This window comes from Squalius cephalus (assembly GCF_949319135.1).
Source record: "Squalius cephalus genome assembly, chromosome: 10".
NCBI classification, from domain to species: Eukaryota; Metazoa; Chordata; class Actinopteri; order Cypriniformes; family Leuciscidae; genus Squalius; species Squalius cephalus.
In genome coordinates, this window is record NC_137131.1 from 19,686,527 (window position 1) to 19,806,544 (window position 120,018).

Here is a 120,018-nt window from a genome sequence, read left to right on the forward strand (position 1 = left end):
TAACCTTTGTCAGCAAAAGCCTCTGAGTCCACAGAACCAATCAGAAGACGCAAATCAGATCATATGATTTCAAGATGAATGATGGCGTGCTTGTAAATAAAATTGTTACAGTGGCAATAATGAGAGGATCTGTGAGTAGCATGAAAACACAACAATGTATTGTATAACTCTGACAGAAACGGACATAACCTACATTAAAGAACAGCTACGACACGGACGTGGATCAGGTTCTTCATTGTTACATTCTGAATTCTGCTTTCATCATTTGCAATGTTTCCAGTTGCATCTTTAGTGATTTTGCAACTGTTTACTATGTATTGTTGTCCAGTTGGACTTAATTGACTAAATTGACTTAATTGAATTAATTGACTAAAGTGACATTTAAAAAAGTGACAACCTAACCCTAAAGTAAGCATCTGTTGTCAATAATTATTACTCAGTACTTAAATGTATTATTACACTGTAACACAGACACCTTAAAATAAAGTGTAACCTACCAAATATGTCTGCTATTCATTGATACAATGTGCAACATAATGTAGCCTATAAAAGTGCAGTTATACCTGTAGGTTTACTTTTATTAATGCTACAACCGCTCTGTTTACACCCTCTACTGTAGTCAATGGAAACGTTTGTTTGTGTGCCTGTGGTTAGAGTAAGTTTGTATCATTGCAGTACCAGCTTCAAGAGACACATGTTACAGCTTCCTTAAACAGGATGTTTAAAGATAAGTTACAGAGAGTCTAAAACTGGTCTTACACATTCATCACTTCAGGGTAGTGGTTTTGTTTTGTGGTTCTGCATAATCTAGCTGTATTTCAACATTTAAATATTAAGAAATAAGGGATACAACGTCTTTGTTTATTCTCTCACCTTTATTTTAAGGTGATGTTGTTACAGAGTAATTACACAAATAGGTACTGAGTAATATTAATTAACTTATGGGTTAAGGTTGTGGTATGGTTTAGGGTTATAGCTTTTGCATAATTCACTGCAGTAAAACATGTAGCTATGTCACCTTACCTCTGTATTCAGGTTAAACCACTGTAGTCACTATTTCAATGATGCTTATAACTTTCTGGGCCTTGAAAGTGACAATTATGTTGGAGTCTATGGCGTGGGGGGTTTGGAACGACATGAGGGTGAGTAATTAATGACAGAATTTCAATCAAATATTTTGGTGAACTATCCCTTTAAAGTGTGTAGTGCAATTACAAATGTAATGGAAACCAGTCAGGAAGTGTTCAATAGTTGTAGAGCTCTAGCAAAAAAAGGTATTTTTCAGTCTTGTGGTACGAGAGTAAACTGTATCTCCTACCCGAAGGGAGGAGATCATAGAGGTAGTGTGCAGGGTGAGTTGGATCTCTAATAATTTTGGAGGTTCTGCTCCGACATCTGGACAAATAAATGTCCTCAACTGAAGGTAACTGTGTGCCGATGATATTTTGTGCCACTTTGGTAACTCACTGCAAAGCCCTCTGTTCCTCTCTTGTACAACTACCATACCAGGATGTAATGCACTATGTCAGGACACTCTCCCCTGCACATCGATAGAAGTTCACAAGATGTTTCTGAGGCAATCTAGCTTTCTTTGATCATCTCATCATGAATGAGAAATGAAAATAAAGACGTTGCCGTGCCTTTCCAATGTGTAGTCCAAGAAAAACCCCAAGAATTTAAAAGAGGTGACTCTCTCCACAGCCACTCCATTTATGAACACAGGACTCAAATCAATTGTCCTTGTCTTACTAAAATCCACCACTATCTCCATTGTCTTCTTGATGTTCAGAATGAGATTATTGTTGGAACACCATGCACCATGGAAATTATATTTGTTGTTTGTTCAGAATGGCAACAATAGCAAAAATTCTCTAGTGATGCATGTAAAGTTAGACATTGTTGGACAAATTGTGTGACAAACTTATGTAGTTGCAAAGTTTCTTATAGTTAGTTAGTAGAAAGTGGAACATAGAAATAAAATGTTACCAAGTTTAGTATGTGCCCATAGTTTTGGCCCTGTAGACAAAAATCATAATTGTTTTATGCATAATTGTGAGCACTATGTTTCTGTTATGGAAAACAGCCATAGACAGTTGAGGAAACACCACTACAAGACTAACTTTAGCACAGAGAGCCTGACTCTGACTCACTCTGACTCACTCACTCCACTCAAGATCATACCACTCCTCCTGTTATTCTCTCATTTCAGTCCTCATGTCAGACCTTCATGTTTTAAATCCACAGGCCTTTGAGCAAATCTTTAGGCAGATTTTACCTTGAGCTTTCCGAAACTCAAGTGATGCGCCTATGATTTCTTTACCCTTCACTTTATGGAATGCCTGAGAAATCCTATTGGTAGCTTCAGGGCATTACAGGGTGGATCTGATGAGAATATTAAATAGAAAGCTTGGGCACTCCTTGGTGTCTTGATGGAATATTTCAGATTCTCTAGAATATTACAGTAAATATTACAGGCTTTTTGTTTCTGCCAGCTTCTGTGAGAAAGATTCTCGGGTCTGCAGGTGTAGCAGAGCTCAGAGAAAGCTTTGAGATTGTAATGACATTGGAGAGCCATGAGGGCTGGGTGGAGAAGTGTAGGCAAATGCAAGATCAGGGTAGGGCGGTGCATATAGTCAGAGAGTGTTATGGTGCGACTGATGTGGGGAAGAGGTAATTGTTTGCTGTACTGTGAATTTAAGGTGCATTAAGCACAAACACGCAAACCTGACTGGAGCTATAATTACATGAAAGGTGTGGTCTCACTTTCACTGATGAGAGAATGCCACCTCACTGGAAATATGTGTTGTGAGCTTGACCTTAAATGTGGGAACAATGCTTCACTTTAACTGCCACCTGCAAAAATAATGTTGAATGATATAATGAACACATAATGCACATGTCAATAAATAAAAGGAAAATAGAAGAGGTGAACACCTTTCTATGTCCTTTGCATGCACTAAAATGTTTGACGTGTTTTTACACAGCATTTGAGACATTTACAATTCCGTACCTCAGACCGGATGACATGAATCACACATTCAAAAAATTACAGTACAATACATTTATTTTGCATTGTCAACATTATGAATAATGCATTTGACATTGACATGGAATGCACAAGAAAAATAAAAAATAAAACATTGAACTTTATCTATGCTTATGTTATGGTGATGAGCCATTTAAAGTATGGAACATCTGACCACATTTTTTCAAACTGCATTTCGCAAAACATTTTATATTTATTATTATTAATAATAAAAGATTCAAAATATATATAATTTAAACCTAAAATCTAAATGCTTCAAGTATATTGACGTTTTTTAACTGCCTGCTGCACCCACCACATAGTTTTTATAATGCATTTAATTGTGTAATGTATGTTGCACTCTTCTGTGTCTATAGGCCTATAAGAAGAAAGAATAAGGCGTAATGCTGGTTTATGGTGTGATTTGGTTTGGGGGGAGTGAGACGACTTCGTGCCATAAAGTTGCATAATGTGGGTTTAGCGTTTAGCCTAAGGGGAAGAGAAACAGAGAGAGTCATTGGCTGAGGACTAGCATCTGCCTCTCCCCTAAAAATACGGCAGATCATTTAAAGTCGGCTTGCATCCATTGAAACTTGTGAAACTGAATCTGGACTAAACCAGCAGCAGCTTCTCAACCCAGATCTGTTCTTCATCGCTTTCTGCGCATTTTCTTGACCAGGAAGGTAAGAGAACTAAACAACCATCACTTTCAGTCTCGTAGGCTAGCCTACTTTATTGAGTCTCCGAAAGACAGCTGAGTTCAGAATAAACTATGCATTTATCTGGGTTATCACTTTTATTTATATATATATTAAACTTTCTGGAGTCTTTATGGGGTGTTTCACGGTAGAGGATTTTTTTTTTCTTTGCTTGCATTTTATAGCCTACGCAGATCCCAGCTTTATGACGGAAAGTGAATCACAGGAAATAACAGTTTCATTATAAATGCGGACGTGGAGTTCTGCAGACCGCTTTTATACTGCTGTTCACTCTTTATATATTTACAATAAATATATAGTTGCCATTATTCATTTGTAGCTACTTTGCAGACATCTTTGATCATGCGCGGAACTTTTCCAGAATAAATAATAAAAACTTCAAGCTAAATAAATAACATTTTATTTGCTAAATTTGGATGTAGACTTTTAATGGTTCTTATTTAATAATAATAAAAAGTCTAATAGTTCTTATAATTGATTTGTTTATTCAAAATCCCTGCTAGTACTTTAAAATGTGGGCGTGTCCATTCAGACACACCCTTACAATATGCGGTAACCACAGCCTACTTTCCATTAAAAAGTTAGGCATACAACTCATGTGAATTAAATTACTCAAATAAATGAATAATCTCGGCTACATGATATTAGAACCGCAATAAATAAAAATATGAATTGGGTAAACAAAAAAAGTCACCAATGAATTATGTAATAAAACAGTCTACTTTTTTATGAGTTTTAAGAGTTTTGACTTTATCTAATTAGATTCAAAGTGGTTGAAAAAGTGCAATGAACTTATAACTGCAGGGTTTATATTTGCACCACGTGGCTTTGTTCATGTCACCTCTAATAGTTTAAGGATAAATCGCACTCTCCTTTGACAGCATGAATCTGTAACTGGCAGATCTAAAGCTCATGCAAAATGTATGTTTTGCATCAAACATTTCCTGGTAAAGTCAATGGAACTGGGTACGCATGTCTGCCCACAGCTGCAATAATGCAGCATGACTCATTTGTTGGCTGCCTCACCCTTTTGGGCGTCACACAACTTGTACTTCAACTGAGTACATTCAGCCTACAGCTGATCACATCTTTTTTTCAGTCAACTGATAATATACATTCTCATGTTGTCCATGTGCATGCACACATTTGCCTAATATTTATATAAAATATTTTGAATGAAATGGATGTTTACAGTCATTTTCTCAGAGAGTATATATTAGATGAATGATGAATGATGACCTTGGTCTGATATGAGTAAACAACAAGGACTCTTGCTATTCCATTTTTTTTTCTTTAATAAGATCCACTGTGCATTTGTTTGATCACCCTCCCAGTAGTTATCAACTTCAAACCATTACGTCTTAGAATTGTTTGGATTTTCAAAAAATAGTCCAGTCATAGTCATAGTCCAGCCCCAACATTCTTGTGCCGGTATTTTCCAGGAATCATGGTTTTCCACAAGGAGTTCCAGAGTGCAGGTAAAACAGCTGGCCTGCAGATTTGGAGAATAGAGAAGATGGACCTGAAACCGGTCCCCAAACAGCTCCAAGGAAACTTCTACACTGGAGACGCCTATGTTGTCCTTTACACCACTGCTGCTCCGTCTTACAATGTCCATATGTGGTTGGGTGAGAAGTAGTTACCACATTTAATCATTTAAATCTTTGTCAAATTTCTAATGTCAACAAAAAAAAAACCTGTTCCCTTTCAAGGACGTGGCACATATATTTTTTTCTTTACTTATGTAAGCAGATACAGCAACACACCTTGACGCTGTTTTTAGTTTGGTTATTTGTCTGTGTCTGTTTAAACTACAGGTAATGAGTGCTCTCAGGATGAAGGTGGAGCTGCCGCCATCTTTGCTATGCAGCTGGATGATCATCTGGGTGGAGCACCAGTCCAGTACCGTGAGGTTCAGAACAATGAGTCTGTCACATTCCTTGGCTACTTTAAAACTGGAATTAAGTACAAGGTAATAACCCTTACAGATAGCTGATTAAAAAAAAATTTTTTTTGCTGATAAATCTGACAAAATGGGGTCATTTTGGTAAAATGCTTCATTTTAAATTCAGGCTCCAATTAAACTTAACCTTTTTCTCATTGGAAATGTATTATGGTGTTTTTGTCAAAAATATGCTGCCAGAAGAATATAATTTAATTCATGCCAGCATCAATCATTACATTACATTTTAGTAATAAATAATAAAGCCTTTTTGACAGAAAGTTAATTAAGCTCAATGGGTAACAGCAAGTAACAAATGCAAAAATGTAAGAATTCGTAAGAAAATCCTATATTGATGGACCACTAATCCAAATAATAATGTGGATGCATCAACATCAATGTATATGATAGGTTCATATACAGCTCTGGGTAGTAGTGCATGAATAATGTTTTTTTTTTTTATACAGATAATAAATTTGTTTATCTAGGAGGATCTCACAAACCACATTCAAATCAATAGTGAAAACTTTATATACAATTTTCCCTTGCAAATATCTGGCATATTATGAAATAAGAATTGACTCTTGTATAGTATTGCTTTGATAAATATTTCTTTGCTCCCTTTTACATATGTGAAATTTTCCCTTTCAGATTAAGTGCATTTTACTTTTCGCTGTAATGCCCTCTGCAATTTATTTTCTGTGTATTATGATTTTTTTTTTTTATTGTAATGTAACAGGCATGAAACATGTTGGTGTATTTTGTTCAATGGCACATTGTCTTTTTTTCCTACACAGCAAGGTGGTGTGGCCTCTGGGTTCCAGCATGTGGTGACTAATGATATGAACGTGAAGCGTGTGCTTCATATTAAAGGACGACGTGCCATTCGTGCCACCGAGGTGAACATGTCTTGGGCCAGCTTCAATCATGGAGACTGCTTCATCATTGATCTCGGCAAGGTCAGAAATATATGGGGTGAAGTGATTAATAAATGTCTTTAGTGCTGTCCTTTTGAGAAATCCAAAATTCACAACCTCACAAATCATATTACGATTTTCCTAGGACATCTACCAATGGTGTGGGAGTGAGTGCAACCGTTTTGAGCGGTTGAAAGCCTCCGAGGTTGCAATTGGCATTCGTGATAATGAGAGAAATGGACGCGCCAGTCTGCAAATGGTTGAGGACGGTTCTGAGCCAGAGGCTGTCCTTAGTGTAAGTCTTTTCTTCTTCTGCAAAATAAAAACTATGTGCCATTATGTTGCAAGTTTAAACATGCAGGGTGTAAGAAGAATGAGGATCTGCTTTGGCAGGAAGTCAAGACATAATTAACATGGTCAGTGGTGGCTCAGAGTCTTTATTTAATGGAGCACAACATAGTTTAGAGTGAGACCAGTAACATCACTGACCTTCTTGATCAGTTTGTTCTAGTTTTTTGAATTGTAAACTAAGGATACTGGTGACTATGAACTGGTACATATCTTTCAGACTACTCACTTTGAAAGAGTTTTAAGTCGGCATGAAATGGAAATTCACATCTATTTTATAAATGCATGTTATTAATCTTATTTTTAGCAATTCATCCATGCATATATGTAATTTTTAAAACAATTCATGCCGAACCCCTTCAGTCTTTTAATCCACATAAAATCTGAACCTTTGTTACTATCACCTTTGCCTCATTACCTTTACATCATCTGTATGTTCCAAGGGACAAGGTTTGTCTGGTTAGCATGATCCAGTTACAGCATCTACCAGCCTCTATAATATTGTTCCAAAAAACAGGAGTTTTGAGATTATGTTACCAGATAGTTACCAGACATAGACACAACAGAGACATTGGATAAATTACATCAGAAAGAATCTGTAAACATTCACATGGCAGACACATTTACATGCATTGTCTGGGAATTGAACTCATGACCTTAGCATTGCTAGCCTAGCACCATGATCTAGTGTGTAATGTACAGAAACAAAAAGAAAGCTAGAATAAGTTTGTCACAGTTAAAATGAGTAAACAGTAAATAAGGGAATTAGTATTGCAGTCAGCAAAGAATTCCAGTTCATCTGGTTTTGAGGTTCTGCACTGTGGTCTTTTTTTGTGTCCTGTGTTGACCTCTGCCATGGAGAAAACGGGAAACTCCTATTCTATTTGTTTATTTTTAGGCTCTTGGTCCCAAGCCCAGCATCCCAGCAGGAAGTCCTGACGATGAGACGACTGACAGAAGCAATCAGAAAAAGGGCTCACTCTACATGGTACATTTATGTATTATGCACATATCAGAGTTACCATGAGCACTGTATTATGCTAACTGTGTAGTATTCATGGCATTTTATAAATGTATGCATTTGTGTGTTTTGTCTGGGTTAGGTATCTGATGCTACAGGCTCTATGAAGACAGCTCTGGTGTCCCAGAGCAGTCCTTTCAAACAGGAGATGCTCAGTCCCACCGAATGCTTCATCCTGGACAATGGAGTGGACAGCAAGATCTTTCTTTGGAAAGGTATGTTCAAATAATATTTTGATGTCCTAACATTACATATAATGAATTAAAGCTGCAGGGTGAACGATATAGGCTTCCTTAGACACACAGTTTCATCTATTTGAACCTTTCAGGACCGAATGCAAACACTGAAGAACGTAAGGCAGCCATGAAGGTCGCAGAGCAGTTTGTCAAAGACAAGAACTACCCCAAAAACACACAGGTATCAGACTCTAGCCTATTAATGGAAGTATATTAAATAGAAGCCAAATTCTAACCAGTCTATCTAACTTTTTGTGATCAGATCCAGGTTATGCCAGCTGGAGGTGAGACCACACTGTTCAAACAGTTCTTCAGTAACTGGAAGGATAAGGATCAAACCACAGGTCCAGGCCAGGCCTACAGCATTGGCCGTATTGCCCGTGTTCCACAGATTCCCTTTGACGCCTCCAGTCTGCACTCCAACAAAAAAATGGCTTCCCAGCACGGTATGGTGGATGACGGCTCTGGCAAGATTCAGGTAAAAATATTGACGCTCATCACCCCAAGGACCATAGATTATCCCAGAGGAGAATTAAGGACTGTTCACACCAATAATGATGATAACTATAAAAGCCTCAACACCAATGTTGTTTATTATAAGTACGCTCTGATTGGTTGTTTTTATTGTTCATCAGCTGGAAAAAATAGTTTTCCAACAATTTTGTTTCTCTTGTGCCGTTATAGTTGTAATTGTGGTCTGGACTTTGCTATTCTTTTATATTTAGAACAGTTTTTAAAATGACATCTTCATCGTTGTAGTTTTCGTCTTTGGTGTGAACGGGCCTTCAGCGTTTTTGAGTCAGGAATTGCCTCAGGAATTGCTAATTGGTTTTAGAATCATGTTTTCAATTTAAAGGTGCAGTCACATTAGAGAAATTTTGTGTTCATTAACAATAGTGTTGTGTGAAACACAGCTCACACAGAAGCCACTTTCAAACCAAGCAGCTTTCTGGTAGTGAACGCAGCAAATTCACGTAGCACAGATTTCAATTGAAATTATTTGATTTCCACCATGAAAATTTGCCAAATAACGGTAAATGTGACTATCTTTGGTTAACATTGCTTGAAGAGACTTTAAAGTAATTTGTCCTATACTGCACATATGTAAAACCTGATTTTTGAATAACTAACAAGTTGCTAAATAAATATTAATAAATAACACAGCTGTTCTAAAACTTAAGTATCGATCTGTTAGCCTAAATTGCTAATGTTGTCATAACATTTATTTAAAGTTAATAAATGAAGCTCTATTCTAAAGAACCATTTGAATGGGCTGAACTATAATTGCTTAAAATGAAATCCATTGCTCTGCACCTCGACAGGTGTGGCGGGTCGAGGGTGGGGATAGAGTTCCTGTGGACCCTTCTAGCTATGGGCAGTTCTATGGAGGAGACTGTTACCTGATTCTCTACACCTATCTCCAAGGAAGCAGAGAGCAACACATTATCTACACCTGGTAAGTCAAGACAGTCACAGGATGACATGCCGGAACGTAGTCCTTAACCACCCGATTAGCCAATATTTACCCAATCAAGTCAATATTTAATATTCTAATTAGATTTATTGATTTTCATATCAGGCAAGGACTGAAGTGTACACAAGATGAGCTGGCTGCCTCAGCTTTTCTAACTGTCAAGCTGGATGATTCCATGGGCGGTTCGCCTGTTCAGGTACTACCAAACTTAGGCCTAATTTCTTGAATCTGGTCATTATTCCATGCTTTTATATCAGTCAAGTAATTGTCTTTTTTTTTTTTTACATTGTGCCTTGTTGATTATAATGAGTTTTCTAGTTCTAGTTCTCAAATTCAAAATAATTCCAAAATAGTCTGATGGTTTTTTCACTTTGGTTCCAAGATATCTTTGTTTCTAGGGATGCACAATATATCTGTACCGTATTGTTATAATTTGCTTTAATTTATTGATATCGATCGATACACTTCCCTTCAAAAGTCTGGGGTCGTTAGGATTTTTGATATTTTTCAAATAAGTCTCTTATGCTGAACAATGCTATATTTAATCTAGCATACAGTAAAACAGTAATATTGTGAAATATTATCATTTAAATATTTTATAATTTGTGTTTTCTATTTGAATATATTTTAAAATGTAATTTGTTCCTGTGATGGCAAAGCGGAATTGTTATCATTACTCCAATCTTCAGTGTCATCCTTCAGAAATCATTTTAATCTGGTGATTTGATGCTCAAGAATCATTTCTTATTATTACTGTTCAAAACATTTATGTTACTTTATATTTTTGAGGAAACTGTGATAGATTTAATCAAAACAAGCATGGATGCTTTGATGAGGTCAAAGTTCAAAGAAACAGCATTAAACAGCATTAAACAGCTTTTGTAACATTCTAAAAGTCTTTACTGTCACTTTTGTTCAATTTAATGTCCTTGCTGAATAAAAGTATTAATTTTTCTTTAAAAAAAAAAATCTTACTGACCCCAAACATTTGAACACCGGTGCATATTGGTTGAAATTAAATATTTAATTTTTAATAATAATAATTTTATGTTAATTTGCCATCATCTAATGCTCACTTAAAGGTAATCTTTAAAAATAATTAACTATTAATATAGGTCAAACTGCAAGAAATTGTAATGTAATGGCAGTACATGAAATGCTGCAATCAACACTTCAGGATCAGATTACCGTGGCAGATGTCATTGTAATCCTAAATATTTTTCAGATAAATTATGTATCTCAACTTTACATTTTTATAAAGGATGTCTTTTTTTTTTCTTTTTTTTTTTAAATAAATAAATTGGTCTACTTGATTCACTAGAATTCACCGTTATGTCGTCCTGCAGGTGCGTGTCACTCAGGGCCAGGAACCGGCCCATTTGATGAGTCTGTTCAAGGGGAAACCCATGATCATCCACTTGGGTGGGACTTCACGTAAAGGTGGTCAGATTCGGGCTGGCAACACTCGCCTCTTCCACATCCGTCAGAGCTCCACCCGTGCAACACGCGCTGTGGAGGTCGGTGATGGCAGCGAACACAAATGTGGACACAGTCAGGAATGACCATCAGGCAATAATCTTCCTCTTTTTCTTCTCACCCAGGTGGAACCTTCTGCATCTAAACTGAACACTAATGATGTGTTTGTGCTGAAGTTTCCTGACGGCCTGTTTCTGTGGAAAGGAGTGGCCGCTTCAGAGGAAGAAATGGCTGCTGCAAAATACATCTGCAGCTTCCTTGGAGGCAGTATTACGGAAATTTCCGAGGGCAAAGAGCCGGGTGGGTGTCTGCTTTTTATAAATGTTCGGACACTGTGATTTACACAGTTAAAAGGCATTCCTAACCTAATCACGTTTCCTGTTACTTTGAACTGATTGGTCCGTTTTATCTGTCTCTTTGCTCCTCTCAGCTGCGTTTTGGTCTGCTTTGGGTGGAAAGAAGGACTATCAGACCTCCAAAAGTCTGCAGAAGAGTGTTAAACCTCCTCGTCTGTTTGGGTGCTCCAACAAGACTGGACGTCTAATTGTGAGTTAACATAGAATTTGCAACTAATTCAGATTTCTTTGTTAAATGATTTCATAAACTTTACTATACCTCTCCTTTTTCCATTTCAGGCTGAGGAAGTTCCTGGAGAGTTCACCCAGTCTGATTTGGCCACTGATGATGTCATGCTTCTGGATACCTGGGATCAGGTTAGCATTTAAAATACTGATGACTTAAAGTCAACATGAAATTATGATTAAAACACTAATTTCTTCTGTAATCTGATAAACTTCTGAGTGAAACAGGCTATCCAACCAGAAAAAAAGCAGGATGAGAATAGATTTTATCCATAATCATTTGACTGGTTCTTGAAAAGTGGGCGTTAAACTGGAAAAGAGCACAGAATGAAGTTCAGTTATAGACCTTAATCAGGGTAGTGCCATATTTATTTTTTGACAGGAAGGAAATTGAGGCTGTGAGGGACAGAAGTACAGTGCGTTCCGTGGATTTTAATGTTGAATACCAACATACAGATTGTTAAGCTGACAAAACAAATTTCCAAAAAAGTTGTGAAAATTACATATACAGTGGAAAATTATTATACAGTGGATGCCATTGTAAAGACTTTAAGTCTATGTTACGTTACATTATAATCTCTCACAGCCTCATTTTCATCCGTGTTAAATTGAATATGGCGTCTAATGTGACTAAGGTATATTGCTGAACTTTAAATATAAACTTTTTTTTATCTTCTTCCCTTAGATCTTTATTTGGATTGGTAATGATGCCAACGAGGTGGAGCGGACTGGCTCAGATCAAATAGGTAAGTTAAGATGCTGAAGCACTAACCAACTTAATATTCCCTTCATACCTATGAAAATTACAATTATTTCATTAGGAAAACTCAGTTAAGGCACCAAAAACCAAAATCTCAACTGGAAAAGTCCATGTGTACCAATAATGGAGGATTAAGTTTGGTTTAGCATTGGCACTGAATGTAATTCCTGATTGTTAAATGTCATAAAATGTTTCTTTACCATCAGCAAAAGAATATGTGGACTCTGACCCCTCTGGTCGCCGTGGCACCCCAATCATCACTATAAAGCAAGGCTTTGAGCCCCCAACCTTCACTGGCTGGTTCCAGGCTTGGGACTCGAAGATGTGGGACACAGACCCACTGGATCGCATCCGTGCTCGTTTCTAAAACACATAAATCATTATATACGTTTGCATAGCTTCCTGAACACTCACCTTGTGTGTTTCATGCAGTGGTGGTCTGGAAGGGATACGGAAGGAACACAATATGCAAAAATACTGCATGATAAACTACAATGTACCGTATTTTGCTACTATTAACGACTTTCTGCCTTGTTGTTTCTGTGCCTTGACTTTGCCTTGTTAGACATTTAAACTCTTTTATATATCTTTTTTATATAATTCTGTATTCCAGTGATGTTTTCAACCATATGGTCATTATGTTTTCATGATAGGCTATGTCATGATTTTTTTTTAAATGACTATTAAAAGGAATGGAAAAGGAAAATGTAGATTTTTATAAGCAAGACAACATTTATTTGCAATTGACAATTCAACAGACTTAGTAATTTTGGATTATTAAAAACTGTACAAGTGTATGGATAATGCCTCACAAATATGCAGACTGAAATATAATCTGAGAATATATTGTAGTTGCTAAAAATATTTGAATGTAACTCTGCAATTATTCTGATTCCCAGTATATAATAAACAAACTTCAAAATACTATTGAGTTATGTGTTTGTTAATGTTGGTATTGTTTGAAAGGTCAATGTTCAAAACGTTGGGGTTAGTGAGATTTTTTTCTAATGTCACAGTCGGTTGCAGCAAGGAAGAGAAGTTAAGGCAGGATCTAAATGCACCAGTCACTTAATAAACTAAAACAATAAACACGCAAAAACTTGAACACAGGAGAAAACAACAGACTAAAAATAAATGAGAATGGACGAAGAATGACTCAAACTAAGAGCTCTAAATATACAGAGAAACTAAAGGGCAAAAAGGAACAGGTGAATGAATTCAAACAGCTGCTATGGCTACAAATGAGAACATTCTAGAAAACATGGAAACAAAGGAAACACGGGAAACAGTGTTACTAAAAATAAACATGAACAGACAAAACTCTAAACAAGGAACAGGTGAATCAAATCAATCAAACAATAAGTCATTATGACAATAAAAGTAAATGAGAAAATTATAGAAGCCATTGAAACAAAAAAGAAAAACACAGGAAACAAAAAGATTCAAACTAAACGACCATGAAAATGAAAGCAAACTGAACATTATAGAATGAAAGAAAAAATAAATTAATATTTATATACTTTTACATTGTTACATAAAGTTTCTATTTTAAATAAATGCTATTTTTTTTAAACTTTCTATTTATTAAAGGATCTTGGAAAAAATGTAGCACGGTTTCCACAAAAATATTAAGCAGCACAAGTCAAGTCAAGTCATCTTCATTTATATATAGCGCTTTTAACAATGTGGATTGTTCCAAAGCGGCTTTACAGTGATAATAGTAAATTAAAGTAACAGAGATTGTTTTGGCTTTATAGCAGCTCTAGAATAAAGTTATTGTCCAGCTAAATTTGGTTTTGATTTATTCACTTCCGCCGCAACGATCATTAGTTAGGGGTCTAACTTAGGGGTCGCTAACACGACACCGTTTTAACAGAAAACTCTTTTGAGTTCTCTCTACGCAAACTTTAAAAACGCGAACCTGTGAGAACGCTGATGGCGTGCACATGCGTATTACGAGTTCAGTCTATAGGTAAGCGCGTTTGAATAAATGTGCGCAGGCATGTAGTCCTTCCCTACAAACCAACCCTCAACAAACTACTTGTCTGGCCTTAAAATGGATAATACAGAATTTGTATCGCTTCCACGTAGCCACGTGAACCGGAATTATCCCGACAACGCTTTATCTGTACAGAGGTAAAAGAAGGGGAGGGAGGCCTTCACAGGGGAGAGACTAGTTGACACTTCAGGACTACGTTGTTGTCGCATCCAGGCGCAGGTCCTTCATCAGATCTGGATGCGGCCTGTATCCGGCGGACTGCGGTAAACCTCGGGATAAACAGAGAGACTAATATTAGCGTAGATGCCATTCTTTTTCTGATGTAATGAGTACATTAGGATTTATGGGGAGTGTTCCCGGTTCCGGCTGATCTAATCTATGCAGCCTAACATTGAATTATAAAAGTCTATAATGTGTTATGTGTATGCCAGGTTTTTAGTCTAGCTTTGAACTGACAGAGTGTGTCTGCTTCCCGGACAATGTTAGGAAGACTGTTCCAAAGTTTTGGTGCTAAATAGAAAAAGGATCTACCGCCAGCAGTCGATTTTGATATTCTGATATTCAAATATTATCAACTGGCCGGAATTTTGAGATCGCAATAGATGTGAAGGATTATAATGCGTTAAGAGCTCGCTCAAGTACTGCGGAGCTAAACCGTTTAGTGCTTTGTAAGTAATCAGCAATATTTTAAAATTTATACGATGTTTAATAGGGGGCCAATGCAGTGTTGACAGAACGGGGCTAATATGGTCATACTTCCTGGTTCTGGTAAGAACTCGAGCTGCTGCGTTTTGGACCAACTGGACTTTGTTTATTAAGCATGCAGAGCAACCACCCATAAGAGCATTACAATAATCTAGCCTTGATGTCATAAACGCATGAACTAATTGTTCCGCATTTGTCAATGAGACCATATGACGTAATTTAGATATATTTTTAAGATGGAAAAATGCGGTTTTACAGATACTAGACACGTGACTTTCAAATGAAAGATTGGTATCAAAGAGCACACCCAGGTTCCTAACCGACGACGAAGACTTGACAGAGCAGCCATCAAGTGTTAGACAGTATTCTAGGTTATTACGTGAGGAAGTTTTTTGTCTCTGTTTTTTTCAGAATTATGTAGTAGGAAATTACTAGTCATCCAATTTTTTTTATATCAGCTATACATTCCGTTAATCTTGTGAATTGTTAAGTTTCGTCAGGGTGTGAAGAAATATAGAGCTGAGTATCATCAGCATAACAGTGAAAACTAATGCCATGCCTCCTAATGATATCTCCCAAGGGTAGCATGTACATAGTGTTACGGCCTGTGCCTTGAGTGTGTTTCTTCTCCGTATGTACGACGTCCTGACTCTGTTTGATTGCTAGGTCCGCCCCTGTGCACCTGCGTCTCATGTACACGTTGGTGATCAACTGTATTAAGGACGCTGAAGCGGAGCATGACAGGAGAGAGGAGATTCACCAGCAAACAGCTAGCTTTTCTTTCTGTTTTGATTTATTTCTTAATTGTAATTTTTGTTGATATTCGTTGGCTTTATATTTTGAAGTGTCTTGTTTTTCGTTTGCGTTTATCACAGTTTGGTAATTATCTTAGAAATATCTTTGTTTCCATTTAGTTATGATACGTTTTCCAAGTTTTGTTTATTTAAATAAATATTCTAGCATTTCATTTTGGTTCTCATGTGTCCTTCTTTATGTTATACAACCCTTTCTCTGCCAATTTTAAGGAGGGGTTCATAACAAGAGTGAACAGCAACGGTCCTAGTACTGAGCCTTGTGGTACGCCAAACTGAACTTGTGATCGATAAGACATTTTTAAGACATCGATAAGACAGTCTTTTGACTGAATCAAATTTAGATTACATTTGTTTGAGTGAAACATGGCTTCAAGGTAATATCCCTACAAACATGGTATATGTCCCTGGCTATGTCTGTTTTAGAAAAGACAGATAATCTGGTAAGGGTGGTGGGGTGTTGATTTATATTAGAGAAACGTTTAAATGTATAAGAGTTGATCTAAATACAAAAATTGAATGTTTAGCCTTAAAAGTGATACTTTCTCCTTGAATGCAGTTTAATATTGTTGTTTTATATAATCCTCCATCACACACTCTTTCTTTTTATGATGATATGAAGGAACTATTGGAAATGTTTGATAATTCTATTGAAACAATATTTTATGGTGATTTTAATATAAATTGGGCAGATAAAAGTGGAAGACAAAAGTTAAAAATAATGAATTTAATTATGATCAGTTGATAAAAAAGCCAACAAGAGTGACCAGAACTAGTAAGACTTTGATAGATCTTATTTTTACTAATAGGGAAGAGCGTATTATAAAAAATTATAATCTACTGACAGGTTTATCAGATCATAATATGGTATTAACAGTAAGGAAATTAACTAAACAACGACTAAAGCAATTCAAAAATCAGAGACCAGATAGAATTAAGTTTGGGAAACCAAAATCTAAAGTAGGTCAATTTGAAATCAAGAGATCAACAATGCTGATTGGGATAATATATTACAGATAAATGAGGGGAACTTGTGTTGCACTTCCTTAACTGAAACTGTAACTAATTTAGTAAACAAAAATTATATTCCTTTGAAATGCTCAAGGAAAAATGTATCATTACCATGGTTAAACAGTGATATTCGTAATCTTATGAAAAAAAGAGACCAAGCTTTAAAAACGGCATTATCTTCTAAATTAAATACAGATCATTTAATCTATAAAGGTCTCAGAAACAAAGTAGTACAAGAATTACGGAAGTCAAAAGTATCACATTATACACAAATAATAGAGAGTGCCAAAGGTCAAAGTACAACCCTATGGAAACAATTAAATAATTTAACAAATAAAACTCAAAAGCAGCAAACAATCAAAGAGTTACAAATAGATGGAAAAGTAATTGATGATAAAGGTTCTCTAGCATATGAGTTTAATACATATTTTATAAGTTCAGTAGATGAATTGGCTCAAAATTTTAAACCAATATCATTAAATAATAAGGTGGAGGATGAGCTACCAAGTAAAAAATTTTTAAGGAGATTGAAGAAAATAGAATAACTGAAATTGTAAAGCTTCTACCGAATTCAACAGCAAAAGATGTTTACAATTTAGATATTAATTTGATAAAAAAATATAGCTCCGTGATGATAGCTCTGTTAACTCATTTGACAAATGTATCAATTAGAGACTGTGTTTTCCCTAACACATGGAAAAAGGCTGTAGTTACACCGCTCTTTAAATCAGGGGATCCAAGCCTGATTTCAAATTATCGACCAATATCAATCTTGCCGGTTATGTCAAAGGTTTTGGAGAAGGTTGTAGCTGAACAATTAATAAACTATCTAGAGAGTAATAATTTTCTACATAAACATCAATTTGGTTTTAGAGCCCAGCATTCCACAGAAACAGCTATATGTTATTTCTTGGAAAAAGCTAGACATTCTTTGGATCAGGGACATGTGATGGGAGCAGTATTCATTGACCTAAAAAAGGCATTTGATACAGTTAACCACACTATTCTTTTATCTAAATTAAGTGCATTTAATTTTAGTAAACGTTCAATTGAGTGGTTTACCTCTTATTTAAATCTAAGAGATCAGTGTGTTAAAATTGAGGATACAAAATCATTGTTTATGAGAAACAAAATGGGCTTACCACAAGGCTCAATTTTAGGCCCCTTGCTTTTTAGTTTGTTTATAAATGATCTACCATGTTGTTGTCCAGATGTTGAATGCCAGCTTTATGCTGATGACACAGTAATTTATACATCGGCTAAGTCATCTGCCAAGGTTGCTGCAGTTTTAAATGAACAAATGGAAAGAATATCTATATGGCTCCAGGAAAATAATCTTTATGTGCTTCTCTAATAGAAAGCAAAAAGAAAAAGTAATAATTCGAGTAAATTTTAAAGAAATAGAGGAGGTAGATGAGTTTAATTTTTTAGGTATTGTTTTAGACTCACAACTTAAATTTGATAAACATAAAAAAGCTCTCAAAAATGGTAAGGATTAACCTAAATTGTTTCAGACTTATTAGAAAATGTATCTCAATTGAGGCAGCACATCTTTTTATGCATGCAATGATCTTGTCCCGCATTTCATATTACAGTTTGGACTCAAACAAGTGATTCCTTAATTAAAAAAATTGAAATGTTGTATAATCAAGCTCTAAAAATAATGGATAAAAAGCCAAATCGATGGCATCACTGCAACGTTTAAAAAAATATGTATATGCTAAGTTTTATAAATTTTAAAAATCTGTCATATATAAAATTGATTTTTAAGTGTTTGCAAAATAAGGCACCATCTGTTCTATGTAAACTGATAAAGATACAAGATGATACAAGTAGAATCACTAGGAGTTCGGCAGGTGGGAATTGTAGGATTAATTTTCGTAGAACTACACAAGGGCAATGAGCCTTTTCTGTTGAGGGCTCCAAACTCTGGAACCTGTTGCCAAATGAGTTTAAGGCAATACATGAAATAAAGTCCTTTACATTGAAGGTAAAGCGGTGGTTTAAATTAAACCAGAACTGCACGCATATTTAAATGTAATAATTTTTGTATGTAAAAGTGTAATGTAATGTAAAAGTGTTTTTTTTTTTTATGCTAGAGTTGAAAGCTCCATTCTAAAATGTATAATTTAGGTAGGTATTTGAATGTCTATAAGTGACATATTGTGGTATTTTTATTCTATGAGTAGTTTTATTTTTTGTTTTCATTTTTTATTTTGTTTAGAAAAGCCTTTCTAGGGACCTGAGATGCAAATTAGCTTTTGCTATACTCTCTATGTGCAATACATATTTTCCAGTTTTGACTGGGATCATGTTTTTTGTACTGTCCCTATACAAATAAACGTATAAATAAATAAAATAAAAAACATCTCTTAATTTATTGCTACAAACTGATAACGGTCAGATAAGTATGATTTAAACCATGCTAAATGCAATTCCACTAATGCCAACATAAATTTCGAGTCTATTTAAAAGAATGTTGTGGTCGATAGTGTCAAATGCAGCACTAAGATCGAGTAACACCAATTGAGAGATACAACCACGATCGGATGATAAGAGCAAATCATTTGTGACTAATGAGAGCTGTCTCGGTACTATGGTACGGTCTAAATCCTGATTGAAAATCCTCGCAGATATAATTTCTTTCTAAAAAGCAACATAGTTGTGAGGATACTGCCTTTTCAAGTATCTTTGACAGAAAAGGTAGATTCAAGATCGGTAATTGACTAATTCTGTACGATCAAGTTGTGTTTTTTTAACAAGCGGTTTAATCATAGCCAGCTTAAAAGTTTCAGGTACGTATCCTAATGACAAAGATGAATTGATGATATTAAGAAGAGGATCCTTCCATGAAATGCGAAATACGCATTTTGTTTTCTTACAGTTTCGCTCCGTTTTTCTGGTTGCTCTCTTAAGGGCCTGAGTGTGCTTGTTGTACAACAGCATTGGACTATTTTCTTTAATCTTCTTTAAGTGCAACGGAGCAACTGTGTCTAAAGTGCTGGAAAAGAGAGAGTTAAAAGTTTCTGTCGCAATATCGAGTTCTTCTAAGCTATCTGGGATGCTGAGATGATGAAACTGATCAGGAAGATTATTAATAAAGCAATCTTTAGTGGCAGAAGTGATAGGTCTAAAATATTTGTAACACGGAGTCCTTGGCTAAATGAAGTTTACACGAGACTAGGTAATGATCTGAGATGTCATCGCTCTGCTGCAGAATTTCAACGGCATCAACATTTATTCCATGTGATAATATTAGATCTAGAGTATGATTACGACAATGAGTAGGTCCTGACACGTGTTGTCTGACTCCAATAGAGTTAAGAATGTCTTTAAATGCCAATCCCAATGCATCTTTTTTGTTATCTACATGTACATTAAAATCACCATCAATTATCTGCAGTCAGTTAACTCTGATAGACAGTCAGCAAATTCTTTGATAAAGTCTGTATGGTGCCCTGGTGGCCTGTATACAGTAGCCAGCACAAATCTCAAACGTGATTTATCATTTACACTATATATTGTTACATTAAGCACCAACACTTCAAAAGAATTATATTTGAAACTAGACTTCTTAGTAATTTTAAAAATATTACTATAAATTACAGCAACACCAAGTAATGTAATCGTTTGGTTTTAGCCAGGTTTCTGTCAAACACAGCACATCTAGGTTATAATCTGTAATCATATCATTAACAATAAGTGCTTTTGAAGTAAGGGATCGAATATTCAGCAACCCAAGCTTTATAATTTGCTCATTTGTATTATATCTGTTTTTTATTTGTTGAACATCAATAAAAAAATTTAACTTAGATGGGTTTGGACATTTTTTGTATTTCCTAAATCGGGGAACAGACACAGTCTCTATATTATTATATCTAGGTGAAAGAGGCTCTATGTGATGGGATTTATCTGATTTATCTGACCTTGGTGATGTGAGACAGCTAGCAGACGGTCGGTTTAGCCAGTCTGTCTGCTTCCTGACCTGAGCCCCAATTCATGTTTGATCTCTAAGAGCTCTAAGTTGTGAGCAACCGTTTTCAAATGTGATAATAATAATAAATGTTACTTGAGCATCACAGGAATAATTAACTTTTTAAAATATATCAAAATATAAAACAGTTTTTTTTTAATTGTATCAATATTTTATAATATTACTGTTTTTACAGTATTTTTGATCAAATAAATACAGCCTTAGTAAGCATAAAGGCTTCTTTTAAAAACGTTAAAATAAATCTTACTGCCCCCAAACATTTGAACAGTAGTATGTGTATATATATGATTTTATGTTTTACACAGTGATATTGTGTTTTATCAGATATTTCTTTTAGACAACAGCGGTGCATAGAACTTGTGTCTCGGCAGTCATATTGTTACGTATTGTCGACCACATGTCTAGTCCGGAGTGACACGTGGGTCATTCTGCTGAGTCTTTATGCAGTGGATTAGCAAGAGTAAGTTTCAGCTCATCTCTCAAGCTCCCAATCATTCCGACTCTTTATCTCGTTTCCAGTTATTCTTAGCTGTCTTTTTCTTTCTGTTCTTTGTCTCACCGCATTGTCAGAGAAAGCAACATTTTTGTTGCAGCCATGAATCAAAAGGTTGTTCTGGTCACTGGTTGTTCTTCTGGTATTGGATTGGCACTTGCTGTTCGTATAGCCAGAGATGAGAAGAAGAGGTTTATGGGTAAGACCAGCATATAAAATACATACAAATATTGTCAATGTAGGTTATAGTAGTATAATAGTGGTGTACATCAAGAACAGTTGTGAAATTTTGCTTTTGTATTGCACAAACACTGTTCAAAACAAACCTACGTAGATAATATATATTTTCCACTATTAATGGTTAAAGACCAGGAGTGCTTTTGTTATCCCGTGCCAGGTACAACTGTAATACTGCTCTGGGACAATTCTTAGAGTGCCAAATTAGATAGTAGGTCTACATTTAAGTGAAATATACTGACACATTTTATACTAAATCATTGTAATGTATGCATATGTATCAGTTCAGTATTTTTGTGAATTAATTATTTATAAGTCTTAATTATTTTTAGTGGTGAAAAACAACAGTGTTACAACTCCTTTTAATTTCCTTTCCAGTTTTACCCTTGTTTTAATTCAAATTAAATTTACATTTATACATATAAACGTCTATATGTTTGAGCCTTGGAAGTGTATGCCACAGAGAGGAAACTTGATAAAGGGGAAACTTTGGAGGAGGCAGCATGTCGTACTTTGGGACGCACATTGGAGATCAAGCAGTAATTATATCATTCTAATGTAAAAGTGCACACAGATTATGTCAGTTTGAACTTGCATGAGTAAGGAAATATTCACAAGGTTAAAACAACTATGCTCTGTTTGCTTGCTTGATATGCTGAGAAATTGCAGTAAAAAAAAAAGTGTCTCAATATTTCTTCATGTGTATCTTGTGGATTGTCTTCAATAAATTGACTTGGCTTGAAGATTTTCTTAAAGTAAGTAAGTAGCTAAGCTTTAATCTATTAGTAATTAAATGATGACTGTGTTCCCCATCTGTTATCTGAAATCACATAGACTGGTCAATGCAAATGTTAGCAGACTAGTTTAAATGGAAGTTAAGCTAAATGTTTTGACTTTGGCAGTGTATGCCACCATGAGGAATCTGGCTAAAGGAGAAGCTTTGGTGGAGGCAGCGGGTCGTACTTTGGGACGCACACTGGAGATCAAGCAACTCGACGTGTGTGACGAGAACTCTATCAAAGCCTGTGTCAACAGCCTGCCCATGCGTAGAGTCGACATTCTCAGTAAGATTTTATTAGATGTACTTCTTACGTAAAAACACAAATGCTTTATTGTTATTTTCCTTTGTTTCAGTGCTCTAAACAATATTATCTCAATAATAAAATACTATACAGTGGTGTGAAAAAGTGTTTGCCCCCTTGGTAAATATGATCAAATATGGCTGTAAAAAACAAATCTGCATTTTTAATCCTTTTGATATTTTATTTTAAAAAATGTGCAAAAATCTAACCTTTCATTGAAGTAAAATAATTGAAAGTGGGGGGAAAATCACATTATGAAATAAATGTTTTTCTCCAAAACACGTTGGGAACAATTGTTTGCCCGCTTTTATTAAATACTTTTTGCGACCTCTTTTTTCCAAGATAACAGCTCTGAGTGTTCTCCTATAATGCCTGATGAGTTTGGAGAACACCTGACAAGAGATCAGAGACCATTCCTCCATACAGAATCTCTCCATCCTGTTCTCCGTTATAAGATTTCTAGAACAGGCTGTCAGGTTTAGATTTTTATCTGTTGGTATTTGATCGAATCCATGATGCCATGTATCTGAACAAGATGTCCAGGACCTCTGGCAGAAAATTAGGCCCACAGCATTAAAGATACCGCAGAGTATTTCATTTTACACATGGGGTACTTTTTTTATCCCTGTGTGCACCAAACCCATCTTAAGTGTTTGCTGCCAAAAAAGCTAATGTTTTTGTTTCATCTGACCATAGAACATTTGAAAAGTAACTGACACTACTGGAACTTCAAACGGGATGGGTTCTATGGTCTAATTTTCTGCCAGAGGTCCTGGACATCTTGTTCAGATACATGGCATCATGGATTCGATCAAATATCAACAGATAAAAATCTAAACCTGACAGCCTGTTCTAGAAATCTTATAACGGAGAACAGGATGGAGAGATTCTGTATGGAGGAATGGTCTCTGATCTCTTGTCAGGTGTTCTCCAAACTCATCAGGCATTATAGTAGAAAACTCAGAGCTGTTATCTTGGAAAAAAGAGGTCGCAAAAAGTATTTAATAAAAGCGGGCAAACAATTGTTCCCAACGTGTTTTGGAGAAAAACATTTAGCCTATTTCATAATGTGATTTTCCCCCCACTTTCAATTATTTTACTTCAATGAAAGGTTAGATTTTTTAAATAAAATATCAAAAGTATTAAAAATGCAGATTTATTTTTTACAGCCATATTTGATCATATTTACCAAGGGGGCAAACACTTTTTCACACCACTGTATGTTTATCGTATATTTATGTAAACACTATAGTATTCACTTATAGCGGCCATTGCATTTGGTAGCTCTACTGATATTAGTAGTAGGAAGTAATAATAATACTATTGTTTCGAATACTAGGAAGGATCAGAGACAGCATAATATGGAGCCCTGCACGTGAAATTTAGTGGGAAAAAAATCAAGATATTGTGGTCACAAATTAAGAATTAGTTCCCACAAATTATAATTTGTTCTCTTGTTTTGTTTTACATGACATGTTTTTATCTAAAAATGTAAAACAGAGTATGCATATTGGCCATTCATTTACACAACAATGGTATGTTGGGGGCCTGAAAATGCAAGTTTTTGAAAACGATCCCGTTAACGTATCCGTGTAAACTACAAAAAAAAATTGTGAAAATGGTGATGTCATGGGCATGCATATTACCCAGCAGTTTACTGTGAGATATCACTTAGATCATCAGATTTCTTTGCCATTCTGATGTTTGAACGACAAAGAAACATCTTAACCATATATTTACACGATTAGCAGATTAGGCTACACATTTGCATTAGGGTGTACTGGTTTACCAAATAAAGTGTTTTAAGAGCACTGAAAATACAGTAAGGAACATACGCAATCAATGGTTATTTACAAAGTGCTTTTGAAAATGTAGATAAGATAAAACTGAAAAAAAGCTAGGCTAATATTCAAGGCTTATGAAAACCTAATGATTTGTTTAACTTATCCTGAATCAGTATTGTTGTTCCCACCCCTCTGTTCTCTGCGTTTCAGTTAGTAATGCTGGAATGGGAATAATTGGCCCCATTGAGTGTCAGACCATTGATGAGATGAAAACTGTCATGGACACCAACTTCTTTGGACTTGTGCGACTCATGAAGGAGGTTTTGCCTGATATGAAGAAGAGAAAAAGTGGCCACATAGTGGTCATCAGCAGTGTCATGGGGATTCAGGGTGAGCCTTATATTTGTGTCTGAGCTCTTTACACCAGTAAGTGAGAGAACGAACTTTGGATACTTAAAGGATTAACAATGACTTAAAGAAGATCTGAGAGGATTCAACAAGATTTTGCCATCTCTAATCAGTGTTGTGTTCATGTGCACAGGTATTTTGTTTAATGACATTTATGCTGCGTCCAAGTTTGCTGTTGAAGGGTTCTGTGAGAGTCTGGCAGTTCAAGCTCTGAGATTCAATCTAAAGTAAGTGATCATATGTAGTTTCAAGCACTGAATGGCCCCAAATCTCCCCCACTACCGAGGAGAAGGCTACATTTATTGGTAACACTTTATTTTGATGGTTCCTTTAGAACATTCTGTTGACTAGGCCTATAAGCAACTTTGCAACAACATGTCAACTAACTCTCATTAGAGTATTAGTAGACTCTCTGCTTAATATCTGTTAACGCTTTTATTGTGATGGTCCTCCAACAGACATTCTACTGACCACACCCGTCGCTATGGGCGGGCCATAGGGGGGCAGCGGTCCCCAACAAAATAAAGTGAAGCCCATTTATTCATTTAGAAAACACTTTTATCCAAAACAAGCAATATTCATAATATATAATACCAGGTTTATAAAACTAAACTAGTAAACACGCTAAAACAGAGGAGCAATGAGCACATACACACATCCATCCATCCAAAACTATGTAATAAATTTACATTTATACTAATAACGTGTGAGCTACAATCAACTTGATGGTCTTCAGATGTCCAAAATCTTGAAACTAGCATATACATAATGGGTGTCTACTGTAATTTTGTGAAAGCTGGCCACAAGTTTGGGCTGTAATAAAATAATTTATATACTGTAAAATTGTCATAGGAGAACAGTGCACCTGTAGTAGTGTACCTGGTGTTCTGCATGTTTGTGTGAACAAACATTGACAAAACTCTGACACTTCTGTTCTACTAATGCTCAATAGCTACACATTACCTCCTAGTTCTAGAGTTCTGATGCGTTTTGAAACCATTGAATGCCTTGGCCGTCACATTTAAGTTGTCATTGTATGTCTATTATATTTGCATCTGTGCAGTATCAGCCTGATTGAACCAGGACCTGTCATCACAGAGTTTGAGCGTAAGGTGTATGAGGAAGGCTTGAAGATAGACCTCTCCAAAGCTGATAAAGTGACTGCAGATATGTTCCAAAACATCTACATGAAGAATTACAGCCAGATATTTGAGAGTCTTGGACAAACACCAGAGGATGTTGCAGAGGTACTTGGACAAGACTTACAAAAAGTTTCATGCAGCAATCTACCATTCCAATAGATGTTTTGTTTTCTCTCTGAATTACTAATAGTCCATATGTCATTTCTTCTCTAACCAGCACACATTCAAAATGATTACCATGGAGAACCCACCATTTCGCCATCAGACTAACACTCTGTACACACCCATGACCACCCTGAAATATGCAGATCCAAACGGTGACCTTCCCATTGAAACCTTCTACAAGATGGTGTTTGAACATGACAAGGTGTTCAATGCAAGTCTCAATTTCCTCAAGCTTCTGCGCTGGAGAAGCCGTAAGAGCTTCACTTTGGAAAAATAAAAGACTGTCTCTTGACTTACAACTGAGGAATACAACAAGCGGTTCATCTTAAAGAGACAATAAACATGAGAAGTGCTAGTAATACAAAGTTTCAGTCATTGCTCAGGATTGTACAAGCTAGAATATGAGCGATTAAGAAATAGCAAGAGCAAAGGAATATAGTGAAATATATAACACTCACACAGAAATGTGTGCTTCGTTACTAGAAAACAAAATGACAAATGAAAAAAAATACATGTTCTAAAATTTAAACGTTTGATATCCTCCAACTGGAAGGAGTCGAAGTCTGAAACAAAAAAACCTGTCCCCATCATACACAATGTGATTTTTTTTTTTTGTGCAAAATCTGTAAACTCTGACAATTTGCATTGCCTACTAGCTCCGACTTTCGACATGTAGCATCCACGTGTTCAGATGTGTTCAGAAACCCAGAGCAGAAATCTGGGCAAAAGTTGTGTAGTGTAGGCTATTCCAGCCGTAACTCCAGACTGCATTTCAATTAATAACCGCATGCACGCAAAAAGCTAATCAACCGAGAGTTCTGGATTTATTTGATGGTAAGCACTGGTGGATAAAGTACTTGAAAGCCACACTTGAGTAAAAGTATAGATATCTTACCAGAAAGACTTTGATAGAAGTTAAAGGGCACCTATTATGCCCCTTTTTACAAGACTTCTGATGTCCCCAGTAGGGTTGTCACTTTTGTGAAAAAATCCTGTTCGATTTTTGAGACATAGCCTAAGTGTTCATTGAATCGATTGTAAAATCGATTTTCCATGTCTAAAGACGTTTCCATTTTAAACGCAAAATATGGGCAAATCCACGGACAACGAAGAGGCATTAGGACGAACGTAAAGAGGGCGCTTGAGACGCGCACAAGTCTGCAATATTTCTGATGATTTATTGGCGTGAAGTTTCGTACACAATGACAAACAGGAGTGCAACATTCTCGAAAAACAATAAACAGAGTGGACTGCCATAGCATAAATGAAAAATATTACCTCAGTCTTCAACATGGCTGTGTTTACGATTAGAAATGTCAAACAAATTTCGCCTACGTAGGCGATTGTAGACGCGTAGCCCGAATTTGTATCTGAATGCATGAGTCTGTCTGCATACCGGCAGAATTCACAGTTTTGTAGTAAAAAGAAGGATATTGCATTACCGCATTATGCAGAAGGATAATTTGCTGTTATGCGTGTTTGTCAGAGCCTGCAGTTGCTGTGTGACGCGCGTTCGCTGCGGGCGTATCGTGACGAGCTGGACGCGCTCCGAGAAAAGACCGTTAAAATCGATTCCCTATTTTCGTTTTCAAAACTTGCGTTGGTTGGTCCAATCAATTTTCGAACGTAAAGTGACAGCCCTAGTCCCCAGAGTGTGTATGTGAAGTTTTAGCTCAAAATACCCCACAAATAACTTTTTATAGCGTGTTAAAATTGCCACTTTTTGAGGCAGTGCAAAAACATGCCATTTTTGTGTGTATCCCTTTAAATGCAAATGAGCTGCTGCCCTTTCAATAAGAGGGCGGGGCTTCAAGAGCTCATGCAACAAACAAACACGGGTGCGTTTCCCAAAAGCATCGTTAGCCAACTATGGTTGCAAGCTCCGTCGTTCTTTTTTTTTTTTTTTTTTTTAAGTATATTTGTATAGCGCTTTTCACAATACAGATTGTATCAAAGCAGCTTCACAGTATTAAATTAAAATAATACAACAAGGTTTGTTTCTAGTGGAATTTATTGATTGATAAAATTAAATTAAATATCCCCAAAATATCCCCAACTGAGCAAGCCAAAGGCAACAGTGGCAAGGAACCGAAAAACTCCATCAAGTGACCTAATGGTGACCTGAAACTCCATCAGGTGACCTAATGGAGAAAAAAAAAAAACTTGGGAGAACCCAGGCTCAGTCGGGGGCCAGTTCTCCTCTGGCGTTTATGAACTAGAGACCGGAATTAACTGTAAGATTAAAAAAAAAATATTATATGAATGCCTGGCTGAAGAGATGCGTCTTTAATCTAGTTTTAAACTGGGAGAGCGAGTCTGAGCAACAAACAGTATCAGGAAGGCTATTCCAGAGTTTTGGAGCTAAATGTGAAAATGCTCTCCCTCCTTTGGTGGATCTGGATATCCTAGGTATGACCAAAAGCCTTGAATTTAGTGATCTTAAAGAGCGCGATGGATTATAGGGCGATAGAAGATCCGTTAAATAGACTGGAGCTAAGCCGTTTAGGGCTTTATAAGTCAGTAGCAATACCTTGTAGTTAATACGGGACTTTATAGGTAACCAATGTAGTGATGTTAAAGGAGAACTCCGGTCAATTTTAACATTGAGCTCATTTTTTTGTAAATTTGGAGTGCTGTCAGTACAGAGAACAATGACAAAAATCGGTGTTGCCTACATCGTGTTATCCTCTTTTTAAAATTTGCACCCTGTTGACTTCAATGGGGCAAGTTTTAAACCTGCTTTTAGCCTCTTAACATCCTTGATGTGTCATTACAAGTGCACAGCCATGTGAGTGATTCCTTCAGAGTCAACACGCGGTGAATCTGACTGCAGTAGATGTGCAAGATATGAATAAAAATGATAAAATTTCAGCCAGCGCACATACCTGTATTTACATCCTGTTTTCGGCTGAAGTCCACAGTAGTCGATTGTCGAGTTCGGGCACATGATCGTACGTACTAAACCTATGCGCGTGAACTCGACAATCGACTACTGTGGACTTCAGCCGAAAACAGGATGTAAATACAGGTATGTGTGCTGGCTGAAATTTTATCATTTTTATCCATATCTTTCACATCTACTGCAGTCAGATTCACCCGCGTTCACTCTGAAGGAATCGCTCACATGGCTGGGCACTTGTAATGACACATCAAGGATGTTAAGAGGCTAAAAGCAGGTTTAAAACTTGCCCCATTGAAATCAACAGGGTGCAAATTTTAAAAAGAGGATAACACGATGTAGGCAACACCGATTTTTGTCATTGTTCTCTGTACTGACAGCACTCCAAATTTACAAAAAAATGAGCTCAATGTTAAAATTGACCGGAGTTCTCCTTTAAAATCGGTGTTTTATGATCATATTTTCTCGATCTAGTAAGAACTCTAGCGGCTGCATTTTGGACTAACCGTATCTTGTTTATTGAAGATGCAGGACAACCAGCTAATAAAGCATTACAGTAATCTAGTCTCGAGGTCATGAACGCAGGAACTAACTTTTCTGCATCAGAAACTGATAGCATATTACGTAGCTTAGCAATGTTTCTATGGTGGAAAAAGGCTGTTTTTGTAACATATGAAATATGATTTTCGAAAGACAGGTTGCAATCTAGTATAACACCCAGGTCTTTTACTGTAGAGGATAAAGTAACAGGACATCCTACTATGTTAAAGTTGTATTGTGAGAGGTTTTGTGGGCGTTTTTTTTAACCGATGATTAGTACCTCTGTCATGTCTGGATTTAATAAAAGAAAATTACGCGTCATCCAGTCTTTTATATCTTTAACACACTCTGTCAATTTGGATAATTTAGCGTTTTCATCCGGCCGTGATGAAATATATATTTGAGTGTCATCAGCATAACAATGGAAACTAATTCCATGTTTCCTTATAATATTTCCAGGTGGCAGCATATATATTGAGAATAATAGAGGGCCTAAAACACGTTATCAGCATAGTTTAACGAGTCGGTGTTTCCCGAAAACATAGTTCCAAAGAACATTCGCAAACAGCATCACAAAGTTGTGTGTTTAGAATGACAGGTCTCGACCTGTGGTTAAAGGGTTAGTTCACCCAAAAATGAAAATTATGTCATTAATGACTCACCCTCATGTCGTTCCAAGCCCGTAAGACCTCCGTTCATCTTCGGAACACAGTTTAAGATATTTTAGATTTAGTCCGAGAGCTTTCTGTCCCCCCACTGAAAATGTACGGTATACTGTCCATGTCCAGAAAGGTAATAAAGACATCATCAATGTAGTCCATGTGACATCAGTGGGTTAGTTAGAATTTTTTGAAGCATCGAAAATACATTTTGGTCCAAAAATAAAAACTAGGACTTTATTCAGCATTGTATTCTCTTCCGGGTCAGTTGTCAATCCGCGTTCACGACTTCGCAGTGACGCTGCTGACGTGTTATCTGGTTATTCGGGTTCAAATAAATATGGCTGGGCAAAAAAAATGCAAGTCTTCCAATGTGTCGAAATCCTTAGACATGTTTGCGAAGATTGTTTTTTTACAGTGTGCGTCTCCCTCAGACTGTAAATGAAGCTCGGGCGTACCAGATAACACGTAGATAGCATTGTATCAATACAATGCTGAATAAAGTCGTAGTTTTTGTTATTTTTGGACCAAAATGTATTTTCTTTTTTTTTTTTTTATGACCTTTATTTATCAAATGCAAGAAACAAACATAAAGTGCATACAGCAATACAATGCCTTTCTTTTTTCTTTTTTAAACAGAACAACATCCCCCTCCCATAATCCAATTATACATTTAAAGAAAGAAAAAAGAAAAGAAAATAAAAAAAAATAATAATAAAAAAAATAAAAAATAAAAAAAATAAAAAAATAAAAAAATAAAAAATTTGTGTACTCATACATACATTTACACCTGGTCTACACAGTAATAATTTAAAATATCAATGTAAGTTGCCAGTGCTACTCATTTACTGAACAAAGTAAATATTAAACAATTGCCGCTTACTCCTCTGACATCTAAGCAAGTTATCTGTTACAATGTAGTGAACAAGTCATGAAGGGGAGGGGCTATTTGCCACTGGCGGACCAAAATAGTAGGAATTGTACATGTATAACCATACAGTGGGACTCTACAAAGAGACTTTCCGAGCTGGCAGCTGATCTAGATAGTCAAGTAGTGGTCTCCAGTGAGTATAGAACTTTCTAGTTGACCCCCGAAGTGAGAATTTGATTTTCTCCAGTTTCAAAAGGCCTAAAATGTCATGTAGCCAGACTTTAATTAAAGGTGGTTGAGGAGACTTCCATAATAACAAAATTCTCTTGCGAGCAATAAGAGAGGCGAAGGCAATTACGTTATTTTGAGTGGTTGTGGTACGGAGGTCGTCTGGGGGCTTGCCAAAAATAGCGATATGTGGTGTTGGAGCTAAATTTATACCTAATATATCTGAAATTGTTTTAAAGAATAGTCGCCAGAATTCAGACAACTTGGGACATGCCCAAAACATGTGGGTAAGGTTGCATGGGGCCTGCGAGCATCTACTACAATTCTCATCAAATTTGTCTGGATAGAGTTTTGATAGTTTGTCCTTGCTATAGTGTAATCTGTGGAAAACTTTAAATTGTATTAGTGACAGTCTAGCACAGCTGGATGACGAGTTAATAACCCCCATGGCTCCCTCCCAAAAATTGTCAGAGAAGTTCAATTGGAGTTCTGACTCCCAGTTAATCTTGGTCTTATGTAAAATAGATTCACTGTTTGTGGACATTAAATTATAAAAAAAGGAAATATGGCCCTTTGACAGGGTTTTAGCCTTAAGAGCCAGGTCGATCCCGCTGGGTGTTGGTGTCTGTGGGAATGATGTGGCGTGCGTTTTAGCAAAGTCTCGCAACTGAAAGTAACGAAAAAAGTCTGATTTATGTAGATTAAAGGTAGAAATTAATTGGTTGAAGCTCGCAAATACACCATCAACGTACAGGTCTCCCAGGCTACGCAGCCCTTTATTTTCTAAAACTGAGAATCGTGAGTCCGTCTTTGCTGGAATGAACAGGTGATTGTTGCAAATAGGAGTTGCTAGAGGGGGGGTGAGCCATCCGAAGTGGCGTCTTATTTGTGTCCAAATTTTTAGGGTTCCAACTACAACCGGATTAGAGGTGAAGCTTGACGGGGAAAAGGGCAAGGTGTTACATGTTAAAGCTAACAGCGACGAGGAGCAGGAGGCTGACTCACTCTGGCACCAACTGGGTTGAGGAGAAGCAAACCAAGATATTATCTTATGCATGTTGGCTGCCCAATAGTAGCCAATTAGATTGGGTAGCCCCAGTCCCCCAGCCGATCTATGCCTACAAAGTAGTGTACGGCTTGCCCTTGGACGTTTACCGGCCCAGATAAATGATGAGATAATATTGTTTATAGCTATAAAAAAGGATTTGGGAAGGAAGATGGGGAGACACTGAAAGACATACAAATATCTTGGTAAAACATTCATTTTTATAATTTGTATCCTACCGGCCAAGGACAATGAAAGGAAATTCCATCTTTGTAGATCGGACTTGACCGTCGTTGTTAATGAAGTAAGATTTTTCTCTCGCATTGTTTGCAAGGATTGTGTAACAGTAATGCCAAGATATTTAAATCCTGTGTTGGCTATTTTAAAGGGTATAGTGGATGGTGATATGGCTACAGCTAACTGGTTGATTGGAAAGTATTCGCTTTTAGAGATATTTAACTTGTATCCCGACAGACGACCAAAAGAATTCAACAAAGTCAGGATACGTGGGATGCTTGCCGAAGGGTTACTTACATAAAGAAGCAGATCATCTGCATATAACGAAACTTGATGTTTTATGCCCCACCTTTCAATCCCCCCAAGTCCCTCCTCCATTTTTAGAGCAGTTGATAATGGTTCAATCGCTAGCGCAAATAATAACGGGGATAGCGGGCAACCCTGTCGTGTTCCCGGAAAAAGTGGGAACGGAGTAGAACGTTGGTTATTTGTGCACACTGAGGCGCAGGGAGATGAGTAGAGTAATCTGATCCATGAAATTAAGTTAGTATTAAAACCAAACTGTTTTAGGGAAAAGAGGAGATAGGCCCACTCCACCCTGTCGAAGGCCTTCTCGGCATCAAGAGATATTATTACCTCTGGGACATTAGAAGAAGATGGAGATAGGATGACGCCGAGAAGCCTTCTTATGTTGGAGTATGAGTGTCTTCCCCCTATAAATCCCGTCTGGTCCTCTGAAATAAGCCTGACTCATCAGTTATCTGAATAATTTGATTTGATGCTGCTTTTGCCTTCAGCTGATGAGCCAAAAGGCGTCCAGCTTTGTCCCCATGTTCATAAACCAACCCCCGAGAGCGAAGAAGAAGCTGTTCAGCCTCAGAAGTAAGGAGGAGATCAAGTTCAGTTTGGAGTCTTATTCTTTCTTTAAATAAATCTGGCGAATTTGCGGATGATAATATGTTATCTATATCTGCAATAGCTTCCTCCAGCTCCTTCTGCCAAGATCTGCGCAATTTATTCATGTGACGTGAAGGAGATCATTTTACCCCTTATGTAAGCTTTGAGTGTCCCACAATATGGACGGGGAGGTTTCATCATTCTTATTAGTTTCACAGAAAAAAGCGATCGATTCAGAAATATATTTGCAAAAGTTGGAATCTGCCAGCAAGAGAGGGTCTAGTCTCCAGTGTCTGAATCCCTTCGGCTTCACACTAAAATGAAGGTCCAAGACTACCGTGGCATGATCCGACACTGTTATGGGTAGGTATTGAGTCGCAACGATCGCTGGAATAAGCTTTTTATCTATCAAAAAAAAGTCTATGCGCGAGAATGAGCGATGTGCGTGAGAGAAAAAAGAATATTGTCTGACAGAAGGATGTGAGAATCGCCATGGGTCCACTAATCCATATTGACTCATAAATGAGGAAAAAGCCTGGGACATTTCCAAAATGTATTTTCGATGCTTCAAAAAATTCTAACTAACCCACTGATGTCACACAGACTACTTTGATGATGACTTTATTACCTTTCTGGACATGGACAGTATCGTACATACATTTTCAATGGAGGGACAGAAAGCTCTCGGACTAAACTGTGTTCCGAAGATGAACGGAGGTCTTACGGGCTTGGAACGACATGAGGGTGAGTCATTAATGACATAATTTTCATTTTTGGGTGAACTAACCCTTCACAAGCATAGTTTCTAGTTTTCACGACATGTGGACTTAAAGGAGAACTCCGGTCAATTTTAACATTGAGCTCATTTTTTTGTAAATTTGGAGTGCTGTCAGTACAGAGAACAATGACAAAAATCGGTGTTGCCTACACCGTGTTATCCTCTTTTTAAAATTTGCACCCTGTTGACTTCAATGGGGCAAGTTTTAAACCTGCTTTTAGCCTCTTAACATCCTTGATGTGTCATTACAAGTGCCCAGCCATGTGAGTGATTCCTTCAGAGTCAACACGAGTGAATCTGACTGCAGTAGATGTGAAAGATATGAATAAAAATGATGTTATTTCAGCCAGCACACATACCTGTATTTACTTCCTGTTGTCGGTCGAAGTCCACAGTAGTCGATTGTCGAGTTCACGCGCATGATCGTACGTACTAAACCTATGCGCGTGAACTCGCCAATCGATTACTGTGGACTTCAGCCGAAAACAGGATGTAAATACAGGTATGAGCGCTGGCTGAAATAACATCATTTTTATTCATATCTTTCACATCTACTGCAGTCAGATTCACCCGCGTTCACTCTGAAAGAATCACTCACATGGCTGGGCACTTGTAATGACACATCAAGGATATTAAGAGGCTAAAAGCAGGTTTAAAACTTGCCCCATTGAAGTCAACAGGGTGCAAATTTTAAAAAGAGGGTAACACGGTGTAGGCAACACCGATTTTTGTCGTTGTTCTCTGTACTTTCACATTGTAAAGGTTTATAAAAATAACGATTCATAACAGGTAACATCTGGGCACATTGTAAAGGTTTATAAAAATAACTATTCACAACAGGTAACATCTGTTTTACAAGATTCACAAGGAGGACAAGTTTCACCTTCCTTTCATAGAGGAGATCGGTAATGGTGAAGCCTCTGTCTGCCATTACTTCATTGCCTGGACGAAGTTATTAAGTTATTGAAAGAAAAATGCGATATGCGATAACTCATTAAACAATGCAATATTCGATATGCGATACGATAATGCTTAAAGTATATAAAATTTACTTAAATTAGATTTAAAATTATATAACCTACATATGTGTTTCACATTCTTTTTGTAACAAGAAAACATCCCTTCAACTTGTGAAAGTGAACATCAGTGTTTTACTGTATATAAGATGTGTTATTTTAACATCAGTGTAAACCACGGGGTTCAGGTTATCCTACATTAGGTCTATTTAACAACAGAAACTGAATAATCAAATGTAAAAGTAAAACACTGCATAGTTTTTCACTGTATGAATTATATAAACTGATTAAAGCTTATTAAAGCTAAAAAAAATTATGCATATTGCAATATATACATTTGCGATATTTTGATATATTGTGCTCTACATGTTGTGTTTGGAAACTGCTCTCTGAAACACTTCTCCTCCATGATGTCACGCAAACACGAAATCACCTTGCTTACAGTGGACTGAGAAACACCAAACCTTTCAGCAAGATCACCCTGCAATAAATTAAAGGGTTAGTTCACCCAAAAATGAAAATTCTGTCAGTAATTACTCACCCTCATGTTGTTCCAACCCCGTAAGACCTTCGTTCATCTTCGGAACACAAATTAAGAAAAAAAAAAAATGGAGGAGTGAGACAGCTCTCAGTTTAATAAAAAATATCTTAATTTGTGTTCCGAAGATGAACGAAGGTCTTACGGGGTTGGAACAACATGAGGGAGAGTAATTACTGACAGAGTTTTCATTTTTGGGTGAACTAACCCTTTAAGACGCAGCTTCATCAGAGTCATCAGGAGCTGATACCAAGTGTGTAGCTGAAAGCTGGTGGTGTGTGAACTGGTAAGGTGCTCAGCAACTGAGTGGAATGCATCAATGTCGACCCTGTGTAGAGCTGACAAAGGTGGTTGTTTCTCAGTAGAGTTATGTACTATGGCACTGGCTCAACGCATTGTGTTCCCATTTCAGATGTAGGTGGCTTCAGGTTGAGTTGAGATTTTGAAGCGTAGTTGTGGTCAGAGACAGATGGATCCTCCCATTGTGTTTCTGCATCACAGGTCTGGGGCATGTGGCTATGATCATCCTCACAGTTGTCCACTGCAACACTGACGCTCATCGATGTTCTATGGAAGTAATATAACCATAAACATTTTTACATTAGTACTTAAAATAGATCATGAGAATTAATTAATTTATGATGGCACTCATACTTACAACAGTGTGAAAAAGAGAGATGCATTAAAAACGAGACAGTATACACACAATCTCCTAAATCTATGTAGGTCAATATCAATATCTGAATGAGAGATTAAGCTAGCTGGCCTCCTTACAGGAATATAACATATAACAAAGTAAACGAGATATAAGAAATATGACATATAGGTGGCCAATGGTAATCATGCAAGATTCGTTGTATTTTGTGAACGGCTCGTTACTAATCTTAAATGTATTCATAGAACGGACTTCATCTAACGTTAGGCTAACAAGCACATATATAGGTAAGTTAGGTAACAACAGTTAGGTAGCTTACCTGAATCTGACAACCTGTTCAGCACCCGGCGGGACTTCTTTACCAGAACATCGTAGCCGAGCCTTTACTCGGGGTAAAAGGGTGTTCGTTCGTCAGTCTGCTCCCCGTCCATAAAATGGTACGAACACACACAACACACATGGTACGAACACACAGCGCTTGGGTGAGCACTTCAAGTTTAGCGCCTTCCGCCATTGCCTCAGGTGCTCCTCGTGTAAATCGTAAAGTACACCACAACATTCCGATCGCTTTAGCCTACATGATTGTGTTCGTAACACCGTTGGTTAAATTAATCTATCCTCTTAATCCAATTGTTATGTCAGCCCCTAACTGAGCATATAATACTTTACATATTTTACCGTTACAACTATAGAATTATGCTAGAAACTAGCGTAGGTCCTTTCAGCCGGAAGTTGAAGTCCCGCTCAGCCGGAAGTAAGATGACAAAATGAGCGTAATGGCGCCGCCCTTGTTGTCATGGAAAATAAGGTGAATACAGACCGTTTTGTTGTCTTAAATCAAGCGGCAACATTCTGATCTGAAAAATGAAGCCTACCCGGAAGTGCGAAAAACTGCAATACATCGAAAATCCGCTAGGGGAAGGTCCCAAAAGGGAGCAAATGTCCATAGCCCCCATGTTAAAATGTCCGTTTTCACAGCATAAATTCATGTCTTTACAGGTTGGTCCCATGGACTTTTATTGTATTTTTCGATAGCTTTCGAGTGCCTGACAACGGCGAGGGTAGTGAATTTTTTTCTAACTCGTTAGTTTAGATCGTATTTAGATATAAAATGTATGACAATAAGGGCGTGGTTAACTTTGATTGACAGCTTGATTGACAGCTGACAAGGCAGCGCCACGGAGAATGACAACATAAGAAGCGCCATTTTTTAATACAGTTGACATATAATACTACTGTTTCTGTATCATGAAATGTAGTTTTAAGAGTTTTTCAGGCGAGAATGTAGTTGTTTAAAGCTCAAATCTGTGGTTTATTTAAAGATTTATGAAAATTGTATCCAGTTGATCCAGCGATGACCGGGTGCTCGGCGCGATGTACCCCGCCTGGAACGGTCTTACATCGGCTTGACGTTCTGAGGTTTGCCGCCAATGCCGCGGACTCTGGCGTCTCTGTAGTGGTTAAACATGAGATATAATTCATCTTGTGTGTATCTAATGGGCGATTTTTGGTCTCGTGAATCTATATTTTTTTCCCTGGGCAATCGTTTTGGCTGAGGGGAAGTTTCATAACTTTATAAGCTATTTAACTTTATGTATGGTTAAACTCGCGCTGACTTTGTATGTTTGATTGAATTGTTTGCTTTATTTGTATAGCTTCTTACACCTTTTACTTATACTTTTATAATGGCTAATATTGATAAAACTGAAATTTAACAAAAAGAGACTGGAGTTTTGTCATTTTAATACAACGAAGATGGTAATGTTGTTTACTGCAAAATCTGTTGTTTAGTACAAATGCACATATTGCCTGGACCATAAAATGTTTAATATTTTTATATTATATTTAAAATGAAAAGAGGCAGATTTGTGTTATATTTTGTTTTGTTTTTCATAAATAGGCAAACGTTATGTGCAGTTGAATATAATCAATATGCGTTGCCTGAACCACATTTGTGTGGCTATAATGTTTAAGATTTCTTTAAATGAAAACGAAAAGAGTTAGTATGGTGTTTTATAACATATTTCGTTGCCATATACTGTAAAAAAATAGTTCGTTGCCTGAAATATACCCGGAGTAGCAGAGCGAGCTGAGTGACGCGCGCTGCGTTAGAAGGTGGGCGGGGTTAGGATTTCCCAAGATTTTCCAAGATGGCGCCGCCCATACCCCCCATAAACGGCTTCAAACCCGTTCTTCAGAAAGTCTATGGGTGACGTCACAGACGCTTTGTCCATATTTTTTACAGTCTATGTCTTAAATCCGTTTTTGAAGTGCAGCCTCACGTCACGTGTCAAAACAAACTCCACGTCCACGAGGCGTCAGTGCAGTGCTAGTTTTTATTTCGCCTCTAGAGGCCGCTCTCGTACTGTATAATGACAGCGCACCCTTCAGGCCGCTCCAGCAACAGACGCAACCCGGGAAATGAAATCAACCGCGGTTGTGCGAGCAGAGCACACGAGTAGTCTATGGTTTGCACATGCTTGCTTGCAGTCTGTGTTCTTCCGACTTTATTTTGAAGTAAGTAACGAATATGCTTTGGGGAAATGTAGTAAAAGTATACATTTTATTCAGGAAATGTGGTGGAGTAAAAGTAGCCTAAAAGTTGACAGAAATATTAAAACTCAAAGTACAGATTCTCCCCAAAAATACTCAAGCAGCCTACTAAACCGAAGTATTATTACTTCGTTTTAATACACCACTGATGGAAAGTTAAACTTGCTTTCTGAAATACATTACAGGTAGCCTACAATTGACCCGTTTCCCCTGTTCTGTTAAAGATCATTCCATTATGAAAAAGACAATCTAATCAGATTGCACAATCCTTTATTTTAAATCACAGAGAGCTGGCTAAAAGTGAGCAAATTGTTCATAATAGTTCTGTTACCTGTACAAAATCTTTTCTGTCTATCAGCTGAGGACATCTGAATGAATTGTTCTTAATTTACCTAATCTTTTTTTCTTTTTGTCATCTTTAAGTCTAATCCATGTATACAATTACCAGCAAAAAAAAAAAAAAAAAAAAAAAAACATGCATAAATACCTATATATATTCAATAGTCTCACACTATTGGACGGAAGTCTCACACACTCACAGAAAATAACTTCTGCATTGCAAAATAACCTTGTTTTACATGTCAGTCATACTTCCTGTCTAAGTAGTCGATTCTGAATACGCTGCAGCATGGAGCGGACCATATATGTTGATGTGAATTCAAAAAGGTCTTGCTAGTGATGTTAAAATCTGACCATCCAGATATGGGCCACTCCCAAAAAATCAATTTTGCACCTTTCTCCATACTGGCTTGACACGAACTGCCCTCTGAGTAGGCTAATACAATTTGAATTTAATGGAAATAGCCTGACTGGCTGTGCTCTCTGGGGTTTTTGTTTTTTTTAAAGAGTTTTATAGGCAGAAATGAAACATCATGTTGTGCTATTAGATTCCAAGCCCTCAAGTGGCCAATTCAGAGGGGGAAAAGGTTTGAATCCAGCTTGATTCAAATGTAAAACACAAATGTAAAATCACTTACAGCACCACCTTGTGGCCAGGTCTCTCAAAAACTGCCTTGCATATCCCAAATGTCATGTTACTCACCATTTTTCTAAAAATTTATATTTTAAGACATGCAGCGCTTCTACCAAGGAAAAACATCAAAAGCATCAAATCACAAAAGTTGAGCATTTATGAGGAGGATTCCCCCATCCCCCCATGGGGAGTGCCCCCATGACCTAAACGTGAGGGAATTATGGGTTCCTTTTGTCTGTGTGTACTAACTAGCTTATAGGCCTAATACACTATTAGGTCTACTATTATATTACAAATAATAATATAATATCATAAATGTATAGTGATACACAATATGCATATAGCCTACAGTAAAAAGGAGGAGAAAAAGAAAACCATAACAAACAACAGAACTCCTACAACTACCCTGCTTGGACCCCAACTATGTAACCACATGCCTTTCCCAAATCTTGAGCTCGCCATTGTAATTTTAATTCAATACAAACATACCAGGAGAGTACACAATCAAACATTTTAATTCGCGATTCAATTCCTTAATTCCCGTTTCTTACAGTAGGTGGCAGTATCGCGCAATGTAACGAAACAATAACAAGCAGAAGAAGCACCGGATATCCGGAAGTGTTGCATTGTGGGGTTCATTTCGTTGGTCGCTAACCGAATGGTTGAAGTAATGAATTAATAGCTTTTGGGTGCTTCATTTCTGCACCGTGCTTTAGCTGAACAAGCACGGCGTTTATTGGTTTACCCAGGCAGCTTGAGAATGAACGATCGGAGTTGAATCATGATTATAAAGGCGCACAGGAACAGCAGCAGCACTGATGTGTGGATGTGGAGAGTCAGCGTAAACTGATCGACCGAAAGGTACTGACTCCTCTCATCCTCCAAACACTTAACTTACACTCTCTCCCTGCATTTGAATTCAAAGCTATATTCAAAATTGCACTCTGTCGGACAGTGTTTTAGCGAGCTGCTAGAAGAAAGCCGACCAGATCATCTGAATCTCCACACAAAGCCGTTGCTGTGGGTGTATCATCATTAACATCCCATTAAACCTCCTCGCCTGGTTTCGATTTCCTTTAAACTCTGAAGCACGTCGGCAGCTCATCCCTCATGGCCTCTTCATCGGGGAACGACGATGACCTGACGATCCCGAGGGCGGCGATCAATAAAATGATTAAAGAAACGCTTCCCAATGTGCGAGTAGCGAACGATGCCAGAGAGCTGGTGGTGAACTGCTGCACAGAGTTCATTCACCTCGTCTCATCAGAGGCCAACGAGATCTGCAATAAATCAGAGAAGAAGACCATATCCCCTGAACATGTTATAAACGGTGAGGATGGCACTTCTTGATGATCGTGAGGTCACGAACAGCTCATTTTTCATTTTGGAAGAGGGTTTTATTCAAAGCTTGTGCAGTAAACTGGAGTTAAAGAGGTAGTTTGCTCAAAAATGAAAATGCTCTCATGCACCCTCACCCGTATTTCTTGCTTTCTTCTGTTGAACACAAAATGAGATGTTTGTCCGAATGATAGTGTCTGATAACCTCAGTCACCATTCACTTTCAATACATCTTTTCCAAACAATTCATGTTGAAAACATCTTAAGGGGGTGGTTCACCCTTAAATGAAAGTTTCGCCGTCAGTTACTTAACTTCTAAACCTGTATGAGGTTCTTTCTTCTGTTGTACACAAAAGAAGATATTGTAAAGAGTTTTGGTAACCAAACTTTTGACGGCACCCATTGATTTCCTTTTTTTCTACTATGGAAGTCAATGGTTGCTGTCAATTGTCTTGTTACCAATGTTCTTTAAAATATCATCTTTTGTGTTCAACAGAAGAAAGAAACTCATACAGGTTTGGAACAACTTGAGGCTGAGTAAGTTCTGACGATTTCATTTTTGGGTGAACTATCCCTTTAAACAAGACTAAACTATTTTACTGGTCTTAGCTGCTCTCACAGTGTTGTCAATTTGGTCAGATGACTGGCTTTAAAGGGGTTTTGGGCACTTTTCAGCTGCTCAGCCTGTGAGACTTCGCTCTGAAGGACCATCTTAAACCAAGTTTGATGAAAATTGTTTGACAAACTCCAAACCTTCTGTGGAACACAAAAGAGGATATTTTGAAAAATGTTGTCTATAAAATGAAAGTCCAGTGTTTTGGACACCAGTGACTTAAATTGTTCTTTCGTTTTTTATACAGTTCTTTAAAATATAGGCCTGGTTTCACCTGACAGAGCTTAGATTAAGCCAGGCTTAGGTCAATTTTGACATTTAAGTAGCTTTTATAAACGTGCCTTAGAAAAAAAACATTACTGGTGTGCATCTTGAGACAAAACAATGGCACTGAGATATTTTTTAGATATATCAGTACAAGTTGCTTTCAGTTAAAGCAGCTCAAATATGCGTTTTAGTCTGGAACTAGGCTTAAGACTTGTCTTTTAAAAGATAGTAATAGAAAGTAAGTCATATCCTCATGTTATTTCAAACCTGTAAATAAAGAAATTGTGCAATTTTCATTTTTGAGCGATCTATCCCTTTAAATGTTTTGATCAAATGCATTATGGTGGGTTTGAACCAACAACCTTTGAGTTAACAGCTGAGATCTTGGACCAGGCTGCATTAATATACACAAGATTCAGTATTTCAGTATTAAGTTCACATTTCTACAGCACGTGGATGGATATGATTGTATTACTCTCATGTAAAAGATTTACAGCATTTAGATAACGGTTTCTTGTTCATTGGTGGTTTTGCATCTCACCTCAAACTTGTACATCTCTCCTAAAAACCAATGTAACAGTGAATGCTTTTTTTGTATTTCTTCAGCACTTGAAAGTCTAGGTTTTGGTTCATACATCGCAGAAGTAAAAGACGTTCTGCAGGAGTGTAAAACTGTAGCACTTAAGCGGAGAAAGGCCAGCTCCCGACTAGAGAACCTTGGCATTCCCGAGGAAGAACTTCTACGTCAACAGCAGGAATTATTTGCCAAGGTAAAGATCCTGAAGGAGCTTGAATTATTCGTGAAACCAGCCTTGTAACTTGATTAAGTGTCTGTTCTGATGAGTTGTGCTGTCTTCCAGGCACGGCAGCAGCAGGCTGAGTTGGCACAGCAGGAGTGGTTACAGATGCAGCAGGCCGCCCAGCAGGCGCAGTTAGCGGCGGCTTCAGCCAGTTCCGCTCAGCAGGCCGGATCTTCCCAGGATGAAGATGAAGAGGACGACATGTGAATCCCGGCAGGCTTTCTCCGAAGCACACAGATAGATTGACAAATATATATATATATTTACAGACATGAACGGTCTCCCACACACACACACACTGTCCTCCGTAAACCTTAGCAGAGAAGGACCTCTACAGTGTTGTCTCCTATATGAACTTTTAAATCCCAGATCAACAGTATAAATTGATGCTGACGGTTCAGGGGCAGTCATGGGTGCTCTCCTGTGATTTGTTGCTACGTTTGCCTCGATTCACTTGTTAACTAGAACTAGTAGCTCTTGAAAATCCCTCTTCTTTCATTTGTTCCTGATTTAATTGAAGGCAGTTGTCATCGTTTCACCACATGTGTGTGGGAAGGATGCTGAGTCATGTGATGTGGCTGTGATGTAAGACGTACCATGTTAATTGTCGTTGGTTAAATTCAGGAGCTGCTGTTTTGAATGGCTGCGTCCTGTTTTAGGCGATTTGCTTATTTCTCTTATATTTGTCTTTGTTATAGTTTGAAGAGACACAATTGGGGAACATTTTTGGAAAGTGACTTTTACAGCCGTTCATCCCCGCTTCCGTATTTCTCTTTGTTCTGCTGAGTGAGATCAGAGAACGTGATTTGTAATGTAGGATGTTGCTTTTTGGTTCATTTTAGTTCGAGTGAGGATAAAGATTATGTAGATAGGCTTTTACCTGCCCTGTGTTCAGAACAGTATTCCAAGGAAAAGATTTACATGTGCAGAATAAAATCTGTCTTATTGTACCAAAGATAGAAGAAACTTTAAAAAAAATTCAGTCACCAGATAGGCTTTGGAAATCTGCTCATGCTATTTGCTCTCTGTATGATATGAGTGCTTTGGTGCAGATTGCGCTGAACGCTCTAACTTACACTTTGTACAATGTTTTGATAGCAGATTTTTTTTACAGGTGCAATGTGTAAAAGTGGAGTTGTGAATGTGTGGTTAATTCATATCTTGTGATGACTGGTAAGGTGTAGTCGAGAAGCGTATTCACATGCCTTTGCAAAAGCTGTAAGCTGTATTCTCTAAGCAATAAAGTCAACCCGTTTTATAGACAGCCTGTGTTCTTATTTTTTTTTGGTTAATGGAAAGTTTTAAAGTGGGCATGAAATGGAAGTTACGATTGTGTTTTCTTGTGACTTATCTTAGTGAAACGCCTTCTCAAACAAGAAAAATGTTGGGTGGGGCTTGATTTTGTCCATCGGGAGTTGATTGGATGATTGTGGTTTGTGTGACAGGTTGTCTCGCCCTCGCTCCAATAAACACGTCATCAGAGAAGAGATGTGGTTGCAAGAGGCAGGAGAAGTTTGAGGTTTAAGAGGGCACGTGATTTAAAAAAGAAAAAAATTTGCACCGATAAATTATAAATAATTACCAATTGATTTAATGGTGCCTTTAAAATGAAAATAAAAATCAATTACAAATTTTCTAAAGTATTCATCCCAGACAGCAACATAGTGTCGCCCAGATCCGGCCCACATCTGGTACACGTTGAATCCACATGTACCGGATGTGGCCCGGATCTGGGCCGACACTGTTGCTGTCTGGGATGATAGTAATTACCAGAATGTTTTTTTAAGATGACAAATTAAAATATCAATTAACTACGTATAACCCAAGAAAAAGTGCAGAAAATTGTGAACGTTTCTGCCCTGTAGTTTTTGAACTGGGTGGTGCTTATTATGGTGCATCTAACTGACAGATGGCGCTCCTGCAGCAGTTAAAGAGACAAGAGTCTTACTATGGCGAAGGCTTTGAAACATTAATATTAATTACGCTAGGTGACGTTCTCTCAGTAGCCCTGAGTGATTTGCTAAATCATTTGATCTTTGAATGTGATCGTGTTACATGATTGGTCGCTAACAGGAAGGTGACTAGGAACGTCATTATGGCCTAATTCATATTCATAAGCTCTGCCTCTGCCATAGTAGAATTGGTAAATTCTCGATGTGGACGTGTAGAGAAACTGTTGCGCTCCAGTCCTCCACCGTTCCCACCATTCCGCTTTATTTACGCCTACAGAAGTGAAAGGTCGGTCGGTTTCTGAGTTTGGCTCTATCAAATAAACAGAGGCAGAGCATTCAGATAGATTAAAAGAGTAACTGTTATGAGGTAACAGTTATTGCAAGGAGAACTTTATATACGTGTGAAGAATTGCCATCGACAAATCGGTCTGGTTCGGCATTCCCGTTTTTTCCTCATACTACCGAGCCGAGGTACGGTAAGTGTCAAACTGACCGCATGTATACTGTATGTATAGGTGTTTATATGTGTACTAACTACATCACTCTCATAAAGTGCTAAATCTGTTCAGAGATAAATAATCATATAAATGTTTAGCCTATAAACACAGTTGCACGGTTGATTTTGGTCTGACTGGCTTTAGTCAACATTTACCTGCCTATTGTTTAATAGTTGCTGTAACTATTATGTTCCTATGTAATGATGTTATTGATTCATGTTCAACAATGAGAGAATTTTATTGCTGTTAACGTGTGGTGCATTTATTTAATTGACATGGATGTGTTGCCAAATGGAATCTTACACATTATGAACGATACGTTTTTTGTCAGTTTAAAGCTTGTGTCCTCACTGACATAGCTGCTATCTTTAGACACAGTATAATTAGTAATATTCTGTTGTTTTTGCTATGGGATGAATGATGATTGATTGATCATATCACAGGAAATCCGACAACATTCTGTTCATGTTATCCAGAGGGAATGTTGTCATTCTGACTGACATGAACCAGATCTGTAAACTTACTGTAAAGGACTTTGTACATTGATCTGTTAAATGCAGGCAGTACATTTCAGGTTAGACATGAATCGGTGGTCTGGGTTTTCTCATAGCAAGAAAAAAAAAAGAAAAAGGAATTGGTGTGGACAGCTGAGCCTGTTCTTTTTATTTTTAGTTATTTTTTGGAAACTTTGATACAAGATACTATTTTTATATATTGTATTTACGTAACTGACTGCATGCATGTTTCTAGTCAGTTGATCCTGTGAAGTATGTTTTTTGTTTGTTTGTTTTTTATCTTAAATCTTTACTAGTATTTCCTGCTTAATTCACTTATTGCCCTTTCAGGCTGAATTTATTGAATGAAAATAAAATGTACAGTTATAGTTCATCCATTGTTTTGGTCATTATTTATTGACACTTATGTCTTTCCAAACCTGTATGACTTTCTGTCTTCTGTGGAACACAAAAGAAGATATTTTGAAGAACTCTTTAAGGCTTTTCACTTTTTGGGAAAGTTAACCCTGGGTCATACTAAACCCTGAGTGAACAAAATCCTAGGTTATCTTGTTTCACGTTTCACACTGCTCATAATTTACCCGGGGTTAACAATTAATCGTGGGTATTCATAAGATGACATTTTACACTCCTATATTTGCAGTGCACTAGAAGAAAAGGTTCTAGAACCTGAAACGGTTATTTCAAGTGCTTTATAGAACATTTGAGGGGTTCTCATCATTGGATCATTTTATGGATTTAGTTTGAATTAATTGATTACATTTTATGAACTGAAAAGCTTTAAACATACTTTATCACTTGAAAAAAATTAAATAACTTGTTAAACATGAAATTTTGCAATCATTTAAGACATTTCTATATAGAATATTGTTGGCATAAAGTGTTCTTTGAAACGGAGTCAAGAACCCTAGGGTTCTATATAGAGGAACTGATTGATTGACGAACGTAGCACACGACCTGTTTACATAAAGACTCTAAGCATTGCGCATCTTCATAATGCCGGCGACTGCTACCAAGTTTTTCCTGAATTGATTTTCAGACTGGTAAGAATGAAACCCTCTCCTCTTCACTGCAATTGACGGTCAAATGCTGAAGCGTACTGTTTATACATCATGCAGCATTTCTGTGACTGTATAAAGCACCTAAATCTGAGTCACGTGATTGGGTGTCTTTTATCTAACCATAACATTCCAACACCACATCGTTTTACACTATACAAGTTTGCAGTGTTGTGTAGTAACTAATGTAATCTGAATTATGTAATCAGATTGCAAAAATGTAATTCTTGTCATTTGATTTATTACATTTTAAAATACTCATAATCAGAATACAGTTTCTTTTTTATTGATAAAATGATGATTACTTAATATTCACAAAATGGCAGTAAATTATTCAGAATTTATTTATTCTCCCTAATTCCTTTTCCTTCTACACACACAGATCGACCACTAGTCAGGCGACTAAAATCTTCTTCTTTTTTTTTGGTTGTTTTTTATTTTATTTTGATTGTTGTTATTTATTTTTTCTTGTCATTTGACTTTTTATGATTTAAATAATTAAGCCTTTCATAAATGTATGAACCCCCTGCAGTTCCTTCACAAAGCCTACTACTCAGCAGGGATTCATATCCCTGGCAAAACAGTGCTAACAACTTCTAAATTAGTGTGAAACATTCCTCTACCTGGGGTTAAAAGCGGGGTTAAAAGCAGGGTTTTGAACGATTATAGCCCTTGTATTGTCCTTACATTGAAAGTCAATGGGGTCCAAAACAACATTGGACCCCATTGACTTTCATTGTATGTAAGAAAAAATACAGAGAAAACTTAAATTAAGAATATCTTCTTTTGTGTTCTGCAGAAGACAGAAAGTCATACAGGGTTTGAGCAACATGATGTTGAGTAAATCATGACCGAATTTTCATATTGGGGTGAAATAATTGCTTAGAAGGAGGGTGTCACTAGCGGTTCCAAATATTGAATTTTTGGTTTTAATTCAACAGGTTTCTTGAGCACTCCCCCCTTCTGTCACTGATTGCTCAAACATATAGTCCCGCCCCAAACTAGTGCCATCGTTTGAGTCTGTGTTACGTAGTTGTGCATAGGGGTCAACGTTTGGCTGGTTACAGATTTAAGCAATTTAAAAAGCTATTTTAACGGATACCTTTCTCCAGAAATCAGAGACCTTCTTGGTTGGGAACCTCAAACAGAGACACTCGATGATCACTTAAAAGCCGCGTTTCCACCACAGGAACTTTCCCCAGGACTTTGGGGTGGGACTCTGTGTGTTTCGACCGCAGGGACCAGGATCTAAATGAAGTTCCGGGTAAAAATTCCCCCCTCAGAAAGTCCCTGCTTGCGAGGTAGTACTTTTTCAAAGTTCAGTTACTTTCAGGGGTGGGACTTGGGCTCTGAACATGCTGATTGGTTGAGTTCACACAGCATTTTTATTGGTTGACTTTATTGCCATTTTATTTCAACCACCATTTTTAAAAGTATGTTGTGGTGCGTGCAGTAAGAGTTGTTTTGCAATTCGAATCAACAATGAATGGAGTTTAAAAAATACGACAGATGGACCGACGACGAGGTTCAGGCTTTATTAAGCTTATATGCGGAGGACGAAATCCAGCAGGAACTGTAAAGTCGCTTGCAGTCCTACGTCACCGGCTAATTTGCCTACACTTTACTGTACGCAGGCAGCAACAGGTCTGGGGGGAAAAAGTTCCTGGGACAAATTGTCCCGGGTAATTTCGGTGGAAATGCAGCTTTTTTTGAGAAATCAGCCTAAAGGCTTATTGCTAGTTATCACATCACCTTTAATTGCCCTACTTTGCAGCATGTTTGTAATATCATATGATATGTGTATCTATAATGCAGAATTGCATGGCGCAACGTTCACTTGGACTAGCCTATATCTTATAGGAAATATGCCGTGTGCATTTCATAAAGTCATTCGAAAGTTAAGTCAGATAACTACAGTCCGATCACTAGATGTTGTCAGGCCAGTTAATCAATGAATGTGGATTTACCAGTTTGGTCCAGCTTCAGGTCAACACAAGTCACAAGGTTAGCCATTAGCTTTCCCTTTGTACGTTATCTGATTGCTATGCAATGGATGTTCATTTTAGGATTTGCTAAAGATTCCCTTTAACAATGTTATTAAATTGTGTTCTTAAAGAATAACTGACTTTAAGTGACTTTAATTGGCCAGTAGGCTATAGATCTTCTTGTAGATTGATTGATTGATAATGAATAAAGTTTCAGCCTAAGATTGTCTGCCAAATCCCTTAGATGTAATATATTACTTGAAACTTTATTTTGTAATAAACTTTATTTTGATTGTTTGCATTTTAAAATTATATATTTAGCTCTGCATGACTAAAATGTAAAAATAAAAATGTATCTCGATAATAGAGATCGGCCAAAATAAAACTAAAAACAAGTCCGGACCAAAAAAGAGAATGATACATTTAGTCCTGGTTCACTTAGCCTTCACACATTTTTAAGACTGAACCTAGAGATACAAAACAACAACAGCAGCAAAAAAAAAAAAAAAAAATCACGAAGAGCTCATAAAATGTGTAAAGGAGTTAAAACAGTACCAGGAATTCCTTTATTGCACACAAACAAATATCTGCTGCAAGGAGATGGCATTTCTGGTGCCTGTGCCGAACTGTAATGGGCAACGTAGCTCCTATGATGAGAAGAACCAGGTATGCTTGAGCATTCAGTACTTTTTAGGCTCCCATCTTTTGTCAGCATGCCCTGTTTTTGGTTTGTTGCATTCATATTTTTGTCGAACAGCCGAGTACGTTTGGAAACGGACCAAGACCCACCTTCTCAGGGATCTTGGTCAGCTAGTTTGGTGCGCACCAAGGATCAGATGGCAGCATTTACATTTATTCAAATGAACCGCACTAACAAAGCAGTTGTACCAGAGTTCGTTTTAATCGAACCAAACCTGCCAAGTGTTTGGTTGAAATTGCGGGGGCACCGAGAATCGTCACCACCTTTCTCCACTATAGTGACTGTTCCCTGTTCCCAAGGACAACTGTCAGTCAAAGTTTAATGCTCATTTTATCCTGTTGCCATTGAATCTCAGTTTCGCCATATATTTATGATCATTTTTATTTCAATATATGATTAACCAGCACAAGGCAATAAATGTGTTTAACAGACATGGAGAAACACTTTCTTTCTCTTTTACAAAAACACCTGTACACACACACACAAAGATGTGACACTCTACCACTGGGCTCTGGAGACCTGGTTTGATCTGTAAGAGTTTAAGGCAGAACTGTTTTCCAAAGAATGAGTATCGGACGAGTGGCCATAAATTAGGTCATTTGTTTATCTACCCCTAAATAGGGGTGTACAATATAACAAAAAATATATTTTGATATTTTCTGGAATTTTGCTGATAATGATAATTAGATAACTTTGCTGATTGTGTTGCTGGTACCGTGGCTGGTTTAAGACTATGACACACCAAGCAAACGGTCCACCATTGGCCACCACACACCATTGTTGAGAATCTGCCAGCTTAGCTTTAGGGGTGTGATACACGTTTAAATATGTTATTAACAACTAGTTGTTCAGTTCAGTTCTGTACACACTGGGTAGAATTTCTGTAAATGCGTTTTTTACTACCTGCATTTTCCGAGGGTTTAATTCATTTGTAGAATGAGATTGTCACTCGACTAAATTACTTAACTCTGAATTGACAACCAAATTTTGCTGCAGTGTGTATGTGGCTGTATATGAGTAAGCAATGAGGTATAGGTTGGTACAAGTTCTGTGTGAAGTTACCTCATGCTTACTGGAAGTCTATTTGTGACTAATAGTTAGTTATGTGTGACTTATGATTAGTTCACAGTGTTTAGGAAAGGTGTTAACAGAAAGTTACACTTGGCTCCTGCAAATAGTTTTACCAAATATTTATTGTATTGTCTACAGATAAATACACATAAGGCTAACATTGCTTAGATAATAACATAATATGTAGGTTTAATCTTAGACGGTGGGATACCATCACTTGCTTAGACTAACCTGTCCTTAGACTAGTTTTTTTCCCTTGTCTTGTGAGTATGAGAATGCTAACCTGCTAAACATGATAAGACACTGTACGTTTAATTCAGTTACACAAATAACAGTATGTAAAACCCAGAAGATCTTGCTTATTTTTAATCCCCCAAATGGTATAGGGGTCATTCCTCAGGGAGCAGATTGGAAGCAGGTCTGTAGGGGGTGGGGGGTTCGGAGTTCAGACTCCGTTATTTTTTTAAGCAGCCATCAGGAGTGTTAGTTGTCTCTAGTGATGCTTGTGATTGCCGTGTGGAGACATTGTTTGCTATTTGAACTTAATTCATTGAATCATTTTAATCCCAGTGACATAGCACAAAAATATTGAAATTACATTGGAATTACATTGAGAACAATGTGTCAGTATACAGGGACAAGACACAGTAATGTATATATTCTAAACCGTCTGTTTACATCGGCAGCTAACTTCTAAATATCAGTTAACAGTTACTCACAGACTTGATACTTCAAAAGGACAAAAGATGTGTAGCACATAGACATTTTAGGGGATTTGTAAAATGATTTTAAATGATTTTTTTATCGCTACATTTTATTTAGACATACGCTGGTATTCTATAATATAGTTTACACTTCAAAATATGGTAATAGTTAATTATTATGCTTAATTTAAAGATGGTCATTATTCCGCTATTCATTTATACTTTCATTAGTAAATGTTCTGTCACATGAAATTCCAGTCTTTGTATTTTCAACTGTTTATAAATCATATGGATTTATTCAATGTTCATTTTGTTTCTTAAATTTTCATCATTGTCATTAGAAAACTGCACTCTTTATAGGACGTGCATTTAGTGCATGGACAGAGTAAGGTAAGTGTTTGAAACATAGCCTACGTGCACAGTTCAGTTTAATGATAAAGTTTACTCTTGTTGTTAAAATGAATGTACAAAGCAAACTGTTAGCTCAGATATCCAGAACATTATAAACAATACTGAAATAGGCTAAGAGTGCACGGTTTATCTGTCAATTAGATGCGCCTGAAAGTTGATGAACAGCATTAAAGAAGAGTGTTCACCCCATAAAACACTGTAATTGTACTCTGAAGCTGATGAGAGATGTTGACGATTGTACTATGGAGAGTGTAAAGTTAAGTCTGCTAAACTTCCTCTGTGTCGTCATTACCTTTAACTTATAACTAGGGCTGTCAATAGATTTAAATTTGTAATCACGATTATTCGCACTGGACCGCCTGGGGATGGAGACTCCACTCTCCCGGAAGCGCAGGCTGTTGTCTGTGCTTGTCGGCTACACGATTGAGCATGCCCAGAATATTAATGGCTGCTTCTGACTCCATAGGAGGAGATGGCGGGTGAGTCGCGACATGCAACGGGAGCATAGACCACCTTGATGATTGATGTACGCAGCGGCCGCAGTGCTGTCCGTACAGACCAGTACGTGCCCAGCGCAAGACCCAGCGCAAGACATACTGCTAGCAACTCGAGGCAGTTGATGTGCCAATGCTGTTGGGGCCCTGTCCAAACGCCCGAGACTACATGCCTGTTGTACACGGCACCCAGCTATTCTGCCCTACAAAGGCAAAAACCTTAAGTCGCTAGAGTGTGGAACTGAGAAAAATGACTCTAAAGATTTTTAGTTGTCCCGCCAAATTAATTATAGGTAGGACACTGGAAATCTGGCAAATAGATGTTTTAGTAATGGAAATTATATACATAAACAAATCTTGAGCTCAAACTTGACTTTTGACCACTATTTTAAAGTTACTGTACTCTGCCTATGTATTGTCAGCAAAAAGTGAGGAGTCATGCCAAGGCAAAAGGCAAGGCAGTAACTTCCACATTATCAATATTTAGTTGCTGATCACCATTAAGAAAATCATTATAGTAACACCTGTATAAAATCTAGTGATCATGGCATTTATTTTGTATGATTTACAATTATTTATAGCCATCTACTTATTGCTATCCTGTGCTTTGGTTGCATTCTGATGGCATTATTAATACATTTGACATGACAAAATACCTATTAGTCCAGCGTTGACTCGACCACGTTTAGGGCGGGGCTGAAGGCGAAGTTTTGGCACTCTGCCAGCTAGTTTGCCGAGCTTTAATTCTTGGTTGTATTCATCTGATACGGCAATGTGTAACGTTTTTCTGTCAACTCTGCATAATCCTTCGCGATCGATATCGCACGTTTGTCGATGGAGCAGACCATACTAAATGTTCTGACCGCTCTGAGGACATCAGACGTTAGAGCGACTGATGGCAGCTGTACAAAGTACACAGGCTACACCGTAATTTTAATTTTAATGGACATTAAAACAAAGGCAGATAACCGTACAATCTGGTAGGTAGCATTATTTGATTGAACACCGGCACAGTAACTTCATATTGACGCGCGGCTAAACAAAGGCAGAGCACCGTTAACTCGTAATTTGAGCGTTCCAAAACAAAGCCAAAGAGCGGTAACTGATGTTACGGTGTTCTGCCTTGGTTTCTCATGGGCTTTTGGAAGTTACTGTTAAGACAAATCATTATTTTCTCGAAAAAAAAAACGGAATTGATTCAAGATACTTATCCACATGATAAAGAAGGTCTTGAATGTGCCAAAAATATAAATAACTCATTTTCGACCAAAAACGAAGTTACGGTCTTTTGCCTTTGCACGGCAGTATTGGTGGAGGCATCTGTGGAGACAGCCGCATGCCTGGACTCTTGTTCTAGGGGAACTCTTGCCCATAGAAACGCAAGGTCTGACCAAGGGCTGAAGGTTTGGTGACAGGCCGGGGTGATTGTTGTGAACGTGAATGTGACTGACCAATGTGGGGTTTTTTTATGAAAAAACAAACAAACATTAAAGACCCCAATATACACAACAACAAAAAAGGGGTAAAATGTCCGTTTAGGGGTAAAATTAAGTTTGAAATACCTTTGTAGCGATATATTGTTAGCAAAAATCCCAATGCCTCCCCTTTAATGTGAATTAATCATACTTCAGACACATTTTCAAATGGAGTTGTTCTTCAGCCCACCAATCAATTCTGGTGTCAAATGATTGAGGTCCATGCCGCAAACTCTAAAGCGCTTTTAGATGTTATAAAGCTCAAAGCCTTCAATTTCCTGGACTGTCTGTCATGTAAATGAATGAATGAATGAATGAATGAATGAAGATGCTTCAGATTAAAGTCAATACAATTAAAAGCGTATTTTTCTCAGTGGAATTGTGTTGCTGAATGCAACACCAGGAAACCCCATTTGGTTTTCTTCAGCCGTTCTGGTACCAGTGCGCATTGGCTTAGGGGACTGAAGGTAAAACTCATTAGTCTAACCATCAGAGAGTACTGTACCTCACTTATTGACTCACTTCATTTCAGTAATCTCCCAGAAGGCTGTGCTGTACTCAGTCTGGTTGATGCACTGATGATTGCGCCCTGCAAGGCACTTATAGGATCACACCCATATAAAAGCTCAAACTCCCTATAGCAATTTGGAACTAGATTTCAAAGCATTTTCAAAAAGCAGCTTTCCCTTCCTGCCTCCATATTTACCACAGTAGACTTTGGGCCCTATCTTACACCCGGCGCAATGCAGCGCCAAGCGCGATGCAAGTGTTTTTTGCTAGTTTTAGTCCGGCGCAGTTATCATTTTCACGTTCTGTGCCACGTTGTTTAAATTGCAAATGCATTTGCGCCCATTTGTGCACCCATGGGCATGCTAGTCTGAAAACGAGGTGTGTTCTGCCACATTGTTGGCACGTTGCTATTTTGAGGCAACAGAAATAGACTGCGCCATTGACCAACTGAAAGCTAGTCTAAAGTCAATGGTGCAATATTTTTTTGGTTATTTAGTTAGTTAGTAATGTGCGCCTATACCCGCCTATAGGCGCACATTACTAACTAACTAAATAACCAAAAAAAATTTGCGCATACACAACGCGCATACACTCTGCTTATTAAACACACAGGGATGCACAGCAGCACACAAACATGTCAAATATTTAAAATAAAAGAATTACAATGTAAAAGATTATTATTGTGTACATAAAGATATGGTGGAATCCGGCTTGTCCCGTAGATGGTTTGCTTGCGCACTTTTACCTCTCGCACGAGCAGTTCCGAGCAGTTCCACTATCAAATTCCGTCAAATTTGATGTAAATAACGAATCTGCCATGGTGCAAGCGCAACTGGCATTTAAAGGGAATGGGAGATGAGACTCTGATTGGTTTAGTGAACGTTAATCCCAAAATACACCCATTACTCATTAAGAGAATAGGGACAACCCTTTTAGACCATGCGCCTGGCACTCCAACCATTTTTCCCATCGTTAAACTAGCAAAAGTGGATTTGAACTTGCGCCCTGCGCTTTAGACCATGCGCTTAGATCGTTAAAATAGGGCCCTTTATTTTATTGGTCATTGTATTAACCTTATGACAATGATTACTTAACCACACCTACCGGTTTTCAAGTGTGGGTACTCTATGTCCATCAAACAAAATGATGTCGCGAGTCAGCTCACTCGCTGATGTACCTATTGCAAATATGGGTAACTGTTTTTTTCAAAAGGCATATGTTTAGTTGTTTATGGGGTCAAGTCAAGTCATCTTCATTTATATAGCGCTTTTAACAACGTAGATTGTTTCAAAGCAGCTTTACAGAGATAAGCGGATAATTTAAGGTAACAGATACTGTTTTGGCTTTATAGCAGAGTTAAGTTGTTTTCCATCTAAAGTTAGTTTTGATTGATTTGCTTCCGTCGCAACGATAATTTGTTATTAAATTAGGGGCCGCTAAGACGACACCATTCCCTCTACACAGACTTTAAACGCGAACCTGTGAGAAACGCTGATGGTGTTCACATGCGCATTTAGAATGGGTTCTATAGTTATGTGCATTTGAAAATTCGCAGGTTTGGAATTCCCTACAAGCCAAGCCTAAACAAAGTACTTGTCTTTCCTTATAAATTTTGATCAAGAATTTTATTTTATTTTGTTGCTTTGGGGTAGGAACGCGAAACGAATTTTCCCGACAAGGCCTTATCTGTAGAGTGGTAGAGGGACCCAGTTCCGGCTGACCTAATCTATGCAGCCTAACATTAAATTATAGAAGTCTATAATGTATTATGTGAATGCTAGGTCAAAGAGATGTGTCTTTAATCTGGCTTTGAACTGACAGAGTGTGTCTGCTTCCCGGACAATGGTAGGAAGACTGTTCCAGAGTTTTGGTGCTAAATAGGAAAAGGATCTACCGCCAGCAGTCGATTTTGATATTCTAGGTATTATCAACTGGCCGGAATTTTGAGATCGCAATAGACGTGACGGACTATTATGCGTTAAGAGCTCGCTCAAGTACTGCGGAGCTAAACCATTTAGTGCTTTGTAAGTAATCAGCAATATTTTAAAATTTATGCGATGTTTAATAGGGAGCCAATGCAGTTTTGACAGAACTGGGCTAATATGGTCATACTTCCTGGTTCTGGTAAGAACTCGAGCTGCTGCGTTTTGAACTAGCTGTAGTTTGTTTATTAAGCGTGCAGGGCAACCACCCAGTAGAGCATTACAATAATCTAGCCTTGAGGTCATGAACGCATGAACTAATTGTTCCGCATTTGTCAATGAGAGCATATGGCGTAATTTAGATATATTTTTAAGATGGAAAAATGCAGTTTTACAGATACTAGACACGTGACTTTCAAATGAAAGATTGGTATCAAAGAGCACACCCAGGTTCCTAACCGACGATGAAGACTTAACAGAGCAGCCATCGAGTGTTAGACAGTATTCTAGGTTATTACGTGAGGAAGTTTTTTGTCCAATAATTAGAAACTCTGTTTTTTCAGAATTTAGAAGTAGGAAATTACGAGTCATCCAATTTTTTATATCCCCTATGCATTCCGTTAATTTTTTGAATTGATAAGTTTCGTTAGGTTTTGAAGAAATATAGAGCTGAGTATCGTCGGCATAACAGTGAAAGCTAATTCCATGTTTCCTAATGATATCTCCTAATGGTAGCATGTACAGAGTGAACAGCAGCGGTCCTAGTACTGAGCCTTGTGGTACCATACTGAACTTGTGATCGATGAGACATCTCATCATTTACTGCTACAAACTGATAACGGTCAGATAAGTATGATTTAAACCATGCTAGTGCATTTCCCGTAATGCCAACATAATGTTCTAATCTATTTAAAAGAACGTTGTGGTCAATGGTGTCAAATGCAGCACTAAGATCGAGTAACACTAATAGCGAGATACAACCACGATCGGATGATAAGAGCAAATAATTTGTGACTCTAACGAGAGCTGTCTCGGTACTATGGTACGGTCTAAATCCGGACTGGAAATCCTCGCAGATATCATTTCTCTCAAGAAAGGAACACAGTTGTGAGGATACTGCCTTTTCTAATATCTTTGACAGAAAAGGTAGATTTGAGATCGGCCTGTAATTGACTAATTCTGTAGGATCAAGTTGCGTTTTTTTAACAAGCGGTTTAATCATAGCCAGCTTAAAGTTTTTTGGTACGTATCCTAGAGACAAAGATGAATTAATGATATTAAGTAGAGGATCTATGACCTCTGGAAGCATCTCTTTCAGTAGCTTAGTTGGTATAGGGTCTAACATACATGTTGTCGATTTAGATGATTTAATGAGTTTAGTAAATTCTTCCTCTCCTATAGCAACGAATGAATCAAATTTTTCCTCAGGGAGGCTACAATGCACTGCCTGATGCGATACTGTAGTAGACGGTTGCATAGTTATAATTTTGTCCCTGATATTATCAATCTTATAAGTGTCTACCACAGAGTCTAAATCAGTGCTTGCATTTTTCAATTTTTTATTACTGGCTTTGAGAACTCTCTGGATACCTAGTTTCAGAATTACATGTATAACAACACCACTTTATCATGATGTTGTAAATTTGCCAAAAAAGAACGTTTGTATGTCACAGTGGCAGTTAACAACAAGGCTTTTCAGCGAAGCGATTAGTTTGGCTTTTATCTATCGAAGGTCAATTGTTTTTACAAATACTGATTATCAAATCAACCCTAATTGTCTAAACCCCACAGAGTCCCTTTCACTTGCAAGACATGGAGCCTCAGAAGATGGTAAATGCAGTATTTATTGAGGTCACACACTGACGTACCAGTCCAGATGCTCTTGTCATCTGAGATGTCAAGTTGCAGATTTCCGAGCTTCTTGCAGGGAGCCTATTGACAAGGAGGTAAATGGACTGCAGGATTCACTTGTATAATGATGCACAGGGTCACTTACCGAGATCTGCTTAAATAGGTGTCGGCAGATGAATGCCGTGGTCATGTTATTGCCTTCATGGAAAGACAGAAAAACAAGAACCCTGTATAAACTTTCCGGCTAGGGCAGTAACCGGTTGCCTAGAAACTGTAAAACACAGTAGGTAATAAAGAAACAGAATAGGTTCAGCACCTAAACCAAAACAGCACACACCATGATGTTTGGGTGTAGATGAGTGTCTTTTGACTTTGAGACAAACATGATCAAGTATGATTGAAGTGTTGAAGAATGAGAGATTGTGGATGTTTCTTTGAAAATAGAGATAGGACACACTAACTCCATAATGTTTATTAATAGATTTTATACTACTTCTGTTTATACTCATGCCTTGATTTTCCTCTAAATGAGTGCACTATCTGAGCTTGTGTTTTGTGTAAGCGTGACTGTGAATGACCTCAGCACTCAGTTCTCACTGTCTGCAAGGCCTGCAATCTCTGCTATCTCCTGTCACAGTGTTGTGTTGTGCCAACTAGATTACGCAAATTGCAGACACATAGAGGGAAAACGAGTCCTGAATGAATTTGAATGGATTTTAAGCTAACAAAAAAAGCATGATAGTGATTTATTGTCACATTAAATCAGCAGTGAGACATAGTATTTGGACTTTGCCTCTACTTTATGACTTCTTGTTTTATTAAGCCATTTCATCTGGAGTGCTTTCTGTCCCCCCCACCTCCTGTCTCCATGGCGAGTTTCCTGCTTTGTTGCCTAGCGATCTATAAACCTAGAATTGGCCGCAGCCCCTGTCTAAAGTTTCTTTGTAGAGCCACACTCTCAGTTTTATGTTGCTGTTGTACTACTTACTACAATTAGTGTGTTTACTGCCAGCATTCAGACTTGGCTATTACAAGCTTGCACATCTCGGCTGTGAAATGATAACAGATTTACTGCAAAGGTCAATTTAAAGGTGCAGTAAGCGATTTTTGAAAAACACTGTTGAAAAGTGGATTGGACCAAGCACCAAAACACACTTGTAGCCAATCAGCAGTAAGGGGCATATACACTCATGATAGGGGAGGAGAGAGAGCTCAGTGCACAAGAAAGACATTAGTAGAACTAATTAGTAGAAATACAAAAGAGGAAAAGGCCAGGGGAATATAACTTTACAAAGAAGGGTTATGATCAGGTAAGGGCCAGCGTTAAAGGGGTCCCATTATGCTTTTTCAATTTTAGTTAGTGTGTAATGTTGCTGTTTGAGCATAAAAAAAGATCTGCAAGGTTATAAAGCTTAAAGTCCACTCCAAAGGGAGATATTTTATTTAACAGTATCCACTTCTCAAGAACTACAACGAACGGCTTGTTTGGACTACAATGTGTTTTTTTCCGGGCTTTGTGAAGTCATAATGTTACTCATTTAAATAATCCCCGCCCATGGAATACGCAAAAAAAGGTGTAAGGCAGATTTGTCGTTATGTCAAAGAGATACTGCTTTGTCCACCCTGTTTCCAAAACTCATTTGTTTGACCTTCCTAAGGCTTTAGTTCCTCTAGAACTTATTTTAAACACGGTTCATGTACATTATAACCCCAAAGTTTATCTGTGTGCTACACATTTTACGGAGAACGTAAACTACTACGTGCTACGATGTAAACAAAGGGCAAAGCTGTTTGCCTCGCCTGCTAGCCAACAGTAGTGTTGATATAGTGTTTACTGTAGCTTCTGTAAGCTCTCGCTTTTGTAAGCTCACCGGCCCTTAGGAAAATTAACCTTAGTTTGTGATCATATCTAAATGTATCGTATCATACATGTATTGTATCAATGTGATCGTACCAATGTGATCGTATCATACTTGTATCTAAAATGTAGGCTATAAGAAAATACAAAAAACAAACAACATACCACTCTGAAACGTTCTGTGAAATCTGTGCTTGCAAAGTCTGTGCATGAAATCCATTATGGATGATCCTCTTGTTTGTTAACATTCTTATGTCTGAATCAGGCTTGAATTGGTTTGAAATTGACACCATCCTATACATCTAAGGAGATGAAACTCGCGGTTGTGGTAAGAGGCGGGGCATTTCCCGAACACATGCTAAAGCGGTGCCAATCACAACACACTGGGCCAGATAAACAATTACAGCACATTTTGTATTTCGGAAGGAGGGGCTTCATCGAAACTGGAACTAAACGGCGCATTCGGGCCAGACTGCAGAGAGAGGAGCTGTAATATTGTAAAATATGTGACAAATAATGTGGTTTTTGAACAATAAAGCATGAAAGCATATTCTAGTACACCCCAAAAACAATGTTAGCACATTAGGACCCCTTTAATATCGGGAAGCTTTTAAAAAGCTTTTGGTTCCCCTTTTAGTGATCGCTATAACCCCTCAATCAATCACATTTGTAATATATTATTTACTTGGACTATCGTGTTATGTAGGGAGCTGTTTATGAAAACTGTGTTTGTTTTTTAGGTTGGAAGGGATGACTTTGCCAACAAAGGAGCTGAGGAGCTAAATAACAATTAGACATTTGACCTGAATTATCATAGTAACACAAATTGCTTTCACTTATTGATGACATCATACCCTCGGGCGGCAGGCACAGCAGATTCCGTCATAGTCGTTGCCTGTGTTGCATAGCGTTTACGTGAATGTGGGGGCGGAGGCATCAAGATTGGGTGTGATCCCTTTGGGTAGGGTCATGTTTGTTTTGGTGATTTCAAATATCAACAGCGTTTTCAAGAAATTGCTTACTGCACTTTTAAGGGAGTCAAAAACATGATGCTCTTTTTTTTTTTTGGTCCAGATTTATTAAATTATAAAAAAATGTATGCATACACTGGCCCCTTTCACACATACAGTATCTAATGGTAAATTAATGGTAACTTACCATTAAGAGAATGTAAAGTTGCAAAATGTCATGTAATACAATGCCCAAAAACATAATATTTCATATTTAACAAAAATAATATTTATGAACTAATAAATCATGATTTTTATAAAAAAAAAAAAAAGAAAAAGTTTATATATATAATAATTCGTTACATTTATATAGCGCTTTTTCTGAGACCTCAAAGCGCTTTACATAGATGGGGGAATCTCCTCAACCACCACCAATGTGCAGCATCCACTTGGATGATGCGACGGCAGCCATATTGCGCCAGAACGCCCACCACACACCAGCTTACTGGTGGAGAGGAGACAGTGATGAAGCCAATCAGTATATGGGGATGATTAGGAGGCCATGATGGACAGGGGCCAAGGGGCAAATTTGGCCAGGATGCCGGGGTTACACCCCTACTCTTTTTCGAAGGACATCCTGGGATTTTTAATGACCACAGAGAGTCAGGACCTCAGTTTAACGTCTCATCCGAAGGACGGTGCTCTTTTGGCAGTATAGTGTCCCCGTCACTACACTGGGGCATTAGGACCCACACAGACTACAGGGTGAGCACCCCCTGCTGGCCTCACTTAACACCTCTTCCAGCAGCAACCTGGTTTTTCTCAGGAGGTCTATATATATATATATATATATATATATATATATATATATATATATATATATATACAGTGAGGAAAATAAGTATTTGAACACCCTGCTATTTTGCAAGTTCTCCCACTTAGAAATCATGGAGGGGTCTGAAATTGTCATCGTAGGTGCATGTCCACTGTGAGAGACATAATCTAAAAAAAAAAAAAACAGAAATCACAATGTATGATTTTTTTAACTATTTATCTGTATGATACAGCTGCAAATAAGTATTTGAACACCTGAGAAAATCAACGTTAATATTTGGTACAGTAGCCTTTGTTTGCAATTACAGAGGTCAAACGTTTCCTGTAGTTTTTCACCAGGTTTGCACACACTACAGGAGGATTTTGGCCCACTCCTCCACACAGATCTTCTCTAGATCAGTCAGGTTTCTGGGCTGTCGCTGAGAAACACGGAGTTTGAGCTCCCTCCAAAGATTCTCTATTGGGTTTAGGTCTGGAGACTGGTTAGGCCACGCCAGAACCTTGATATGCTTCTTACAGAGCCACTCCTTGGTTATCCTGGCTGTGTGCTTCGGGTCATTGTCATGTTGGAAGACCCAGCCTCGACCCATCTTCAATGCTCTAACTGAGGGAAGGAGGTTGTTCCCCAAAATCTCGCAATACATGGCCCCGGTCATCCTCTCCTTAATACAGTGCAGTCGCCCTGTCCCATGTGCAGAAAAACACCCCCAAAGCATGATGCTACCACCCCCATGCTTCACAGTAGGGATGGTGTTCTTGGGATGGTACTCATCATTCTTCTTCCTCCAAACACGTTTAGTGGAATTATGACCAAAAAGTTATATTTTGGTCTCATCTGACCACATGACTTTCTTCCATGACTCCTCTGGATCATCCAAATGGTCATTGGCAAACTTAAGACGGGCCTTGACATGTGCTGGTTTAAGCAGGGGAACCTTCCGTGCCATGCATGATTTCAAACCATGACGTCTTAGTGTATTACCAACAGTAACCTTGGAAACGGTGGTCCCAGCTCTTTGCAGGTCATTGACCAGCTCCTCTCGTGTAGTTCTGGGCTGATTTCTCACCTTTCTTAGGATCATTGAGACCCCACGAGGTGAGATCTTGCATGGAGCCCCAGTCCGAGGGAGATTGACAGTCATGTTTAGCTTCTTCCATTTTCTAATGATTGCTCCAACAGTGGACCTTTTTTCACCAAGCTGCTTGGCAATTTCCCCGTAGCCCTTTCCAGCCTTGTGGAGGTGTACAATTTTGCCTCTAGTGTCTTTGGACAGCTCTTTGGTCTTGGCCATGTTAATAGTTGGATTCTTACTGATTGTATGGGGTGGACAGGTGTCTTTATGCAACTAACGACCTCAAACAGGTGCATCTAATTTAGGATAATAAATGGAGTGGAGGTGGACATTTTAAAGGCAGACTAACAGGTCTTTGAGGGTCAGAATTCTAGCTGATAGACAGGTGTTCAAATACTTATTTGCAGCTGTATCATACAAATAAATAGTTAAAAAATCATATATTGTGATTTCCGGATTTTTTTTTTTAGATTATGTCTCTCACAGTGGACATGCACCTACGATGACAATTTCAGACCCCTCCATGATTTCCAAGTGGGAGAACTTGCAAAATAGCAGGGTGTTTTCAAATACTTATTTTCCTCACTGTATACACACACACAAAGTTCTGTCATGAAGCTCTATATATTACACAGGCTGATAGGTCCTTAACTCAATCTGCTTGCAATCACATCATTCTCCAGGTGTTAGTAATCTGTACTTTATCTGTGTTTCAGAAAGCCTTTTTTGTAAACCATGATTAATTATTCTAGATTAAGGCCTACTCTTGACTTAATTTAAACTCTGTCTGGGAAACTGCCCCTTTAAGTGGGCTATTAAAAAAGTGTTATTTAATTGTTACAGTGTGCACTGTAAAAAAAACTGCAAGGAATTTACAGGATTAAAGAGTATTACTTAGCAATAACTTACTGTAGTCAGAATTTACAGTGACATTAATGCATGCTGGGTCATTTCTTACAAATGTCTGTTAATCAACAGCAAAATTATGCTGACATCACAGTAATTCACTGCTCTTGTTTTACTGTGAGTTCACATTATAAGTTTTTATTAATTAAGTTGTCTTTAACCATGCCACTGTAAGAAATTATATTGTTTAGTATACTGTAATTGTTTTGAAGGTGAATAATGGTGATTAATTTTCCATTTGCTTGGGATCTTGGACCTTGTATATTCATATTCAAATTTCTAGCCAAGTCAGAAGTGTGACAAATGAAAACATTTGTTAAAACAATGACAAGATAGAATATAAAATAAGTAAATTGGTTGATTTTAAGTTTAAGCTACTATTAGCGTTATTTCAGCATAAAGATTTACCAATATCTTATTTCAAATTCATAGTTGATGTGAAATCTGAAAGGTGTGACATCATCTTGCAACACAAGATTTGTTTTTCTTCCATCACCTTATGATGCACAGACATCAGTGCTCGACATACAAAACACAACAATTGTGACTCAACAAATAATAATAATAAAAAAAGAATAATAATTCGGAAAACATTGCAAAATAAACAGTTTATTGTTTTATGTTAACTGCTAAAAGTGTACCAAAACTAAGTTCAGCAGCACAGATAATACCAACAACAAGAATCAAGAAACTCCACAGCATAATCTATTCATGCCGCACTGCATGCTGGGTACCTTCATAGGACATATGCACTGTAGAAATACAGTATGATATTGTAGATTTTACAAGACATTTCCATAAGTGCAGTTAGATACAAGAGAAGTGGAATTACTGTGAAAGTAATGCAACTATTAACCTGCAATATACTGTAATTTCTCACTAAAGTTTTTAACAGTATGATGCCATACTGTGACTATTGCAGTGTGCGTAGAAATAATTGGTTTGCTCTACTCCTGAGCGCAAGTCCACATTAGGTGTTGTAAGGCAGGTATTTTTTTGTGTTCCTTTTTTATTTCCTGTCGCTGTGCAGGCTCTTTTATTGTATATGACAGTGTAAACAGCTCAATAACCTTTTATTTAAATGCTTAATTTATGTCCCGAAGACTGGTCCGTTGCATTACGATTGCAAGCAGTATCAATAATGTCAAAAATGTGATGTGCAGTCAAATGTTCCTGTGTGTATTCTGTTTAAACGAGTGTTCTCACCGATATGCTTGTTTTGCTTCTTGGACTTTTGACGTGTTTTATAGACTAAATATTGTTTCAGCAATAACAACAGCAGTGTAGCAGATCTATTCCGCCAAGACCAAACATATCAACATTGTCATATCCGTTACCATGCCAAATAATCAGAGAGTTGTCATGACAGATATATATTTTAAAACAGTTTTGAAAGTACTGATTAAGATGTACACACCCACTCATTCAATGTATAAGGACAATATATATATATATTTTTTTCTTTATTTATTTTGTTTAAGAGTTTATTTATTCTTGATGGTAATATCACATTTGATCAAATAGAATTATATTTTTTTCTTCTTGAAAATGGTATATATGTTTTTCAGAACCTTGTGCATAATGTCTGTATTTGTATCAGAGATGAGCTTGTCTTTGTAAAGCAGCCCTTACATAGGAAATAAAACTGGGAAGATGATGTCTGTTGCCAGGCAAAGCCTAAATTGGCCCTTCCAGCTGCTTACAAGAGACTGTAATAAACTGAACATCTTGATTAGAGTTGCTCTTTGTCTATACTAAGCATACACTAGTTTGGGATACTGGTCTCATTCTCAGATGTGCACTCAAAAGACCTCAGTCCATTCGCTGACCTCCTTATGCATGTTGCTCAAAAAACTGGATATCACTTTCAGTCTGGCAAGTTGGCTGATTGAATATTGAATATACCATACGTAACTTCCAGGAGTAAGGGAACAGGATTTTTTTTTTCAGTGTGTCTGAGGCTGAAGATGCATCGCTGATTTCCATGCCAGTTGAAATCATGTCAAATATGAACAAGTAAGACAGTATGTCTAGAAACATTAGAGGAAATAAAGACCATAGGGATTTCCCCCAAAAAAGTTTCTCAGGTTTTGTCACGCTTCTTCCGCCATTTTGTCACAAATGGCAAGCCTTAGAGCTTAGAATGGTTTCACTAGAATGTGGTCAGATCTTCCTGATAATATCCAATCTGATGACCAATCAGAGCCAAATAATCAGGGTTTCCCTCTCTTTCTGAGTGTTATATCCACCTGGAATATTTTTGTTGTTAAAACTACCATTCACAATGATATCCATCCAAAGATGTTAAAAATTGCTTTAAAAAAATTCATTCATTGTTCATTTTGGACATTCAGAGACATCCATTTTCAATCCTTCAATGAAGTCTCTTAGGCTCACCAAGGCTGCATTTATTTGACAGAAAATTGTGAAATATTATTAGGCCTACAATTTAAAAATAACTTGTTTGGTATTTTAAAGTCCCCCTATAGTCAACAACAGTTTACTGCAGACTAACTCATTATGTCAGTGTGAAATAAACAGTTATGGACATGTAGAAATTAAACCTGAAGCTCCAATCTCCCCCCAAAAGTATGTTAGTGCCTCAGTGACTCTTCGCTCAGAGAAGCTGTCAATCTCCGCCGTCAATCATGACGTCACACTCCCGTCCTGGACTTGTGCAGCAAGCTTTGCATATGCCATGAATATGCAAATTAGCTTTAAAATTAGCTTTTTTTTTTTTCACTGCAGTTTTAAGGAGAAAATACTCAGCAATGGTGTTGACTTATGAATTTGCACATGGTTTGTTTTGAAGCATATTAAAAACACCAAATAGACATATAAACAAAAACTTGATTTTCACCACAGGGGTACTTAAATATATTTTAAAATGTAATTCTGTGATGGCAAAATTGAATTACTCCAGTCTTCAGTGTCACATGATCCATCAGAAATGTCTTTACTGTTACTTTTGTTCAATTTAATACATCCTTGATGCTAAATAAAAGTATTAATTTCTTTACTTATGTTAAAAACGTGTTTTTTTATTGCCGATATTGGGTCATCTTTTATGGTATTTAACATTTACTGTTAAAATAAATGAATTACTCATCTGCTGTTATTAGAACCCTTTTCCCCCTGTAGTGTGTATGATGAACACTGGGAAACACTGACCCCTACTGGGATAAAGACAGCACTGCATGCAATTACACAGTGATATATTAAGATTTTCAAGCTCTTTCTGAGCAAACCTGGACAGTTTAAAAATATATATATATTTCCACAGTGTGTTTAATTTATTAATAGGCTGCTTTACTAAAATCTCATTGTAGAGTAGAATATGTGTTGATATACATTTTATAAGAAATGCTTATTTGTGTTCCTTTTTTTCCACTAAAAACTGGGCCTGGGACAACATTTTAATCGGTGAGCCCCTCTTATATAGGCCCCAATAATTGGCTACTTGGGAGTCTGTGGAAATATCATAGAAAAACAGTCTAAAAATAGTTTACATTTTCAAAATGTGCTTTCTAGTACTGGTAAAAAAAAAAATGAATCATCATAATATCATAGCATCATCATAGCATAATTTTTTTGAAAATTCCTCTGGGACAGTTTCCTGGTGCGTTTACAAGTTCCTGTGACAGATATGATTGCTTTAGATACAGTTGGTGGTTAAAGGAATTTGATTTCACTGATTTACATGGCATTCGTTAAGCTATGTTTTTTTGTGACACCCTTTTCTTCACTAGGGGGAGCCACTGAACTCTAGAACAGTTTTATGCTCCTTCAACAACTCAAAGTTTCAATGAACAAATTAGACTGGACACTTTTATTAATATTGTGCACCATGTGGGCATATATGTATGTATTATATTGGACTATGCTCTCCTCCACTTCTCACAGCGAAATAGTGTTTTTTCAGAGTAACGGCCCTGTTGTGGGCTCCTTAAAAAAATTTAAACAAAGTTGTGTTTGTGAAAATCTGAAGTTTCACTGTCAAAACCAGCCTAGTGTTGTAATAACATACTCAGCATAGCAGTGAAGGCAGGTCAGGTGCTTATAGTTACTCAGAACACAGCCATAGTTCATGTGAATAAAAGTGCATTAGTAAAATGCTTAAACAGAGAAGAGGCTGGAATGCATGAAGTGTAATACAATCTGTGATGGAGTGTCATATTGAGCTACTTTGGAGGAGGGACACTCTTGGCCGAGAAAGGTTGTTTTCACCCCTGCTGGAGGAAGTGTGGGAAAAATTCCTTTCTCTTGCAGGACAACAAGAGCAGCAGGTTTTAGTTTCAGTCGTTCTTTTGTGTGGATCGATGGCTCACTCTCTCAGGGCTCATAACCGTGTGCTCTCTTGGCTGGTGGGCTTGCATTAATGATACGCTATATCTAACGGACACGGCGGATGTCAGTATATCCATCGGTGGGAAATAGTGTAGTGTATGAGAACTGGAAGGAACGCTGGGTGTCCTGCGGCTGTTTTTAGACTGAATGTGTGGATAGGAATGAATTTGTGCACCTGCAGGAGACATATATGCGCATCACTAAATGCATTTGCACAAGTTTATGTCTTTTGTCTTCTAGGATTATACAAATTGCCTTCTAGCAAGATGTGAACAAAAAGTGTTTTTTCATTTATTAAAAAAAAAAAAAAAAAAAAAATATATATATATATATATATATATATATATATATATATATATACTGAAAAATATACTGAAATAAATTAAAATGACTAAAACTGAAATAAAAAATAATAATACAAATGACAAAAGCACAAAACTAAATTACTGGAGCAAACTAAAATTATAATGACAACCGAAAATATAAAAATAAAAACTAATACTATAAAAGACTAAAATGATACTGGATGTTCAAAAGTGAGAAATGACACATTTAGCCTGCATTACCTTGTGATTTCTTTATTATAGGCCCTTCCCATTCAAGGCATTCTCTACCTTCCTGTTTCGCAAACACCTGCACATATATGGGCATTGCATTAAATGGATGTGGTTGAGTTCCGTCTGCCATTCTTTTGGCTCCCCCTCCACAAATACATAGACTCGCACTCTCCCACATCCTCCACACACAGACACACTCGCTCAACATCCGCGCAAACCGTCCTGAAGTGCAGACAGGCGTGGCCTGGCAGGAAGTGATGTTACTTGGCTTTGTAGGAATAGTCTTTTTGATCATGTGTGTTGTAGTGCGCCCCACAGGAAAATGAGGAAGTGCTTCATTTAGGATTTGTTGTTCTCTCTGTCTGTTAGTGCGGGTGCTGACCACAGATAACTTTGTAGTTGCTTGTTAACAGAATATGTATGAAGTTCCGTGTGTGTGTGTGGGATGGGGGGAGGTCATGTTCTGACATTGTGGAGACAAAATGTACCACAGGAGTAGTAAAACCTGAAATCAGCTGCAGTGTGAGGATGAGCCAACAGTTCCAGTTATCTAAAACTATTAAAAATCACATTCGTCAATTAAAATAAAGCTGAAATAAAATAAAATATAAATATTAGATGACATTTTTAAACTTTAAAGACTCAAGAAATGTTGTCTTTGCAACTAACTGTAATAAAATAAGATGAAGTACTAAAATTACTAAAACGGATGTAAAAATGACCAAAGCACACAACATAATTACTTCAGTAAAAATAAAAAATAAACATTTAATTAATATCTTAAGTCAAAACATTGACTTTAATGATCATTTCATAATTACGTTATATTTCTTTTTTTCTCTCTCAAATTTCCAGTGACCCCTTTGCTGCCCCCTGTGGGTCTTTGGAACCCAGTTTAAAAACCTCTGGCATAAGTGATGTCAGCAAAAAAAAATAAAAAAAAATAAATTAATAATAATAATAATTTTAGAGGAAGTGCAAGACAAACAATGTTCCACTGATGAATTATTTGTTGCAAGACCAAGTTTCATTTTTAACTTAACTGAAAATATAAAAATGCAAAACAGCTACTTTCAGGATTAGGTTTAGGGGATAGAAAATATCACAAGCTCATTATTAAAACATTGGACAGTCTCTTTTTCTGATAGTGAATCAAATGTGTTGGTTTATGCTTGTTGGATCATCATGCCAACTGTTGCACCTGCTGACTTGTAATGCAGGTTCCTGCTTATTAGGCTACTTCATTTGAAGAAAAATAGGGAGAAAACATCGTGAAAGAGCCAGTGAAAAACAAAGGAACTGAATGTTACAGCAGAGAGAATACAGGCTCTACCTGTATGGCTGCTCCCTGAATCAGTCATATACAGTTCTGCACACCGTAGCTATGTTCCGAAACCTGGTGAACTATCTACTAGCCTTGGCAGCATTTTAAGGCATCTTAGACGTGTTCCTGGTGTAATTGCTGTTCCAAAATGATTATAATTGTGCCGACTTTAAAGATACATTGTCAGCATTAAAATGATCCTTTGTGGATAAGGCATTTTCTGAATGCATTGTGCTCATAAACAAATAGTTATCATGGCAATGAATTATGATTCATTCCCTCGTACAACATCAAGTCAAATCACCTTTATTTATGAATTGCTTTATATAACACAGATTGTTTCAATAAGCAGTGATAATAGGGAAATGATGCATTTTGGCTGTTGTTCCGCTGAAGTCAGTTCAGTGTTGATTCAGTTCCATTGTAAAGATCATCAATTATTAAATTAATTTAATCTATAAAGCAGTTATGAAAAAAAAAAAAAAAGTAATTGTCCAGCTCAGTTCTCATTCAACAGTGTCAGTGTCATGGGTCTGGTTGCAGCAGAGAGGAAACAGGATCTATATGCAGCAGTCTTTATTACAAATAAACTCAAACTAACAGAAATGCTCAGTAATCTTTAGAACTTTAAAACAGGAACAGCACAACCAGCCAAAATAACAACATCGACAGACAACTAGACAGGACTAAACTCAGGCTTAAATACACAGGCAAACTAGAGAAACTAAAGAGAGTGATTAACAAGACACACCTGAACTCAACTAACACAATCAGTAACCAAGGATACAAACAGGCAGGAGATGGAGGAAGACTGAATTAATTTAGCCTGGTAATACCAAACTCTGCTACTTCGCTTTGCTTCGTAGACAGAGTCTGGCATGGCATAATTGAAAAGCGTTTTCTTTCTCGCGGGGGGCGCTTGTCTGAAGTTTAAAATCATTGGTTACCCGTAAGCCAATCACATAACGTTTGGTTATGGCGTGTGTTATGCGCATGCTCAGCCGCATCTAACTTCCACTGTAAACACATGTATGATGCAAAAACAAAACCATCGAGCGAAATACCGGAGTGAACATGGCTGTGAACGACTTTTGCAGATTATGTGAAGTAAATCTACGCATCCACGGTACAATCAGTGTCTACGTCACGGCTCTCAGCCCGCCCTCTGTTCGTTGATTGGCCGGCTGTTTTCAGGCCGGAGGAAAACGGAAAGCTATTGCGCTGTCTCAGACTGAGTACAGAAGCGAAATGAAATTGAGCGGAAGTAAGAAGTCTGACGTAGTCAGGCTAGAACTAATTAACAGGTAGAAGATTAACTACGAAAAAAACAGAGATTGACGTAGAAAACTCAGACAGGAACTGAACAGAAAAAAACGGTCAAAAACAAACTCTAAACATGAACAAATAAACTCAAATCTTGACAGTCAGTACAGTCAGATCAATAATATCTTTGCATATTAAGAGCCAGATTTACTGAACTGTGCAAATTAGCTTGAGAGCACAATCCCATAAAAGCACAGATGGGAGTGGAAAGTTCTGTGCGTGATGTACTGATGGCGCGCAAATTAAAGAACACAGATGCAGACGGATCATTTCCATAATGACCAACCAAGAGTAGTGCAAATTAGTGTCTGGTTTAAAGCTACACTGTGTAACTTTTTTAGTTGATTCTTAGCAAAAAACACTTAGTTCTTTCAAAAATATATGTGCTCATTAATGTATATTTACTTCTTTCAAGTAATAAAGTATTCTCTTAAGTTTATAATCTGCCATTGAAAGTACATACGGGTGAGGGGTTCGAATGCCGGTCGCCATGTTGCCCCTCCATCTTGAAACTACATTAGCCAAAGAGGGACATACCTGTAAATTCAAGCTTCGCCTTTTGCGTTTTTCACTCAGTGACACCGTGACGAATGCGAGGGGGAGATTACTCGCGAGCTTGCGAGTGCCGGCAGATTTGAAAGATAGTGTGGTGTGTGTGTGCGTGTGTGCGTGCGTACTCACATTTGAAAGAGAGAATTAAAACATCAACGCGATAGTCAATAGTGGAGTAACTTTTCCCAGATGGAAAGAGCTCATGAGGAGAAAAGATTTTAAAACGGATGCCGAGGTTGCCTGCTTTCTTCTCGACAGGTAATTCAGCCTGTTGTAATTCATTTGTGTAAATTCGAAGTTTTATAGTTGCTTGTCTAACCATAGCATGGTTGTGCATAACGCCAGAACGACCTCTATATAACTTCATCCTCGCGTCAATGGGGAAAAAGTATTGTTTACCTTGTAACATAAATCTGTGTTGTGACGGATCACAGGTGATGAATAGTTTTAAAGGCGCAATTTTTTAAGCTATATAAAAAAAGGACACTGTAAATTTTTGTTATTTTTAATTGCTTTTACTTTGTACACATTGTAACGTTAGCCTAATCTGATTATGCTGGGATAGCCGATTCCAAGGGTGACGTTTACGTCCTGACATCTGTCCTGTAGTTTTATTCATTTTAGACGTATTGTTTATTATTGTCATGGACGAAGTCGATAACTGGAAGCCATGTTAATCTTGGAATAATACGGCCACCGTAGGAGTTAAAACGCCCTCGGAATTGAGAGGAACAGAAACTAATATTCACTGGGTAGTCATATACAATTTCACCGCTAGATGGGGGTAAAAATCACACAGTGTAGCTTTAAGACATGCTTTTTTAGGGGTGCTAAATAATGGCAAAAATACCACTAAATTGACTAGCACAAACCTTAGTAAATCTGCTGCATTTTGGACCAGCTGGAGTTTGTTTATTAAGCGTGTAGGGCAACCACCTAGTAGAACATAACAATAATCCTTGAACTTTTCAGCATTTACCATTACGAGCATATACAACAAATTAATAACATGAGAATGATGTATTCTACTGTAACAGAGTATATACTGTATACATGTATGAAGACATATTATGAACACGCACAAAATAACACTGAGATCTGTGAACATGTTAATTATGTCTCAGTGTTATTTTGTGCGTGTTCATAATATGTATTCTACTGTAACAGAGTATATACTGTATACATGTATGAAGACATATTATGAACACGCACAAAATAACACTGAGACATAATTAACATGTTCACAGATCTCCCTAATGGCTGAATCTGTCGGATGTTTTGTGCAGTTATGGTCTCCTGACAGCAGTCAGATTTGGTTAACAGTAATCGGTCTGATAAGAGTGTCTGAATCCTGTGTTGTTGTGTGCCTTCTGCAGCTCTCTCCTCTGGGAAAAGGGCCAATTCAAATCTTACAGTCACTAATTGACTAGCAGGAGACAGGAAGTGCTCTTTATGAGTGTAATGTCCACCCTTTGAGTCAAAATCAGGGCTTGGACATCTGACTGTGGAGGGGCTTTTTTTTTTTTTGCAGAAGCGTGTGGTAAGATTATCTGTGGAGTATCAGAGCACTGTGTGTGGGTTACCTGGCCCCTGTCACACTGGCCTATTTCACCTCCTTGAAGTAGGTCATCTCAGATCACATTCCTGGCTTTCTTTCTCACACTGACAATGCATGTCAATCGTGGGATCCAGTGCATCATTTTTGTTATGTTTATGTGTGTTTTTAAAGAGTATGCATGTGTTTAATTAAAGGATTGTCATAAATACGCTTTTATTCTTTAACTTTATTTTGCCTCTTTGTATGATGCAGAATAGGGGTGTTGATAATCGTGATATTTAAAATGAATAGGAAATAGGACTGGCGGTATATCGAGTATGTACAAATATATATCGAGATATTTTTTGTAAACGATACTGAATGAGGCAATACCATTTATATCGAAGTACAGTAGTTTGATATTACGAGCACATCTGAAAAAAAGCAAAGGACACAGAGTGACCTCTAGTATCTGGTTAACACTCCAAGAACGTTAGCTCGCCAGTGTGGAAGTTTTTTTTGGAATCCCGCGAAAATGACTCGGTAATCACCCCAGTTTGCAGGACTTGCCGATCAACAGTCAGCCCAAAAGGGAACAAAACTACCAACCTGTTCACCCACCTCTGCCTCTGTTTCTTGCAAATTTGGCCACTGTACAGAGAGTAAGTTGCAATTATTTTGCTAGTCCTTTAAGGGGAAATGTTACATTAAAGGGGGGGGTGAAATGCTCATTTTCACTCAATCTCCTGTTAATCTTGAGTACCTATAGAGTAATATTGCATCCTTCATATCTCCAAAAAGTATTTTGTTTTATTACATTTTTAACATAAAGATAGGCTGTACCGAGTCTTTCCGGAAAAAAACGAGCGGCTGGGGGCGGGCCGTGTGGGCGAAGCTTAGCTGTGCTAACGCGCCAAGCTAGTGACAACACACAGAGACATTTGTTCAACAAACAGTTTTACTCACCGTCCGGTTCCAACGCACGACCGCGAATTTTTATCATTGTGACTGCTCGATCCTTAAGCATTAGACGATCTGCAAATCCGTAGATCTGGGCTTTGTTTATAAAACAATCATCGTCGAAATGCAGGGAACAACAGTCTTTACACAACTCCGTTTATGCTCAGGAAAACAAACTCCATCCACGGGTTCCTTAACGCTGGGTTCTTTGGGAATCTGTGCAGGGTTGTCTTGCCCTGGCAACCAAAAACACACTTCTTTGGTGACATTGACTTCCCAAAAGCCGGGCAGGGCGCTTTGATGGCGAACTGCTTTCACTCTCTTGCTCTGGTCTACGAGTGCGCGCGCGGCCGCGATCTTACCGGAGAAGTGCCCTTAGGACCCATATAAGGATATTCCGCCCTATCTTACGTAAGACAGAGCCATACTCGAAAAAAACTTTCCGAAACTTGTGACAAACCGGAAGGAGTATTTTTGGAACAAAAATACTCCTTCAAACGTACAACTTAGTTTTTGAAACTTTGTCCATGTTTAGCATGGGAATCCAACTCTTTACCAGTGTAAAAAACTCAGTATGCATGAAATAGCATTTCACCCCCCCTTTAACCTGTTAACTCTTTCTCCGGCATTGGCGTAAATTTCCGACTTTCCATGTTTTCACTTTTTTACGGTAGGGGGCGCTATTACACATGTTCTGATAGAGTACTGAATCTCCAGATCAAAACACATGCGAAGAAGATGCAGAAACATTCTCATTTGCATATTGGTCATAGAAATTCATAGAGATTTGTGGGGGTGTGCTCTTTTAATTCAGACTAGTTAGCAACAACTTTGCAACACCTTAGTGACCACCCTTAAGACCATTGCAATCACATAGGGTCATGTTAAAAGCTGACTAGTTCCTTTCCAAAAAAGCCTATCTATAGAAATTACACCCTTCACCATAATGCACGTGTATGTAGTCTGGAACCATTTCCAGCAACCTCAGCTTCAGCAGTCTGCAGGATGTGAGTCGATATGTTCAATGATGATCTCACAGGACAGCGGCATGTGACCCATCCCTCTGTGGCCTCACAGGAAAAATCTACATGCCTGAAATTCTGTTCGCAGTCTGCCATTCATGCCGTTTTTGTCCCCTCTTTTTTGTTTTGTTTTTGAGGTTTATTTGAAGCCATGTCTCTTGGCAGACAGAGGAAAAGGAAATATTTGCCTGGCCATAAATAAGTAGAGTTTAATTGCAGCGGCAGTGGTTGTCGCTGGGCAGAGATTATTGATGTGTTTGAAAGTAGACGGAGGCAGCTTTACCGGCCCTCTCAACCCCACAGTCTAATGACTGTTAAATATTCCGGTTTCATACAAGTTAAGCTCTCTCTCCTTTCTGCTTTCATAATGTCTTACATCTACACATTTAAAGCACATTATATTTTTGTTATTTTAATCTTGTATTGCACGCGCTGCCTAATTAATCAGGTTCATCTACATATGGGGGTTTGTGAGGGAACTGCAGGGGGTTTGTGAACTGATGAAAAGCAAACACTTAATTAAATCAAATGTAACATTAAAGTAAACAAATGGGGCAGTACAATAAATGTAAGTAAAAATTTAGTCTTTTTAATTTAAGAAGCATATAGTCTGTTTTATAATGCGAAAGAAGAGGCGAAAATCGGGACTCGCACGCTGCACACCCGAAGCGTTCGCACGCAGAGAGCGCAGACAGTGCTCAAACACAGAATTTATTTCCTTTTTCGTGTTTACATGCATTTGAACGGACACATACACACGCAATTATGTCAAAATACCTGTCTCGACAAGTGTTCTCTGGTTATAAGTGAACAGTTGAGAAAGAAACAGGATGTGTTTCAGTATATTTGGTCTTTAAGTGACGGCAGCCTAATATTCCTGCTGTTGCCTGTGTCATTAAATAAAAAAAAAACAGCTTTAACAAAGATGAACATATATTTAATTTCTACAGTGAACAAATAGTGTTATAGTAAGGAGAGAAGTCAGGAGGAAAGTGATGACGACAGCTTGTAGGATAAGTGTGCCGCGTAGCAGCATCTCCAGGTGCTCCCTTGAGAACCAGACCAAAAAAGTTATGTATAGCACTATTTGCATTGTGTTCTCTCTTGCTTTAGTTTGTATTATCCTCATTTTAAGTCACTTTTGATTAAGTCATAAATAAATGTATAAATTTAATGCAAATGGTTAGCTATGAACCACTTGAACCACTTTAAATTATGAGAACCTTTAAGCTTAACAGTCTGCGATTTCAAAGGAGCTTCCCATCAGTGCTGAGAATGGTCATGTGGGTGTAATGTGCTGTTGCATGTGTGCAGTTGTGTATGTTTAGTCTGCGTGAAGCACAGGCAGTTTAGACACTGCTTTTCCTGTCGGATAAACCTCGTCTCCCAACATGCACATTAAGATCATTAGGACACAGACCTCTGGGTTACAAACACATGGGTGTTTCTCTTCTTTAAAAAAGCAGCAAAGCTTATGAGCAACTGACATGGTTCAAATGCTTGTGCTATTTGTGCTTCCAATGCATTGTCTGCCCATGTGTGTGTTGGACAAGTACATTCTATACACAAAACTTTTCTTAGAACTCCCTCAGTGTGTATATGAACCATATCTGTCATTGATATGAATCCTTATCTTATCAGACTCATTGATATTTATGAGTGCACATGGTGTACATTCTCAGAGGCTCCCAGAGTGGGTGAGTGACATATATCACTCAACACACATTTTACCTCATTAAAAATGCAGTTAAAGGAATAAAGGTTCCAGTTAAGCTCAATTATAAGCATTTCTTGCAAACTGAAATTCCACTTGAAAAAAAAAAAAGCTAAAATCTGGGTCACTATGGAGCCCTGCAGTGCATGTGGAAGAAAAAAATTGATATTATGGCCACAAATGAATGATTCTTTTCCTATGATTTGTTAATTTATGGCCATGTTTTAGTAATTTGTTCATTTTAGTTAAATCATAGCCACACTATACTAATTCGTTCCCTCATTTTAATTAGTTTAATTGTTGTAACAAAAAGTCTAAAGTTTTCTTTGTAGTAATCAACATTGTGCTACAAATGCTATTGATTGAGCTTAAGTTGTATTGAACCCGGGATATTCCTCTAACCAGATTTAGCGTTGATGCCACATGCACATTTGTGTCTTGTAGCTTTTGTTATTGGCAAAAACCTTTAGTCAGTGATGCATAAGGCTGTGGACAGTGGACAATGCACATAAGATTCTAGAGCTGTGAAAATAAAAGTTGAACCCAACTTTTCCAATGGTTTGCTCTTCCTAAACTAGCACAGACTGATTGATAAGGCTGCTTGCCTTGGGGGACTTCTTCCCAAGGTTTTCTTGTACAAAGGAGGGAGGGAGGAACATTAAAAATGAACAAGAGAGAGAGGAGGGACCTTCCCATGAGCCGCCTGACGCCGTGCTGTCTCTCTAGGGGTCGTATTAGCGCTGGCCCCCCACTGAGATTGCACATTCCACCTGCAGGTCAAGAGAACGGCCTCCAGACCACAGCAGGACCTGTGGTCGGTCACACACATTTACAAACATACACTCACTCCTACCTTGTCCTGTCCTCCCACCAGAGCAAGGCATACGACCCCATGTGCACGACCCTAATGGAAAAAAAATTGAGTCGTGAAGGACGCGTTTGAGTACAGAATAAGTTTGTTGTCTGATTTTATAATCGTTGTATTTGATTTTCATGCACATGGCCCTGGTTTTTACATTTGAACCTGCTGCACTTGCTCTATCTTAACAGAGTCATCCTTTTCTGGGTTTTCAGTTCAGTTGTATTTTCATTTGCTCAGCCTGAATGCACAACAATCACATCCTCTTTATAGACAACCATTTCTCTGAAATGTCCCCTTTGCTTTTCCTCTATTTAACGGACATGTTATTGCTCAACAACACCACAAGCAGCTCCCCTCTTGTCCTTGGCCCTGCAGGTGCTGTTTTTATTTTCCTTCAGGTATAGGCTTATCCTTTTCCACCGGTTCAGAGAAATCTTTCAATTTCAGTTCGTTAGAAACGGTCCTGTCACTTCCAAGAATCAAGGGAGGAACTGAACTGAACTGAACTGACACCCAACGCCTGGATTCCAGTTAAGCATTAACTTTCTGCAGCCTTCTCAAGATTGCAGCTGTGCACAGAGGCCAGAGATTCACAGTGTGTAGAGCATTAGTGTGCAAGAAACAATACTGCAAAACAATATGCAAGAAACAACATGAAAGAAGTCTACATAATTAGGGTTGCACAATATATATATATATATATATATATATATATATATATATATATATATATATATATATATCTATCATATTATCAGCCGATGTTGGACATTGTTTAATGTAATCTCTAGCAGATCTCCATTTTTCATACTGTAATGTTGTGATGCATTTTCACATGACTTTACAACAGTTAGTTGTGTAATTTATTTCGAAATATTGCATCGAATTCAATATAAGCCATTTATCTGTTATCAGCCAACATACATTATATAAAAATAATTATCGAACAGAATTTGAATAACTGTGCATACTGACCTGCAACTAACCACTGTTTTAAAAATCGATTGTTTCTTTAACAAATCAGATATTCTGAAACTCTCATTCAAACACTTAGCAAATTTAAGTCTATATATAATATGTTATTATGTGTGCAAAATGGTTTAAAATATAATATATATGTATATAAAATATCATTTGAAAAAAATATAACACTTAGAGGTAGAATGTTTGCAGGAACAAACACATGTCCGCCTCTAAACACACTACTATATTCGCATTACCTCTACTTTTATGAAGTAATGTAAGGCCCTACTCTATTTTTTTATTTTTATAAAGTAATACCATTAAATGAATTGCTCATATGAAATGTTTTGCATATAGGACTTCAAATTTTAATTAAGGTTAATTTAAAACCTAGATTTGATGTAAGACAACAAAAATTGCATATGAAAATATAAAAACATAAAATATTTTTGAAATATTTGTTGATGACCACAAAATGTATTAACTCGCTTGCTGTTAAGATGCACATTTTTGCAGCATGCTGGCTTTATATGAATATAACAGTCAATTGTAAAAGTAAATGCACCGTGCAAGTTCATGTGCATTAGGTTTTCTGATATATAACCATTACGTATGCAATTGTTTGTGTGTTCTTTGTACTGCACTAAGGAGGTGACTAACTGTACAGGAATGTGTTTTCTGGTCAGGTGCCTTCTCATCAACCATCATCAGCTTGCTTTCCCCGTGCTACCTCTTCCTACCCGCTGAGGTCAGCCTGACCCTGGCACACACACACGCATGCATTGAAATCTCTTCCTTGTACACACTCTGTGTCCTCTCTCTCTCTTTCGCTCTCTATTTCTGGCCAGCAGGGACAGTGTACAGTAATTTAGGCAAGAGCTTTATGCCTCTGAACACACACCCTTAAGGGATAGTTCACCTGAAAGTGAAAATTCTGTCATCAATTATTCACCTTTATGTCGTTCCAAACTTGTTTGAGTTTCTTTCTTCTGTTGAACACAAAAGAAGACATTTTTGAAGAATTTTTGTACCCAAACAGTTGAGGATCGGTAGCCATTGACTTCTCTATAGTAGAAAAAAATAAGTCAATGGCTATCGTCAACTGTCTGGTTGACAACATTCTTCAAAATATCTTATTTTGTGTTCAGCAGAAGAAAGAAACTCATACAGGTTTGGAACAACGTGAGTGTTAAATAATGGCAGAATTTAAATTTTTATCACTTTAATTATCACTTTAGTGTGGAACCCTCTTGAGTATGCCACAGTGAGGTCATCCATTATATATTTCTAGAAAAACAAAGAGGAAGTTTTCACTTGCATCAGGTACTTTTCTCAATGAGTCACGTAGAAATATCTAAAAAATGCAGTACAGGGGGATTCAGTTTGTTGTGCAAGTTTCCCACAGATATTTGATGTTTTGCGAGAACAATTTTCCCACTCATCTCCATTTGGAAGGTGTTGCTTTTCAGAATATCCCTGTGTTTCCTAAAGTAGGTACGATGTTAACATATTTTTATGTTAAAAATGGACACAGTCACTCTTAATTATGTCTAATATGCCCAAAATGGCTTTGTTAATAGCCCTATTTAGATGGGACTAGTTTTCCAAATAACGTTCGAGTAATAGTTCTTATCACTCGACGTCTGGGCTAACATCTCTGCGTTTATTACAGAGGTGGGAGTGTGTGTGTTTTCTAGGTGCACGTCACATATATTTCTTTTAATTTATTATTGTTTAATTGTTAATATGATTTTAATTTATCATAAAGCATTTAAGTAAACTTAAGTTTATAGCAGTGACTGTTTATAATAAACTTGCAAGTGAGCAGAGAAATCCAAAGTATCTTACTTTTACCTGACACTGATATTAAAATGGGCAGTCTTCGCAGTTTCTGCAATTTAGCTCTATTTATTAATCTTAAATGTTATTTTTTTCATTGGATACCATCCATATGGAAACTAAATGAAAGCATGCCAAGGGTTGGTGCGCAAACAGCTCAGGTAGATACAACATCAGCAATCAGAGACGTTCATATTCAGACAGGATTAGATTTCTCAGAGGATTGTTGATTTTGCAGAAAAACAGTAGGTGATTTGCTCTGGAATTTTTACTGAGGTTGTATGAGAAAAACACAGACTTGGCAGATTCAGACAGGATAAAAAATTAAAAAAAACACACGCAAAGTGCGTCTGTGAAACACAAATTGCTCTAATGTCCCCCTGGAAAACTAGTTCTGTCTGTCCACATTCAATTAGGAAATACATTATTAAAAAAATCAAAATCAAAACACATAAATGATCATTTTCAGTTAAAACTGAAATTTGTCGAAAGCATTAGCCTTGTGGGCAGCACTCAAACATGTGCTGCAGCTGTGCTTCAGGCGACCCAAGTTCAAGTCTTTGTCAGGATTCAGATACACTCACCTAAAGGATTATTAGGAACACCTGTTCAATTTCTCATTAATGCAATTATCTAATCAACCAATCACATGGCAGTTGCTTCAATGCATTTTGGGGTGTGGTGCTGGTCAAGACAATCTCCTGTACTCCAAACTGAATGTCAGAATGGGAAAGAAAGGTGATTTAAGCAATTTTGAGCGTGGCATGGTTGTTGGTGCCAGACGGGCCGGTCTGAGTATTTCACAATCTGCTCAGTTACTAGGATTTTCACGCACAACCATTTCTAGGGTTTACAAAGAATGGTGTGAAAAGGGAAAAACATCCAGTATGCGGCAGTCCTGTGGGCAAAAATGCCTTGTTGATGCTAGAGGTCAGAGGAGAATGGGCCGACTGATTGAAGCTGATAGAAGAGCAACTTTGACTGAAATAACCACTCGTTACAACCGAGGTATGCAGCAAAGCATTTGTGAAGCCACAACACGCACAACCTTGAGGCGGATGGGCTACAACAGCAGAAGACCCCACCGGGTACCACTCATCTCCACTACAAATAGGAAAAAGAGGCTACAATTTGCACAAGCTCACCAAAATTGGACAGTTGAAGACTGGAAAAATGTTGCCTGGTCTGATGAGTCTCGATTTCTGTTGAGACATTCAGATGGTAGAGTCAAAATTTGGCGTAAACAGAATGAGAACATGGATCCATCCTGCCTTGTTACCACTGTGCAGGCTGGTGGTGGTGGTGGTGTAATGGTGTGGGGGATGTTTTCTTGGCACACTTTAGGCCCCTTAGTGCCAATTGGGCATCGTTTAAATGCCACGGCCTACCTGAGCATTGTTTCTGACCATGTCCATCCCTTTATGACCACCATGTACCCATCCTCTGATGGCTACTTCCAGCAGGATAATGCACCATGTCACAAAGCTCGAATCATTTCAAATTGGTTTCTTGAACATGACAATGAGTTCACTGTACTAAAATGGCCCCCACAGTCACCAGATCTCAACCCAATAGAGCATCTTTGGGATGTGGTGGAACGGGTGCTTCTTGCCCTGGATGTGCATCCCACAAATCTCCATCAACTGCAAGATGCTATCCTATCAATATGGGCCAACATTTTTAAAGAATGCTTTCAGCACCTTGTTGAATCAATGCCACGTAGAATTAAGGCAGTTCTGAAGGCGAAAGGGGGTCAAACACAGTATTAGTATGGTGTTCCTAATAATCCTTTAGGTGAGTGTAGGGGAGACCCAGACACAGAATGAGCAGATGACTGCTGGAACCAACTCCAGAGGACAACAGGTCGAAGAGGACGTGACCAGGCCAAGCAGATGGTTGTGGTGAAGACAGGGCAAGGAACCATGAAGCAGAGTTTGGATACGTGCTGCACACAGACCCTGAACCAGTCTAACTGCCAGGCAGAAGAAACCAGCAGGCAGGGAATCTCGGGGAGCAAACAGGAACCAACACAAGACAAAACTCAAGACGATGAACAAAATAAAATAAAAAACTAGAACACCAGAAAACAATAAGAAACTAAATATAACTGGAGCAATAGCAAAGGAAAAATAAAATAAGTTATATAAATTAAGAACTAGAACTAGTAAACAAAGAAATAAAACAAGACTGCAACCTTGCACATAACAAAGATATGAGGGAACGAGGCACAATGTAAAGGGAACAGCACATGAGGATCAGGTGAAACCAATCAAGCAAACGAGGACTAGATAAGGACTAAACAAGGGGGCGTGGTAATGGGAAACAAGGAGGCGGAACAAGAGCAGGACATGGCAAACACAAACAAAGACAAAGCCATGTGCTGACACACAAAACAAACATAGAGACATGAAACAAAGACAACACAGACAAGGCTGTCAGGGCAGAACCCTGACAGTCCTGGCTCGTGGTCCTTTGCTTGTCCTGCTCCCTTCTCTCTCCCATCTGTTGCTTCCTGCCTCATTTGCACTATCCTATCTAATAAAGGTATAAAAGACCACAAAAAAATAATTATGGATCACTTGATATTATTGCCAGTTATTTACAATTTCTATCACTAAATGTTTCCAATTACAATTTATTTATAAAGCACATAATAATACAAAAATGTTGACCATATAAACATTACAATAAAAAAAAAGAAACTGAAAAACTTTGTTTGTCAGATATAAAACTTTTGCACAGGAAAAACATATTTTGTTCATCAACAAAATATGTTGACCCAGGAATGCATCTAACTCAGCAAAATCAGGACGTGCCAGACTGCAAGGGGAGACCACCCTAAAAATTGAACCTTACACATTTTTTGTCATCTTAAAAACACAAGAGCAGAGCTGCATCAATAATGTCAAATATTGAGGGGGTCAATTTGGATTATTGGTGGGGACTTGTCCCCTTCAATGTCTATGATGGGTATGGCCCTGGATGAGACATGTTACTGTACTTACTCTTGTTTCCTTGTGTACAGTAACAGTCCAGATAATAACTATTTGTTAGTACGTGCGTAGCATATGAAAGAGATTGATTGTTAATGTGGAAATAACTGCATGGAAAGTTTGCTTGTGCCAGAAGCCATGCCCAGAAGAAAATTTATTACTCCCAAGTCAGGAGATATAATGCAGCGCTCAATGATAAGGACGTCCGGGGCGAGCGTGAGAGAGTTTTGGGCAAATTGACTGAACTGTCACCTGGACTATCGGGCCAGTGCTGCATTGTCACTGGCTTGCCTTCATTGGTCATATGCCTTGAACTTAAATGTTTAATTTGATGTGATATATTGAATATTGTTGTTGTGAATTCTGCTGATTTAACAATGATTAAATCATGATTTGTCACAAAGCGTACATTATCTAGCTGACTCACATAGATGAGTTCTTTTTAAAATTAGAAGATTGACTTATGATAGTTCTGAAAGCAGCATTTAAAACATATTGAACGAATCACAATATGCCATTGCTTTCCAAAAGTATATTTTGAATTTATAGCTAAATGGAGTTGTATTTTAATTTAATTTCTAGCTGACAATTACACATTTTTTTGTCATTTGTTGTATGTCTTGTTTTTGTCAAGAAAAACTAGGTTTAATGTAAAATATTCCTTAAATGATGGATTGATGGATGGGCCAGTTTAAATATGCGACAGTTATTGTTGAGCCATGCATGATGGCATTCTCAATTATATTTTATTTAAGTACCTTTATCTGTTCAAGAAATAAAAATTAGAAAATTAAAAAATGAATCCTATATAGCAGAGATGGGCCCTGGAGAGCCACTGTCCTGCAGAGTTTAGCCCCAACCCAAATCAAAGACACCTGAACAAGCTAATCAATGTCTTCAGGATTACTAGAAAGTAATATTTTATTATGTTGGCAAATTTGAGCCAAGTTTGTTATAATGTTAAAATTTCTACTAAAACTCTGGAGACACATGTGATATTAGTATGGTCTTTTACTACAAGAGGCTTGGCCCCCATAACGTCATTGCTGCCTTGGAGAACTGATTGAGATATAAAGATATTAAACATTTGTGATTTTTCTTGCTTTGCAGGTGTGTATAAGAGACTGTCGCCATCTAAAAGATAACAAGAGCTTATAATCTCAAAGTGTACATGTGACACCATGTTTCAGAGATAAGAACATACTTTTTCACTGTAAAAAATCAGTCTGTGTGTGTGTGTGTGTGTGTGTGTGTGTGTGTAACTGCACCTCACATTCCTGGCTCATACCATCACTGTGCTTTTTCTGCTGTCTGTCTCATGCCTGCTGTCAATTCCACCAAAGTCTCATAATTTCTGCTTTGTTTGGTTGTCATAATTGTTTACTTGAGAAACAGCAAAATTGTTGTAGGAATATGGGTGGGATGATTGAAATAGATCAAAGAAGTAAATCGGGGATTTTAGGAGATTTAAATAGTACTTCACTTTGTTACGTCAGTATTCTTATTTGATGTTCCTGGCACATTGCTGGAGAGTAAACATAGATTTGCATGTAAATGTGACGTCATAGCATACAAGTCACTCACGCACAGATTGAGAATACTAAGCAGACTGATGCATGTTTGCCTTTTTAATGCAGTTTGGCATAGAATAGTCATACTTGCAGCCTGCACAAATTAGTAAGTACATGTTGTTAGCAGAAACGTTGCTAAATCTCAGGCAATGGAATGACTGTGCACAACTGTTATTATGGTGACGATTTATTTATTATATGTCATGAATGTAAGCTGCTATTCTGAATGCAACAGAGAAGATTTTTAAATAGAAAGAAGGTAAAAGGTGACTTAACAACCTTGCCAGGCATCCTTGGATGGAGCAGTTTCAAGAACACACCCAAAACTTTACTGAACTGTACAATTTCTTGATCCCGGGCTGCTTTTGCTTACGTTATGAGGCATTGTGCTTTCATACATACGCACACACTGCCTGCGCATTTACAAATCTTTACTTTGCTCTTTTACTGTGTATCTTTGCTGAGGGATTTATGTGTTTGCATAGAGTTACTGAGAATAAATAAAGTTTACATGCAAAGATGGATGGCAACATACGCACTTTTGTTTCTAATGGCCTGGGAGCATTTGATGTTTTTTTTTTATAAAGGAAATAAAAGCATTGTAAGGCATGTGCTTGTAAGGCAGGGCTTAGAGATTGGTCATGTACAATGGCACCAAAAAGTAGTTGAACAAAAAAGGTATGTATCATTGAATTACATTACAGCAAGTGACACAAGTGTAACGTTCAAGCATAACTTGTTAGGGTGGTAAAAATATTATTAAAAGGATTAAATAATTATTTTTTTTAAACAAAAGCAGTATGGCAGGTTTGTTTAAATAGTGTAAATATTTGAAAAACTTTTGTGTACAAAAATAAAATAACATTAATGTAATGCAACCAACATGCAGAAACAAAACAGGAAAAACGTATTGTAGAAAGGACCTCAATTATCTTTGCCATAAGGTCAATGAAATATCAGATATTTTGAGCTTTTTGGACATGGCAAGGTTAGTTCAGGTTGTAAAATGTCATATAGTACAACCCCTCAGAATCGTAATGAAATTTCTGAATTAATAAATCATGATAATTGTTACAAAATACATATTACCTTGTAGAAATGTGGAAAATAATGATTGAAGATGTTAAAAGAGGTTCAAGGAAAATTCATTAATTACTTGATGGTTACACCACATGACATTTTTAAATTTAAACTTTTCCTAAAAAATGATTTTTTTTTTGCATTTTAAACATTTTTTTTTTTTTGTCTGTGTGCTTTTCTTCAACTTGGGCACTCTTATTTGTCATTGACCTAGATGCAAAAATGTCTCAAAGATTAGTTTGCTGATGCCATGTGGTTGGATGTTTTATCTCATGGAATTGCATTTATACATTTTAAGTGTGTCTGATGTGTCTAAACACTTACTGAGGTCACAGTATGTGTTAATGTGAGGAACCGTGAGTTTGAAACCAGATTCTTTTGAAATGAGCTCAGTCTGGCCTGGACCCTATAGATGGAATGGATTCGTTGGCAGGACCTAAATGTATTTGCTCAAGCAGCACTAAAATAGCCTAACTCAGTGCTCAGGGCTCCAGGAAGTGGTGTGTGAAGTGAAAAAAATGGGATTGAGCTTTTGTCAGCATGAGCCCCTCCTCTGTTGACCCTGGGGAGGGTACTGTGGCCAAACCGCTCCGCTCGAGCGTAAGATACACGCTCTTCCTGTTGCAGCTTTCCTGCGTGGAGGCTTGCCGGGGAGCCTCTGTTCTGTCCCTCACATTTACTCCTCTGAGAAATGATGACATTACCTCCCGCTCTCTTGGAGTGTTGCATGGCTGATGGACGTCAGTGTTGTGCGTCTGTACTGTTGCGCAGCAGGAAACGCAAGGTTGAGCAGCTTAACGTGAAATACTCCAGATACTCATTGGCTCTTCCACAGTATTTACGCAACAAATGTATCTAGGAGCATGTTCCAGTAAATGACAGTGTTGATGTGGTTTTGTTGTAAAGCTTGAATTAAAGGGATAGTTCAACCTAAAATAAAGTTGTCATTATGTACTACCGTCATGCCATTTCAGATATTTCTACTGGAGATATTTAGCAGAATATCAAGGGTACAGGAGCAGTTGAGATTCAAAAAATGACGTTTGCATGAACGTTAACGCCCTCAATTCTGCCTTCTCGCCATGTCGTAATTACTGTAATTACTAGATGACAACCCAGAACATTCTACTTATAGCTGTTCACGTCCTTGAATTTGAGTAATCAATATACAAAACAAAATACAACAGGTAACTGTCCAGTCGTTATGCAAATGCACTGTTAATAAACCTATAGTTTGGAGCAAGACCTAATAGTACGTGATTTATTTTCAGATTATTCTTGCATTATTAAGACATTAACAATAGTCCTTTATAGGAATTTTTAAACAGAAATATTTCCAAATAAATGCTGAACTACATTTTACCACTGCCATTTTGATCATTTTTGTTAAATATTGCAGGGGACAAGTAGTACATGTCAGAGCTTTCCAAAATTGAGTTTACAGGTTAAATCATGTCATGTGACCGATTTTAAATCGTGCGTGTGAGTGTTTTGAACTGAATGGAAGTGCAAATGAGGGCCAGTAAACTGTTTATTTGAAAAACAAATTTTACTTTCATTTTCATTTTCTTTGTAGTTTTTTTTAAATTATTATTATTCTAGGTTTGCATTTTTTCCATACTTGTTTGACATGCAGCATACTTGAGTGTTGTTACTCAGCAGTAGCTGTGATTCGGAGATTATTTTGCTTCCAAGAGATAAATGTAGACCTCACAAGCGGAGTTCATTGTAAGCAACATTTTCTGAGCAGGTCAATGAGTCTTTGAGATTTTGAGGAACTGGAATCCTTAAATTTGCTGCTATCATTTCTGGTAATCTTAATGCAATTCTTCTTGTATTTTCAATACAGAAGTACGTATGCAACCACAACTTCCTTATTGTCTGTATGCAGAGATCACAGAAAATAATGATTTGCTTTGATAGCATGAACCATGAAATGACTTTGAAAAATGAAAGTGTCTGTTGTGCATCATTGAAGAACAGAGCCCAGACAGACTGCTCGTCTTCATGTCTGGTATGTGTTATCAGGTTCATAAAGGTGAGTCAATGCTGCACATTTTGTTTGTACAGAGAAAGAAGAAAGCCTTTCTACTTTCTCGCCACACACAGAGCCCCTATTACACTCCACGATAAAACACCTTAGAGAGACCCCCAAATAAAGCTGTACTACATTGTGATCTGCTCATACAGGCTTTAAGTGAAGATGAGCGTGCATATGCGAGCGAGCATAAAAGATGACCTCCACATGACTCTCCCCTCCTCTTTCATATCCTCAAAGGTGCACTTATACAATACATGACAGTAGGGTGAAGAAAAGGTGATAGGCCACCAGCAGCTCTTTGAGTGATTCCAAGTGTTTATCTCTTTGTCAGTGCACTTAACACAGTGACAGTGAGGATAAAAGCTGCTGATGCCATGAAAGAGCAAAAAGAAACTCAGAGTCCATTTTGCGTGTTCCTGGATGTGTTTTTCTGTTCCATTTGTGGTACATATCAAGATAATTCATGTGGAGATGAGCTTTAATGAAGTTATGGGGTAAATATTCTGCAGGACTTGCAAAACAACAAATCATTTCCACTGTGTTTACTCTTTAGAACAGAGGCATCCTATCCAGTTCTTGTAGACTTTACGTCCAACCCCAATTAGACAGCTGAACGAGCTAATCAATGTCTTCAGGATACGTTAAAGGGGTGGTTGATTATGATTTCACTTTTCTAACTTTAGTTAGTGTGTAATGTTGCTGTTTGAGCATAAATAAAATCTGCAAAGTTATATGATGCTCAAAGTTCAAAGCAAAGGGAGATATTTTCTTTTAAAGAAATTGCTTTTTATGGACTACAACAAACGGCTGGTAGGGACTACACCACATTCCTCCCGGGTTAGTGACATCTCTAACCCTAACATTTACATAAACCCCGCCCCCGGGAACGCGATTTATAGATTATCATGACAGACTATGCTAATCAATGACTAGAAGATAACTACACATAAGCTACATAAATTCATCAACTAACTATTCAGAAATGTCTTGTTGAATTCTACATGTTGTCTACATGTTCTTCTTGAGCCTCTCCATCTTTGTCTGACTCCGGCTTGAACATAAAAGGCTAAAAGTTTTTGACATTTTCAGTGCATGTATGTGTGTGAGGTAAAAGGACACAAGCTCTTGAATCTCCACCCTCTGTGCCGGGAGCAGCAGCTCATTTGCATTTAAAGGGACTAGGGATGTTAACCGATGACCGTTTGACCGATGGTTGACCGTATCAACGTTAACCGATCAAAGTTGTCGGTAGTCGGTTAAAAAAAAAAAAAAGTGATCTCTAAATTAGGCTATTATAGACAGTGAACTAAACGCTACTACAGTTAGCCATCTCATTCCAAGATCTTTTTGTGTGAAGTGAACAAATCCCTCACACTCATTTTTTCATAACTCGCCTGTTTGTACTTAATAAACCAAACATTTGGCGCGAGGTCACAGCGTTTGGGTTCGCGCGCTCACAAGGTTTGCGAAAAGTAAAGGCTACAGGCTAAAACACTCGAGGTTAAAGCGGCGTCTCTTCGGAGCTGTCATTTTCTTAAATGAGCTGCGGCAATGTTTCAAATGAGCTTCTAACACTAGACAAACGCCTTTATTTTCAACGCGATCACCTTGTTCCCAAACCATTTCGAAACTAAGGAGCCATTTGTCCTCCGATTACATACAAGCTCTTCGGCGTCGCGTTTGCGGGACTCATGTTTCGCGCTGTAGGGGATTTTAAAAAAGTGACGTGAGTGTGTGTGTGAGCGGGAGGCAGAGCGGCAGAGAGATGCGACAGAGTTGCGAAATTGCAGGCGCGGCTCGAAATGGCTGTTATTTCAAATAGCGTAGCATATTTTAAACTAATCGGTTAACCGGTTTCAACCGGCTAATGAGGCTCGGTGGTCGGTCAAGAAAATGTTTAGTTTTCGCCATCCCTAAAAGGGACACACACAAAAACTGTGCGTTTTTGCTCACCCTCAAAAAGTGACAATTTTAACATGCAATATAAAAATATCTGTGGGGTATTTTGAGCTAAAACTTCATATACACGCTCTGGGGACATCAGAAACTTATTTTACGTCTTGTGAAAAGGGCATTATACCACCCCTTTAAATTTAAATTCTGTCATCATTTACTCACCCTCAGGTTGTTCCAACCTGTATAGATTTCTTTGTTCTGTTGAACACCAAGGAAGATATTTTGAAGAATGTTCAGTGAACAGTGGGGCACTACTGACTTCCATAGTATTTTTTTTTTTTCCTTACTATGTAAGTCAGTGGTGCCCCAAAGCGGCCTGGTTAAACTTTCTTCAAAATATCTTCCTTCAGCAGATGAAAGAAATTCATAATGGTTTGAAACAACTTGAAGCTAAGTAATTGATGACAGAATTTTCATTTTTGGGTGAACTATCCCTTTATTCTTCTAAGCTGAACTAGAAATGACATTCGGACGTTCTACATCTGCCATGTTGTCACAAGCTAAGTTTCCATCCACTTGTCAATCGAATGATCTGAAGTTCGGTTTAAAAACTCGTGCGAATAAAGCTGGTGAAAGTGTGTTTCCATCCAACGGCTTTAAAGCGAATAAAAACCTGTGCGTAATGACGTCACATGCTGTTTTGCGATCAAATTGGTATATCGAATTGATTTGAGACATTTTAGGTGTTTCCATTCATTTTTTGCACTGAATCGCACAACATTCAAGCAAACATTTGCGAACAAAGTTTTGCTAGACAAAATGGATCGCGCCATCTACCAACAAATGATCAATAGTCCTATTGCACAAGTTGTAATAGTGCTTATATGCCATGATAGCGACATATCAAGCTATGTATCGCTGTTTGAGCGCCTTCCATTTACTCCGAAGGACGTCCCACGGCTTGTCGTAACCTTTGTTGGCCATTTCCTTCGCGAGTTCCTGATAAATTATGGCATTTCTTAGTTTTTTGCTATCTAAAATATAGCCGTTATATTTTTCTGGTAAATTAAATTCAAAAAGTATCTCGTCTCCTCGTTTGTCCACTTACGTCTTTGTTGACACGGGTCCGCCATGTGTGCAAACCATAGACAGTAGGCTATAAGAATAATATTATAGCGGTGGTGACGTGTTCATGTAGTAGGCTACATGTAGGCTAAGGGTGCGCTGCCAATAACGCGCCTAAAAGCTGTCAGAACTGGGAAAAGTAATGATTATTAGTAGGCTATGTCAAATATATCAAGGACACATTTCAATTGTTTATTAATAAACAAGTGTTTTCTGTGTCAAAGATGAGGTTGACAATGCTGACTCGCGATCTTCGCAGTAGTGAACGCGTGAAAGCAGAGAGCAGTCTGTTTTCTTTCGTTTTGAATGGTTTTGTTTAAAAGTGTACATTTCATGCTTTCTATAGGCTATATGTCTCAGGTCTGTGAGGCAAGTAGCTTATACGCTGAGTTTCGGTTCATTTAGAGGCCAGCTCCAGTTCAACGCGCCGGCGACTCCGTGTCCTGATCATAGCCTGCTATATTTAGCCTACCTCTTATTTATTAAATCCAGGAAATTGGTTGATGAAACATTGATTAAAATTAAGATACAATTAATACAAAACGAAATTAACTTTAAAGACAGGAATTCTACAAAAACAAACTTAACGAAGTGGTCAAAATCATGTCTGCCCACTGCATTTGTCTCCCGATATTTTCGGGATCATCTTATCTTATTCATGCTTTTCACTTTTCATATAATCAACATGAAATTAAAAAAAAATTTTTTTTTTATTTATTTACACATGAATATGAAACTAAATCGTTTTTTAATGACTGGGCTACAAGACATAGGCCTATTAGCCTACAGTAGCCTACAGATAAATTTAATGTCGAAGATAATTAATATAATTTTATTGCATTTGTATTAGTTGTTTTAAGAGTAAAAAAAAAAAAAACATCGGTCGGTCGGTCTTAATGCAAGTTTACAACCGGCAAGTCGGTCGGACTAAAAGGGGAAAAAAAATAATTAATTGGGTCGGTCCTAAATTGACAGGGTCGGTCGGGTTATGGCAAACAAGAATATTTTTAAGGATGGCCTGGGCAGAAATGAACTAAAACTTCTTCTTCTTCTATGTTTTGTGGCGGGTTGCAACTATAAAATGACCTAAAACTTAATCGCAATTCATTATTAATTCGGCAAATAACGTTTCCATCAGCGTTTATCGCATAAGCGGTATATCGATCAAGATAAAATCCGATGAGACCAAACGTATTTCATTTGAGTCGATATTCATGAAATTCAATCGAATTTTACTGTTTCCATAAGGCATTTTTCATTCGATATCACTTAATGCGGATAAAAACGTGAGGATGGAAACATAGTTACTGTCATGTGACCTACCAGTGTCAGTTGCGTCGCTTTTCACTGACATTCACAAGTCCTCTCCTGTGAACTCATGGTATGGTAAAGTGTTCATCAGATGTAAAGTCAAGTCACCTTTATTTATATAGTGCTTTATACAATACAGATTGTTCCAGCTTCACAGTGATAACAGATGATGCATTTCAGCTGTTATTCAGCCAGTTCAGTATTGATTCAGTTCCATTGTAAAGATCATTTATCAATTATTCAATTAGTTCATTTAGGGCCATATTTACAAACAGCTTGCGACAAGCGCAAACCCTCTTTCTCCGTTAAAAGAATACTATCAGGATTTACTAAAGACACGCAGTGAAAAATTAGCGCTGAAAAGGCGTGGACACAACAATTTTTTACGAATTTGTAGGAGTTTCCATTTCAAAATCTTTAGTAAATCCTGACAGTAGTTTTTTTAACGCTAAAAGAGGGTTTGCACTGGCGCAAGTTGTTAGTAAATCTGACCCCTGGGTTGAACAGGCCTTAAAGTGAAAAAATGCTATACAAGGCTATTTGAGGCCACTTCAAGGTGCACAAACACCCTCAACCAATTTTACCAGCATTTCATGCCAGATTGTCTTGCTCAATAGTCAAGGTCTAAAAGCAAACAGACTTCTGGAGCAGGTCTGTGTTCTCTCCCCCACCCATCTCTCTTTATGCCATTCTGGTGTATTAATAGAAGCAGATGGTGGGTTCATTCATTGATGTTGCATCTGGTTGTTCCTGACTGAACTCTCCCTACTGTGCTGCCCCATTTCCTGTCCCACCATACCTCAGAAAGGGCCGCCCATCCCAAATGCAAACATCCTTCCTCGCTGCTCAGTTGATGGCGATTCTCTCTTTTGGCCCTCGTTCTGCTGTGCAGATGTGGCGAGATGCTCATACACTTGAAAGTGAAGCCGGTGTCTCTGAAGTCTCTCACCTGTCCCGTCTGCATTGCATTGGGCAGAGTTGTGTGCAGACCAGCTCAAGGAATGTGTGAGGAGATGTTATTTAGGAGTTATTAAGGGAAAATTCCAGTACAAGTTAAAACTCAATCGACAACATTTGAGGCACAATATTATTTAAAACCAAAATTAATTTACACTTTTTTAAAAAAAGCAAAAACATTGTATTGTATCAAGAGATTAATAATTTATGCATATTAACATGATTTTAGTCTGAAAATAAACACATATTAACCTTTTGTGTTATGGTGTCCAGTGTTACAGCTTCTTTCAAATGTCAACACAGAAACATAACCAACAGAAGAATTAACGTTCTTTGGAGAAATTATAAGCTTCACATTTCTACTTTCTTCCAAACATGAGCCCCATTTATTTTCATTGTAAGTGTCTAATTGTAACCTACATTTTTCTGCTTTTTTTTTTAAGAAAAGGATGGACTAGTCGAAAGTATTTTTTGTGACCACACATATTCTTATGCCTCAAATGTTGCAATTCAGTTGTGCTTCAGCACCGCTCTTCTTCGCAAATTAACCTGATGGTTTGAAGTATAGCCATATGCCTGTGCCCTGTGGACCATATAAGATCAGATCACATGTGATTTTGCTATTTATTTTAATAAGTTACTCTAAATAGTGGCGTTATTCACAGCTACACTCACCTAAAGGATTATTAGGAACACCTGTTCAATTTCTCATTAATGCAATTATCTAATCAACCAATCACATGGCAGTTGCTTCAATGCATTTAGGGGTGTGGTCCTGGTCAAGACAATCTCCTGAACTCCAAACTGAATGTCAGAATGGGAAAGAAAGGTGATTTAAGCAATTTTGAGCGTGGCATGGTTGTTGGTGCCAGACGGGCCGGTCTGAGTATTTCACAATTTGCTCAGTTACTGGGATTTTCACGCACAACCATTTCTAGGGTTTACAAAGAATGGTGTGAAAAGGGAAAAACATCCAGTATGCGGCAGTCCTGTGGGCGAAAATGCCTTGTTGATGCTAGAGGTCAGAGGAGAATGGGCCGACTGATTCAAGCTGATAGAAGAGCAACTTTGACTGAAATAACCACTCTAGAGATGTGACGGTGAGAATATTCTCCCACCGGTTAATCGACTTGTGACAATTACCGGTATTACCGGTTTCATCGTGGGGGTGGGGGGTGTTAGAGTGATGTTTTTTTTTTTTTTACATGGCGTCAATTCATCATTCGTATTGAGTTTGATTGACATGCGATCTGACCAATCAAATTCCACCATTTTTGTGCGACAAAGCAGTCAGAAGAGTTATTGATTAACTTCGGTGGATTTGAACTTGGCTTTAACTGAGGCAATCTGTCACGACACATTAAAGAGCCAAAAAACGGTAGGCCTATTTTATTTTTGTTTGACTGACCAAATTTGAAAGTTGAGACTTTGTTTCATATTAAATATTACCTGCTCGGTCCTGTCTTTCAGCGCGTTGTCCGTGTCCTCTATTTTTCACTGCTTGAGATTATGTTGAGAACAATAACGCTCTATTTGAGGGTATAGGGCGCGATTTCGGATTCAACCACAGTGTTTGAATGGTGGGTTCGTTATTATTCATGAAAAACGCATGTTATTATTTCAGCACTGCGCGAATGGACAGCGACTCTTAAGTATCACGAATGCGTTCTCGCGCATTCATGTTAAGTGCATTTTTGGGAAACGCGCGTGGAATTGCGGCGTGTGACGAGCGTAACCTTGCACATAGAGAACGCTCTTAAGATCCAAGATACATCGTTATCGGGAAACCCGGCCCTGGTCTCTGCACTAGCCTAACTGAAAACTATGAAAGCCGTGTGGCCAACCGGTAAAAAAAAAAACTAAAAGAAAAAAATACATTAAAGAAACTATTCCCTCTGATTTTGTTTCATTAATAAAGTTTGACTAATCGCAGCAGTCTCACATTCGTTTAGAGCTCGTGTGAATTGCACGTATAAAATGAAGTTAACGAACAACCTCGTTCCATCAGGAAACGCCACATGAATTTCACTGCGCTTTATGAAGAGTTTTTATTTTGCGTGAAGAAGCCGTTCGCCGGAGATGTGTTAAAAGATTCATTCGTGCACACAAGAGTGTATTCATGATTATTAGGCTACCGGTATACTAATTCTCCTGGCGCCGGGTCTGAGTGAGTAATTTACTCTCTTACCTTTGTTCTTTGATTAACATTAATGACACTCCATCTGACACGCGTCCCATTTTCTCACAAATCTCTACATTCATTTATGATATTATTTAAATCATTTGCTCTTATGAGAACACTCGACAAAACGGACATTTTGGCATAATTTGTGTGTGTTATGCTTTGTTCAAGGCCGAAAAGAGAACTCGATACTGACGCGCGTCTTTTCCGTGTGTGCGTGTGTGTGTAATAGGCAGGACTTACAGCGCGGTCTCTTGTTTTGTCGCGCTTGAATGGTTGAGCGTGATCATACAACGCTAGTCAACTGGTGACAGAAAATATGGATACTGCGTAATTGCTTTAAAAAATTTTTTTTTTTGCGGTGCTGCGGTGGGCAAGTGATTCAACCGGTTTTGCGACTGAACACCGTGTAACACCGGTAACACCGACTATCGCGCCAAGCCTAAACCACTCGTTACAACCGAGGCATGCAGCAAAGCATTTGTGAAGCCACAACACGCACAACCTTGAGGCGGATGGGCTACAACAGCAGAATACCCCACCGTGTACCACTCATCTCCTCTACAAATAGGAAAAAGAGGCTACAATTTGCACGAGCTCACCAAAATTGGACAGTTGAAGACTGGAAAAATGTTGCCTGGTCTGATGAGTCTCGATTTCTGTTGAGACATTCAGATGGTAGAGTCAGAATTTGGCATAAACAGAATGAGAACATGGATCCATCATGCCTTGTTACCACTGTGCAGGCTGGTGGTGGTGGTGTAATGGTGTGGGGGATGTTTTCTTGGCACACTTTAGGCCCCTTAGTGCCAATTGGGCATCATTTAAATGCCACGGCCTACCTGAGCATTGTTTCTGACCATGTCCATCCCTTTATGACCACCATGTACCCATCCTCTGATGGCTACTTCCAGCAGGATAATGCACCATGTCACAAAGCTCGAATCATTTCAAATTGGTTTCTTGAACATGACAATGAGTTCACTGTACTAAAATGGCCCCCACAGTCACCAGATCTCAACCCAATAGAGCATCTTTGGGATGTGGTGGAACGGGAGCTTCGTGCCCTGTATGTGCATCCCACAAATCTCCATCAACTGCAAGATGCTATCCTATCAATATGGGCCAACATTTCTAAAGAATGCTTTCAGCACCTTGTTGAATCAATGCCACGTAGAATTAAGGCAGTTCTGAAGGCGAAAGGGGGTCAAACACAGTATTAGTATGGTGTTCCTAATAATCCTTTAGGTGAGTGTATATCATTAATATTAAAAAGCGACTTGACTTGACAATTCATCTGTTCATATGTACAGTATTCAAGCCACTGCTGTAAGTTGTTGTATGAATAGGACAATTAATGAGTCACGCCTGTTAGTAAATGTGGTAGTCAATCCAAAACACTAACTGTGTGAACATAGGCCATGTTCATACAGCCGCAGAATACGGTTGTCAGTTCTGTATTGGAATCCTTTATAGGGTTGTTAATACTCACAGTTCAGTTGTTTACAGGAGCGAAAACCGCATTATATAACCAAACTCACACCCGTAAATTTTCAGGACTCCTAACCATTTTCTCAGCGAACTCCTGCTGTGTGAACAGAACCATACTGGAGAATTAGTTGTCTGTCACATCATCCAGTGTGAGTGAGCCACTCTGCACTGCACTTACGTGTGTCTAGCGTGTTAAAGGTAACTGCACTGGAGATGCTCCCATCAGTTTTATAAACTCTCACTCAGCTACTCTTGCTTAATTAAGATCTCATGTAAGGATTCTAACTGTAGGGGCAGATACAAGCTCACACATCACTGATCTACTGACATAATTCACACATCACCGACACACATATTTCAAAACATAATTAACCAAGGGTCCAAAAAACCCTCCAAACAAGTGATTTTGCTGAACATAAGAGCTACTTGTGTAAACACCACAGTAAAAGTACATACAGAACAAGTAATAAGATCCTGGTTGATGAGTGATGATCTTCCAGCGCTCTTTCAGCTGTGCGCTCCTATTCTATGGCGCTTGATAAATCAAGACCTGTCAAGCTGAGCAAACCAATACAAGCGCATTTCAGCTAAGAAACAGTGTCCGATTAGTCTCTACACATCGTCTCTTACCACTAAACCCACCCACCATACCCAAAATCAAGTCTCCATTGGTTGAACTTTCAAATGACGTTGAAAAACACTACGTCATGATCGCGACACGATCGGATCCCGGAAGTCCTATAGCTTCTGTAGACTCTGTGATCTACGCATTGTCTTATATTATGTTTGGGCTCATTTGAGACAACATGCTCTGAATAAAGATATGCAATCTACTATGGTTTACTTTTTTTGCACCGAAACACGGCTTAAAAGCATCATACTGTTTACACGTGTGTCGGCTGTTTTTTCATACAAATACTTGGTTATAGTTTGGTCTCTAACTGAAACTAATATTCTTGTTGTATTTTAAAAGTTGAGACTTTTTCAACGATTTATGATACTGTTATGTACTAAGATTTTACAGATCGCATTTTCATGTAAAGCAGTTATTTTTTCACGCTATGAAAATAGAGCACTTCTAATATGTCAGCAAATTTAAAAGCACTTGTTAAGTGATGGTCATATTCCATATGATGATCACTGTAAAGCCAAGCTTCTTAGCTTTAAAACGACATTTTGGTGTTGGTTAAAGGTCCAGTAAGCGATTTCCGAGAAACACTGTTCAAGGTGGATCGGACCGAGCACCAAAACACACTTGTAGCCAATCAGCAGTAAGGGGCGTATGCACTCATTAGGAGGGAGGTGCCTGTGTTGCATAGCATGTTTGTGAATTTGGGAGCAGAGCTATGAAGATAGGTGTGTGATTCTTTTTGTAGGGGTGTGTTTAATTTGGTGATTTCAAATATCAGCAGTGTTGCTCAGAAATCGCTTACTGCACTTTTAAGCAGGTGGTTGTTAATAACTTAGTAGCACCCCCCCCCCCCCCCCCCCAGTTCAGATTTAAGAAGTTAAGGTTAATAATTAATCGATTAATTGATTGTTAATTTAAACAATGATCGATTATGTAAATGTATGTAAATTGACATCCCTTATGATGAATTTGCACCTCGACTGAAATTTGTCATGTCAAATGTGATAAGACCTTCCAGTTTTATGAACGTCACCATCTTTGATATTACTTACTGTCACTATTACAAAAAAACAATATTGACCAAAAAAAAAATTCTTCATATTTTCTGGGATTTTGTCACTAATGAGACGATATATTGTGATATAGTGTTTATAGACGATATAGTGTATTTTGTTATGGTATTTTGCCTGGTTTAGGCCTGACAGTTGAATCACAAAGCTTTTTTACATTCTTCATATTCTGTGCAGTGGTTAGTTCAGTAGAGACAGAAATTAACTTTCCTGTTAAATGGGTGATATTTGCCCTCTTACATGAATTTCTACAGGATTTTACCTTTATAATGGCAATTATTTATAACCTTATTGGATGTATGCATCATCTTATGTCAAATTTTTACATTTAATCAACAAATTCAATTAGAATACTAAGACGCTATGGAGCTGTTAAAAATCAACTGAAATCAGTATCAACAAAATCCATCATTACACTGCAGAAGCTGCGTCTGAAATGGCATTTAGATACACAGACTGTTTAATGCAGCTCATGGGTGACTAGATGGCTCTAGATAGATTGCATGAATAATGCTATGAGATTTTTTTTTCTGTGTCATCAGAAACAGGAAGTAAATGCAGTTCCCAAACACTGGCAGTGTGAACGCTACGGAAAAAAAAAAACAGCCATATATTGTCTGAATTAGACATGATGACATTGCCATACTGTATATGAGCCGTTGAAACCTTACTGTCCCGGATGTTTCAGGGATGTAGGTGTGCGTTTGCATTTAACCTCTTGTCTTCATTCCATCAGTCCGAGACACTCTGGAGACATGGGAGAAACTATCAGCCTGTGACTCACAGGCTAAATGTCCTGAGTACACACTGTAAATAAAACAACCTTTGTTGAGCACCTATACTTTACACCTCTAAGGCATTCACTCAACAATCTGTCATCTTTTGTCTGTCATAATCAAGTATCTTAATGTCCTCTTATCTATAGAATTACCTTCATAGTCAGCGCTAAAGCGTTTGCTGCAGTTTGCCAATTTTATGTGGGCGCGGTCTTTTTTGTGACTCCCAGCTCTCCATTTAAACAAACACATACACGTACACCTCTGTCAACACTCCTCACCCCCTTCTTTCTCTTCCCAAAGCCCTGCATCACTGTGAAAGAGGCTGTCTCCCTTCTTCCCCATGCTTCATGCCTGTCTGATAACATCAGGCTCTCTGAGATTAGCTCCCATGAGGGTTCTGTTAAACTGGTTACCTCTGCCTACTATGTTTTGCTGTCTAGCCGTAAGCTATCTCCTACTTTTCAAGCTGGAGTGCGGTGGTTCTTTGATAGCACAGTCTTCATTGTCCTTTCTGTGCACTGTGCGTCCAGGACTCAACGGCCTTATTGTGTTACAGCAGCACAAGGCACAATTTTAGGCACAACCGTCGCTTAGCAATCAGGCCGTGTGAAGGAGAGATAACAGACCTGCCAAAAGAACATAGTGGGACAGGGGATAAAAAATAGCTTGTTCTTCTTAGAACTTTGTAACCCACGCCACCACCCAGTCATTAAGGAACACAGTGCTCAATTGATGTACATCTTAAGACGCTATGTTCAGAATGTTGAAGACTTAATGTGCATACTTGCTGGATTCTGTCCTAGCGATGGTGGTCCAGTCAGACTTGGGCTGTCACTGTGGTCAAGGGCTCTCATGAGGTACGACCAGCCGACAAATTCCTTTCTGAGCATTGGAAACGCAGCTGTATACATAATTCTCCTCAAGTCTTGTAAAAAAAAAAAGCGCCTAGTCCTTCATGTGAATTTGAATAATGTTAATGTGAAAGGAGTACTGTAGTGTACACACCAAGAAATTGTGCGGCAGAGAGCACATAGTAGTACTGCATTTTTAAAAAAAAAATTCATGTTTAAAGTCAGTGGGGGTTGTTATTAGTGGTGCTTGCTAAAGCAAGCATCATTATTTCTATTGCTCATAATAACATATATATATATATATATCGTTTGAAACCGTGATTTCCCCTCCGGAAATATATATGTTTATCCGTGATTTCGAAAGATTTTTGGGTGAACTATCCCTTTAATGTTGATTCATTAAACAACTTCATTCAGTGCTGACCAATTCAGTTTGATAACTAATTAAGTCTAGCAATTAGTTAATAGTACTGTGAATCAGACTATAATAGTACCATTGTATGTGTTTTTGTATGCTGTCCACAAGTTTTAATAAGAAATGTGTTTTCTTGCCCTTGCTTGCCATAATATCTCTTTATTTAACTACATGCGGTTCCTTAAATCATGCAGATTATTAAGAAGATGCTATTACTTTTGTGATTTCGGATTTAAACAGACAGTTAAATTAACAGAGGGACCTAAGTCATTTTTTAAACTTGGGGGTGATTTTTTTGACTAACGCCACTTAGCAACCACCTAGCAAGGCCCTAGCAACCACCCATAACACCGTTGTAACCACATCAACCCTTATTAACCATGTAGACCACCCTAGCATTGCAGCGACACACATGTTCTTCAGAAAATGTAAAAATTTAATTTACAATTTGTAAAACAGATTTGAAAGTCATTTCCCGCTCTCTGTGCCGCCGCCGCTGTGGTGGTCTCAGTATGCCAGCGCACTGTTATTCCTGGAGTGCTACATCAGAGGCTGGGCCGATGGCTGGAGCCGTCTGGTTCTGGCTGAGATCCAGCAGGCAACAGCAGTGCCAGAGCGGGAGGGAGGAGCGGCCCGTCTGCAGAGGTGTGGGTGGCCCAGTGGGCAGCTCAGTCAGAAGCAGTATTGCTCTGGGCCCCAAGGTGGTCTGTACCCTGCCTTTTGGTGGTCTTACTTAGTTTCCTCTTCTTGTTGTTTGTTAGTGATTCAGCTTGAGTCACACACTTCAAAGCCGGTTACAGTCCCCTCTCGTTTTCTCCTCTCACTCGATGTCTCTCACACTCTTTCCACACGTTTGCAAGACAAACAAACATCCAAACCCCTCCTGACCTCCACATCTGTCTATAGATGAACACCAGTTATACAATGCAATATCTGCTTTTCATTCAGTCTTTATTGTGTCTTTTCATCCTACCTCATGACGAATGTTCGGTGTGAAAATTCAGTGCGACAAATATTTCAATTGGAATAAAGGACTGTTAATGCACCTGTTCAGAAAGACACAAACATATTTGCATGACGTCAATGTGAAGGATCTTTTTTTTTTTTTTTTTTTTTTTTTACTAATAGGGCTGCATGATTCATGGAAAAACTCTGAGAAAAAAACATGTTTACTGTGTTTGTAGTTCTGTGCAATTTCACTGTAAAAAAATTGTTGTTTCAACATAAAAAAATTAAGTGTTCGTCCTGACTTCATTTTGAAGTTTTGTCAACTCAAATATTCAAGTTGTCACTTTGTACAACTTCACATTTCAAGTTAAAATTTTAAGGTAACATTAACACTTACTTTTTTAAGTTGAAACAACATTTATTTTTACGGTGTTGGTCAATATTTTGTCATTATATATCAGTATGGCTGTATAATAAGAGAGTGAATTTGTACTTACATTCAGCACATCTTGTGTGTTTTTTTTTCTTTTCTGCATTGGTCTGAACAAACAAATTGCATGCCAAACATTTGTGTTGGTGTGAACAGGCCTTCACTCTTGAAATGTCACAGTTGTTTTTGGAGGCAGGGTCACAGCGAGGGCAGAGGGGAGAGATTTAACAAAAGACTGAAGGGTGCGGCGTCAGCCTGAGCTTTTGGAGTGTGCTTGACTCTTGGGTCTCTCTCTCTAAAGCTGTAATTACAGTCGAGACATCCAGATGAGCCGTGCGGCACAGCTCAGTGCACTTCGAGTGTCCTCTCTCCTCAGCGGCCAGCTATACTGGCTGGAATCCTATGTCCACTCCACATTTAAGCCAGCGGTTTGCCTGCTGGATGATTCAAAGTCACTGTTGCGTAGACAGCAGAGGGCATACGCTAACAGCACTATAGTGATGGTAATATCACATACCGACTTCCCAGCACAGAAAGGACAAGTTCTAGAGCAAAAGAAGAGTTTTATTGGGGCGAATGTGAGAGGAATAAATTAAATCTCGTGGGTCAGGATATGCAGTTATTAGTGAGCCCTTTCTCTGCTGAGTCCAGGCACACAGACGCCCCCGCTTCCTGTTCCTTTGCTATTTATACATTCATACACATCTTTAATCATTTATAGTGCAAGGAGAGGAGTGAGTGGGTTAATGAAACGGATGTGGGCTCTTGGAAGGCTTGCTTGGCGCAGGTTTTGGCGGTTAATCATATTGTAATCTTGATTCTGTCTCCACACGTGAACCTCTGCTTGGATGGTGTGAGTGGATGAGAACAATAATCGACCTGAAAGGTCAGAGGTCACCAGTGTGCGAATAGTGAATGGAGTTTGATTGGCACAGCTCTTGAGCCATGTCTGACTGCGTCACAGTTCTCCTCTCTGTGCTGCGTTTGCAGAAAATTGACTCGTTGTCCCTAAGAAGCCACTCTAAGCGAATGAACCGTTACCTCACAGGAACACTGTGCCCTTTCACAGAGCTGCATTCTTACTCAACCTTGACTGGGATCAAATGAACAAAATGTGTCCTTGGACAAATCAAATTGACTAGGTCTTTTAGTTTCAGACTAAATCAAACATTAAAAGAGAAGAGTCCGAATGAGATCTTTGAAAGCGCATGCAAACATACAGTTCTGACTTATTACAGTTCGTACTAACCACAATTATCATCATTGTTTAATTAATTCTTCATTTTTGTTTCTTTCAATTACAAATGTACACTGTATACATTGATAAAGACATGAAGACGGAGACATACACAAAATATACTTGTAGCTTAATTGTAACTATGCATGTAAACACATGCATTGCTAATAAATGTAGTCATTTTGCAGCTTTAAACAAAAGACATGCATGCCAACAGTTTAACCTGTTTGATTTGAGCAATTCTTGATTCATCTAAAATTAGCAACCTGGGATGCTTTATTGTCCTAAGAATGTCATCATTAGTAAACTGCTATCGGTAGAGGCGTCATGTTTTGTCTATACTCGTTAAGCTGCAGCTAAGTAGTGTTCTCTGGGCCGTAATGTATGGATGGCCCCTTGACCTCAGGGCTTGTGGGAGCAACTACGGCCTCTGTCTCACACTAATTATGTCACTACATTAACAAGTAGTTGTTATCCAAACCTCTTAACCCCTAGCTATGTCTGGTGTGCGACCAGATAAGGTCACCTCCCAACACAGACCTCCGTGTAGAGATTGCAGCCCTGTGCCGGTGGAACGGGAGACAGCCATACACTCTTCCTCTGAATTCTTGATAAAGCTGTGTCTGGGCTTCTCAGGAAGTAGGATACAAGGGTTTGTTGTGCCAGAGATTATGCGGCTGACCATGTAGCAATATAGAAGCCACTCTAATAAACATTTCCCCTGTTGTCAAAACTGACACTTACACTGTGTCTACATCAGACACGAACAGCGAAAACAAAAACACTTACATAATTATCAATGGCTCTGTTTACAGTGAAAGCTAAAAGACCAGCTGTATGTTGCAGATGATAACTAAATATCTTTTTGACAACAAAAAGATAAAACAATACACTGCTCTTTTTATTTGATCTTTATTTATTGACTGGTTTCTTAAATATTTACAATGAATTTTACTTTATTCAAAATACTTTACAAATTTTACAACACTATATTTAATTTTTTTTTTTTTATTCACTACATATGTTGCATGTTCTTACTGTAGTAATTACAGAAAATTATGCATAATTACATGCAACAAACCCTATTCCTATTCCTAACCCTAACCATCCTTCAAGTACATGTTTTTAATTAATATTACTCAGTACTTAAGTATATAATTACACTGAAACAATGATACCTTAAAGTCCCCATGAAATCAAGTTTTTTGGTGTTTAGTAGCCTATATGTTAGCCTTACTATATCTATAAGGTAGTGTGCTCCAAAACAATGACAAAATTCACATTTAGAAGATATAAGCATTCAAAACTTACACTATCTCACTTCTGCCAATATGGATAAATGATTTTGATGACATCAGTCTGCACTTCAGCTTCTCATCAGATTTTCTGTCCAATCAAATCAAAACGCTATTGGATGTTCGATATGTCCCAGCCTGTCTTCCTGTTTCAATGAGAATTGGCACAATTGCGCTCTTCAAGGCTCTTCAGTGGGCCTTTAAAATGTGTAACCTGTTTTTTTATGTAAAATGTATTTTATATATATATATATATATATATATATATATATATATATATATATATATATATTACATGGCTTGGTTGAATTCCAATGTAGAATGCGGTCTGTTATTTCTTGATAACAGACCGCTGCGAAATATATAATATGATAACAGACCCTCCTGTCATGATTCTCGTAGAAGCAGAGACGGTAGTCGGATCTAAATGCAGCAGTAGACTTTACTTGACTCAGAACAGGATAGACTCAGAACAGGATAAACTCAGAACAGGATAAACTCAGAACGGGCAACAGGTACATGCACACGAAACCTACATACAACAACTGACCAGGAACAAGAGAGCACACAGGGTTTAAATACACAGAGGGGATCAGGGAACGAGACACAGCTGGGGCAAATGAGAATATCGAGAGGGACCATACAAACTAACAAGACAACACACCTGAAACAAGGGAACTAATGATTAAGCAAGCTAGGGATAATTGAACACAATAAGCACCGGCAGAATCAAGGAGACTGAATGAAATAAAACAAAGTCCAAACACAAACAAAAACATGACAAAAACAGAACCTGGTTGTCACATAATTCCCCCCTTCCAGAAGGCGTGACCTCACGCCGTTCAAGACCAAGACGACAACCTGGGAGGGGGGGGAGGGCGTCCTGAAATCCCAGACAGAGTAGCTAGAGACCATGGATTCCAGGACGACAGAGCGGGTGGCCACAGCGGGGCAGGTCGTGCGGGTGGCCACGGCGGGGCAGGTCGTGCGGGTGGCCACTACCTTATAGACCAGAGCGAAGCAGACTCAAACGGAAGCCCTGTCGGCGCAAACTCAGACGGGAACCAGAGTGAAGCAGACTCAGACGGGGGCCAAGGCGTATGAAGCACAGAACTGGACGGAACCAGCAGCATAGAAAGTTCAGGCAACACAGGAAATTTAGGCGACACAGGAAGCTCAGACGTGTAAAGCCGTGCAAGGGTCCATGTAGGCGCCGACTCAGGGTGCCTACTGCCCCCCCCCCCCAAAAAAAATACTTGGGGAAATCCACGGAAGAAACCTCCGGGCTGTAAGCGGGCTCAAGAGAAGCCTCCCGGAGCTTAAGAGGCAGGGCCGGCAGGGCGAGGCGCAGAGGCGGGACCTCCGGAGCCAATCGAGCCGAGCGAGTCCTCCTCTTCTCCCTCCTACGTCGGCGAAGGCGCGCCGCCGGTGGCTCAGACAACTGGGCAGGGCTGGGCTCAGAAATTTTTTGTATAATTTTTTTTTGCTGTGCTATAGTGAAATTTCACTGATATTGATATCTACTACCAAAAATTTTGTTTTTATTTCTCAATACAAATGGTCAGCTTTCTCACTGAAAGCTAACCATCCTCTCTATATCTCCTGATCAACGAGAGACCACCTGCCTCACCATTTCCTTTTCTACCATTTGCATTGCACAACTCCTGTTTGAGCGACTGCAACGCTGACTCTCTGTGCCTCTGCACCATTGCACTTGATGAGTTGGCAGAGTAACCGGTGACGATGGTTTACGGAAAGAGTGCTCTGCAGGAACGGTCAGTAGCTGCAGAGACCGAGCTGCTGGCAGCATGGGATCTTCTGTTTTCTGTTCACACACAGCTTGCTTTGGTTCTCCCTCCTGCAGTCGTAAAGCAATACAGAGGCTGCAGACCCAGTGAAAAAGCCCCTCGCTGGGGGTTTGACGCACTAAACACCCCCACCCACTGCAGGAGTCAAAGGGGCCCTCGGTGCCTCCTCAGAGAGATATACGTGTTAACATGCATGTGCATACAGACAAATTTCCTGTCTTACACAAGTTTTGCATGATAATTCTGCTGTATTTAGCTCATGAATAATGGGACTGGAATGATATGTAACTTTGATCTGCTGCTGGCTGCTCTTAGGAAACAAAGTAGAGTGCATGTCAATATCAACTTTTTTATTGTTGTTTTCAATCCAGGTCTGTGAAGATAATCAAAGATGTCGTCTAAGCAAAGCTCTAATAATATAGCCCAGGCCAGAAGGACTGTTCAGCAGCTACGGATAGAAGCTAACATAGAGAGAATAAAGGTACAGTAAATGAATTGTTCATCAATCATTAAATAAAAGTGCTGTGGCATAACATTTGAATACCATCCGTTACACAGTAAGTGAAACTTTTGGACACACTTGGTTTAATTTGTTTCTCATGATGCTAAAGATGTGAAATGGTTAATAAATTGTGCCTTTGCCTGATTTTTACAAAATTTTTATTAGATTTAAATAAAGTTGGAAAAATATGGAAACACCTTCAAGACCTTCTATGTTTAAATGACATACTAAACGGCACTTTATGAGATGGCTGAGAGAAGGAGCATGCAGAGCTGTAAATCTAGAAACAGGATGGTTTGAAGAAGCTAAATTATAGTTTTTTTTATTTCTTTTTTATTTTAACTGAATTTAATTCATTTTTCATTTTTTTGCTCAAAAGAAAATTCATGTACTTCCATGTGTGTTATTTTTAGGGCTGTCAGTTTAATATTTTATTTACTTTTTAAACTTTTTTTTTTTTTTTTTTTTTTTTGCTAGGGCATTGGATAACCCCTTGTCCCCTTCCCATTAATTTGACTAAATGTAATAATTTGATTAAATTTTTTTAATAATTGACAGTGCTAGTTATTTAATAATTTTGATGACTTTACATTTATTTTGAAATGTGGTATTGGTTAAAGAACTTATCTTTTAGGTTGTAGGCTCACACTTCATTGCATGGACAAAAAACATTGTGAACAATTCTTCTTTTGTGTTTTGCAGAAGAACTAAAGTCATATAATTTACAGATTTTTTTTTTTTAATAAACTTCAATGAAATTTGTATGCATTTTGAAAAATGACTTAGTGGTTTTTTTGTCATACAATAAAAGTCAATGGTATTCAGTATTGTCTTGGACACCACTGATGTTCATTGCGTGGACAAAAATAGTTGGAATTTTATCTTTTTGCATTTTACATATGAACAAAAGTCATATAATTGACAGAATTTTCAAGTTTGAATGAACTATCACTTCAATGACTAATTAATAGTTAATTTACTTGTACACAAATCTCTCAAATTTCACATTGTGTCTCTTCTCTGCAGGTGTCTAAGGCTTCTGCAGACCTCATGCATTACTGCAGCGAACATGCCAAGTATGACCCTCTGCTTATGGGTATCCCAGCTTCAGAAAACCCTTTTAAAGATAAAAAGCCCTGCACTATATTGTAGTGGGATGCTTGAACTCTCGATGTGTGTTTTGATGTTGCCTTTATTGTTATTTTTTGAGTGAGAATATGATCTTCAAACATCCATTCCCTATTTGCCTTAAAGTGAACTAAACCCCAAGCCATTATTTGATTGTATCCACAAATCTCCTGACTAGAAATGTTCATGCTGTCTATGAAAAGGAGAGTCAAAGCACCTAGTAAACAAATCATTTGTGGTGCAAAGACAAAACCAACCCATGAATGAATTTTTAGCTTTAGGGCACAGCACAGATGACTTGTTTGCTTTGTGATGGAGTCCACTGATGTGGTTGTGTCTCCTGCAAATAAAGGGTGAGGTCAGAGTGGGCGCTAGTATCACAAAGCACAGGAAACGATCATTTAATGACTGCAGTCTGTAATATATATCTGCAGATAAGCAGAGCCTCATCTGCAGTGCTTTTGACCCTATCTGATGCTTTTAAAGGTGTCCAGTCACAGGGAGTGTGGAGGGTTGATGTGAGGGGTGAAATGTCAGCATCATGAATGCGTGAAGGGTGCTTGTGCTCATTGGAGGAGGAAACAGGTGTCTTTGGAGGCGTCACATTGACGCAATGCTGCTCTGGCCCTCCCTCATTAACTCACTCTTTGAACAATGGAGTGATACAAAGCTAACTGCTCCTGTCAAAACACTACACACAACGTCGTGCCCTTTTCTTTTTCTCTTTTTCTCTTTTTCTCTTTTTCTCCAGGCGAGCTGTGTTTCAAAACTTCAACAACTTCCTAATCTTGCAGATCAGCATTTTAAGAGTAACCTAATACAAAATAATGTTTCATGTGGAAATGTTGTTGATTCCAGCCAGACAAATGTGGGTAACACTTTACAATAAGGTTCAATTCATTGATTACTTAAACTTGAAATGTTAAAAATGTAAAATACACTACAGTTCAAAAGTTTAGGGTCAGTAAGATAAAAAAAAATAAAAAAAAACTGCTATTAAACAAAGATGCATTAAATTGATCAAAAGTGACAGTAAGCACATTTGTTACAAAAAAATCTGTTTCTAATTAACTTTCTATTCCTAAAAGAATCCTGGAAAAAAATATGGTTTCCACTGAAATATTTAGCGATACACAACTGTTTTTAAACTGTGATAATAAGAACTGTTACTTGAGCACCAAATCAAAGCTGATTTTTGATGTAACGACTGCAGAAAATTTAGCTTTGCCATCACACTAATAAACTGTTATTTTAAATTGTAATAATATTTCACAGTATATCCTTTTTTTACTGTATTTTTTAATTCAATTTCATAAATTATTCACCCTCATGTCGTTCCAAACCCGTAAGACTTTCGTTCATCTTAGAAACACAGATGAAGATGTTTTAAATTAAACCTGAGATTTCTGTCCCTTAGTTGAAAGTCTACACAACTACTACTTTGTCGCTTAAAAAAGTTCAGAAACACTAATCCGTATAAATTGAGCGGTTTAGTCCAAATTTTGTGAAGAGATTCGATCGCTTTATATGATGAACAGATTTAATTTATGCTTTTATTCACATATAGTAAACATTGATCAGCGAACATAAACAGAAGCTCAACCGCACATGGCGCACAAGAGCAAACCTCATTCGTTCTTGTGGAAGTTTAAACGTGCTGCATAACACAAGAATGAACCTCATTGGTTCATGAGGAAGTTCAAACATGCTGCGTAACACTGAACCTCATTGGTTCATGAGGAAGTTCAAACATGCTGTGTAACACTGAACCTCATTGGATCTTGCAAAAGATCAAACGTGCTGCGTAACACAAGAATGAACCTCATTGGTTCTCGCACGTCAAGCAAGCATGCTTAAGCTTCTGTTTACCATTACTAATGTGCGCGTTGATTATTTATATATGAATAAAAGCCTACATTTATATATATATATATATATATATATATATATATATATATATATATATATATATATGTATATGTCGTCTTTTTTATTTTTTTATTGTAAAGTATTACCAAACTGCGTTTGTTTTACCCATTTCACAGAACCCCCATTCTTTAAAAAACTTTTGAAAAACTTCTGAATTTGCATTAGGATACTTTGACTCTTGTTATTACCCTGTGTATTATAGGTACAGTAGCAACACTTTATTGCAGATCATGGTACATAATATATTATAACCCTTTAATGATTATTTACAAGATGCCTTATACCGTAATGTATGCATTTCTTCTGATTGTTTCTTCATTATGTCAAACTTTTAATGTCATTGTGCCATCTCATTCTGGGATCTAACCAGCAATAGAAACTCACGTAGGTTCACGTATATATGATTTTTCTGTACACACCGAGCACACAATGATTTCTATGATTGTGGTGATTTTTGTGATTTTGTGACTGTTCATATTCATGCATTTTGACATCATTCCATGTTTACAACTCCTGTACCTTTTTTGTAAAACTCTTGTGAATTGCCATGCATATAATGAAAGTGAGTGTGTAATGCCTTCATGACACAGCTGGCAGAAAACAACTTCACCAGACCAGCAGAACCAGCCTTACTGAAGTATTCCTGACTCGTTCACTGTGTCGAGACAACAGCCAGAGTTAAACTACTGTGAACTAGTGGTGCTGCTGTCCCACAGACATCTTCTGGATATATACCCAGGCCGACATCTGATCCTTGCCTGTGCAACAATAATGATTTATCATGCAACTGAACTTGCAACTGTGCTAAACCACAATCTTGAACAACAGCATGCTTTGAATGGCAATTTCAGCCTTGCTTTCTCGTTGAGCGATGCTTTTAAAGTGACATTTTTGCAATGTTTCCCAAAAGTAGTATTGAGTTGTCACAGTGGCCTGTTGTTATTTGGACAATTGTGTTTTTCCTGATGCAGTGGTCATTTCTAAAGGTGCTTTTGTATTGTAAATATGACATGCACAAGCTTTTCGGTCTGCCTTCTTTGAAAAATATATATATATTTTTTTATATGAAGAGCATTCAGTGTCATCATATATAAATGAATTTTCCATCTTCCTTTCATTGTGCAGAATTCCAGAACTGGGTCCCAATACATTGGGTTGTAGATGTTGTCTTTTTCCAACAAAATACAGTTTTATTCTCAGACTTGTTGTCTTGTTTATGCATGTTCTCTTCTAAGTCCAGTATTAAATTTACATTTATTTATTTAATTAAATTAAAAATGTATTTATAATGCACTTTTCACAATACATATTGTTTCAAAGCAGCTTCACATAAAATGCATGTTTCAATGTTACAATCATATTTAGCAAATGCTAATACAAGCAGAAACAATTATTAGAAAGTTATATACAGTATATATAAATCAAGTCACCTTTTATATGGTGCTTTTTACAATGCAAATTGTTTCAAAGCAGCTTTACAGTGATAACAGGAATATAATGCAACAAAGTTTGTTTCGGCTGTACAGCAGATCTAGAAGAAAATAGTGTCATAGTCCAGCTTAAGTACAAGTGTTGATTCATTTCGGTTTTATTACATTTATTTATTTATAAATTTATTACAATTTTTTTTTTTTTTAAATAAATGCTGTTCTTTTGAGTTTAGAAGAAAATCCTGAAATATTGTATCATGGTTTCCACAAAAATATTAAGCAGCATAACTGGTTTCAACATTGATGATAATAATATTAGCAACAAATCAGAATATTAGAATGTTCTCTGAAGTATCATGTGACACTGAAGAGTAATGGCTGCTGAAAATTCAGCCTTAATTGTAATAACACTTCACAATATTACTTTTTTTACTCTATTTTGGATCAAATAAATGCATTATAATAACTGCATAAAGGCAATCAAATCAACCAATCTGTCATAGGTGCACTCAAAATCAAACCTTTTAAAAAAGTAGTTTTGTCGTATTATCAAGTTTGTTTGTTTTTTGTCACTAGAGTATAATGTATATAGTAATAACTTATGCTTTCCCACACCAGCCAGGTGTTCATGGTCTCACTTCTCCCACTTGCTCTAATTTCTCTGATATTGTTTTATTTGGGTCTCTGCTCCAGGTCAAAGCCTTGTTGTTATGCAATGATCCCAGTAGAGCTCCTCTCATACCCGCTACACTCAGAAACAGGTCAGACTGTATTTACTGCCCTAGATCGATGGTATCAGTGGAGCTTCTTGCGGTTGATTGATGAACTGGCTTTGTGCTCTTGTCAATTTTAGTGATAGAGTTACATGTCATCTCGGGTGGAAAGGCTCCAGGATAAACCCCATAATCCTGTTTAAGGAAAACAAGGAGCCATTTATTTGTTATTTTTCAGCTATATATGCCAGAGCTTTCCGAGACCACAGGTGTCCATTAATGAATATAGGACATTAATTTGGCTTGGTATTTCAGGATTTTTGCCTGTGTAATAGTATTTCTCTCCTGAGGTTAAAACAGTTAATCTCACCACTGCAGAACCTAGTATGGTCACACTTTAGTTTAGGGTCCAGTTCTCACTATTAATTAACTAAATATTAATTACGACTCAATAAACTCATAATTATTAATAGTAAGGTAGTTGTTAAGTTTAGGTATTAGGATTATGGGATGTAAAATATGGTCATGAAGAATAAAGCATTAATATGTGCTTTATAAGTACTAATAAACAGCCAATATCCTAGTAATATGCATGCTAATAAGCAACTAGTAAATAGTGAGAATTGGACCCTAAACTAAAGTGTTACCATTTGAACAAACTAAAGGCACGACAATGATGTACTAAAAGTTTTTCCTTTATGAGTTTTGTGTACAGACGACAATATGTCAAATGTGTCAAAAACATCCCCGTTCACACGGATCTGAAATAAAAACACACAAAAAAACGCTGTATTATTCATGCCAGGCCAGTAGTTGGCGATGTTACTTTGTTAAGAAACGCTACAAGCCTATAGACTGAACATGTAATACGCATGCGCATGCCGTAACCATTTGCACAAATTCGCTTTTTTGTAGTTTACACAGAGACAATAACGGCATCATTTTGAAATCCTTTTTCAAAAGTTTGTCTTTTCAGACCCCCAAAACACGGTTGGCGTGTAAATGAACGGCCAAAACGCATAAAAAGTGTTCCGTTTTTAGTTGAAAATGGTGTTGTGTAAGCAGCCCCTAAGGGCACCAAATAATGAGGAACTCAACAAGAAACAGGTGAACAACATAATTAGTAATCATGGAAACAAACTAGTGACAAGAACAAAAGGAAACAGGAATGAAACACTATTGTTCAAAAGTTTGGGGTCAGTAAGATTTTTTAATTCCCCTTATGCTCATTAAGGCTGCATTTATTTAATCAAAAATACAGAAAAAAAAAGAGTAAAACTGAAATATTATTACAGTTTAAAATAACGGTTTTCTATTTTAATATATTTTCAAGTATAATTTACTCCTGTGATGGAAAAGCTGATTTTTTTAAGTCTTCAGTATCACATGATCCTTCAGAAATCAATCTAATGCTGATTTGGTGCTCAAGAAACATTTCTTATTATTATTTTAAAAACACTTGTGCTGCTTAATTTTCCCCAGGATGCTTTGATTAATAGAAAAAAAACATCATTTATTTGAAATAGATTAATAGATTTTTTAACAATGTAAAAGTCTTTACTGTGACTTTTGATCAATATATTGCACACTTATTGAATAAAATAATTAATTTCCTTTAAAAAAGTATAGTGTAATCATGCATGATTTTGCAAGTAAAGGATTACTTACAATAGCTTTTTACCCCTCTGGGAAGAGGAACATTAAATTGTTTGATCTGTGGCACTGCAGTTAGGCCCTTCAGAAACATTTGCATTCCTCATGTGTGGGAACAGTCGACGTCTCACTTCCACCTATAAATTCATGGCCCCAAACACATAAAGCTGGAGTTTCCCAGCTCTAGGCATTTTTAGTGAGAAAGTACCACAGTGCCACACCATTTACCTGCGCACCTGTATTTAGCAGGATGAGGTTAATGGAAGGCCGGGTGGTAGAAACTCCAAAGGTCACTGCAGCAGGGGCATAATGTCAGCCCTGTTTACTTCAGCCTAGGACAGAAATATCCCTCCCAAAATGGTCAGTCTGGCTCTCTGATGGGGCTTTTGCATCACAGTTGTGTGTGTAGTCAAGTGTAGTAAAGATCCAAGTGTTGCTTCAAATGTATTTCTTAACTAAAACACGTTACTACATCTGCCAAAGACTCCCCTTGCCAGGAACCCTAGGTGGAAAGGGTAATTTAAGCTACAGTATGCGAGGAAATATATTTTTTGTCAGTATAATTATTCTGCTCAATAAATTGAATGATTTCTGACCTTTAGAAAACAGAATGGTCATTAATGTCAAAGTTAATTTCAACATTTATACATTTTTTAAATCAAAAGTTGTTAATATTTTAGTAACCAACAAGAACAAGAACAAACATTGAAGAATTGTATTTTTATTATCTAACATTAACAAAGATTATTAAATGCTGCAAATGTATTGCTTGTTGTTGTTCGTTAGCTAATGCATTAACTAATGTTAACAAATGGGACCTTATTCTAAAGTTACTGATTACCGTTAAGTGAGTTAGATGATAACAAAGATCATCTAAATTAAAAAACGGGAAATGAACACGCACAATTAAATACCCAATAAATAAAAATAAACAAATAATATTGATGGATGGATATGTTCCCATGTCTTGCATCCATAGTTTAAGGGAACATGAACACTGAGGATCAGTTTCCTGTTTGAAAATATGGCCGAATGACCCAGTTCCTTTGGACAAACTGTTTCCCAACATCAGCTGCTTAAGAGAAATGCAGCAAAGCTTTAGCTGGAAATGAAACAACAGTTCACAGTGGAATTCAATATTAGGGTCTTTCCAGTCTTCTCTCTCTGTGCTGTCTCATTCTTGTGAACTCAGCAAAAGTCAAGTCAAGTCACCTTTATTTATATAGCGCTTTTTACAATACAGATTGCAACAAAGCAGCTTCACAGTGATAACATGAAAATAATACAACAAAATATCCCCAACTAAGCAAGCCAAAAGCCAAGGCAACAGTGGAAAGGAACCAAAACTCCATCAGGTGACAGAAAGGAGGAAAAAAAACCTTGGGAGAAACCAGGCTCAGTCGGGGCCAGTTCTCCTCTGGCCAACGAGCGAACAGTGTATGATTATGATCCAGGCAGCATTACAGGTCAGAAGGAACAGAGGGCTATTTTTAGTTGTCAGCTCTCCTGCTGCAGCCTTGAATAGCCTTGCCTCTTTCTATTTTATTTGTGCACATTTTAACCCTGCCATCGTTTTGCATGTCCTCCACCCCGTCTGCATGCTGATGCTGTCAGGTATGATTCACTCTCTCAGTGCTATTTCTATTTCTGGCTTGGTCAGGGCCCGGATTATCTTCTGTTTTGTGTAAAGACACAAGGCTGTGATGACCCGACGTCATGCGTCTCCCAGCTGCCGTAGTGAATGTAATGGAATTCTCTATCCCGCCTACTTGTGGAAATACCTTCTTTTATTTTTTTAGCAATACAAGACAAGAAAGCTGTTGGACGGTTTTCAAAATGCTGTTGACAAAATAAAGCCCAATGACACTTCAAAACTGCCCTCTACAACATCAAAATGTACCTGCCACTTGAAACATTTAGCATACGGTGCATTTAAATGATCAAATGTAGTTGCAAAGTCATAAAATAGTTTTTTAGCAAATAGGGTTAGAATATTCAAATTCTACAGTTTTTTCTAAAGCAACTAATTTATATCTAAATCAATAAAGACTGTTTCATATTCCCCTTTAAATAATAATACAGGACATCATAAGTAATGATCTTAAATTCCAAAACATCGTGCACCCATAGTTTACAGGAACATCTTGTGACCTGTTTGTACTGATATATAAATTCTGACTGATTCTGATAAGCTAATAATATTATTTTAATTTTATGGCCAATGACTGAAAAATAGCCTTTAAAAAATTCTGCGCAATTTCTAAAGAATAAAATATTAAAAACTAAAACCAGTCCTTTCAAATGCTACAAGAGGGGTTTATGCATCTGAACATTTTAATGTATGCAAAATAAATGTTCATTTTAAGATTTGCTAACGATTACTTAGTGTTGTTAAATTGTGTTAGGTGGTCGCAAAGCTAATCTAGCTGTAAAAATAGTGGCATTGAGCATGCACAATTAAATATCCAAAATAATCTGATACAAATATCAGCCGATAACCGATATGGTACCAACATGTTGTGCATAACTAGTTCAATGACAATAGAAACACTGCCAAAGACATACACATGGGTCAGACATTTTATTTTTAACAATATCTGAAGATGAAAGCAACAATATAAATACAATTAATAAATTAACAGTTTAAAATACAGAGAACATATTCCAGTATAGTTAAAATGAAAACAAGGAACTCATTTCTATCTAAATCAATAAAGAATGTTTTATATTCCCTTTTAAATAATTAGAATACAGGACAGCATTAATATGATAAGTTGTCTTTAAATTGCAGCGTGTCTGCAAAAGGGTCATGCCCAACATTTAACAGTCCATCTGATCTGCGACATCCGATCACATTTCATTGAGTAGATTCCAGTTGGACTCACTCCAGTCTCTCAGGTCAGTCCTAGTCCTCTAATCCAGCATGTGTGATTCAGTTTCCTGTACAGTCTCATTCTCGGCAAACTGCAGGACTTGTGATTCCCTGGAAGCACTGCGAACATAGTGCTGAGTCATTCTTCCTGCTCTGATGTGAAACCATGAATCGACCGTCCAGCATGACACACAAAATCCACACTTCTGATCATTGGGTTTGCTGGAATACATTTCATCCATTGAATTTCATTAATCCCCCTCATGTCTCATTCTCACTGGCATTAAGCTTCATCCAGAGCACGAATCTAGTGCAGTAGCCCGTAAAAGCGGTGACATTGTTTGTCCACTTCTGTTCATCGTTCGGGGAGATTGATAACCGGCACCCACTGGTCCAAACCCCGGCTGTCTCTGCAGAATCGATTCAGTTTGCTGAGGGCTGGATCCTTCCACGTGGATGACTGTGGATTCTGTGAAGGAAAAAGAGAAACACTGTGAGTGAAGTGCACTTGTATATCGCATGTATTCTAGATCATTTGAGTAGGTCTGCAAGAGTATGGCGGTAAGTGATTTTAACAGCTGCTGTTAACTGACAAGCACTTGTTTTCAAAGGGCCTCTCTCTAATTTGTTAAAGATGGTCACTTCACAGGGCTTTTTCTTCCAGGAAACAGTGTTTGCAGAAATGCCCCACTGTTGCACAGGAAGTTCTGCGAATACTAAAGGCGGCCACAGAAGTTCAGCAGTGCTATTAGATCACTCTGAAGAGCTGCCAGTTTACTGCAGCTCCAGACCGGCTGGAATTCCACATCACAGACACTCTGAACGGATCGTTGAACTTTAAACTACTTCAGGCGTGCCGTTCTCAAAGAGTTTAACTAATCCTTTCCTGGCAGTTAATATGAATATGCATGAACAAGTCTGCAGCTGTGATCGAAGCAATTGCGTGCAAGCAATAAACTGATACAAAGACTATGTAATGACACATACGGTGACTAACACACAGTGTAGGTCCATCGACTCTCCTCCCGGTTTCACACCCTCCAGGATCTCTGCTAGACGTCTCATGTTGTTCACTCGCAAGATATTGATGTCATTCTCGCAACAGAACGCTTGGATCAAGGTGAAGTGAATCTGGAGCGCGACATCTTTCACATCCTCCTCGTCTGTGGCCAGCAGACATAAGACCACGTTGTCTGGGTCCCTGCGAAAATGTCAATGAAAGTACATTTAAAAATGTGCAAAAGCAGGAAAATATCCAATGGAAATTTTAATCTTAAGGTGCGATCACAGGCAAAATTCCGTGAGCAAAAAAGATCCAATGTCTATTGTCAATAGTGAAGCACAGCTTTTTTAAAATGTGAAATAACCCAGGTATGGTTTGGATGGAAAGGGTCTTCCAATGTTCACTTACACATTAAGTGACTTCGCTGCCTCATATACTCCAACAGTGATGCATCCCTGAGGTAATGCAGCAGTCAGAACCTCTTCCAGTGCCTTTTCAACAGTGTCCATTCTAAAAGATGATTAAAAAAACACATCAGCTTTAACATACAGGAGATCCCTCATTCAAACTGAACAATACAATTCTCACGGTTTGCAAAAGAATAGAGGAAATCTGATCAATGTCACACAAGTAACTTATTGTTGTTTGGTCGAACTTCTGCAGGAGTTCCTTGCAGCAAATAAGTATTTAAGAAAGAAAGAGACAAATGTGCAATGTTCGTTAATAAAGCAGATCACCACATGGTAAAAAAAAAATCGGGAAATTATTGTGATGTTTCAACGGCACAAACGGACAACAGGCACGGTCAAACTAATATGCAACAACACCTGTGAGTTTTATATGAAAACATACCTTTCCGTTGCGTTGTCTCCACACGGTTCTTCAAAAGTCATATTGCACATTAGAAACGGATATCCTTTAAGTATGTGCTCTCTGTTAATTAGGTAATCCTGTGCGAACCAGACAGGAATATGCAGCTCGTGCAGAGTGGACTGCTAAAATGACACTCACGACGATACGTACGTGAGACAGAGCACTCTACTCTCTCCGGTCTCATTTACATACCGTCCCTGATTGGTCAGCTCACATGGACGCGCACACATGAACACGGAGAGCAATTAAATACAGTTGCAATTAAAACCGCTGAATATATATTCTAAATATATATTATATGCTTGCACAATAATTTGTAGTCAATCACTTAAGAATATACTAACAAATCAAAATAAATAATGTTGCTTCAGGCCAACTTAATCTTTCTGAATCGTCGAAATTTGAGTGATCATCAACGTGACTAAAGTGACATCTGGTGGCGGATTAGTGAAATCTTCGAATTTATTGTGTAACTTAATTTTTTTTAAATGTTCTTGCTTATTGAAATTATAGTATTTAAATAAGATGAATAAGGTTGAATAAGCTAAAATATAAATATGGACATTTTGCATCATTGTGCTAGTTTAGTAAAATAAACTTAAAATACACACATATTCAATGCAGACATATGTATTGCAGCACGAAATTGTTTATATATATAATTTTGCATAAAACTTCCCTGCTAAGAAAGAATGTAAGAAAGAATCTAAGATCTAAGGAAGAAAAGAAAATATGTGGTAACCAACTTCAGATAGTGCTTTAGTCCTTAACGAGTAACGTTACCGTAACAAATGCAGTGA

General features: G+C 37.8%; 5 protein-coding genes across 7 annotated transcripts; 4 read left to right on the top strand and 1 right to left on the bottom strand.

The window, feature by feature from the left end:
• Positions 1–3,516: 3,516 nt before the first annotated feature.
• scinla (scinderin like a) lies at positions 3,517–12,988 on the top strand. Its single transcript, XM_079884125.1, has 17 exons — positions 3,517–3,708; positions 5,187–5,372; positions 5,562–5,716; positions 6,484–6,645; positions 6,749–6,898; positions 7,850–7,939; positions 8,055–8,187; positions 8,301–8,389; positions 8,471–8,686; positions 9,531–9,664; positions 9,788–9,878; positions 11,029–11,199; positions 11,284–11,458; positions 11,589–11,704; positions 11,794–11,871; positions 12,425–12,485; positions 12,706–12,988. The coding sequence occupies exons 2-17, from the start codon at positions 5,192–5,194 to the stop codon at positions 12,864–12,866; spliced, it is 2,163 nt and encodes a 720-aa protein (XP_079740251.1). The 5' UTR covers positions 3,517–3,708; positions 5,187–5,191; the 3' UTR covers positions 12,867–12,988.
• Positions 12,989–21,461: 8,473 nt separating this feature from the next.
• LOC307165990 (retinol dehydrogenase 8) lies at positions 21,462–28,524 on the top strand. 2 transcript variants are annotated; one of them, XM_079884078.1, is made up of 7 exons: positions 21,462–21,480; positions 21,591–21,712; positions 22,653–22,814; positions 24,827–25,006; positions 25,158–25,251; positions 26,088–26,271; positions 26,384–28,524. In XM_079884078.1, exons 2-7 carry the CDS (start codon positions 21,616–21,618, stop codon positions 26,606–26,608), a joined length of 942 nt encoding a protein of 313 aa, XP_079740204.1. In that variant the 5' UTR covers positions 21,462–21,480; positions 21,591–21,615; the 3' UTR covers positions 26,609–28,524. The 2 variants fall into 2 exon arrangements, with proteins under 2 accessions (XP_079740204.1, XP_079740203.1); XM_079884077.1 differs by having other exon boundaries at positions 21,462–21,712.
• A 12,297-nt stretch (positions 28,525–40,821) lies between these two features.
• dr1 (down-regulator of transcription 1) lies at positions 40,822–44,653 on the top strand. Its single transcript, XM_079883210.1, has 4 exons — positions 40,822–41,081; positions 41,176–41,550; positions 43,045–43,208; positions 43,299–44,653. The coding sequence occupies exons 2-4, from the start codon at positions 41,331–41,333 to the stop codon at positions 43,443–43,445; spliced, it is 531 nt and encodes a 176-aa protein (XP_079739336.1). The 5' UTR covers positions 40,822–41,081; positions 41,176–41,330; the 3' UTR covers positions 43,446–44,653.
• An 896-nt stretch (positions 44,654–45,549) lies between these two features.
• Positions 45,550–109,710, top strand: gng12b (guanine nucleotide binding protein (G protein), gamma 12b). 2 transcript variants are annotated; one of them, XM_079883211.1, is made up of 3 exons: positions 45,550–45,666; positions 107,487–107,596; positions 108,644–109,710. In XM_079883211.1, exons 2-3 carry the CDS (start codon positions 107,507–107,509, stop codon positions 108,767–108,769), a joined length of 216 nt encoding a protein of 71 aa, XP_079739337.1. In that variant the 5' UTR covers positions 45,550–45,666; positions 107,487–107,506; the 3' UTR covers positions 108,770–109,710. The 2 variants fall into 2 exon arrangements, with proteins under 2 accessions (XP_079739337.1, XP_079739338.1); XM_079883212.1 differs by having other exon boundaries at positions 45,596–45,661.
• Positions 109,711–115,669: 5,959 nt separating this feature from the next.
• On the bottom strand, positions 115,670–119,394 carry gadd45ab (growth arrest and DNA-damage-inducible, alpha, b). Its single transcript, XM_079883631.1, has 4 exons — positions 119,198–119,394; positions 118,754–118,855; positions 118,330–118,543; positions 115,670–117,811 (listed from the first exon to the last, which is right to left on the bottom strand). The coding sequence occupies exons 1-4, from the start codon at positions 119,245–119,247 to the stop codon at positions 117,698–117,700; spliced, it is 480 nt and encodes a 159-aa protein (XP_079739757.1). The 5' UTR covers positions 119,248–119,394; the 3' UTR covers positions 115,670–117,697.
• Between the last annotated feature and the right edge of the window lie 624 nt (positions 119,395–120,018).

Excerpts from the sequence above, each read along its gene's own strand:
- scinla (XM_079884125.1), top strand. The coding sequence starts at position 5,192 with ATGGTTTTCCACAAGGAGTTCCAGAGTGCAGGTAAAACAGCTGGCCTG. Across the intron at positions 7,940-8,054 it reads AAAAGGGCTCACTCTACATG|GTATCTGATGCTACAGGCTC; the intron begins GTACATTTATGT and ends TGTCTGGGTTAG. Across the intron at positions 8,687-9,530 it reads ACGGCTCTGGCAAGATTCAG|GTGTGGCGGGTCGAGGGTGG; the intron begins GTAAAAATATTG and ends GCACCTCGACAG.
- LOC307165990 (XM_079884077.1), top strand. The coding sequence starts at position 21,616 with ATGAATCAAAAGGTTGTTCTGGTCACTGGTTGTTCTTCTGGTATTGGA. Across the intron at positions 21,713-22,652 it reads TGAGAAGAAGAGGTTTATGG|TGTATGCCACCATGAGGAAT; the intron begins GTAAGACCAGCA and ends TGACTTTGGCAG. Across the intron at positions 26,272-26,383 it reads CACCAGAGGATGTTGCAGAG|CACACATTCAAAATGATTAC; the intron begins GTACTTGGACAA and ends TTCTCTAACCAG.
- dr1 (XM_079883210.1), top strand. The coding sequence starts at position 41,331 with ATGGCCTCTTCATCGGGGAACGACGATGACCTGACGATCCCGAGGGCG. Across the intron at positions 41,551-43,044 it reads CCCTGAACATGTTATAAACG|CACTTGAAAGTCTAGGTTTT; the intron begins GTGAGGATGGCA and ends GTATTTCTTCAG. Across the intron at positions 43,209-43,298 it reads AGCAGGAATTATTTGCCAAG|GCACGGCAGCAGCAGGCTGA; the intron begins GTAAAGATCCTG and ends GCTGTCTTCCAG.
- gng12b (XM_079883211.1), top strand. The coding sequence starts at position 107,507 with ATGTCGTCTAAGCAAAGCTCTAATAATATAGCCCAGGCCAGAAGGACT. Across the intron at positions 107,597-108,643 it reads CTAACATAGAGAGAATAAAG|GTGTCTAAGGCTTCTGCAGA; the intron begins GTACAGTAAATG and ends TCTTCTCTGCAG.
- gadd45ab (XM_079883631.1), bottom strand. The coding sequence starts at position 119,247 with ATGTGCAATATGACTTTTGAAGAACCGTGTGGAGACAACGCAACGGAA. Across the intron at positions 118,856-119,197 it reads GGAGACAACGCAACGGAAAG|AATGGACACTGTTGAAAAGG; the intron begins GTATGTTTTCAT and ends ATCATCTTTTAG. Across the intron at positions 118,544-118,753 it reads GCAGCGAAGTCACTTAATGT|GGACCCAGACAACGTGGTCT; the intron begins GTAAGTGAACAT and ends ACATTTTCGCAG.